The sequence below is a fragment of the Mesocricetus auratus genome, unplaced genomic scaffold (assembly GCF_017639785.1).
Source record: "Mesocricetus auratus isolate SY011 unplaced genomic scaffold, BCM_Maur_2.0 Super-Scaffold_100006, whole genome shotgun sequence".
NCBI lineage: Eukaryota > Metazoa > Chordata > Mammalia > Rodentia > Cricetidae > Mesocricetus > Mesocricetus auratus.
Window position 1 is genome coordinate 94,665,047 of NW_024429190.1, and position 142,034 is coordinate 94,807,080.

The window sequence follows — 142,034 nt, forward strand, 5'->3', positions numbered from 1 at the left end:
TGGGGCTGGAGAGATGGCTCAGAGGTTAAGAGCACTGGCTGCTCTTTCAGAGGTCCTGAGTTCAATTCCTAGCAACCACATGGTGGTTCACAAGCATCCATAATGAGATCTGGTGCCCTCTTCTGGCATGCAGGAATACATCAGTGTATACACAATAAATACATCTTTTTTTTAATTGATATTTCAAGAAAGAATGCCAGCTTCAACTCAGATCTACTCTCCCTCAAGAGAGAAACAAAGGTGAGAGAGAAGCAGGCCTGAGCTTTCAGTTCTTCTATGAGCAAATGCTGCTGACTGTTGGTAACCTCGGGCCTGGCATTCTATTCTCTGTCCCTCACTCAGTTTCACTGTTTCAACACAAGACTAGAAACTAAGCAACTTACAAAGACTGGAGGTTTGCTCATACTGCTGCAGACTAGGAGGTCAAGGAGCGTGACACCAGCATCTGACACAGTTTTCTTGATACATCATAACAGGGCAAAGATTAGCATATAGCAAGACAGAGCAGATGTGCCAGAAAGAACATGACTTCGTAACAGGGCCACCTCTGTGGCAACCATAAATCCACTGATTCAGTAATGAAGGATGTAGTTAATCCATTCATGAAGGCAGAACACATGTGACCAAAACATTCCAAAAGTCTCATACATCTGCATAGAGAGACATGTTTCTCAAACATTCAGGCCACCTCCATGCCTTTCTCTCCTATGACAATTTTAAAAAAAATAAAAAGTGACAGGCTTTGTGGGAAAGATTATTTTTTATTCCAGCAACTGGTTTTCAATTTGTTGGCTAGCATCAAACATCGACCAAAACCCTGAATGATGAGTGCAAGGTTCGGCCCCAGTAACTAAGTCAGGATTTGCTGAGAGTGGTTATTTGAGCCACAACTGCTTTCCATGATCACCAACCTCCTCCAACACATGCTCAACCAGGAAAGTAAGAAAAGGATGTCCAGTGTGGGGAAGGCCCAGGAGCTTTTGCAAAGAGCCAGCTCTTCCCTGAATCAACCAGCCCCGTATTTTGAAGCTGAGTTAGAAAGGTTCCCAAGACAATCCCGTACAAAGCATGCAGGGTGAAACAGTCTCAAGACTGAAGACAGCGCAAAGCCTGATAAACTGAGTTCAGTCCCCAAGACCCAAATGATAGAAGGCAAAAAGTGACCCCCTACAAGTTGTCCTCTGACTTCCACATTCACACTGTGACATTGGAACACACACACACACACACACACACACACACACACACACACACACACACACACACACACACCATGGTAAATAAGGAAATAACTTTTTTAAAAATAGGTCTTAAAAGGAGAATTACAACACATACGTTGATCTCTGCCTGAATACTGAGGCCAATAGCAGGACAATCAGGAAAGGGCTTGGACTGGCCTCTATACAGTTCCTGAGCCCTGAGAAACAGAGAACAGGCTTGCAGTGTCTACAGAACACAGAATTCATGGCCACAGAAACCAGATGCAGTTGGAACTGCAGACTTATCACAGAACTTCCAGGCCACAGCTTAGAGTCAAACAAATACCATTTTAGGGGTACTGTTAGATGTCACTGGGCCTGGTGGTTGGTTCCTGTCCCCTCTGAATTTGGAGACAACAAGAAAGGCCAATGGAGGTGAGTAGTATAGAAGAAAGACAGACTACAGTATTTCAGAGGAAAGTCATGACAAGGGGAGAGTAGGACGCTTTTACTTTCTCCTCCAGAACTTCGGAGCAAGGTACTCAATCCTGACTGCACATTAAAGTTAGGGCTGGACATGGTGGTGCTTGCCTTTAATCCCAGAACTCAAGACGCAAGGACAGGAAGATTTCTGTGAGTTCAAGGCCAGTCTGGTATTCATAGTCAATTCCAGGACAGCCAGGGCCATGTAAAGAAAGATACTCTGTCTCCATAGATAGATAGATAGATAGATAGGTAGGTAGGTAGGTAGGTAGGTAGATATGCAAATTACCTGGAGGGTTTTTTTCATTTTTATTTAAATTAGAAAAAAGCTTGTTTTACATATCAATCCCAGTTCCCTCTCCCTCCCCTCCTCCCATGCCCCCCACCAATCCCTCACCCCAGGGAGGGTGAGACCTTCCATGGGAGATCATCAAAGTCTGTCACCCTCCCCCATGTGTCTAGGCTGAGAGATTATCATTCCATGAGAAATGGGCTCCCAAAGTCCATTCATACAGCAGAGATAAATTCTGTTCCACTACCAGAGGACCAATGGACTGCCCAGGCCTCCTATCTGACACCCACATTCAGGGGGCCTGGTTTGGTCCTATGCTGGTTTCCCATCTGTCAGTCTGGGGTCCATGAGCTCCCCCTTGTTCAGGTCAGCTGTTTCTGTGGGTTTCCTCAGTCTGGTCTTGACACCTTTGCTCAACACTCCTCACTCTCTACAACTGAATTTCAGGAGTTCAACTCAGTGTTTAGCTGAGGATCTCTGCTTCTGCCTCCATCAGCTACTGGATGAAGGCTCTAGGATGGGATATAAGGTAGTCATCGATCTCATTATAGGGGATGGGCCTCTCCACTATGGCCTAGATTCTTAGTTAGGTTCATCCTTGTAGATCTCTGGGCATTTGCCTAGTGCCATATTTTTCTTTAAACCTATAATGGCTCCCTCTATTAAGGTATCTCTTTTCTTGATCTCCTGTATTCTTCCCAGATTCAATCTTCCTGCTCCTTCATGTCCTTCTCTCCCCTCCTCTTTCTGATAACTCCCTTTCCCCTACCCCCATGCTCCCAATTAGCTCAGGAGACCTTGTCCCTTTCCCTTTCTCAGGGGAGGCATGTGTGCAGAAGCCAGTACCCCCTCCCAGAGGTGGATTCCCAGGCAGTTGTGAATTGCCTGATTACAGCTTCAAGTGCTCTTATGCACAGAGCCATCTCTCCAGCCCCTAAAAGTTTATAAATTGAAAAGGAATGTAAAGGAGATTCTCCTTGCCACAGGAAACACTTAGCAGTGCTCAGGGAGACCAAAGAAAAAAAAAAGAAAGAAAAGAAAAAAACTGCTTTATGTTTAAATTCCTGAAGAGCTGAGACTCTCTCCTGCTCAAGCACATTGGTCATACATGAGTGTAGAAATGAATGCATGTAGCTCACTGGAAGTTATGGTTTAAATGGCATGTGTGGAGGGTTCGTGAGGGCAGAGAGTCTGTATGTTTCATTCCATATCTAAAACCCTTGCCTAGCATGTGGGGAGTCCTCTAAGGTATTCATTCAATAGTCATGAGCAAAGTGCTAATCAACTGTGAGCTTGCATTAAAGAGTAGCCTGCAACCCCACAAATCAGCCATAGGCAAATTAGCCACAGACATGGGCTCAGTTGTTTCAAAGGTGATCCCCCCAGCCCAAGCCAAAGAGAAACAACAGAGTGAGGCTGGAGAGGAGTGAGACTGTGGGCACTGAAATTGTAAGTGTTTTCACTTACTCCGGTAGGAAAAAGTGTTATTCCAGTTTCCGTTACTACTCTACCTGCGACTTGGTAATGCTATTAAAAGGAGGGCTATTTTTCCTGGCAGTGGTGGTTTATACCTTTAATCCCAGCGCTTGGGAGGCAGAGGCACGTAGATCTCTGTGAGTTCAAGGCCAGCCTGGTCTACAGGGTGAGTTCCAGGACAGCCAGGCCTGTTACAGAGAAACCCTGTCTCCAAAAACCAAAAATGGGGGATGGGGGCTATTTCTGTTGAATGTCAAAGATCAGATCACCCTAACGATCGGCTCCACACTGAAGACTTAGTCTGGAGCAACACATATGAAAACAAACACAGGTTGAGACAGGAGAGCTATTTGGGGACTGTGCCTGCTCTGGTAACTTGTCCTCACAAGAAAACAACTCAGAGTCTCAAGAAAACTGCCATTCTGAGACCACTTCTTACCAGTTTGCTACCTCTCAACCACACTCCAGGCACTGAAAGTCCAAACACATGAACTCTAGGAGACACACTCAAATAATATCCAAACTATAGAAAGTGGCCTTGCAGAAATAAAGAATCCTCACTTCATTTTCTGCCCCATATCTATATCCCCTGCCCCAGCGGGCTGTTGGCTGCAATAAAATCATTGATGCCTTAACATTTCTTTCTCGGTTGAACTCCAGGCACTTGGAGAAATGGCTAAGGCAGAAAGACCTGACCCCTAAGTGCTTAAGGTTGGGGGTGGGGGATCTGCATGAGAACGTCCCCACACAGCCCTGAAAACCAGTGGGCTGACCGCTGTAGCAGCAGCCACCAGAGGCAGCTGCTCCGGGTGTCCTGAATAAATCAAGCATTAACAGGCATTAACAATTTATGAAGTGCCCTGCACACCTCGGGAGATGGGCATGATATCTAATCACAGAACAATTTTATAATTTAAAAGGGATTTGATTCTCTTCTCTGTCTAGACAGAAAATAAGCTGAGAGAATGAACTCAGACCCGTGTATTTAAACAGAACATTCTGCCTGCACCTTAAGTTAAGATATGTTAGTCTCTAGTGTAGAAAGTCAGATTAATACACATTACTTTGCACAGAAACTAATTAAATTTTTCTATCTCCTTCTTTGGCCTCTATCAATTAACTGTAATTTAAACTTTACCTGGGTCCTTCCACAGAGGAAATAAAGTACACAGCCAAAGTCATGAGGAGCAAGTACGGTGTTCTTAGGGGGAAACTTGTAAAGTACATGATAAGAGCTGAGGACCCGGTCTGTAGTTCAATGATTACAGGCTCTGGTATCCAGAATGGTAAATCGGGGAGGGGCAGATGGCTCAACAAATATGCTGGCCCCAGTGATCTATTTCAAGGAAATAATAATGAAATTCATATTTTCCAAAATAAAGGCAATCATAACTGCCTGGGCGTGCAAGGGGGAGGCTCCTGTTCTACAATACCATTGTTTCCTGGGCTTCGAGCCTTCATTGTTTGGGCAGTGCTGGACAAGGAACCCAGGGCCTTGTGTGTACTAAGCAAACACACATTGAGCTACCCCCCCCCCCCCCCCGGCCTTTTAGGAAAACAAAGCCCTAAATACTTCTCTAGAATAACCAAGGATTAAAAAGCAATTATCAGAAATAGAACCCAAAGCTGTTCTTGACAGAGAGCAGAAATAACTCATTTTTCAGGACTGGAGAAATGGCCCAGCGGTTAAGAATGCTTGTTGTTTTATCCTGAGGATGGAGTTGGTAACCCTGCATGAAGATGAGTGGCCCCAGACACCTGTAACTCCAACTCCAAGGGATCTGACACCTTCTCCTGGCCTCTGTGGACATATGAACACAATATAATTACAAAGGCAAGACATGATAAAAAAATGCGTTTAACTGAACCATCCCAGGCTCACTCTCTCTTGGAGTTCCCACTTACACCCCAGATGTGTCTGTGAAAACACTGGCTTTATCTGAATGCAGTTACTGTCTCTCTAGTCTGAGATGAACCCTCACCCCAGGCGCTAAAGTCCTGGAATTCCTGCCACTCACAGTAACAGCATTGCAGAGCAGGCCAGCTCCTGTCACTCTATGCCCAATTCAAAACACTGTTCTTAGGCTGGTAGTTGTTTTTTGATGCCAGGGATCTAACCCAGGGAACTGTGCATGTTAGGCAAACGCTACACTAACGAACAGCAGCCCTGGTCCCTCCCCACTCTTTGTTCCTGCCCGTCTTTGTCTGCTGCACATACTTCTTGCTTGAATCCCCTGTGAAATCCCAGAACACAAACTTGAAGAGCACACACTTCCAAGGCCCCCAAGCAGCTCTAGGCTCTGGTTGCTTCCTTCTTCCTTCAGAAGGAAGCTTTCTTTCCCACGAGGTATCACAGTCCCTTCCAGTGCCTCCAAATGGTCCTCATTGCCATATAGAACAACACACTTGATAAAAGTAAAAAATAGAGCTTGCGAAGAGGGGGTTTTGTTTTGTTTCCAATTCTCAGTGTTTGCTTGGGGCGGCGGGAGTACTGTGTAGTCCTGACTTGTCTGTGACTCACATAGCTGGAGTTGTACTTACAGCAATCCTCCAGCCTCTGCCTCCAGAGTGCTGGGGTTATAGGTATGCCCCACCACACTTGGCAATGCTTGCTGTTTAATGAGTGATTTCATTACCCAGTTGTTCAATTCATTAAATATAGGGGGCCATGTTAAAATGCAGACTGCCCAGAAAGTCTGAGTTTTGGTACAGTGACCACGGATGACAAGCCCTCAACGATGTATTGAAGTTTCCGCCCCTGGAGCAACCTTTTAGAAATGGGGTTTTTAGAACTGGAAAGATGCTCAGCTGTTAAAGGCTAGGCTCACAACCAAAAATAAAAGAAATGGCATTTTAGGGATTTGGAGATAACAAGATATAGATCCTCAGAGGTTGTACTTTGACTAGGAAAGTAAATGCACCCTATATTACCAGCAGTACCGATGAATATATGTATGAAAACAAATACCTAGAAAATGTCCAGAATGTGACCCATGACCAAACTCACAGAAGCATCTATAACAGTACAGGTTCTGAAACCTGACGGAGCATGAGAATCACCTGGAAGCCGTGATAGCACATGCTGGACCACACTGCCAGAGCTGCTTGTCAGGTTTGTCCTTTTATTTTATTTTTTTGTATTTGTTATTATTTTAAATTTTTATTTATTTATTTTTGTTGTTTTTTTCAAGACAGGGTTTCTCTGTATTGTTTTGGAGGCTGTCCTGGAACTCGCTCGGTAGACCAGGCTGGCCTTGAACTCACAGAGATCCGCCTGCCTCTGCCTCCCGAGTGCTGGGATTAAAGGCGTGTGCCACCAATGCCTGGCAATTTTATTTATTTTTATTTTATTGGTGTTTTGCCTGCATGTATGTCTATGTGAGGGTGTCAGATTTTGGAGTTACAGACAGGTGTGAACTGCCATGTGGGTCCTGGGAGTCAAATCCAGGTCGTCTGGAAGAGCAGTCAGTGCTCTTAACCGCTGAGCCAGCCCTCCAGCCCCTGTGTTTTCTTACTATTGTATGGATAATGATGGGGTGGAGAAAGGCATACCACTGTATGCACGGAGAGGGTAGAGGGAAACTTTGTGGGGTTGGTTCTCTGCTTCTCACCTTTACATGAATTCCAAGGATCAAACTCAGATCATCAGAGTAGCATAGAACACATTGTTCTTTCACATAAACTCAACTTTGGGATAGCCCCAGGTCAGTGTTGTTTGCCTTCTGCAATGTGTCCCAAGTCCCTTGAAAATATGGTTACAAATACCTTTTAATACTAATGTTATACCTTTACTATGAACCTGTCATTTAATAAAAAGTAGATTACTTATAAACAACATATATTTGAGTCTTATTTCTTACTTCACACTCCACTCTGAAAACCTGCCTTCTTTTAGTATGCTAAAATCACCTACATTTTTTTTTTTTTTTGGTTTTTCGAGACAGGGTTTCTCTGTGGCTTTGGAGGCTGTCCTGGAACTCGCTCTTGTAGACCAGGCTGGCCTCGAACTCACAGAGATCCACCTGCCTCTGCCTAAGTGCTGGGATTAAAGGCGTGTGCCACCAACGCTCGGCTAAAATCACCTACATTTAAAGTGGTTGTTAGTGTATTAATAATGATTTTCTAGAGGAACAGAACTTACGGAAATGAATATAGAAAGGGAATTTATTAGAATGACTTACACAGACTGTGCTCCAGCTAGTCCAACAATGGCTGTCTACCAACAGAAGGTCCAAGAATCCAGTTGTTGTTCAGTCCACAAGGCTGAATGTCTCAGTTAGTCTTCAGTACTCACTGCAATCCTGAAGAAGTAGGCCACTGAAGGAATGGACTTGCCAGGGGAACAAGAGCAGGCAGACAGAAGGTACGCTCCCTTCTTCCATGACTTTCACGTTGACTGACAGCAAAAGGTGTGGCCCAGATTGAAGGTGGAACTTCCCACCTCAAAAGATCCAGATTAGAAGTGAGTCTTCCTACTTCAAATGCTTTAATTAAGGAGGGGGAAAAAACCCTCACAGGTGTACGCAGTCATTTGGCTTTTAGTTAATTGCAGATGTAGTCAAGTTGACAACCAAGAATAGCCGCTACAGTTGGGTTAATAGCTACCATGTTTATGACTGTAATGTACTCGCTGCATTTATTCTTCTCTGGTTTAATTAATTATGGTATATGAACTAATTTTATCTTCTCAGAGTATAAGTTACATTTAGGATTTTCCAGTGCTGAAGATCAATCCCAGGGACTTGTACATGCTCGGCATATGTTCTATCAGAGAACTCCTCCTAGAGCCCAATGATATCTTTAAATAATTTTTGGCTACTGTCCTAGCATAGACCAAAACTAGGTTATTACTCTCACATAGGGTCACATAACTGAGAGTAGACAGTTACAACAAATAAAACAAAGAGTAAAAGGTTTCTTAATGCATGATGACCAAACATGGAAGGAATCCAAGGTGTTCTGGTAGGTGCTCTCCTCTCCCAAATGTGACTTCAATGGTATGGCTCATACATATGCACTTAGCACTTGCTAAACACTACCTCAGCTCATATTTGACACTGTTTCCTGTTACAAATCACAGTGTTTTACAAAGTTATCTGCTCTTATTAGAAACATAATAGCTTAATTAAGAAAAACAAAGAGGCTTAACAGTTTTCTATCATGATTCCTCAGTATCTATATTAGTCAGGGTTCTCTAGAGTAACAGAATTTATAGAGAGGATTAGAATGATTTTCAAGATGCAGTCCAGCAGCTAATCTATCCAACAATGGCTGCCTGTGGGAGAAAAGTTCAAGAATCCAGTAGTTGCTCAGTCCATGAGGCTGGATGTCTCAAGCTGGTCTTCAGTATAAGCAGGAATCCCTAAGGAGTAGACTGTAATGCCAGTGATGAAATGGACATGCTAGCAAGGTGGGAGCAAGCACCCCAAGAGCAAAAGCTCCCTTCTTCCATGACCTTAAATAGGCTTCCAGCAGAAGGTTCAATCCTGCCTCAAAGATCTGGATTAGAAATTATCTTCTAGTGGGGCATTAGTGGCTCACACATTTATTCCCAGCACTTGGGAGGCAGAGGCAGGTGGATCCCTGTGAGTTCAAGGCCAGTCTGGTCTACAGAGCGAGTTCGAAGAAAACCTCCAAAGCAATACAAAGAAACCCTGTCTCAAAATGAAGTTTATCTTCCTACTTTAAATTAATCAAAACTTCTCATAGGTGTGCTCTCCATTTTTGAATTTTTGTTATTTCCAGATGTAGTCAAGTTGACAATCAAGAATAACAGTCACAGCTTCTAAGCAGCAAATTTGTGTGTCTCTGGATTGTATTATACTAGCTGAATTGTAATGCAGAAATATTAAACTACACAAAAGGGGATATTCTAAGATATTTATTGAAAGAGAAATCACTTACTTGAACACCAAGAAATCCGAGAAAGACAGGTCATGGCTGCTCTCCAGGTTGAAACCAAAACCCAAAGAGAGAAAGATTCCCCTCCCCCAGCTCTATTTACATACCCGTGAACACACCCACACAGGAGTGGTCAGCACTTACGTAAAATCACTCCCTACAGGGTTGAGTTTAAAATTTGCTCTTTGAGCACAGAGACCCACACCAGATGGTGTGCCATTGATGAGAGAGGAAAGTAACATAACTCTCATACCTAACCAAAAGCTATCTCTGACAACCACCCACAAAGGAAAAGTTTGTTTTTTCCAATGGAATCTACACTGAAGGCTAGGCTCCATGCCCAGCAGTAGATGGCCTACACAGAATGAACTCAAAGGCATTTGGGAAAACTTTTGTCTCATATTGCTTTGTCTGGGCATTTTTTTACGTTCCTGTTTTTTGCTTACTATGGTTTCCAATTTAGTGTTTTTATGGGGTTTTGTGTGTGTGTGTGTGTGTGTGTGTGTGTGTGTGTTTCTAGCACTTTTCTATGTTGTTGTCATCATTTATTTTGTTTTGTTTGGCTTTTTTTTTTGCCTGCTTATTTTCTAAAGAAAGAGAGAAAGAAGGCATAGAGTTGGATGGGTGGAGAGGATCTGGGAGTATTTGGGAGAAAGGAAACCACGATCAGAATATATTGTAAGAAACAAAGTGTTTTCATTTTTAAAAATTGCAGTTTGAGTCATTGATGTGAGTTTCATTAAAAAAATGTTAAATAGCTGGACAGTGGTAGCACACATCTTTTCAGCACTCAAGAGGCAGAAGCAGGTGAATCTCTTTGAATTCCAGGAGAGCTGATTCTACACAGAGAAACCCTGTCCCAAAAAAAAATGGTTAAATGAATTTTGCTTTGGGATTAGGACAAATTCCCAACAATATATAAAATGGTCCTTAACATTTTTCTGCCATTTAACTATGTATTTATGTGAAACAATGTTCTCAGTGCTGACAATTATAAAGCCCAAATATGATCAGCTCTGAAAAATGCAGATGTTCAACATCCTACAGTATCAACATTCAGCCAAGATTTAATTATTTATGTAAACATAAACGGATACATCAGCTCAATATTATGCAAATTTATTTCCATATTTAGTAAATGGTATTCTAATACACACTGAAAATAATTTTTTAATAATTTCTGTGATTTATCATGGGTAAATACTTGATCTATATACCTGTTTAATATAACAGTATACCCAGGGTCATATAAAAGCTTCTCAGTCAAAAAGGAATCAAAAGAAAACGTTTAAGAAGTCCTGCTCTAATGTAGACCACATACACTCAAACCCCCTTATCTTTGGATCTCATGTCCAGAGCGTCAACCAACTATGGAGTAAACATCACTAGGTAAATTAAGAGTGTATTTGTACTGAACGCATACAGATGTTTTCCTTGTCATTATTCCCCCAAACAATATAATTAACAAATATCCATAGCATTTACATTGTGGTAGGTGTTATAAGCAATCTAGAGATGGTGGAGGTTCAAGAAGAATGCCTGTAAGTTGGTCCCAATACTGTACTATTCGATATGTAGGAGTGAATGCCACAAAGCTACCCGCCCAAAAGGGCGGGGTCAAAGTAGAGATAAAAGGAAGTGAAAGGAAAAGAGGGCCCCCTTTTTTCTGCCGGAAGCCAGCCACGCTTCGGACTCCTGGTCAGTGCGACACTCTCTCTCTCTCTGGTAAATAAATATATTGTTTTCCCTATATAGTATCGAGTATCGCTATAATGGTGATCAGGAGTGGGATTGAATTTCCACGTAGAATGGCAAAAGCTTTAAAGGAATTTTAGAAACAAAAGAACAGAAAGAAGCACAGATATTGGTAGCAGCATTTTTCTCAGGTGTGCTCTGTTTTGCTAGCCACAAGCCAAGATTCACGTGGCTCGCTTACTGGAGTCTTCCTGACTCGACATAAAAAGAAAAAAAAAAAAACCAGCCAGCAAGGTTCTTTTAAGAGACTCTGCTAACGATTGAAAGGCGTGTACGTACAGCTGGAAATGGCAGCATTTGCTGGATGTCAGCATGGACTGAGGCGGTAAGCTGGAATCACGCTTATGCCCGCCATCTTGAAAGCAGCAGTTTAAAACAGCCTCGGTTTTACAGATAAGACACGTGGCCAGAAAAACATAAAGATTTACAGTAAAGTCAGACTTGGATGAAGAAAAACCTCTAAAGGTTTATAGTGTGTTTAAAAATATACGTGAGATTGAGAGAGAAAATGAAACGACAAAGTGGTATATAAGTACAGAAGCCGGCTGTGGTGGCGCACGCCAGTAGGAATTGCTCCAGAGGCAGAGGCAGGCAGATTTCCAAAGAGAAACCCTGTCTCAGAGAAAAATAAATGAAAGTGAAAGAAATTGAGTAATAATAATAGATTAATAAATAAGCCACGTAAAGATGGAAAATACACAGAGAGTCTGGATACTGTACGCTATTATGTTTTTCAGTTTTTTCATTGCTAAGGAAGGAACAGCTACTGAAGTACACTTGATTATAAATGCTGCTGAATTAATTCAACTTATATCTTTTGAAAATGCCTTGACCTCAAAATTTAAGTATAAGGATATGTTACTCGGAAAAGGAGTTTTAATTTATGTTTCCACAGAACATAAAAAGCTGAGGATTTCTTCCAGGCTTCTGTGGTTTGACGAACCAAGACCCCCGGAAGCAGTGGACCAGGTGTTCCAACTATTGAGACAGCTAAGATGATGCAGCCTTACAGACCCCGAAAATACGGACTTATACAGGTTTCTGAGTTTTGTCATGATCCCCATGGTGTGAACAGCGCCCCCTTCCAGCAGGAAGCAGTTTGGAATGAGCGATGTCCTAATTCCCATCTTGTTTATAAATCTTTGTTTTCATTTAAATGGGGTTGTTTATAATTGGCTAATGATCACAGCCAGTCTTTTTTAATGGTAAAAAAAGGGAATTATGGTATGGGTATTGTTTTTCATTTATTGAGACAAAATCAAGGTCAATTTTGTGATGTGTATGTTTCTCCTCTTGATTAAGTATTGTGCTTATACAGATCCTTTGAAACGTAATACATGATTGAATGCAGACTATAGATAGTTACTTATAATGGAATTTATAGTTAGGTAAGTTAGGTTTTCTAGATATACAGAGGAGTTGGATTGGCTCTCCTGCTTTAAACCCAAGCATATTGTTAAAATGCAATTCAGACTTTATTATATCAAAGAGCCATTGATATAAGACAGAAACAACATCAAAAAAGATATACATATATGGGGACTGTCATCTGTGTATATTTGATTTTTCTAAAACTCTAATCTCCTTCATGTGTATTATCTTCTTTAGGGTTGCCTTTCCCAGTATTCATACACATAGAAGTTAAGAATTTCTGTGCTAACATTAATATTTCAGTTTTCTAGAGACAAAGGGATTTCTTGACAGCGATCTTCAACTGCTTCAGAAAGAGAATGTGGATTCACTTCCCCGACTCCGCCTGATTCCACTGGATACATCTAAACTGCCCCACATCATCGACCCCACCTGACAGGCACCATCCTGAAACCAGCTTGGAACTACATCACTCGACACATCGTCAGGCCAAGGAACTGATACAGTACATCTTCTACAATCTGATCAGAGCTTCAGACAAGAGCTTCAATCAAAATCAAAAATCTAATCCGGAACTTCAGTCAAGCCTCTCCTGCAAAACAGAGACTAACTGACCTATTTAAGACTCTTGTTATACTAACAATTTTTCCCACAGGTCCCCATGATTGTCATCGTCCCACTTCAGCAGGAAGTAACTTTGAGAATTCCACATCCCCTCTCCCTACTATTGACATAAGAGGATAGTTTATACCTGCTAGTGTAATTTGCAATTATTTTAGGGTTGGAACTGGAAGGAGGTGTTCAGACTTAGGCATCCCTTTCAGATAAGTTTAGAATTTAGGTGGAATGGATATGTTTAGTTTAGGATAAGTAGATTATAAATTAATCATCACCCTCTATGTATATATGTTGTATATGTTTGAGTTTGTATCAAATTTAAATCTTCTATTTAGACTAAAAGGGGAATTGTAGGAGTGAATGCCACAAAGCTACCCGCCCAACAGGGCGGGGTCAAGGTAGAGATAAAAGGAAGTGAAAGGAAAAGAGGGCCCGCTTTTTTTCTGCTGGAAGCCAGCCACGCTTGGGACTCCTGGTCAGTGCGACACTCTCTCTCTCTCTCTGGTAAATAAATATATTGTTTTCCCTATATAGTATCGAGTATCGCTATATCGATACACTTGAGCACTGGCACATTTTGGATCTTTAGGGAGGACAGAAATGGAGCAGTTCTCCAAGATTAGGGATGACTATATATTCATAACTAATCTGAACCTATGATCAAATACATGTACCCCCTCCACATGTCACCCAGGCATCTGAAAGCACAGCAGCCCCATTTTTCTCCCTAGCATCTTATGTTACACCTGTCACCTAAATTGTCTGTTTGTTAGTAGTTACCTAATGTATGCAATGGCTATAATCACCTAATAAGTGTCACTGTTATGGACAGCTCTCTTTGTTCATTGAGAATAAAAGAGCTGTTAACTTAAAATTTTAATTTAGCAGGACAAAAAGAGAACAAAGGGATTTGCATAAACATAAATGATTTCCTTTGCAAGAGAATGAGTGGAACTGGAGATCATCATGTTAAGTAAAATAAACCACACTCAATAAAATAAGTACTGCATGTATTCTCTTGTCTGCTGACCTAGGGTTTATATGTACATAAAAGTAAGCAAAATATACACTATTAATATACACATGAAAATGTCACAATAAAACTCACTGTATTACAAATATATACTAATTTTCAGAAAGTACTATGCTAGCTGCTGAGGGAGAAAAAACATCATTGGTCTTATCGTCACCAGATGCTGCATGCTCATTACCAACCTGTCTGATAAGATGTGTACATTGGGTGAAATAGTGGCATCACTTTTATGGAGGATAACCAGCCACTTTCTGATTGAATTTGAGGCCTGCTCCTAGGAGGGATTACATGCCTAGTATTATAAGCCTGGCCAAACTTTCCTGTGACTGGGGAAGTCATAGGCCTTAGTGGGAGAAACTACTGTTGTTGTTTTGCTAAATGATCTTGCTGAGCCAGGCGGTGGTGGCACAAGCCTTTAATCCCAGCACTAGGGAGGCAAAGGCAGGTAGATCTCTGTGAGATTGAGGCCAGCCTGGTCTACAAATCGAGTTATAGGAAAGCCATGACTATTTCACTAAGAAACCCTGTCTCGAAAAAGACCAAAAAATAAATCTTGTTGACTAATAGTGTGCTATGGTACACCAGGCTGGCCTGAGACTCAGAGATGTACCTGCCTCTGCCTCCTGAGTGCTGGGATTAAAGGTGTGAAACACCACTACCCAGCTTTGAGAAAGTTTTTATTGTGGGCTTAAGAGAGAGTATAGCCAGAAGCATCTGGAAGAAGTCAGAGCATGGAGAGAAAGTGGTGGACTAAACATGGCTAACAGACTGAACCAGGCCATAGGAGGAGAAAGAAGTGGGGAGAGGGAAAGAAGAGGAGAAAAGGGTCAAAGGTACTGAGAGATAGGATGGAGAGAGAGAGGGAGAGGCAAAAGGGCAAAGAGAACCAAGAGCCAAGAGAGAGCATGGCTGAGACTGAAGGGTTGTGTAGGAATGAGAAGCTGGGGGCAGGGAAACCCAAGAACTGGAGATGTTTAGAGTAGGGCCAGGGTGAGAGCAGCTGAGAGCCAGGATGCCAGCTTGAGTATCCTCTTCTTTGTTTCAATTCTGAAATACTTTTCTCATTGGGTGGTGGTGGCACATACTTTAATCCCAGCACCAGGAGGCAGAGGCAGACATGCCTCTAAACTAGACACCAGTCTGGTCAACTGAATGAGTTCCAGGACAGCCAGAGTTACATAGAGAGACCCTGTCCATTTGGGAAGTTTGTATTGGCAAACACTGTGTTTACAGATTCTTTAGTTTTGTCCATTCTCAGGAGCTCTGCATTCTTCACTTACAGGGTACTGCTTTTAACTTTTCACAGTTCCTTTTGACTCCCAGTCTTTCCAGCTTGTCTGTGTTCTGATATGTTCTTGTATGTTGTACTTTTATATGACAGCTTTTAACTTTAGGACTGGCCAGATTGCTCAGTGGTAAGGGCACTTTCTGCCCAGCCTGAGCACCTTAGTTTGATCCCTGGGATGCACATGTGAGAGGAGAGAACCAATTCCCATGTGCACACAAACACACATGAAATATAATGTAATTTTTAAGCATGTAATTATAGTCATGTGAAGTTTTCTGTCTTATAATTCCAAAATCTGCTCTATATCTGAATTTGCTTCAGATGGTGTGTTTTCAGACCATGTGGGATATTTCACTTGTTTTAGTACGCCTTGTGAATTATTTTTTTGGTTTTTCAAGACAGGGTTTCTCTGTATTGCTTTGGAGATTGTCCTAGAACTCGCTCTGTAGACCAGAACTCACAGAGATCCACCAGCCTCTGCCTCCTGAGTGCTGGGATTAAAGGCGTGCGCCACCAACGCCCGGCCGCCTTGTGAATTTTTTAAGTTATTTATTATACATACAGTGTTCTGCATACATGCATGTATGTATACCTACATCAGATCCCACTACAGGTGGTTGTGAGGCACCATGTGGTTGCTGGGAACTGAACTCAGGACCTCCGGAAGAGCAGTCAGTGCTCTTAACCTCTGTGCCATCTCTCCAGACCCATGCCTTGTGATTTTATGTTGAAATATAGATGCAGTGAAATCAGGCAGTGAGAACTGAGCTGAATGAGCTTCTCGTGAGAGTGCTTATGGTCATCTGGGTAGTATCTGGGCTCTAGTTAATATTTGGCACAGCTGCGCAGAGCTTTAATTTCCCCCTGTTTTCCTTGCTCTGCCCCCTTTCTGACTTCAAGATTGCCTAAGCATTCCTCCTCAGAGTCTGTACTTGTAACTCTGGTCTATTACCTGCTCTTCATGTACTGATCTTCCTGGGTGTGATACTGCAAAAGGTAGGGGATCGCTCTATAATCTGATTTCATTTCCTGATACTTCAGTCACCCTTTTATAGATGGTATGAGCTTCATAAATGTTTTTCTGACGATTTAGCTCCCTCTCCACCTGCCCCTGACCATATCACACATAATTAGATGAGATGGAAAAGTCAGAGAGGGCTGAGTTGGGGGAAATTGCTTCCCTCGTGTGGGACAATCCCCAGGCACAATTTCTACCTCTGTAGAGTATGGGATGAAGACTGTGTGCCTATTTCATGATGGTCACTCTCCCTATGCCAAAGCTCCAGGGAAACCTTACTAGATATTCAGTATGAGATTATTTCCATTTGTTCATCTTTTCTTTGTGGTAAGAAAAGAAGCAACATCTTTCAAGGTCTTCTCACATAGAAGCTGAAATGAAAGGTTTTTGGTTTTATGTCAACCCAAACAAGAGTCGCACAGAAAGCTCTTGATGAAGTGACAAATAGCCAGGTGTTGTGGCACACGCCTCTAATCCCAGAATTTAGGAGGCAGAGACGGGAGGACTGTGAGTACAAAACAAGAAAAACTGAATCACAGTTCTGCATTTCAAAGACAAAGTATAGAAGCATTGTCCTCAGAACCTGTGTTAGAGAACATGGACGAGGCATATAAAATCCAGCTTCATCCTCAGCCTTCCTTCTTGCAGAAGGGCCTGATTTCATCTCCATCTCATGCTCCCCTGTCTTAGCCACTATCACTGCAATAACACACCATGACCAAAAAGCAAGTTACTTTAAAAAAGGGTTTATTTGGCTTACACTTCCGAATTGCCCATCATTGAAGGAAGCCAGAAGAGAAACTCAAACAGGGCTGGATTGTGGAGGCAGGAGCTGATGCAGAGCCATGAGGGGAGCTGCTTACTGACTTGTTCAGCATTGCTTTATTATAGAACACAGGACCATCAGACCAGGGACAGCAGTGCCCAGAATGGAAGGGGCCCTCCCCACCCCCAATCAATCACTAATTAAGAAAATGCCCTACAGCTAGATCTTATGGAGGCATTTTCTTAATTGAGGTTCCCCCCTTTCAGATGACTCTAGTTTGTGTCAAGTTGACATAAAACTAACCAGCACATCCCCCAAGACAATACTTTTTATCATGATTGTGTTTGAAGAAAGCCAACACCATGAACAACAATGGAATAGTAAACCATATTATGTCCTTTTATTACTAAAGTCAATATTTACAATAAATAGGTAGCTATAACCTAGGAAGTGTCAGTGTTAGGCAAAACATTTTTTTAATTTAAAAATTGAGAGCTGAGTACTTACCTCAGTTTTTGAGATCTGGATTAGTGTACAACAAGACCCTATGTTATATCCCAAGCATGACAATTTTTTTTAAAAAATGGATGTTTGCATTTAGTAATATATATACACACCCCTAATCTCTGGGTAAAATTTTCACATATGTAAATGAAGCTATCATCCATGTTCCAATACTTTAAAATGTCATATTTAAGTGTCAAGGAAGACTATAAAGCAAAGAAACATGAATTAAATTAAGAATGGGGCATACCTTTACCCTCATTCCATTCACAAAATGAGAATGGCCGGGAAAGCAGAGGCCAGCGGAGAGAACTCAGGTGTGAGGGTATTTGCCTTGAAGCTCAGATTCAGCTGAGCACGGTGATGACTCCTGGGAAAGTCACTTGAACAGCCATCTCTAAGCTTTGATGCCTCTGCTGAAAATAGGGGAAACACCAAACCTGTTGAAACTGTACTGCAACAAGCCCATGAAAAGCTTAAGAGAGTGCCCTACGTGTAGATAGTGGAAAACACAGACATTCCATAATGCCATGCCCAGTGTCCATGTTAGATACACGCAGACTTTTCGTTCCGCACATGTGTCGTCTATAACTAACACACATTGCCTAGCAGGGCCCTGTTCTTCACACTCTGTTTAGTTTCTCTGACTCCAACGTTTCTTTACTTAGGCCCTTGCCTTATGGTTTCTATTTTCATTTGTGCCTGTACTAGAGATTCTACCTACAGCTTAGGTTTTGGAGAATTTGACCTCCATTAAATTCTTTGTCAGCAGATTCCTGCACAGGACTGTGCCTCCCTTCTGACTCCTCCCACATGGAAAGACACATCCCACTCCATCCTATTCAGGCATCTTAGGTTCCCAACCCAGGTGTTTGGTGACGTTATAATCAATAAGTTCTTTTAAAAGGAAATATGAGTAAGTGTGTATGAGAGAGAGGAGGGGATGGGGAGGGAGGGGAAACATACTTTCTTGTTGCTGTGACAAAATGCTTGACAGAAATAACTTAATGACTTAGCTCATTGTTTCAGAGGGTTCAGCCCTTGGCCATTTGGCTCTGCTGGTAAGATAGTGGCAATATATGGGGCAGACCTATTCAACTTATAGTAGTCAGAAAGCAAATAAAGAGAAAAACCAGAGACAAACGCCCACAAGATCCTGCCCCAGTAATGTATGTCTTCAATCTCAGACCCACCTTCCAAAATTTCCATCATCTACCAAAACAGTGCCACCTGCGGTGGACCAAGTATTGCACCTTAACTTGTGGGGGACATTTCATATTCAGTGAAATGCAATTCCCTTTGACCTAATGAAAATAAGCCTGGAGAGGTGGTGTGTTGTCTATCATCCCAGCACTTGGGAGGCAGAGGCAGGGAGACAGCAAGTCTGAGGCCAGTGGGAAAGGGTACAGCGTGTAACATTTTTCAATAAACTCTTATTCATTGTAGTAATAAACCAGAAGCAAACTAAATGTCCTATAACAGAAATATTTAATTAACTTTTTGCATATCCATGTCATGGACTATTATCCGTTCATTTAAAAGAATAATTATAAACATTACATCACGATTTAAAATAATGTTCATGAGACAAATGAAAAGGCCAAGAATGAAGCAAAATATTCCACATGATTGTAATTATGTAAAAATATACGTGCATGAAGAAATACATGGGAGAGTATTAAAACAGGATAGTAACTATGTTAGTAGGAGTAGAGATAGTTTTATTTCCTAATTTCTGCAAAATTATTTACATTTCTTTATAATGAAAAGAAACCCTTTACAAATATAAAGTTACAAGTCCAAACCCCACTTTCAGAATATCTTGTGCTTGTAGCTCAAATAGTTTACAGTCCAGGTTTAATTTCTCATGCTCGGGTGATATTCTAGAAGCAAATATTTTTCTCTAGGAAGAATAAAGGAAGCAATTTTGTTTCTGAAGGAAAAGTCTGACCTCCACATTGAGAAACATTATACATTGGCAATATCCTTGCTCCTCCATGCGCAGGTCGTGTGTTTTGAATTGCTTTCCCCTCGTGGGGATAGATTTGAGCTGAGCTATCCTCTCTCCTTTCACCTTGCTCTCTATTCAGCTGGTGATGAAGCGTTTGTGAGGCTGGGTCCTAAGCGTCCTGCTTTGCCTGGTCACACGAAATGAATTGACCTATTCCCTGCACACACTGAGCCCTTGGCCAAATGTTCCACCCAAAGAAGCTAAATTGAGATATAACACTGAAATGAGATGCTCAGAAGTGACTCTGGACCAGATAAGGGGACACACGCACTGATGGCAGGATGAGGGGCCATCTAGAGAATCCACCCTGCTAATGTCTGAAGTATAAATACTGTACCTATGACCGTAGCCTATGGGAGGGGATGAAATAATGACCTCTTCAAAGGTCCCCTCCGATCCTAGCACCCCGTCTCCTTCCCATCTTCTTCAAACGTGTTGAAGGATTATCTGTACATAGGTCTCTCCTTTTATCCCCATAGGAGAGCACTGCAGGACAGTCTGCAGCTCACAGACAGGTCTAGTCACAAAATTACCACAGCAGAAAGATTCATGGCAACCACACACAGCCTGGTGACTGACTGTCCTCTTGAAATTGTTCACAATTGAAAAGTAACATGTCTAAGGATTCCAGCCTCTTATAAGGGGAAGCAGCTGACCTAATGACCACGGAAAGCTCATGGCTACCGTACTACCCATGTTGGCCTTTTCCATTCAGACTTTTCTGAAACTCTGGGTGCTAATGTGTATTCCATACTGCATAGACACTTCCCCCCTTGACCTACATTCTCTCTCTGAGTCACTCATTCTTTCTTTGTCTTTAAATGTTGGCTTCCCTTACCTTGCTAGGACTTCTCTCACTATAAATTTTCCTGAGCAGTGTCATTCGTTTCCATGATTCCAGCTCCAACTTATGAATTAATGATTTAAAGATCTGTAATTTTATACCAGACCTCTCTTATAGACCTTTCATATGGTCGGTTTCTTAGACAATCCTAACCTATATGCTCCATGGTCACTGCAACCTTGCATATCCACAAGCAAATTTATTTTAGCTTCAAAAAACCCTTATTCCAGCATTCCTTATCAAGACAGAAATCTCAGTGCCATCTTAGATACTTCTTTCTCGATGTGACCACCAATTTCTCTTGATTCTGTCTTTTAGCTGTTTCTCTTATTGATTACCTATATCTTTATTGCCCCACCAATGGTCAAAACCTTGTAATTTCCACTATTGCAGTCTCTCTACTATGTACCTGCCTTGCGTCCTTTCAGTCTAACATCCATATTGACATCAGAGTAATCCTATCAGTCCTCAAAACAATTTAGTGACTCTTCCTTACAGGAATCCCAATCGGCAAATATAGATGGATCCTGGGAACAGAAAATCACCCTAGCTAAGTATAGTGCACATGCCTGTGGGCCTAGTATTTACAAAGCTGAAGCAGGAGGATCATGACTTAGCCTGGACTACATGATAAGATGACGTCTCAAAAAATTCACAACACAGTACATTGTCATCCTCCACTTTTTACATTTATGTGTAGGGGTGTGTCATGGTGCATGTGTGCCCACCACTGGACAACATGTGGAAGTCAGCTGTCTCCTTCTACCATGTGTGTTCTGAGAGGAAATGCAGGTCATAGATTTGACTCATAAGTGCCTTTACTCATTTAACCATCCTACTAGCCCCATTGTTCCATATTTACGCATACACACACACACACACACACACACACACACACAGAGAGAGAGAGAGAGAGAGAGAGAGAGTCCATGATCAGTTTCCTAATTTTTTTATTAATATAGGACTAGAAATCCAAGCCCCATGATTTTCAAATCCACTGGACTCTCACTTAATTATGTGTGACATTCAACATATGACAAGTCATAGATACGTTCTACTCAGTTTTATCAACAGCTTAATCAAAACATCTGGTTAGGCTTGACAGTTCATGACTTTAACCTCAGCATTTGAGAGGCAGAAACTAGCAGATATCTGTGAATTCAAGGATATCCTGGTCTATGCAGTGACCATACACAGGCTAGCCATAGCTACATAGTGGGACCTTGTCAAAACACAAACAAAGAACAAAAAAGTAAAATAAAAAAATCTGGCAGGTGGTAACACCCTATAAAGGCTCTAAACTCATTCATCTCAGATGTGAGCACTACAATCCATTTCCACGATGGGCACATTTCTGCACATTCACAATGTACACAGTCCTGTTCTTCCTTGTCTTATTGCAATCCTGTTTAAATGCTGACATGAAAAATGTACATCACTGTAAGGAGATTGTGGGTGCATACACAACATAGCCTTACCCAACTCCTTAAAACATTCCCAGAGATTTGGCTTTTCTATAACTCTGGGTGCCAGTGCCCATTTCCTTCGCCATAAGAGATTTCTTTCCTTGGTTTATTCTCTCTCTTTATTAGCAGTTAGGAAAAGTGGCATTAATATTCAGTAGTTAAAAGGTATCATCCTAAATTTTACATGATTTCCCATGGGAGAATAAATTTTCTTGAAAATATTCCTAGTAGGTGAATGACTTTAATAACATGGTATCTGTGGAAACGGCAAATAAAATGGCTTATAGGCTTCCATCTAGACAAACAGTTGAAGTGGCTTTTCTTTACAGACAAATGTTAACCCTGCTCATTTGAGTTGAGACTGGTTCATTTCTCTCTATATAAGTGTTGACAATTCTCTGAGTCCTATTGACTTTGGGGTTCCCAGGTCCTTTCTTGAAAGCTTTATAAGCTGACACTTTAGGAAGGAGCAAAATGAATAGAGACAGATACGAGTAACCAAAGTATCTCAAATAAAAGAAATGTGGAAAGCCTGGAGAAATGGCTTGGTGGTTAAAGGCACTGGCCAATCTTACAGAGTAACTGGATTTGGTTCTGAGCACCCACATGGCAACTTGCAACCATCTTTAACTCAAGTTCTGGGGATTCTGACACCCTCTACTGGCCCCTACAGACACTGCATGCTTGTGATATACATACACACAGGCAAACATTCATACATATAAATAAACCTTTCAGAAAGACATGAAGAATGTCAAATAAACCAATCCTACTTTCTCCTCTCTTTCTTACAAAGGCAAAGGTGAAGAAATTGACTTCTTTTTCTTCTTTTCTTTTCTGTTTTTTTTTCTTTTTTTGAGAGATTTCCTCTGTGTAATGGTCCTGACTGTCCTGGAACTCATTCTGTAAACCATGTTGACCTCACAGAGAACCGCCTGCCTCTGACTTACTTTTAATAGCTTCTGAAGTATCAGAAGAGAAAACTTCTCCCTCACATGAGAAAAGGAGCTGCTAGAAGCCATAGGAACAGACAAGCAACCGTAGGGCCTGTCAGCTGATGGAAGGCTTGTCTTCCCAGGGTGCTGGAGGGCACAGTCAAACACCCTACAATTCACAACCAGGACTGGACACAAAATTGCTATGATAAAGTCCAGCCAGTCACACACATGATTGACTCTGTCCCAGAAATTGCTCACAATCAAGTAAATAATTCTCGTCCTTGACAGCACCATGATGGAGGATTTGAGCCTCTCACTGTGGGATCTGCTTATCTACTTCCTAAAGTAGAGAGGTAGAACATAAACATGTCTACACAAAAAGACTTGAATCTAAGTACCATTTTGTTTTACTCCAAATTCAAGCATTCCATCCCATTCAGACTCCAGGCATGTTCAAAGAATCCTTACTGAGCCAAGTCTGTGGTGTCATGGCTGCTGTCTCCAAGAGCCCCTGTTAAAATGTGTATTATAAATTCTGGAACAGGGGCTAGAGAGATGGCTGTTGTTGGGAGAACTGGGTGCTCTTCCAGGGGCCTGGGTTCAGTTCCTAGCACCCAAATGGCAGCTCACAACTGTCTATAGCTCCTGTTCCAGGGGATCTAACACATTCACACAGACATATGTGTAGGCAAAACACCAATTCACATAAAATACACATAAACAGATAATCTCAAAAATTCTGGACTAAAGCCTCTTATTAAATAAGTGGTAGTATTAAACAATTGCAATATATGAGTGCCTGGAAGCCTGTCCAGTACACCAGGAAGGCACCTAGGATACACAGCAGGAAGCAAAGCCATAACAGGTTCACACAGTTCTCCTCAAAACTAGTTTTAAAAACTTGAAATCAGGCTCACTCCAAGAGGATATGTAATGAGCACAGACTCATGTGTTTTCTGCTGATGAGCACAAACACGTGACCAGCTGAAAATATCCTCTTTGTGTGTAAAGGATGCTTGGGAACATAGTTATACATTGCAACTCCAATTTTCAAGACCCAGCCTTGTTACTAATGCAATGTTAGGTCGTTGACCTTGCACCTGGCTAAACACATAGGTGACTTAATTCTATCTTTCCTTACTGTCTTATGTAGAAGAACTCAAAGGAAATGTATTCCGCTTTCCAGAAAATACATTCCGTATGGCATCCACTCACTCAAGACACGAATACAAGGAGAAGTAATAAGAGTATTTCTGGAACAGTGTCAGAAATACTTAATAAAAACGTCTTCAGCCTGTGTATGCTGAGCGAGCACGTTGAAATGTGGTGAGCAAAGCTGGCTGTCCATTTTTAACAGAGAAAGCTGCTCCAGGCTCTGCTGGTAGTGGCCCTGTGCAAGGGCCATTTTCTGGAAGTTTTTATTGCATCCCCATTTTATCCAATCTCAAAACCCCAGAGACAACCACACAGGGAATGGCATCTATTAAATTCTCTAGTCTGACACTGCAACTTGTTTTTAAAGTCAATAAGCCCCCCAAACAGGATCAGACACATATTTTGTAAGGCCAGGCACAAAAATGAAAATATTAAATTATCAAGAATTGCAAGAGAGCAAAAACAGATCGCTTCCCATGCACAGAATTCTAAGCAGAGCTCCCATTTCCTTGAACATTTCCCTTGCTCATAGAAATGTTACCAACTTCCAAAAAAAAATCAGTGTCATGTGCCATATACTAACTTCTCTCTGTATATTCAACATGATTCCCTGATCACTTTTTTAGTATATATCCCATGAACCCCAGAGGATAAGTATATTTTTAAAAAAGGAATAGAGAATCCTGGCTTATTTACTGTCTCATTGAGCTTATTTACGTGTGTGTGTGTGTGTGTGTGTGTGTGTGTGTGTGTGTGTCTGTGTCTGTCTTGTCTTGTCTGTCTGTCTGTTGTGTGCACACAGGTGTTTGGATATGTGGGATGTTGGAGGACAACCTCAGTTGTTAGCCCTCTCGTACCTTCCACTTTTTCTTTGAAAGGATTTCTCGCTATCTTGAAATTTTGTCATACATGTAGACCAGACTAGTTAACTCATGACTTTCTGGGGATCCATCTGTCTCCACTCTGCTGGGATTACAGGCATGTGTCACCATGCCTGATTTTTTCCACTATTTTAAAGATCATCCTCCCCTTTATGTGTGTGGGGGGGGAGGGATGCATGGGGTTACATGTGGGTGCCTGCAGACGTCAGAAGAGGGCACAGAGTCTCTTGGAGTGGATTTATAGACTGTCGTAAGCCATCTGGAATGGATGCTGGAAGCAAATCAAAACTCTGAAAGAGCGGCAAGAACTCTTACCCACTGAGCCATCCCCAGCCCCCATGTCTGGCTTTCTGTAAGGGTTCTGACCATCAGAACTTCTGGTCCTCTCAACTGCGAGGCAAGTACTTGCTGACTAAGCCCCAGCCTCACTGCTAGGTTTGCTTAGATCCGGGGCTCACAGGCAAAGCTCAAGATACTTACCTTCAATCTTTCTATAAATTATTTGCTGGATTTAAAATACTGCCCTAAGCATAATAATATCAAAAGCTCACACTTGAAATACAAAAATAATATTGGAAATTAAAATGAGGCTATTCGAGGTATAATGAAAAGGCTTCAGGGAGGTTAGACACAAAAATTAAAATATGAAATACTGAAATAGGCATAGCTCCATGATATCAATAATTAGCATTCTGTTTAACCAGGTGTGATTAGCACATGATTTCTTTCAACTAATCCACAGCATAATAGATTCAGAATCACTGTAAACAATGTGAGGGCTTAATTGACATTTGGTTTTCTTTAAGTGGAATTGCCAAAGACAATCTCTTGTTGGCAAACCTGCTTCTATTTTTGTTTTTTGTTTTGGTTTGGCTTTTCAAGACAGGATTTCTCCGTGCAGCCCTGGCTGTCCTGGAACTCACTCTATAGACCAGGCCGACCTTAAACTCACAGAAATCCACCTGTCTCTGCCTCCCAAGTGCTGAGATTAAAAGTGTGCAACCACCACCGTCCAGCTGGCAGATCTGGTTTTAATGACCCATCTCAGCACATTTCTAGAACATTGTCTGGAGATATTCTCTATGGGAAAATAAATACAGTGAAGCAAAAGGCTTGATTGAGAGAAAGAATGTAGGGCAAATGGACATTCACTTTTTTCCCAGACAAGGTTAGTTTTTGGCCCACTTTGTGATTTAACATGCTCAGCTAGCGCCACCTATAGAAACAAGAAGCAAATGTCAGCCTTCCACAAACAGGCTCCCTGCAGTACCTGAACCGATTCAAATGTCACAAAGAAGTGAGTCAGCATTTTGGTGGAAAATTCTGGTCTGTGTTCAGTACAAAAAGGGAACAACGGAAGCTAATGAGCCTCGGGAATACGCTGCAAGAGATTTACAGGATATGGGAAACATGAGCTATTATCAAGGCCACTTCTAAGTCTTACCCAGTTACAAGAGAAAAACATGAAGTTTCTCACTTTGCCAGGGAAGGGATGTTATCAAGTCATCTTATTTGTGCGCTTCTTCATTAACTTGCTTGTTAACATTTTTAAATATTCAAGGACTACCTGCCTACTGTCTGCCAAGTACTTGAAAGCAAAATACTATTTCCTCCAGGAACGTGAGATCCGAATGGAAGAATCTATGCCCAGTACACAAACAGTAGAATATAACGTTGGAATTGCCTCAGTGTTAACCTTGGCCTAAAGATGCCTCTGAATATATTGTAAATTTGGCCTAAAGGCTCCTTGTAGGTACAAACTGCACCATAATTTGGTGTGTCAACAACATGTATCTAAGCCCAGGAACAAGTGGAGGAGACTTGGTGAGTCACAAGGACTCTGGGACAGCCACTTGTGCAAACCAGATCAAAGAGGTAGCGGTCAGCTTTCCCCCATCCACCGTCTTTAGACCTCAGTTCTTTTCTTGCAGTCACTTTTGTCTATCAGTGTTACCCAGCCACATGGCAGCCCCCAGCGACTCAAAATTCATTCTGACCTGTGAATCGTTCCTTGTCGTTAAACCCTGTTGAATTTAAAGTCTGTGGTTTACTTTTAACAATAGTACGAATTGTGAGGAGGTCACTGGGAAACCGGAAGAAAGTGTGCTGTAGAGAGGAGGTCAGAGATAACCTCCAGTATGGCAGATCAGAAACTACATGGAGAAGTCCCATGGACTTTGAAGGAGTTCGGCTGTGATGGATGGAGACAAGATGGGAAAATACAGTTTGTGTGTAGAGAAAAGCAATCAGTTCAAACTGAAAGTGAGGACAGATGTACTTGGGGAGCTGTCCTGCCACCGATCATAAAGAACCTTGGACTGCAAAGGGATGCAAAAGGACCTGGTTGTGTTTTCAGGGCACTGAACTCTGACCTACGTGGTTCCTCGTGGCCATTTGAGAATCACCGCAAGGCCTAATGGCACAGTTTTGTGGATAAGAAAGAGAGACACAGAAAAGCTTCACCCTTTCTTCAGCCTCTCTCCGCTTAGACGGCTTGAAGCTTGCTTCTAACCACCACTCTGCAGTGCCTCTTAATAATATAAGGAGTTCAGATTTAAATTATCTCCTACATGAGGAAAAGCAAAGCCTTCTCAAAAAGAAAAAAAAAGCGAAATTGAGAAAATATAGGTGAATTTGCCAGAGCTCAGAAATGCAGGTATTATAATTCTGAAATCCCTCAACGTTTAAAGTAACAACCAGTAACAAATCCAAGAAAGTAGAGGAGTTAGCTAGAAACAGGCTGCCCCACCCTGATCTCCACCCTTCCCTGGCCCTAGCAACCTCTTCCGAATATCTCAATGCAGGTCTTATCTACTGAACTCAGGATGGCTACAAGCATTGCCCCAGTGTCTGCTGACCACGGTGTTGTTTTGAACTCTACTCCTGCTACTTCAATTGTTTTGAGTAACACAGTAGTAGTGTCCTTAATCCATCCACGTTCCTGGGTTCTTTCTTCCCTTTGCAAAGTGAGGAGCTAGGTGCCCCAGCCGGACCTTCCACTCGCTCTACCTTTGACTTTAGGCAACTTTATTTTCCTTCTCAGGCTGTTGACAGCAGTCTCTGTGGCAACCAAAATCAAGACTTCTGTTCTTCATACTTGGTTGATTTTAAAAGCTAAAATCCAATAAACAACCTTTATGTTAACATGACACTAATTTTACCACAAGGCCAAGAACAAAGGGAGGATTATGTTTCTCTTTTTACTACTCCAGTGTCAGTTCCTGGACCATGAAGAAGAGGGCTGTCCTTCCCTCCAAGTGAAATGCATTCTGTAACACTCCATCAATTAGGTTTACACGTCATGACATGCTTTTTTTTTTCTTCAAATTTAAATCATAATGACTTGTGATCTTCAATAACTTTTATTATGGAAACAGGTTTATTTATTTATTTAGTTATTTAGTTAGTTAGTTTTTCAAGACAGGGTTTCTCTGTATTGTCTTGGAAGCTGTCCTGGAACTCGCTTTGTAGACCAGGCTGGCCTCGAACTCACAGAGATCCACCTGCCTCTGCCTCCCGAGTGCTGGGATTAAAGGCGTGCGCCACCAATGCCCGGCTTGGAAACAGGTTTTAAATGTCCTTTTAAAGCCTTCTGGACCACTGTTCCAAGACGGGGTGGGTGCATATGCCTCTGAGTTGTCACATGACTTGTCCTAGCTCTGCACTGCCTCTGTGAATTGAAAACCTCCCTCTTGCCTTATGAGGCTTGGTATACCCTTGTCTCTCAAACTGCGTTTGTGCCCTTCTAGACTCTAGAAACCTAGAACCTAGAGTACATTTCCACAGGTAATGCTAGACAACCCCCCCACACACACACCTGAGCCGCATCACTTAGAAGAACCAGGACAACAGAAAGACACCAGGACATTCAAATCCCACCAAAGGCTCGGGAAGGACTTCATTCCTCCTGTATTCCCACTGCTTGAACCTAAGCATCAGCCAGGAAAACTGGAGCCTGGGAAATGGAGTATGTGGGACCAGTGTCCTGTCATACCAAGGAGGGAAATGAGTCTTTCCTAGAACCACACAACCTCCTCATTCCCTCCTCCTCCCTATCTCTCTCTCCTTTTCTCTCTGTCTCTGTCTCCTCCCCACCCCCACCTCCATGTCTTAAGTGTCCCAAACCTTTCCAAACAATCCAGGATGGACATGCATACTCTTATGTAATCACCTGTGCCTATGAGGTAAATAAATATTTTCAGGTTCTGTGAGTGGCAACATGGACATTTTTCAAGGTGTCACAATTGTGCCTACAATGCCTACCTACACTTCGTCACCATTTTCTGATTCATCATTCATCCAATACAAGACCTCCAAGTCACCTACAAATTTCTTTTCTTCTATGATACCTAAATCACCTATCCTGAGGTCATATTCAGTAACCAATAATTACTTTCTCTAAAATATGAACTTCAAATACACTTTGCTTTTAATTACAACTTCATTTCATTGAAATCACCAGCTCTAGGCACCTTAATTGCTGCTGTTGTTTTGTTTTGCGAGACATCTATAGGTCTCAAAGAAACCTGGGACAAATGACTAACTGAGGTGCCTATTAACATGTCCAAGCAGATGCTGGCTGCCAGGCTCTCACCAAGTGCTGGTTACAAAGAGCTGGCTCGTCAATTCTTCTCAGCCCCTACTCCTACCCTCTCCAGCCTAACCCTCTCCAGCCCCAGAGCCTCACTTCCATTTCCCCAGCTTCTCTCTTCCTATCAACCCCAGCCATTCTGGCGATGCACTCTCTTGCACTTGGTTATACGCTTGGCTCCACTCCTGAACTTCTCCATCAATTTGCCCCTTCTCCTCTTTCCTCTCTCACTCTGCCCTTCTCTTCTCTCTTTTCATGGCCCAGGTCAGTCTGGATCCTCCGGATGCCTCTGGCTCTGCTCTCCCTCATGTCTACAATAAAAACCTTATCCTCAACCATACCCAGGAGTGGTCCTGTCCTCATTTTCATTCAACATTTAGCCCAAATGGCCTTAAACTTGAGATCCTCCAACCTCTGCCGCCCCCAAGTACTTAGATTAAAAGGTATACCCCCACACTTAGCTCTAGACACAATGTAAATTCAAAGTCCTCTAATCTATTCCCTACATTTTCTCCCTTCCTTCTTAACCCCCATCTTGACATTGACCAGACCCACAGTACATCATTATAATGTCTCCCATGAAAACCCTTAATAGTTTTGCCCTTTTTCACACTCACCTGGAAAAGCTCTGTCCTTTGTTAAGTCCAATTAAGCTATTTAAACTCTTTCAGATGTGTGCTCCACAGGGTACAGACAAGCTTCTAAACCTATCTCAGAAAAGTATACAATAGAAGAAACTTAAAGTAACCAGAATAATAGGACTATCTACTGCTGCCACAAAAATCAACCACTTGTAGCTATTATTGAACTATTTTTGCGTACTTTCTGTATTATCAATAACATTACATAGTTTTTTTTATATAAGGAGTTTTCACCGAGTTGCTCTGGCTGGCCTGAAGCTCCTAGGCTCAAGCAATCATCCCATCTCACTTGTATTGTTGTGCCCAAATTCTGAACCCCAAAATCACAGAGACCTGTTCTGATGCAAAAGCAAAGAGTCTTTAATAATTTAAGGAGTTAACTGTATTAACTCAGTTCCTCCATTCGTCTGACACAGCAAGTGGACTGAGAAGAATCCTGAGGGACCAACGGGTAGGGATTTTATTGGGGCAAAGCAAGGGGAGTGTCAAGGGGTCCGAAACAGTCTCAGGATTGGTGCACTTTCGGTCCTAGGAAACCTGGCCGTGTTGATTGGTCACCTGGTTGCTATTGCCTATAGGCCCTCCCAGGGCAGTTGCTATGCTCTGTATGTCACTGTGACCATAAAGCACATCCAGAGCCTGCCAGCTAACTTTTGATTGGTTCCTTGCCACATGGAGTTATCTGGCTTCCTAATGACTAGGAGGTCAGGCAAGGTCAGGAAGCACATGTTGCTAAGTCAGGGGGGCCTTTGTCTTGCTGGTTCTTTTTTGCAGCCTGTCATAGCTGCTAAAGCAGGGGGCCAGGTGAGGTTCTGGTCTCCTTAGTATAAGCAGAAGTCCTATTGTGCCTGGATTTAAAATTACACAATCTGGAGTGCAAAGGAATTACAGCATCGCTATGGTGGTGGTTTGAATGCAAATAGCTCCATAGGCTCTAACAGTGGCACTATTAAGAATATGGCCTTGTTGAAGTAGGTGTAGCCTTCTTGGAGGAAATGTGTCACTGGGGGTGAGCTTTGAGATTTCAAAAGCTCAAGCCAGGTGCAGTGACTCACTCTCTCTGCCTGCTGCCCGCTGATCCAGATGTAGAGTGCCCAGTTATATCTCCAGCACAATGTATGCCTGCGTGCTGCCATGCTTCCAACTATGATGATAATAAGCTAAATCTCTTAAGGAAACCCCAATTAAATGCTATCCTTTATAAAAGTTGTCATGGTCATGGAATCTCTTCACAGCAATAGAAACATACACACACACACACACACACACACACACCACACACACACACACACAGAGTTGCAGCACTTTCAAATTCTGATGTGTGGGCCAGAACAAAGATTTTGGATGAGATTCTGGATGGCAGTATTTCACAGCTATAAGCACCCCCACCATCCAATGAAGCCAACTAAAAGCTAAGACATTTTTATTATTTGCTATTTTATTCAAAACTAGGTGTATGATGCTTGGAAATTATAGAAAATGGTATGAAATGCATGCTTTCTAATCATAAGTATTTATGCACCAAAAAGAAAATCAAGGCAACATATAAACACAGGATCAAAATGAAAATGATGGCGGGTCTCCGGTTTGACATTCTGAAACATGCCAGGTGAAATTCATCAGAGATGGATACAAAGTAATTCACTCAGGGGGGAAAAAACCAATATCATCCATATTTATGGTGTAATGAGCTCAGAACCACCTGCTATAAACCAGTAAAGAAGGCACTATAAACTGCTAGAGAGAGTCACTAATCAATATGATATGCCAGGAATGGGGAGAGAGAAAGTATGGCATTAACATAAGCAGATTATGAAGAGAATGTACAAAGGAAGGTACCCTAAACAACACTGCATGTATGATACATGAGGCCTATTTGGTTCATCTCAAGAAAAATGGCTGCAGATGAAAAAAATATAAGGATCTAAAACTCCTAAAGACTCTATTTGTTAGTACTACTAACACATAGTAAGAGTTGTCAATCAGATAACCATGTATTACTGTTTATAAATTGCACATGCTATTTTGTTTAACCATCATAGGAACCTCATTCTTGAAGAAATAATATATTAGTCTGCTTGAAATGATATAACAAAATACCAGTCTCGATGCCTTAAATAACAGTAATGTATCCTTGTTTTTTCTGGAGCTGGAAGTCTACAGATTTGTGTATCTGGATGGGTGATGGCTCTGGGGCAGCGCTCTGTCTGTCTTACAGGAGCATCTTCTCATTGTTTCATATGAGAGAGAGAGAGAGAGAGAGAGAGAGAGAGAGAGAGAGAGAGAGAGAGAGAGAGAGAGCTCTCAGATGTTCCCTCTTCAAAGGACACCAGGACTCTGATATTTCCAAAGGAAATGCCACTCCCCCAAATTCTGGCACCCACCCTTCTACCAAAGGAGCCATTTCCTTATCACTGTTAGAAGGGACAGATGGCTATCTGTTGTGCTAACACCAAAGCACTTGTGGCCTCTAGGTGCCTCAATATCTCAGCTACCTATGGTTCTTCTCACCACACACTCTACCCTAAAATTCTCCAGCACATGGGCTTCACTCCCCAGCTTTTTCTTCCCATATAACCCTGGCCTTTTGTCCCTGTGTTCTCACGGTCCTCTCTTTTTTGTTTTCCTTTCCTACTCTTCTTAGCCTGCACATTCTCTCTCTTCCTCTCTCCTTCTCCCCTATACTCTCTCCCCTCATGGCCTGGTCCATTTGGCTGATCATATTCAGTGTACAATTTTCTCTCTGCTCTGGACTCCTCCAGATGCTTCTGGCTGTACCCTCCCTCATATCTTCAATAAAAACCTTCTCCTTAACCATATCTTGGACAGTCATTTCCTCACTTTATACAACCACCAGCTGAACCTCTAGTTCCAGCAGTCCCAATGCCCTCTTCTGATCTCCATAAACACCATGTGTGCACACGGTGAATATATACATATGATGGCAAAATGCATGCATAAAAATTTCTAAATGCATTTAAAGACAGCCACCATCTGCCACAGATGTAACTTAGTTAATAGAATGCTTGCCTAACCTGCAGGGAAGCACTAGGTTTGAACCCCAGGAGCAAATGGACTGGGTGTGGTGATGTACACCTATAATCTCTGCACTGGAGAGCTAAAAACTGGACAATCAGGAATTCAAAGTCACCCTCAGTAACATGAGATCCTGTCCCCCAAAAAGAGAGAGAGAAAGAGAGAGAGAGAGAGAGAGAGAGAGAGAGAGGAGGGAGGGAGGGAGGGAGGGAGGGAGGGAAGAAGGAAGAAAGGAGGAAAACATACCCATCTAGGTTCTGGAGGGACCAACCAGCTCAGCCTTTACCTGAGTGCAAAGTTAAGCCAACAGTAATAGGATGTGGCATTTATTTCTTCCTCAGTTGGCCTGGGAAGTAGAGAAGCCCAGCTCTCTTTCTTTCTTCCTTCCTTCCTTCCTTTTTCTTTTTCTTTCTTTTTTCTTTTTCTTTTTCTTTTTTTCCCGAGACAGGGTTTCTCTGTGGCTTTGGAGGCTGTCCTGGAACTTGCTCTTGTAGACCAGGCTGGTCTCGAACTCACAGAGATCTGCCTCCTGAGTGCTGGAATTAAAGGCTTGGGCCACCAAAACCTGGCAAGCCCAGCTTTCATACTCAAGTTTACATCATAATGAGCAGAATGCATTTTCTGTGCCCACCACAACAAAAGTCACAATGGTCAAAGAGACAAGCCACCAATTCTCTATCCTCCTCCCAGTACACCCACCTTGCCCCTTGTTACAGGCTTACTACCCTGTCTATTAATGCTCCCTTAGCCCTACTTCAGGTTTCTCTTCCGTTGTGTCGGGGAAAGTTTAGGGGAGGACTCCGTAACTTAATCCCAAGAACCTAGGTGTTTTTCCGGTTCTCTAAAAACACAACTAATTAGCATATCAAAGGGACAAGCAGCAGCTGTGTGTTCACAGCCTCCTGTGGTGTTTATCCAACCACTGAGGATTCTCGCACCTCAGTCAGAATGGCTATCATTAAGTCTTCCAAGGCAACATGCCACAGAGAGATACTCAAACACCTATGTTCTCTACAGCACTATTCACCATAGCCAATCATGGAATCAGCTCACTTGTCTGTCTACAGATGAATGGATAAATAATATGTGGTGTACACACAATGGGGTTTTGTTCCACAGTAAAGAATCAAGCCTGTAATAAAAATTACGTTGTATAATTGAGCATTGGAATTCATAATTCAAGTCTTTTCATCTGCCTTAGCACTAACATTTTAGAAGCAGTAAACTCATTTTACACTTAAGTATGAATGCCATTTGTACCTTTCCCTGTATCCTTTCTCTAAATTAATAGCATAATCATCCACAAAAATTCACTGTATTCAGAACAGAGTGATTACTCAGTGTCACTCTTCCTGATACACATTCGTTTGCCCAGTTTATCCAGTGATTAGCATTGTATCTGTCATTAACCTCTCTGTCCTCTATTGCCTTAATTCTAGCCTTCATCACCTTTGCTTGCAATTAGCTTTTTGTTCTCTCTCTCTCTCTCTCTCTCTCTCTCTCTCTCTCTCTCTCTCTCTCTCTCTCTCTCTCTCTCTCCCCATCTAAACCCTGACGCATCCGCTGCGCAGCCTATGTCCGAGAACGTGCAGAGGGTGTAGGGGATTGACAACACAGAGACTTGTTCAACGATGTAAAGAAAACTTTAAGCAGGCCCCAAAAAGGCTCAAGAAAACTTCCCAAGAAAGGCCTCCCTCCAGAAAAGCTTCTGCTTTCTCCTCTCCCCTGGCTGGTTCTGCTCTGACACCAAAAACTGATCTGGGTGTGTCAGAAGAGGCGGTTAGTCTTTGGACAAGGTCGAGGTCAGGGTGGTTTCTGTGGGCAGGCCCTTTCCAGGAACTTATTGACCCAGGCATTGTATTGTTTTTAATAAACATGTTTTTAGTAAACATTGTCTTACAGCTGCCTACTCCCAGGCCGATAGGAAAGTGGGTCTCTGCTCAAGGTCTGGTGTCCCCACAAAACCCTCAACCTTTCCCCACCCACACTGGCAGAAGAGGGAATATTTTCCTTATTATGTGAGCAGGCTGGTTCCCTGTTTCAAAATATCTAATATGACAATACAAGAAAAATAGGGGAGAAAAAAAACTACTTTCTATACAAACAATAAGGTCTAATTAATAGGAGCCTTGAGTCAATGACTTTCAGTTTTTTTTTCAGATACTGTGGATGTCGGAAAAAGATTTTTCAATTAAAGGAGATAAACAACAATCCTGCTTGTGAGCTACTCAAATTGGGTGGTGATCTGAAGATTAAATTGCTCATCCTCCATCCATGTTCCACACAGTCAATGTCATTGGTGAGTTTTCTTAGCATTTGCAGAGTAAAGAGTCAAGAACTCTGGTGCTGTTTTATTACCCATATAATGAGAAAATCATATGTCTGTCAAGATTCACCTGGTTAGATGATCATAAATCACAATAAACAAATGCTTAGGAGATGATAAAGGTTCATAAATTTTACATGTTGCTAATTATCCTATTTAACATAGCAGACCTCTAGGGCTTTAACCTTCTTCATAGTATTTATTACCACCCAACATTATGCATTCATGTTTTCTGTCTCCACCAGAAAGTGAATGCCTAAAAGCAAGATCATCTTGTTTCAGTTACTAATCATCCCTATTCCTTGATTCAAAATGAACAACCAATAAATATTTGTTTGCCAGGGAATACAGATAGTATAACAACTATTACTATTAATTAGTCTTTTCTGTCAAATAGTGAAATACTGAGAAAGCTTTATGATAAAGAATTCAATTATTTTTAGAGACAGGGTTTCTCTGTATTGTTTTGGAGGCTGTGCTGGAACTCACTCTGTAGACCAGGCTGGCCTCAAACTCACAGAGATTCACCTGCCTCTGCCCAACGAGTGCTGGGATTAAAGGTGTGTACCACCAATGTCTGCCTAAGAATTCAAACCTTATAAGGCTTCTATGCAAATATTTAAGTCAGGAACCTGCCCATATTCCTTGTAAAACCTTTAGGCAAATGTTTTAATACCTCACCACCATACCAATGGGTAAAACTATATATATATATATAGGCCCTGCAGTATTCTAGAATTTGGGTGAGTTAAAAGGCGCCACCATCTTGCTATTTTCCTTCATTTCCTATACACAATTCTTTTAAAACTAGTCAATCATGAAAGATTGTGAGGTGGGACCCCAGTCAATGGGGAAAAGACACAGCCACGGTGATGTTAGAATAGAAACCGAATAAACTTCCTCTCCTGGTATGCTCCTTATCCTGGCTTAGGTTGTAGCACACTCTTTATAAAAAATAAATTGCCTAAATGAACGACTTTCACTTTGTTCATGAGTTCCTTATTGCAACACTGAAAGCATTCTGTTTGGTTCTATCAATACTTGTATATTGAGAAATAACGCTTGGACTGGAGAGATGACTCTTTTGTAATAAATTACTCCCCACTGAATCATTCCAGCAGTCTTCACAAAAACCCTTGGTAAGAAGAAGAGTGGCTTGTAAGTGTTCTGGTACACAAGTATAGCCTGAAGCTTGGAGAAAAAAGACAAAACAACAACAAAACAAACAAAATTTTGGCAACCATCCACAGCAGACTCAAGAAGCAGGTTGGCTGTAATCAAAAATTGCCAAATTAGTTAAGAATGTTTTTATGGCAATCCGAAAGTCATGGTGTTTGATTGTGGTACTATGTTCTCGGTCAGTTTTTTTTTCTTTCCAAAGTGGGTCTCACTGTGTAGCTCTGGCTGTTCTGGAATGTGGAACAGTGCCATTATTTTCCTGCCAAACCCCCAAAACAAGAAACTCAGACGATTAACACTTAGTTTTCAGTATATATCAAAAATAAAATAAAATAAAGAAAAAAGATCGTTAGTCATAAAACTTAAAACTTTAGTAAAACTCTGAAGTAAAGTTTTTGTATTAATATATTTAAACCTAGTATTTTTTCTTTTTCTGGTTTTTTTGTTGTTGTTGCTTTTTGTTTTTTGTTTTTTTTTTCGAGACAGGGTTTTTCTGTGGCTTTGAAGCTTCGGAGGCTGTCCTGGAACTTGCTCTTGTAGACCAGGCTGGTCTCGAACTCACAGAGCACCGCCTGCCTCTGCCTCCCGAGTGCTGGCATCAAAGGCTTGCGCCAGCACTGCCTGGCTAGTTTATGTATTTTACTAACAAAAGCAAAACACTGAAAATGCTTAGATGGATCCTTTCATCCCATAAATACAAAAAAAAAAAAAATTGGGGGCCAGGTGTTGGTGGCACACGGTTTCAATCCCAGCACTCGGGAAGCAGGGGCAGGTGAATCTCTGTGAGTTTGAGATCAACCTGGAACTGGTCTACAGAGAGAGTTCTAGGGCAGCCTCCAAAGCCACAGAGAAACCCTGTCTCGAAGAAAAAAAAAAAAAAAGGTTTTTGGTCCTGGGCCTTATAATTAACTTACAAAAACCAGTGTCAAATCCCCTAAAATTCACGTAGTGAATTAAAAGGAGAGGGTATCAAGTACATATCACATAGTGCAAGTCATCCTGTCTAGCCACAGTCTCCTGGGACCCAGCAGTGATAAAAGTTAAAGCAATTAACCAAAGTTAAACTCTTAGGGTTGGTAAATATCGTGCCAGCCACTGCGATCACACGATTAACCCAAATCAATTGTTCTCGCTGCAAAACGTGTTCTACTTATTTATTTATTTATTTATTTATTTATTTATTTATTTATTTCTCCTATTTGTTTTTGTTTTTTCGAGTCAAGCTTTCTCTGTGGCTTTGGAGGCTGTCCTGGAACTGCCTCTGCCTCCCGAGTGCTGGCGTGCGCCACCAACGCCCGGCATAAAACGGGTTTTATGACGACTATCGAATGGAATTAAAAATCCAACTTAGATGTGCAAATTCATTGTTGACCCTCCATCGAATAACGAAAGTAATGCCAGGTGGGCCTCGAGTTCACGGAGATCCAAACGCCTCCCTGGTGCTGCAGCTAAGGGTGTGCCCGCCACGCCCTCTCTAACAGGTGGTCTGCGACCGGACAAAACAGGGCGCAGGAAAGGGGGCTGCCAAGAGCAAAGATGGCCGCGCCGGCTTCGGAGACCACACCCAAAATGGACGCTGACTGTGACGTTCCCGGCCGCAAATCTCCATTGGTCCGGGTCCCCCAAGCCAAGACCCCGCCTCCCCCACGGCGCCCGCCCTGCCTTCCGTCAGAAGCTGGCTTTTGATTGGCTGCCCGTGCTATTTACCTTTTGTCCGGATGTGGCGTGACGCAGTGAGTCGCGCAGCCGCGGCGGAAGCGGGCAGACGGAGGTCGGGAGCTCTCGGTTTGGCCAGCCCGGAGGGAGGGGAGCCTCGTGGTAGCGGTGACCGGAGCTGAGGTACGGCCCGGCGAGCCCGAGAATCCCAGGCCCGGGGACGGGCTTGGTCACGGCGGGGTGCGGGCCGGCTGCCGCGGGCCGGCGGGCGGGCGGGGAAGGCGGGCCCGGCCCTCGCGGCGCCTCTTCCTGGGCCGGAGACGCGGAGTCAGCCCCTCGGGGACCCGCGCGGCCGTCCTGCTGGCCAGGCTGAGGGTGGCGTGGGGTGGCGCGCGGTCGCGAAGGCTGCGGTGACAGGGAAGGAGCCGGGGGCTCTCGGGCCGGCCGGCCGCGGTTCGTACAAAGCTAGCCCGGGTGCGCGTCTCAGAGGCAGGGCCTCCGTGAAATAAACCCGCGGCAGGTAACCGTCCCGGCCTCTTCCTCCACGCGAGGCCGCTCTCCGCGCCCCGGTCCGCGTCAGCAGGCTGAAGCCTAAGGAAAGCCACTGGGTTGAGATGATGTAATGGCGTGAAAGTCCGCGAAGGGCTCTCGGCTCTTTCTACAAGGTCAGGAGTCTAGAGCTCTGTCCCCTTGTGAGTCCCTGTGGAAGAACCTCGGGTATTTTAAAGCAGACTTTGAAGGCGCTAGTTAAAATTTGTTTTCTCATTGCATTCCTGGACTTTTAAGGTAAATCTTGGGCCGTTTCCGAACCCCACGGCTCTGCTTTGCTCCAATTTTCGTGTATTTACTAGCGGGGTGGGGAGGGGAGGGACGCGAAAGGATAGTTACTTGCCCAAGATTCATCGGAACTCAGTAGCCTGAAATGTGCTTTTAACATTACAAAAACACAACCCTCCACATAATCGGTTATAGTTATGGAGCTAAGACAATTCAATTCAAATAATGTGTTAGGAGAGAGTTGCTTGTTTACTCTGTTGAGGACACCGGAAGGAGTCTTAATAGGGAAACCTGGCTGGACAATTAATGTTTATTTTGATCGAATGTTATGTAGTGGTGGAATAAATTAACTTAATTTGGATGTGTCTGTCGTATTTTAATTTTTGACGTATTTACTAGACATTTACATGTGTAGCTTCTGTTGATACCTTTTTAGTCTTGCACACTTTGACCTCAACTGGTTATTCACCTTGGATGTTTTAGCTGTGCTGAAAAGTTACACAGATTCTTTTAACATTACTCTCATTGAATGATGGTATAAATATCAGTCAACACTACAGTTGTAAAATCTGTCAAAATTATAGTTGTGTTAACATAAAAGCTCGTTCTGTATTGTATATCTGGATTATATGTAGATATATGGTCAAATTATAATTTATATTGGATGACCCATCCCAAACTGGATGTCATGAGTTAAAAGGGGCAAAGGGAGGATTCAACATTAAGAAGTAATGAGGCCACTGTTGTGATTTTTTTTTTCTGCAGAACCTTAATTTGTTATTTCTGTTCTTTGACTCTTCTGTTCCCTTCTCAATTAACTTGTTTTTTCCTCTCTACCTTTCTGACTAGCGTTTCAGATCTGCTTAGTGAACCGGTGTATCACCCACCATGCTGGCTGCAAGGCTCGTGTGTCTCCGGACACTGCCTTCCAGGGTTTTCCAGCCCACTTTCACCAAGGCCTCCCCACTTGTGAAGAATTCCATCACGAAGAATCAATGGCTCTCAACACCCAGCAGGGTAAAGAATGCTTTTTCAGTGTGGGTTTCCACCCCCATCTGGGTGTTTTGTTGGTTAATTAATGGGTTATCTGTGAGAGTGTCTGGTAGTGTGTAGCTTACTCTCTCTTAGTGACTTACTAAATAAAGCAACAGTAAAGTTTCCAGTGAGCTTTCTCCCTATCGATTTACATCACTATCACAAATGAAAGAGGTTCTATACTTTACGTTTCTAGTTTCTGACTCAGAAAACTGAGAGTAAACGTTGGGGAACTGAGTTAGATGGTACAGCAAAAGAATTGTATGTGGGAGCTGTATTCAAATGTTTGAGAATCCAGAGATACTATCAGATGGTTCAGCTTATCAATTAGTTACTAAAGATGGCCTTACAGGTTTTGCTTAGATAAGGCTAAAAATCTGTCCATTCTCTAGAAAGGCCCATTTCCTTTGGCAACAGGCTGTTTCCTGTAGCTGGTCCAAATGGTGATTTCTCCTGCCATATGCTCCCAGGTGCTGAGATTGCAAGCTAATAGATCCATCTTCTAGCATTTCAATGAGTATACCATGGATGTTTTTAAATGTGAAGTAAAGAGGATACAGTAGCTACAAGAGGGTATATTCCCCTTAAAATAACTTCACTAACACTGAAAAAGAACTAGCTAAATGACTGAGTGCTTTCCTATTGTTCATGAGACTTTAGATTCAACCCTCACTACCTGGGGAAAATTGTAGAGTCATTTCAAATATGGAGCACAGGTCAGCCTACATCTAATCTTCATTAACTTTTATACTGACACTGTATTAGTGTAAAAAGGCCTCTGCTTTATTGATATACTGTTGGTCTGAATGGTACATGTCTTTTTTTGTAAATGGCAGGAATATGCTACCAAGACAAGAGTTAGGATTCACCGTGGGAAAACTGGCCAAGGACTGAAAGAGGCAGCTTTTGAACCATCATTGGAAAAAATCTTTAAAAGTAGGTGGAAGTTCAGTATTTAACATGAAGCTGCTACACGTGTTTAAGAAACCCATGAACAGTTTCCTGAAAATACATTCAAACATGCATATGTGTATTTTTTGCAAGAAAGGTTACACATCTATATGGTTGGAAGTTTCTGTCCTGCCCAGTCCTGTAGCCATTCAGTTCCAAATAAACATACAGGGACTTATATTAATTATAAACCTTTGACACTGGCCAGGTGTGTGCCAGTGCCAACAGAGACTAGAAGAGCTCTCATCCCCTGAGACTCAAGTTTTAGGTGACTATATGCCAACTGATGTGGGTGCTGGGAACTGAACTCAGATCCTCTGAAAGAGCAGCAAAAAAGCTCTTAACTACAGAGCCAGATCTGTAGCCCGTAGGAAGGCATTATCTTAATGAAGTCACTTTGATTCATAGTTTGAATTTTAACTTTGAAGATTCTGGAACCAGCCGGTCGTTGGTGGCGCACGCCTTTAATCCCAGCATTCGGGAGGCAGAGGCAGGCGGATCTCTGTGAGTCGAGACCAGCCTGGACTACCAAGCGAGTTCCAGGACAGCCTCCAAAGCCACAAAGAAACCCTGTCTCAAAAATCCAAAAAAAAAAAAAAAACCACCAAAAAAATTCTGGAACCAGATTAATATTCTTCCCTAAACTATTTAAACAAAAGCTCTGCTTCTTAACTTGGAAATGGCACTGTTGGGGAAAGCCCTAATCAGTATCATGGAAAGAATTTCTTTTTGATAGAGTCTTGACCACAGAGAACAAATCATGATTTTTCCAATAATATTCTTAGTGAACAAATTTAAGTTGAAGAGAGTAAGATGTTCTCTATAAGCATCTGCCTGGAAGTTGATAAAATTTTCAGTATTCTAAAGCAAGAACATCTGTCCTTTTTTCGGTTACATAAGCATTAATAGCATTTTTCTTTGTTGATTCTCTAGACTCACCTAAAACTTCACTTGGGTTAATACAAGTGTGGGATCACTGATACTATTTTATTTTTTTAAACATTTATTTATTCATCTGGGATAAGTTCTTGCTGTGTAGACCCTGCTGGTCCTAGACTCATGGTTTTTTGCCTCAATCTCCCAAGTGCTTTAACAGTTATGTATACATTTATACCAAAATACTCCTCTATTCTTTGTAGTGATTATTGTACATTTGTTTCAGGAGTGTCCTTTCCTTCCAGGTCTCCTAATGTTGAAAATTGTCTGTGTACCCCATGAGACTGCTGTAAAGAAGCAGTTAGGATTTGATCCCCTCCTGGGTATTTTGAATGTTTACCCCAGCACTTTGGTTAACATGTGCTGACCCTGCCCTGTGTTTGCTGTGTGCTTGCAGTTGATCAGATGGGAAGGTGGTTTGTTGCTGGAGGAGCAGCTGTTGGTCTTGGAGCGCTGTGCTACTATGGCTTGGGAATGTCTAATGAGATTGGAGCTATCGAAAAGGCTGTGTAAGTAAACTGTTCCCAAACAACCAAAATCCTTCCTTCAAATAAAGGTTCCCATTTTCTTCCCATTCTTGAGTCTCTAGTCACTTTTGGAATGCCTTGTCTGGTTTTCGTTTATGAATATGCATGAATTATATATAGTCTCTTGTTCATTTGTCATATATTTATTCAACCTAAATAAGCATCTTTTACCAAGGTTATATATTCAGAAAAAGAGAAAATATATTGTTTTTTATGTGTATCAAATACATGCTTGTATCATTTAATCTCCAGTAGCTCCAAGATAATTATTTACATCATAGCTGGGTGTAGTGGTACACCTTTGATCCCAACACTTAGGATGCAGGGTCCAGGACAGTCTCCCTATCTTGAAAAATCAAAACCAGTAATAATTATTGTTTCCATCATAATTAAATTGAGAACATTAAAGTGATTTATTATAGTCTTTTGTATCTAACAAATGATTTCATCTGAATTTACAGCCACAAATAAGCTAACCTTGTCGTGTTTCTTACAGAATTTGGCCTCAGTATGTGAAGGATAGAATTCATTCTACTTACATGTACTTATCAGGGAGTATTGGTTTGACAGCTTTGTCTGCCTGGGCAGTAGCCAGAACACCTGCTCTAATGAACTTCATGATGAGAGGCTCTTGGGTGGTAAGTTAGCGATTTGCTATTTTTGTGGGGAAGATGGTGTTGGGTGATTGGTTGGTTTTGTTGCTTTTTGGTGTAAAGATCAAAAGATTTTACGACCAGGCAGTAGTAGAACATATACCTTTAATCCCAGTACTCAAGAGGCAGAGGCAGGCAGATCTCTGTGAGTTCAAAACCAGCTTGGTCTACAGAGCAAGTTCCAGGACAGGCTGCAAAAAAGCCTGGTCTCTAAAAACAAATTAACAAAAATTCATGACGTGGGGCCATTAATATTTCAGTAGTAAAAAAACCTACCTAGAATCTGTAGAACTGTAGGTTTGGTTCTTGATACAGGGGAGATTTCCTAAAATATATATTTTGGGAAAGGAAGAGGACATTAAATGGAAGAGTACTTTATTACTCTTAATCATATATGTTTTAGTCAGATCAAAGGAGTTGAAAACTGAACTTAGGAGCAGATAACAAACAACTTCTATTTTGTACCCACTTGCTAAAAAGTAAATACCTGGTGATGGCAACACTCTCCTTTAATCCCAGCACTTGGGATGCAGAGGTGGGCAAATCTCTGAGTAAGTTCTAGGATAGCCAGGGCTTCAGAGAAACTGTTTCTTAAACAGATGAAGTAAATGCTCAAGCTCCTCGGTGTTAGAGGAGATTAGTTACTGTGGCACTGCTGCCCCTGAGCTCTGCTTTTGTGCATGTGCTCTGTTCAATGGGCATTTCTTCTTATGGTCGTCTTGGCTGTCCTGGAACTCATCTATAGACCAGGCTGGCCTCAAACACATAGAGATCTATCTGCCTCTGCTTCTTGAGTTCTGGGATCAAAGTCATGAGCCACCACTGCCCAGCAAAGTGAATGGATGTTTCTTAAGCACTTGCTGTATGGGTTCTGCTCCTGCTCTGTTGGGGCGGAGATCTAGAGTGCACCATGCAGGATGTGCAATAAGAAATAAAAGTTGAAAGAAGTAAAAAGTCAGCTGAAGGACTTTGTCTCAGGCCATCAGGGCAGTTCTGTGGAAGAGACTTAGTTCTTTCTTATTTCATGTGCAATGTGTTTTGCTTGCATGCTTATATGTTGGATCCGATGGAACCTGAGTTATAGTAAGTGTGCTTCCATGTGGGTGCTGAGTCTTGAACCTGCGTCCACTGGAATAGCTTTCTGAGCCATCACTCTAACTCCTGAGACTTAGTTATGCAGGGTATGGCTACATGTTTTGCTGAAACATTTTGGTTTCAAAAAAGGACAAGTCCAGTACAGCAGAACAAAGGAGAAGAGCTAGGAGCTAGGAAGACCTAATGAGAAAAGCGGTTTACGGTCCCATTCAGAGTGAGATTTCAAGTGAGAGGACATGGTTAGGAAGGATATCTTTGATTTCCAAGCTGAGCAAAGTACCTAACAGAGACCACTGCACAGTCTGGGGTGGCAGAAAATTTGCTTCTGTTTGAATGCTAAGAACTAATGTGGGAGACATAAAGCAGGTATGATCAGCTGTGCCAGTAAGTCTCAGAATGAGGGATTAGAACATCAAATGTGAGTCCAGTAAAGGAAAGAGATATAAATTACATATAATGTAATAATAAACCCAGAATCTATGATATTTCCTACATTGCGTATGCCAAGAGGAGAACGTATGATAATTTAGACATTACATAGTCTAAGGATCATGCTCACTGAAAGGAAAACCATTATAATAATAATACAGCCATTTGAACTCTTAGGACCGTGCTTATTGAGTGAGTCTCCTGACTCTCCTAGCCTAAAGAGAAGTTGGTTTATGGAGCTAAAGAATAAGTGAAGATGAGTTCTCATTAGGAAAGTCAGTTTGAATCAAGCAAATAATTAAAATGATGCTTAGCATAAACACAGCAGTATTCTGAAAGGTTAAAATGTACATAAAAATACAATACCAAAACTGACAAGCTTTTGGTGAGAATGTGACCTCTGCAGCAAAATGTTGCTCTCTTCTGCTACTAAGAATAGTTAAGAGAAGTAGTTGAGAGAGCTAGGTAGATGTTATAGAAAGGAGGGTGGAGCCATTTGGAGGTGATACAGATAGGCAGGAAAGCACAGTTCTTCTCAAGTGCCTTTGAAACAGTAATGATATCTGCCACTTTTGGGCAAAGTGCCTACTAGAAGAATTTCTGAGATAAGCTTAATGGGTGTCTCACATCTAGAGGTCAGAGGACAGCTTTATGGAAATTATTCTCCTTTCCACATCTGTGGATTCTGAGGATAGAACTCTGGTCCTCAGCTTATATTTGGTGCTCAGTAAGTAGCTTACCTGCTGCTGATCCATCTCACTGGCTTGCCAGGGTGTTTTTTGTTTGTGTGTTTGTTTTTTATTGTTGTTGTTGTTTTTTGAGACAGGGTCTTCCTATCAGCCCTGACTGTTCTAGAACTCATTTTGTAGACAGGGCTGGCACTGGCTTTCTTGAGACAGGGTCTATCTATTTTGCCCCGGCTGTCCTAGAACTTAGTTTGTAGACTTGGCAGGCCTTGAATTAAGAGATCCACCTGACTGTGCCTCCCAAGTGCTGGAATTAAAGGTGTGTACCACCATGCATTCTTAAAGGCACAGAGGACACAATTAGGGAAACAAAACTTGGGAGCATTTATTCAATTCTGTCTGTTTAGTATCACTAAAATGTAGATTATGGAAAGGTTAAAAGCAGAAATGAGAGTTTTTTTAAAGAAAAATATACAATTGAAATAAACAACTAGAAATTTTCATGAACAAAGGATACATGGAACAGTTTGTAGTAATTACTTCTCTATTAGAAAACAATGAGGTAGAATCCAGTATGTTTTTTAGCATTGGTTTTTCTTATTCTGCACAAAAACAGCTGATTCATTTTCCTATGCTTTACATCAGGTTGAAAGTTATCTCTGTGGCAGTAGAGGGCACTCTTGCTAATGTGTTCTTACTAAAGCTGAAATGACCAGAAACTAGAGAAAACAGGATTCAGTTTCTTATTCTTTATAGTCGTACTTGACTGTGGGCTTCTACTTTAAGGGCCTGTTTGGCTTTTTAATGTGTCTTCCAGACAATTGGTGCAACCTTTGCAGCCATGATTGGAGCTGGAATGCTGGTACAATCAATACCCTATGATCAGAGCCCAGGCCCTAAGCATCTGGCTTGGATGCTTCATTCTGGTATGTACTATTTCAATTTCTTATTAAACCGCCTCGAATATTATTCACTTTCCTGTTATTTGTTCGTTTTTTTGAGACAAGGTCTACATTTGCATGCCAGACTGGCCTACAACTTGCTGTCTTCCTACTTCAGTTTCTTAAAACATCTCACTTAAATATTGGCCTTTTTGAATGTCTCTTCAGTTGGTAAGCCTCATTTTTAGAAACCAGTTTTCATATAGTCATTGTTGGTACAGTTGCCAGGCCTTTGCTTTAAAGGTATTGGTATTGAAGGTTGGTATTAAGATAGCTCTGAGGTTATGTTATGAGATAAACTATGTATAGGAAAAGAGGGAGAGGCCACTAAGGTGCTCAGCAGATAAAGGCAATTGCTGTACAAGCCTGGTAAGCTGTACTCATGCCCGGGGGCCCCCACATAAAGATAGAAGAGAACTAACTTTACAGAGTAGCCCTCTGACCTCCACAGCATGGCATGGCATAGGCATATACACACATACTATGTACACATGCTTATACAATAGTAATTTAAAACAAGAGCCAGATCAGGTGATTCAATACTCAGGCGGCTGAGTCAGGGAGATTACAGGTTTAAAGACAGGAGAGGCACTTCCTCAAAAGGTATGTAACTCAGTGGTATTAGGTTTGCTGCACAAGGCCCTGGCTTGCTCCCCAGGACGTGAAAACCAAAGGAAGCAACTATGTTACTTCTCTGTTGAAATAATTTCATATCAGTTTGAGGGGTTCCACTGATGTTTGGTGATTGGCTGTAACATGTTCCTGTAATATTTGTTTTGGTTTTTTGTTTTTGTTTGTTTTGTGGGGTTTTTTGTTTAGTTTTTTGGGGGTTGTTTTGGGGAGGTTGGTTGCTTATCCTTCCCCTCCCCCCCCAAGACAAGGCCTCACAGTATAGCACTGGCTGTCCTGGAACTCACTATGTAAATGAAACTGGCTTCAAACTCGGAGATCTGCCTGCCTCTGCCTCCCAAGTGCTGGGATTACAGGTGTGCATCACCACCATCTGGCTCTGAGGTTTCTTTTTATGGACTGAAATGAGACTGCTCCTATTAAGTGAGGCAGATCCATTGAGTGCCTGGGAAACCTCTACATTTCCAAGTTTCATCACACACTTTCTTTCAGTTTATTTTCTTCCCTTTGGGCATCAGTAGGTTTCACCTTCAGCTCTTTGTTTGGCATTGTATCAGTTCTGTCTTATGTAATTGTGAAATCTATTGGTGGTCTCTGATTGAAATAGTGACCTACACAGACTCTTAAAAAATTACTAAAAATGCAGGCTACTGTTTGTATTTTGAATTGTGACCCAATGGTGATGTGATAAAGAATTTGTATAACCACAGATACTGACTTATAATTTGGATGGTAGGGTAGAACTACCCAAATGTGAAATTTACTGTACCAACATTGTTTGATATAAGGTGCAGTGTTAAGATAACCTTCACAGTGACATTTTCTCTTTTGGTCATTTGGTAGATCTCTAACATGACCTTGCTCTTTTCCCAGGTGTGATGGGTGCAGTGGTGGCTCCCCTGACGATCTTAGGGGGGCCTCTTCTCCTGAGAGCTGCATGGTACACCGCTGGCATCGTAGGAGGCCTCTCTACTGTGGCCATGTGCGCACCCAGTGAGAAGTTTCTGAACATGGGAGCGCCCCTGGGAGTGGGCCTGGGTCTTGTCCTTGTGTCTTCAGTAGGTAAGCTGCTATGCTTTGAAGGGTTCGGGTATCCTGAAGCATTAAGATTTAGTTTTAAAAATTGTTTAAAAGATAGGCTAATTTGGTGGGGTTTGATTATTTGACATCATAAAATATTGGCTTATGGTTAAGTATTCATTTTATTAAATATCTCCAAAATGATCAAGCTGACTTGGAAATTGTTCTAATGTTGGCAAGTAACTAACCCATTGGAGGAATGACAGTCTATGAGATTGTATAAGCACCTACTCAAATATCAGATATACCAAGGTAGCTTAAATAATGAAAGCTATAAGTCCAGTCGCAAGAAAGCCCATATCTATATAAATGCATTCTATGTTTTCCCCTCGTTTCAGGGTCTATGTTTCTTCCCCCTACCACAGTGGCTGGTGCCACTCTGTACTCAGTGGCAGTATATGGTGGATTAGTTCTTTTCAGTATGTTCCTTCTGTATGATACTCAGAAAGTAATCAAACGTGCAGAAATAACACCAATGTATGGCGTTCAAAAGTATGATCCCATCAATGCGTAAGTAAACCTTCCTGTTTCTGCTGAATTACATGGGCACGGCTATTTGTTTCCATCTGTGTTAGTTTCACAGGGTAACACTATAGCAAAGGACCATAAGATAGGTGGCCTTAAATTTATTCTCTTCAGACAAGGCATGGGAGACAGAGGCAGGCAGATCTCTTGAGTTTGAGGCCAGGCTGGTCTACAGAGTGAGTTCCAAGACAGCTAAGGCTGTTAAACAGAGAAACCTTGTCTCGAAATACAGCACAGTGGGGAACTTTGAAGGCCCTGAGTGAGAATATGTCCTCTATCTCTCAGCTGCTCTATCACTGCTGGTAATCCTTGACTAGTAGATGCCCACCTTCATCTTCATCTGCCATTGTCCCTGTGGTGCATGTCTGTTTTTTTCTCTTGTTGTTTTAAGATTTATTTACTTTTTATTTTATATGCATCTGTGTTTTGTCTGCATGTGTGCCTATAAGGCTGCCATCCCTGGAACTGGAGTTAGACAGTTGTGAGCTGTAATGAGGGTGCTGGGAATAGAAAAGCAGTTCTTAACTGCTGAGCCATCATCTCTCCAGCCCTGTTTGTCTTGAAGATTATATTTCCAAATCTCAGCACACAGTACTGAGACTTCCATCAGGTTAAATTTTGCTAAGTTGGAGTATAGTTTTGGCTCTTTACTTAGAAAACTGATTCCATTGCTGCTGTGTGTAACATTTAGAGGTCAGTTACAAACACTCTGTGTTGGAATGCATGTAATTAACTAGAGTGTTTAAGGAAGGGAAACTAGTTTGGAAAACATTTATCCTTGTGTTTGTTTTAGAGACACTCAACTCTAGTTGACATTCAGTAATATAAAATAAAATAGTGTTTTCACTTTTCTTGGATTCTGCCTAGAGCTTCAAAGTGTCTCTCACATTTTTAGTAATGCTTTCCTTTACCTAAAAATAAAATCATGTAATAGCTTTTTAAAACGTTGGTTGCTATAACACTTGGAGTTTTATAGCAGCTTTCTTAAAGAGGATGAAATGGATATATTCTATTTGAAAATGCCAGACTGTCTTGCAAGTTTTTTAAAGGTATGTTTTTTTTAATTTGTTTTGGTTATGCCATTGTCTGACACCCAGCTTTGATACTCATAGCAGGATGTCAAAGAATACATAATCCTTTTAAAAAAGTGTGTTCTGCATTTAAAAGATGATTCTACCAGAAGGAAAACTGAGCATCATCTGGTTTAGGACTCTAGCTGACATTTAAACATTATATTTTTAGTTTCCGTGTAGTAACACTAGGAATAATGAGTATTATTTTCTAAATAATCTTTTCTAAATTTTCTTTCCTAGGATGTTGGGAATCTACATGGATACATTAAATATATTTATGCGAGTTGCGACTATGCTAGCAACTGGAAGCAACAGAAAGAAGTGAAGTGGCGGCTTGTGATGTCTCTGCTTACTGATGCTCGCTTGCTTTTAGGAGCAGACAGTCATTACAATGTGCACTAGCAAAACTCCTTTGAGGTTTAGGAAGATAACCTGTCACCATGTTTAAATGTTCAGTAATGTGACCCTTCAGGCTTGCCTTTTCTTTTAGAGAATAAATTCAGTAGATGTCTTCCAAATAAGCACATACATTTTCAACTGTCATGTTTGAGTAATTTAAAAATACTTTGGTGAATGTGAACTAAAAATTGTTACAAGATTTCAAGTATTTTTTTTAATTTATAGGGTAAGTAAAATATAGCAAATTTGTGTGTACATATTTTGTGTAACTTGCAGAATATCTAAGGTCGTGAGTGACATGGAGGTTTTGGTATAGAATCAGGGAGAAGTAAAAAGTCACTTGCAGTCATGTTTTGAAAGCTTAGGACAGCATCGATTGTTGTGAGCCAATGAGAGACGACTGAGATGTGGAAACACCACTGTTGCTGGTCTGACACAGGTGTTTCTCCCTGTGCTTATCAGTGGCCTCCTGGTTGCTCATTGTTGGGATATCCTGCATTGTTAGTGTTAACCCTATAGAGACCCTGGTGGAATTATGTATATGTGAATTTTACTGTGAAGTCTTCTAAGACAAAGGCCCTTAAAACTGTGCTCACTATAATGTACTTCAAAGCACGAGATTTGCTTTCAAATATACAGTGTATTTGTAGTTGCGGAGGTGTGTTGGGCATTTTCTCAGTGTCTAATTGAAAGCATGCTTGCTTTTCTCATCACAACTTTGACAGCTGTCAGAAAAACCTCCTTGTGGCTTATGCTAAGATTAGGAGCCTTTTTTCTATGTTCCTCTCAGGTTAAGCATGAACAAGCAAAGCAGACTTAGTTGATTTGGGGGAATATTTGACTGAAAAACAACAGAGAGGTGCTTCGTTACTCTCCCTTAGCACGTTCTCTCTGTGTACTTACATTTGTAAGGTTTTGATACAGATCACTTTGGGGGGGGGCACACCAGTGAAGTCTGAATATATACACAGTTGCTATTTTTGAGAAATATTTATTACAGTAATCCAGAAATAACTAGTTTAATCATTTTAAAGTACACAGAATGCTTATTTCTAAAATAAAAATTCTAGCCAGATGGTGAGTGCTGTACATTTTTCTCCCTGAAACATCCATCTTACTGGAGTCTTGAGCAAGAAAGCAACATGGACATTTGCTTTGAAGTACATACTGCAGTCTGATAAGATGGCACTTGTGGCTGGATAGCCATCCTCTATTTGGATCTCAACTCTGTTCACTGATTTCTTCTATGAACCTGGACAAATTACCTAATTTCCCCACACCCAATTTCCTCATCTGTAAGATGGAGACATCTACCCTGTGGGGTTAAGGCAAAACTCAGAAATGGTTGGGTGTCAGTAATTTTAGCTGTTGCTGCTGGGGTTTTTTTGTTTGTTTTGTTTTGTTTTTTCCCTTAAGTTAAAAGAAAAAATGCCTAATTTCTGTAGATTCAAGTCTCCATGAAGTTTCACTGTCATTTTAAGTTGAAATCTTTATTTGATTCTTTTGAGACAGGGTTTCTCTGTTTAACAGCCCTGGCTGCCTAGAACTTGCTTTGTAGATCAGGCTGACCTTGAACTCACTGAGATCAGCCTGCCTCTGCCTCTAACTCTGAGTGCTAGGATTAAAAGCATGCACTGACACCACCTCCCAGACTTGAATTGAAATAGTAAACGACCTATAGTTTTCAGTTGCAGTTTAGAGCACAAAGTTTCATCCTTCGTTTTATATGGTTACTCACAAAACAACAGCATGACTTCAACAGGGGTGTCAGGTAGAAATTGGTAAGATCAGGGGTTCTTTTACATATATGGGTGCACATACCATGGTGTCCTGTGAGTATGTGATAATCAGGACAACTTGAAGGGTTCCCACCATGTGGGTGGCAAGGCAGCTCAGGTCATTAGGCTCAGCAGCAGTACCTTTTACCCACTGAGCTATTTTGCCTGCTGCTGGTGGTTTTATTTTAATGAGATATTTTATAGCAATTTCATTGCTGAAACAATAAAGACTATAAAATGAGTTATATTAAATGTGGTGTTAGGCAGTAGATCTGAAGTGATAAAGGAAAGACCTGGGTCCTTGGATCTTAATATATCCTGGGTGGATGAGCAGATATTTTCCTCACAGAATGGAGTTGGCATGGAAAGTAGTAGGTTTTAGGCAAAAAACAAAATTTGTATCATTTGAAATATTAGATCACAGGCCCTTGGGATTGCTTAGAAGGTTTTTAAACTTATTTGAACAAGCTTGGAGGCGTGTAATTGCCAAGTGATGTGTACATTGTTCCAACCTGTGCATGGAGATTTTGTTTGTTTAGTATTTGAAAATTTTACACATTTACCACAACTACCCACTCCTTGTTCCCTCTTGTGCCCAACACCCTTGTGTGCTCCGTCTCCCTCAGCCCCTCTTTTTTTTTTATTAATAACCCAGAGTCCATATGCACTTGGATATGTGTTCTGATAGAGTGATTCCCTCAGCTGCCATCAACTACAAACTTCTGGGAGGGTGGGACCTCAGGTTCCTCCATTCTGGGATTTTGCCTGGGCGGATCTCGTGCAAGTAATCACAGATACTGTGAGTTGATGCATGTAGTGACCATGTTCGGAAGTCAGCATTTGACAGCACTCTTTCCTAAATTTCTTTGCACTCTGAACTTCCCTGAGCTTTGAATGGTGGGGTTGCTATAGATAATCCATCCACAGCTGAGTCCCCAGTCATTTATCCTCAGTACTTTAGTTAGCTGTGAGTCTGCATTAACCACTGCCCACTGCAAAAAAGAAGCTCATCCAACCAAAGTTGAAAGCAGTGCTAGGCTATGGGTATTGATACATATAACTGGAAGTTAACATGACATTTTAGCAAAACAGATTTCATCCCCTAGGGTTTATGATCTCCCAAGTTAAAAGCTTACAGTACCAAATACGGAATCCTTCCTGAGGCACAGACCATATCCAAACAGAAAGCACTTGGTTACCTTCATAATCTTCATGCCACATCTTGCCCACAACTCAGTATTGTAGCATTCAGGGCCCAGCATCAAATAAGAGCAACAACCTGCTCAACACCTTCTAGCACTCTGTAGGTTGGTTAGCCATTTCAAATTTTATTTTGTCCTGAGAAATAGTGTTTTGCCATCTAGTTATGGTGGGCAACAAGGAGGAATGGTTACAGCCTATTTAGTGCCTCTTGGGCCTACTAGACCAGTGACTCCAAGATTCCATTCTTGGCACTGAAATTTTCCTTTAAACACACCTGGGAGCCTCAAATTCATATATATTAGCTTACAACTTACTGACTTCCATAAGACTTTATGTATCCTTAGTTTTGCTAGCATCCCTCCACCCACTCTACACTGATCACCCTATGTTCACTTAATCTGAAGAATCTCCTCCATTTTCCTGTAACCTGTATTCTACTGTCCCCTCTACTGGGGCTTTTTTCTTTGGCCAGAAGATCCCGGGTTTCCGTACAGCTTTGCCCCATGTCCCTTTCCCCCTTGTTGAGTCTTCTGCCCACCATGTTTCCTCATTCCCCACCCTCTCTGTGCCTCAACTTTTCTACCCCCCCCCAGCATCCCCTCTCTACTTTGATTATACTTGTATTTTACTAGCCTCTCCCTTAAGGCAACCAGTCCCAATGGCTCATTTCCAGTTTCCTGGCTTCCACAGGTACTCCAGGTTGAACATAAAACAGAAGTCAAAGCTAGGCTCTGCATATAAGGGGCTTTTGTCTTTTTGTTGGCAACCACTCTATTGTTTTTCTGGTTCTACTTAACCATCATCAGATGATTGACATCTTGGTGATGCCATTTCCTAGCTTATTGTGAATTGGGCCTCATGCAGAACTGCCAAGATCAAGATATAAATGAAAACAAATGTTCTCAAAGATATGAGTAAAGGGGAATCATTGAACAGGGTTGAGTGTAAACTATCTGGAAATCAGTCTGGGAGGTCCTCAAAAGCTAGACAGAACAACCAAGATGGAACTATATCACCCCTGAGCAGATTCAACAGCACTTTACATCCTACTGCAGAGATATGTATGCATACATAATTGCCTCTACCTTTTAAAAACAGAATACATATAATTTCTGTTTGCATGTATTCCTACACACCAGAAGAGGGCACCAGATCTCAGTCTCACTATAGGTGGTTGGGAGCCACCTTGTGGTTGCTGGGAACTGAACTCAGACCCTCTGGAAGAGCAGTGCTGTGAACCACTGAGCAATCTGCATCCAGATTTTACCAGTTTTTAACGAAGGCTAGTGAGATGGCTCAGCAGCTAACATGCCACAGAGTGAGATGACTTCGTTCAATCTTGGGTACCTACATGGTAGAGTGAGAAAAAAGACTCCTGCATGTTATTCCTCTAACTTCTGCATGTGTCTTTTTTTTTTTAAGGGGATGGGGCTTCAGAGAGCATTACAAGAAAGCATGAACAGGTCAGCCCAGTTATGTTCTGAAAGCACATTGAATAGATTGATCTTGGCAGTGCAGAATGACTAAGAGTAGATGGTGAATAGAGGTTGAGAGTTTTACTGGTTAATGTGATCTGTTTACAAGACTATGAAATTTGATAGTCCTTGAAGGAATTCTTGGCACCAACCTGAAACAATGAATGAGTGGCCAGAGGCACGTCAGTCTGAAAGCTTGCAGCTGGTTGCCAGTGACCATGAGAGGTCTAATAGTGCCAAAAGAGGGCAATTGGCCTTGCTGGCCTTGGATCACACAGTGCTTAAGGCCAAAACCTTTACTAGAAGTGGAGATTTTAAAGTCTCAACTGTCCTTCAGAGCTTGAGTCACTATTCAGATGTCAGCACACCTGGGTGACTCATGAACCATTCTAGAGCTTGGTGTATCTATTAGACACTTAAGTAATAGTTGGAGCACAAGAAGTAACACTTAAGTGGCTCAAGATCATCCAGAAAATAAAAAAGGATTACCCAAAGTAATTGTTCTGAGAAGTCTTGGTGCTTCTGGGAAGAAGAAAGTCTGGCCTCATATCCACAGGCAGCAGATGGAGGGAGTGTCAACCTACTTAGAGAACTCAGCTCCACTGCAGGACCCGATCAAACTGTGTGTGGTGTTGGAAGGTATGAAGTCTGCAGGACTCTACTTGTGCTCAAAGTCAAGTATTCCACTCTGGGTGTCTCAAAACAAGTATAATCAACTGACTCATTTAAGTAGAATAAATGGTTCTACTTAATGAAATGGGGTCGGGGGCATCAAGATGACTTGGTGGGTAAAGGCACCTGGTGCCAAACCTGATGAACCTGAATTTTATTCCTAGGACCCATATGGTAGATGGTGAGAACCAACTCCGGTGAGTTGTCTTCTCATCTTCACACAGGCATCACAGCTCATACATGGATGCATGCATATGCCTACACACACACACACACACACACACACACACACACACACACACACACACACACACATACACACCACGTGCACACAGCACACACAGGCACAAACATAACAAATAGTAAACTGCAAAAATGAGATTTTTTTTACTAGTAAATCGAGGAAAAAATCATTTGGTAAGCAAATGGGGAGTTTGGTAATTTTTAGTATAGTATAATTGACCCTGCTTAGTATTTTATGTGTATGAGTGTTGTGCCTGCATGTATATATGTGCACCACGTGTGTTCCTGAGGCCAGAAGAAGCTATCACATTCCTTGGAACTAGAGTTCCAAGACAGTTGTAAGCTGTCTTGTGAGCCTGAGAGTCAAATCTGAGTCCTCTGGAAGAGCAGCCAGAGCCCTTAACTACTGAACCATCTCTCCAGTCCTTGGGTAGTACTTAAACATGGAAATCCATATGGAGAGACGGTGGTAACTGCTGAAATACTTGCTAGAAAGTTCATGGGGGAAAAGTCAGACCCACTGCAGCACTGGCCTTACACCTTCAATCCCCCATGGCCCATCATGCTTTGCAACTTTGACTACTCCAACTGAGTTGACTTTACCCCAGGACTGCTCATCTCCAGCAGCTCCACACAAATCTCCATTTTATTCTGGGGCTTCTAGTGGGGAAGCAAGGTGACACCTCTTCTGGGAAGGCTGCTGCTGAGTAGCAAGGGAAGAAGAGATCCATCCTGCGGCGTCTTACTGTTCTTCAGCCCTAAGCAGAAAACCTGCTCTATGTATATCCCCCTTCTAGTCAGGTCTCACATGGGCTCTTCTTGTCCTCAGCTTTCTCCATCAAAGTCTACATGTACACTGGGCAGTGTGGTGCATGCCTTTAATCCCAGCACTCTGAAGGCAGAGGCAAGTGATCTCTCAATTTGAGGCCAGCCTGGTCTACAAAGCTCCAGGACAGCCAGGGCTGCATTGAAACCCTGCCTCGAAAAAGAAAAACAAACAAAACACACACGTGCAAGTGTTGTCTGTCTCCTGTTATAACTAGGACCTAAAATTCAGGGTGTGTGTGTGTGTCTACTGTAGCTACTAAAGCATCAGATATCTTTTAACACAAGTGGTGGTTGGACACTGTTTGGAAACAGGTTGCTATTGGAAAAGAGCTAGCCATGGAAGCAGATGCAGAAATCCACACCAAGCATTGGGTCAAACTCCTGAAGTACAATCAAAGTGAGGAAGTAGCAATAATATGAACAAAAGAGTCAAGACCATGATGGGAAACCCACAGAATCAACTGACCCAAGCCAGTGAGAGATCACTGACTCAGGTCTGACAAATGGGAAACCTGAATAAGACCGAACTAGATTCCCTTAATATAGGTGACAGTGGTGTGACTGGGACAATATATGAGGCCACTGGCAGTGGGTCCAAGACCTAACACTAATGCACAAACTGACTTTGTGGAGCCCATTCTATATGGAGAGATACCTTGCCCAGCCTAGACACAAAGATATCTGTACACCTGTATTCACCACAGCCCTGTTCACAATAGCCAAGGCAGAGAATCAACCTGAGTGTCTGTCCATCTGTGACTGAGTAGGCCAGCCACTGATCTACCTGTAAAAGGCATCTGGCATGTATGTCCAACATAATCCTAGTAGACCTTGAATAGGCAAATTTGCCATAAGCAACAACCTAGGTATTGTGTTAAATGAAACAAATGAGGCACAGAGCTGGGCGGTGGGGATGCAGGTGAATCTCTGTGAGTTCAAGTCTAGTCTGATCTACAGAGCAAGTTCCAGGACAGCCAAGGCTACACAGAGAAACCCTGTCTCGGTGGGATGGGGGACTCACAGAAACAAAAGGAACGTGCTCATATGTGAACTCCAAAGTCATTGAACTCAACTAAAGCAGTGAGTGGAGGCGAGCTGTTTCAATCAGGGGCACAGAGACTGGTGTCCGGGCTTCAGCAGCATCCTTCAGTGGCCATGGGAGAGCAGAGAAAACAGAAAAAAGTCTTCCTGCAAGTCTGTGTGGGCGGGCAGAGGACACAGTATTCAGGAAACTTATCAGTGGAGGAAACCCCAGAGCAGCTGCTGCCTTCATGGAAAGTCAGGGTGGTCCCAGAACCAAGGCTATGGGAGAACTATCTGGGGGCCAGGAGTCGGGAGCTAACAGTAGGACACTTCACCCCAGCAGTGAGAGCAGAGGCCAGGCCCTTGCCGAGGGCAGGCACTAAGGGGGCACCTCCACAACCGCAGCCCAATCCCACCACATGCAGCAACCAGCCTTGCTAGCAGCAGCTTAATGGCCACAGGCAGGCAAGACCATCTGGATAGAAAGAGGGCGTATGAGAAAGTTCAGTTCAGGTTAGCTATAAACAATTAAACCGTCTTGCTGGGCATTCTCCACACTGCATACGCGCCCTGGAACACTGAGGGACAACAGCTTTGGAGTCTGACAAACCTAGTTCCAGGCCAGACACCCTCATGACTGCAAGGCCAATCAAAACTTGACATTCCCCCGGGATCAAGTAGAGAGGGAATTCAGTGCAGCCACAAGGAATAGGGCCTGGGACCTCTTGTCACCCTCCATTAGCTGCTGCTCTGCAGTTTGCAAGCGCACAGAAGGGAGAGTCATTTCTGGTCAACCACGAGGTCTATAAAGAAGAGGTGGGTGCTGCCTGAGGCGTGGAACTCAGGCCAAAGAGTGAGCAAGCTGGGTGGGGAGGCGGCAGGCAGCTTCTTCCTTGCTGCTCTTAGAAACGCCAAACTTGGTTTGAAATGACTTTTCTTCCTTATAAAATCCCCCTTGTTTTAGGTGTGCCTCCACAGGCTCTCTTCTCAGGATGGCTGCCAAGTTTCAAAACCATCTTTGGAAACCATTCAAGTTTGGGTATTTCTTTTTTCCATACTAAAATTGCACATGCCCAAGACTAGCAGGTGCCCCCATTAAGATACTTCTCATTTTCACCTCTCTCTTGGCTCAACATGAGATTTTGAATATTCTAAAAAGCCAGAGGTGTCTCTTCCTTTTTTAAAGCAGGAAGGTGACAGTTATCTTTGAAATGTTGAAAGTGAGTGAAAATCTGAGAAGAGGGATTGTCCCTGGGACTGAGCTTGGAGTTTATGTTATATACCCTGTACTAGTTTAATTTGCTTCAATAAGTTTTTGTGAATATTTAGAAAGCAGGCAGAGGCCAGGCAGTGGTGGCACATGCCTTTAATCCCAGCACTCAGGAGGTAGATCTCTATGAGTTCGAGGCCAGCCCAGTCTACAGATTGAGTTCCAGGACAGCCAAAGATACACAGAAAAAAACCTGTCTTGAAAAACCAAAACCAACCAAACAAACAAAGAGCAGGCAGAATCTCAGTTCTTCCCCTGAAACTTATGACTCAGGAAAACCTGCACATGGGAGAATTGTGTGTTGTGTGTGTGTCAGGAAAAGCCCCCAAGCTAGCCAATCTCCCCAACCCTTAGATGAACACTCTCCTTGTGGCTTTGTCCTGTGATAAGGAACAAGCCGGGCTAAGAACCAAAAGCCCAATTTCTGGATCCATGTTGGAGTGTTAAGAAGTCCCAGGAGAAGGATGGGAGCCTGGCCTGGCGGGTGAGAAGATCCAGGCAACCCTCCCCTAATCACTCAGCAGTGTGAATTCAGGAACAACTCCAGAGCTGATGCCCCAGAAAGAGGCGAAGCAGGCAACAGTTGGGGGAAAAGGTGTGTATTCTCTAGAGGTGCTTTTAGAGGGAAAAGAGCAACTTACTTGGCAAAAAGGAAGGACTGGTCTATAATGATAGCCCTACAGACCAGGAACTAACTGTAAATTTTTTTCACATCTATAAAAAAGCACAGACTGCTGGTCAGAATGTCCCCTGGCCATTGATTTTCCCACTGAACCATTCTGGGCATAAGGCTAAACTGCATCTCTAGCCTGCAACAAACAGAGCCCCAGACTCCATCAACAGGGGATTCTGGAGTGCTGAATAGAATGTGACACCCTCCTATGGGGCCAGCTGCTTAGGAACTAGTCATCTGTTCCTTGATTGTGAAGTGTGCCTATCCAGGAAGTACAGTCTGCCCCACCATAAGGGCAATCTCAAGTTCATGTATGTTTACACAAGCTGGATACATTAAGGCTCTAGAAACCTTGCGGGTTTCCAGAAGGAAGTTCCTGCAGGCTGGTCCACCTTCTGATGCTGCTCAATTTTTCTTAAGCCAAAGTCAACTCCATGTGCCCACCCACATGGAGAGTCTTTGCGCTGTATTAACTGGAAGGGTATTGCGCACTTCTGAGTCTTTCATTCTTTAGGTTTTGATCCGAGTGTGTGTGTGATGTAGTCAATTCTCCTCTCTTAGTTTACCTCTTCTTGTCAGAGCCTTAATCTTCCAGCCATCTCTGGAAAGACAGCCTGACCTAGGAGGAGGTGGCCGCCAGGTGCCTTTGACTCTCAGTACAACTAAGGCATTGCAGAGATGCCCAAAATTCACAAACATGCCGCAGGCCCACAGTGTCTGCCCTGCCTTCCTTTTGCTCCAGGGGTTCAGGCCATTTGTCTCTCAGACATCTGCGGCTGGAAGGAAATAGTCTGAAAGCTAATAGTCAACGCCAGCCACCATCACCACCCCAGCGGCCAGGAAAGCCTGCGAGAGAAGATTCCTGAGCTGGATCCAGAAAGAGGAGCAAGAGCTGGTTCAGGAGCCGAGGTTTGGCCAGAGCCAGGTAAAAGCTCAGCAGAGAGCGTGGGAATTGTCCACCCATTATCCCTCGTAGGCTGGAGATCACCTGGCCCCTCTTATCCTCAAGACCAGGGCCTGGCGCTTGCTGCGGCACTCACATAATATTGTTAAAGTCACCTGGTGCTTGTCCATGTGTCTTAGAGACCACAGACCATTGCTAACACAAAAAGGAGCCCTAAGTGTCAAAGCATCTGTCTATCCAACCAAAAGACACTATGACTCCCTCCTTTTTTTTTCATCTTGACCCATATAAGTCCCCTGTGGTACAAGAAGTCTTCCACAATCTGACCTACCATAGTAGCCCAGGGCGCTACCCAACTCTACCTACTCCATCTCTGCACAGCCTTCTCTCCTTCCTCCCCCAGCTGACTAGACATCTTTCATGGGACTTTGGCATGGTGCGACGTATTGTGGCCGTCACCTCTGGGGTCAGGCACAGTATTTTTCACGTCCTTGTGGTTTAGATCACACCCCAGTGAAGTACCTGTGTCTAATGGTGACCTGGCCTCCTGCAAGTGTGACACAATCCCTTTCTCCTCCAGTCAGATTCTCCCCATGCCATGCCTTGCTCCAGCTGATGTGTAGCACTCTGTGTCTAAGCACTTTGCTAAGTACCCACCAGGGGCTAGCTGTGCCCCCCACATAATCTGACAGTGACGCAAGGCCAGCTTGGTACAGATGACTTCTGGAGCGTGTCCTCAGGCAGCTCTGTATCCACCCACCTCACATACAGACAGCAGACTCAGAGACATTTAATGGCAGCAAGTTCAAGATAGCATTGCTGATAGATGTGAGAGAAAGGAGTCAAACCCAGGTTCGGCTGTCCCTAAGGCTTTGCCTTTCGTTTTATGGCCCCTTTCCCAGCCACAGTTACATGAAAGCAGGAAGATCTGCATTTGATGGAGTTATTGCTGACTCTAAAAGTTAACGTTCAACCCTGGACAGTGGTTTTTCCCTGCATAAGAGTTTCCTTCTCTAAGCATTGAAGTCAACACAGAACAACTCTCAGGGCTAGACATTTACAAGTCCCTGCAACAAGTCACCTAATCCTCTGACTTCTTGAAGAGCTGGTTTATTAACCAGTTGGGAGGGGCGGTCTTCTAGGCTGGGATGTCTCGCCTTTGGGGGAACGCCTCTCTGCCTCTCTATAAATGTCTTCAGAGGCCAGAAGAAGGCCTTTTGTGACACCGCTCCCTTCCTAACTGTGAGACTCCAGCTACTTCACCATGAGACTCCTAGTCCTTTGCAGTCTGCTCTGCGTGCTGCTCCTCTGCTTCTGCACTCTCTCCTCAGAAGGTAAGGCTGCCTGCCCTCTGGGCTCTGGTCCTTGAGGAATGAGTCCACTGTCTGGGGAGATCGCAAACAGAAGCTGGTAGGGAGCAGGTCCCAGCAGATAACCCAGAACACCGGAAAGATCCACGAAGATATTCTCTCCACCACAGTGTCCAACAAGGAGCTTGGGGACTTCAGGCTTTCTAACTTCTATGTGCAGTTCTACAGTCCCAAACATGCTGAGGACCTACTGTACAAACTGAGCGTTTGGGCAAGAGGTGCATAAACTAAGGGCTTTGATACCAGGTGTATAAACTGAAGGGTTTGACTCCACAAGTATAAACGGACATGACCGCTCCAAGGTATGGTTGAAAGGGAGGTTTTTATGGTGTATATAGGGTAAGTATAGCCAGAGTCATCTGGAAGAGTCTAGAGCAGAGAGAGGAAGTGGTCAACTGAACATGAGAATGGACTTGGTCATGAGAGGAGATGGGGAGGGAGAAAGGGAGAGAGGAAGACAGAGGCTGAAATGGCAGCGTTATGTGGAAATGAGACGCTGGGGAAGGGAAGCCCATGAGCTGGAGGAGTTTAAGGTAGGGGGCAGGGTGGGAAGAGCTGAGAACAGCCAGAGGTGGTAGTTATACTGAGAGAGCCTGGAGGCCAGTGTGTGCTTAGGTGTGCTAACAGGCACCACCCAGGCACCATCGACAGTCAATCCTACCTTCTGAAAGTAATAAGGAAATGGCTCCTTTGCTTGAGGAAAACATGCACCAGAACTTGGGGAATTGGGGGTTTCCTCTGTTACCTGACACCTATCCTAAGCTGCATGGTCACCATGCAGACACAGATCCTCCAGACAGCTACTTACTTGAGGCTTGACTGGGAACTCAGGTGACCTCTATTGCCATTTGTGCTGTGTTGGGGACAAAGTAAATGAACAACTGCCTGTCTGAACTTGAGTGTCTCAAATCCTTATGCACAGAAAGCTCCAGGGGCAGATGAAATGAGGTCATGTGTGGTAAGGGGATATGTGTGTGTCATGCTGGTGTGTGTTCAGAAGTGGGGAACATCCATGGTCGTTTTGTCCCTGTAGAGATGGATATTTATATCCGCTGCCTTTAAGATTATTTTACTTATGTGTCTGTGTGTGGCTATGCCACATGTGTACAGATGCCCTCAAGGGCCAAAAGAGGGTGCTGGATTCCCTGGTGTTGGAGTTACAGGAGGTTGTGAGCCACTCAATGAGTTCTTGGAACCAAATTTGGGTTTGGTAATATTTTGTTTATGATCTAATAACGTTTGCCTGAAGATCAGAATGCAAAGCTAGCCACAACCATAGAAGTGGTACACACCTTTAATCCCAGGAGCCACACTAGTCAGCCATGGAAGCTGGGGTGGTGGTGGCGTATACCTAAAATCCCAGCACTAGAGAGGAATCTAAGGCAGGAGCTCAGTAGGTATTCAGACTGCAGTCACATTGAAGACAGGATCGCCCCAGCCTTGGTAGAGGTAAAAACTCTCTAGTAGTTGACTGCTTTGATTTTCTGATCTTCAGCTTGAGCCCTAGTATCTGTCTCTGGGTTTTTATTATTTGTGTTACATTTGGGTCCTCTGGAAGAGCAGTGAGAGCTCCTAAAGTCTGTGTCACCTCCCCATCCCCTTATCGTGTTTCTTCATTCCAAAAGCTGAGTGTTGGAGCCTTTTCCTCTCACTGAACCTCCAATTAATTTTTTATATCAACTTTTTTTCTTTTTTTAAAAAGACCCTCACCCTATTAACTAATCACCCAAAATCCTGACGGTTGACCTCAGGCCTGTACAGCTGAGTAGCAGGGTTACAGGAAGCACTTGGTTTTTTGTTTTTTGTTTTTTTGTTTTGGTTGTTTGACTGGTTTTTGTTGTTCAAGTTTCTTCAGTGAATATGATAGATTCTTCAGCATAGCCCACAGAGAGCCATTTATCAGACTTCTGTTTTTAGATGATTTCAAGGTCACCAATACGATTCTAATGAAAAGTCAAAAGCTTCCCTCATGTAGGACTGTATCTGGCACCTTTAGGCTCTGGCATTACACAAAAGACATGTGTGTCTATGACTTACCAACTTATGAGTGCTCATCCACGAATTCATGTGCTTGAACACACTATATTAAGCATATAGTCACAAAAGCCTTGTGTATATAAACTGTTTCCTGTATTTAGGATGTTTTTCTTAGACTACAGATATGGATTGCCAAGTCAGAATTAATGTCTAAGAGCAAAGACATTTCTCCCCAATGCTGTGCTTTTCAAAACAGCATTATGAAGAGGAAACATTCCCAAGGCACAGTGACCTCCAGCATTGTCTTTGTCTCTGGAAAGTCACACAGCACAGGCTACTTCTTCTCTCTTAGCCAACTTCATCCTGTTTTTTTGTTTGTTTTATTTCTCAATATACAGTTTATCTGAGAAACCCTGGCTATTTTCACTCTGTAGACCAGTGTGACTGCGAACTCAGAGATCTACCTACCTTTGCCTCCCCAGTGCTGGGACTAAAGGAATGTATCACCACTGCCCAGCTTTTAACAAATGTTTTTGAACTCTGGGTCTTGTGATTTGAAGCCCTCCTAAGTCCTCCCTGTCCAGATTGGCCCAATGGTGGCCTTGGCCCACTAATTGGAGTATCTGTACCCTTTTACTTCTCAGGGAGAAAGCATCATGTGAAGCTCTCAAAATTCAGGCCCTGCTGTAACCTGATTCATAGATTCAAACTGGCAACCCAAAAAGGTAAGTGACCTCATCCTGTCTGGGCTGGGAGTGGGGAGATTTCTATGGTGGCCATGGGAAAGGTCAGATTTGTGATCAGTCCCAGCCAGTGTCTTGTGTGAAGTTCTCAGAGGAAACGTTCATTTTCAGGCACACAGAGTTTAGAGTCCTCTGAAGAGGCAACAACTCAGCCACTTAAAACTGAACATTGTCTGCAAGAAAGAGCTCTTAAGAATGGTACAGGGACCAGGCATGATGGCACATAGCAATCCCAGAATTCGAGAAGCTAACACAAGATAATGGTGAATCTCGAGACCAGCAAGGGCTACACGGATTCAAGGCTCAAGGGCTGGGGACGTGGCTCAGTCTGTGGAACAGTGCTTGCCTAGAAAGCTCAGGTTCCTGGGTTCAATCCCCATTGGAAGAAGAAGAGAAGAGAGGTGTGGGGAAGTAACCATTCCTAGATGGGAGGCTTCATGGGAAAGATGGGGAACCTGAATGCAGATGGCGAAGAAGAGAGGAACAGAGACAGGGGGGCTGCAGGATGGGAGTTGCCCAGAGAATCCGGAATCTATGGTCCACCTGCAGACCTGAAGCAGGACCTGCGTAGGTGTGAGGAATGTGGGGGTGCAGAGAGCTCCAGCTTGGTAGGAGACAAGACAGCACCCAGAGATGCAGACAGGTATACTGAGCCTCGGTCTTGACACCAGCCTGGCCATAGTCATCATGTGACCCAAGAGAGCCAAGCTGCCCTCTCCCAGACCTGGGAGACCCAGCAGTGTGTAGTGATGAAGACAGGCCCAGGTCCAGACCGCTAAGCATGCAGATCCCAGCCTGGGACTCCAGGTGAGCAGCAGGCTGAAACTCTGCCCTGCTGGGTAGGCAGTTAGGACAGTGGATCTTTGTAACTTTTATACTGAGAGTCCTGGAGCTCAGAGCAGCAGGCAGAGGCATGTGGGAAGGTTGAGCTCAGACCAGACATGGCCCGACTTTAACTTAGGGCCTGCGTCTCGGCTCTCTGCTGCTTCAGTGCCAATTCTTGGCAGTCCAAGGCTATGACTCCCTGTGTTATTGAAGGCTGTGGCACCTGAAGCCCATGACCAGCAACTAAGAGTCCTGTCTTGCAAGGACTGTGTTTTCTAAGGGCTTCCTGTCTTCTGTGAATGAAGAGGGAGACAGCATAAGGAAGACAGGATAGTTTCAACCTCTGTACCCCTGAGAGGCTGACAGCCCCTCCTCCACACTGCCATCACACCCAGTCAGGGCTGGGTAAAAATAACCACTTCTCACACATACCTCGTGAATAACCAAGTGTGTGAAAAACCAAGTGTGAGGCACCCGCCTAGGCAAGGTGGAGGGTGAGCACTGGCTGCCAGCCAGTAGCTCTGCTTCCCACAGGGACTTGTGAAATAAGGTGCAAATGTCGGGGAGAGGGACTCCAGCTCCCCACTGACGGTGGCTTGCTGGAACCTGTCCTCGCCTCCAGCCCCTCCCTGCACAGATGCCCAGAGGCAGAAGAGAAAAGAGAAACTTGAGGGAAGGAGGGGCGCACACATGCACACACACACACACACACACACACACACACACTACACATACACACACACAACCATACAGACACACACACACACACTACACATACCCCCCCACAAACATACAGATGCATATGCAAATACATACATGCAAAAACTTGCATACCACATAATTATACACTACACACACAAAATTATACATACCACATCATATGCGCAACATACACATGCACATACACATATCACACATCTAGGATCACAGACATACAAATACACATTAGTACACCACCTTCTACATATATAGACACAAATGCTATACACTTATAGACATGTAAATACATACACATACACACGCATATGTATATAACCACATACAGGTATGTATACCACATGCATACAAACATATGCCTACGTGTCACTCACAGACTTAGGCACATAAATGTACATACAGACTATGTATAGAGAAGCATATATAAACCCATTCATCACACTCTACACACAGCTCCTAGAACACGGCCAGGTACACTCCTCATGTCCAATACAAAAGCAACCTTTTGTCGAACACATAATACTATGACAGAATGAGCTAAGTCATGGATTCTATATTGATACTGGATTTCCATTTGAACATATATTTTAAAAATTCCACGGCAGAACAAGAAGACTTGAGCAGGCATCCTTACTGGACCTACTCCAGGGAGATCTTGTCACAGTTACCTAGACTGGTGAGCTGAGTCTCAGAGGAACCAAAGGCAGAGCCACACACCGGGTCCGTGTGTCTCTTGCACTGTAACAGAAAGGGGAGTTTTCTGTAGAATGTGAGCACGAAACCTCCTGGAAGGACAGGGCCTTCAGGGAGGGGCTCTCAGCTCCACAGCCTGCTGGCTTTGTGCTCCTGAGCAATGTCCTCCTCTGTAGAAAGTGTGTGGCTGCAGGAGCCAGCTTGCTACTATTGAGAAGTCGAGGGGTTATGTCCACAGAGCACACGGCATCAGGTCAAGCCCATGGCACCCTTTAAACCTATCTCACCATCACAACGGAAGAGGCTGCGCTTCCAGGACAGCAGCACCCACCGCAGAGCCCATGTGTACTGTGCATATTTGTGGATGGAATTACATGGCACATAGGAGTTATACACATAGCATTTGTATATGCACCCGTGTGTGTGTGTGTGTGTGTGTGTGTGTGTGCGTGCACGTGCACACACATGTCTCTTTCCTCCAGCTTCTCTTTTTCTCCTGACTCTTCACTGCTGCTGATTACCCAATACTAACCCAGAGAACCTGTTTGCCCACACTTGCTGCTTCCATCCAGCATCTCCCAGGACAGACCCTAAGATGCAGAGAGAAGAGAAGATGAATCAGGGTGTTGGGTAATCAACAGCAGGACTTCAGGGTGTCTCATGTTCCTGTAATCCAGTCTCCTGAGCCTGCTTCCCCTTTCTATGAGAAAGGAAACTAATGGCAGCTGAGACAATAGAGGCACTTAGAGAGGCTGCAGCTCATCCTAAAACCTTTCCTGGGCTTTTCTTTGTGTCTACATGCTGGGCTTGGCCCACAGAATGACCAAGTGTTCAAGGCTTGGGATTCTGGGGGGTAGTAACAAAACATCTTTGAAAGTTAACTGGATAACTGAATAGCAGTCTGGCTGAAGTGACTGCAATGACCATTTACTAGAAGGACATGGGACAGAGTTTTCTTAAAGCAGTTTTACAAACTGGAGAGTTGGTGGGAGATGTCATTTTGTAAATCTGTCTCTTATTGGTTGTTGAATAAAGCACTGTTGGCCAATAGGGAAGCAAAATAGGTGGGACTAGGAGTCGAGGATGATTCTGGGAAAGAGAGACACAGGGAGACACCATGTAGGCGCCAGAGGAGTAAGAGGTCTGGACCCTTTTCCCTGGTAAGAGAAATACTTAGATTAACAACTATGGGTTAAATACTTAAGCCAGAGCTATCCAGTAAGACACAAGCAAATGGTCAACAGCTTTATAATTAATACAGTGTCCTGTGTGCTATTTGGGGGTTCAGACAGCACGGCAGGTCCCAGGCAACTGGCAAAGAAAACACACCCTACAGGAGAGTGATCTACATAGCCACGCTTGATTTCTTTAAACATGTGTAAGAATGAGTCTTAATTGTGTCTTCCTCCTTCTCTTCACCCTGTTCTACCTACTTCACTTTGCCTTTTCATGCCCCTTCTTCTCTGTTGTCACCCATCCCCAGGACAGCACACAAGGCCCTGCAGATCATGCAGAATCAAGCCACCATCCAAGCCATGGGTGGTACCTGGTGCTCTCCCACAGGTGTAGAGCTCCTGAAGCCTGGCTCCACCCAGATGAGACCTTCATGCCCAGCTGTGGAGACACCAGAGGCCTTGAGTTGGTCCCTGCCAACTTTCATGGCAAGAGTGAACTGTCACACTGGGAGTCTTCATTCCAGACATCCAGGAACATTCCAGAATTCCAAGTCCTGGTTCCAACTTTACCACCAACCTTCAAAGTCTCTATGATCCGGGCCCAGCCCACATGTCTTCATGGCTCCTGCAGAGTGAAAGTCAAAGATTCCTCCTGTGGAAACTACAACTCCAGAGATTTCCATGCTGGTCAGAATGCCCAGCAGCAGGACCTCAGTGTGATCAGCCAGGACTATAGCAACTCAGGCACCCACAGATAGCCCAAATTTCTAGCATCTAACCAGTGGTTTCTGAACCAACTCCTGTACATTCCTAGTGCCCATCACCAGGAAAGCACCAAAAATAATAAACAACAAATTGTCACACACTATGCGTGGAACATCCTTGTCTGAGAGAGTAATGTGGCCTGAAATACAAAAGGAAATATAAAAGGAAAGTGTCTTGGAAAACATGCTGGCTACTTCATCACAGAATAATCTGACAGGAAGAAAGTGACAGTAGTTAGGTGTTTGGGTCCCACACACCAGGACACAGAGCCTAGTTTTGCCCAGGTTTCTCTGTAACCTTGACAGTTCAATTTTGTGTAAAATAGAAATGTCAGGAAGGGTCTACTTAGGAGCAAGCAGATGGGCAGGGCTCCTGCAAAGTGCTAGGCTTAGAAAGGACCAGAAAATGCCCCATCCTGGAGCAGGGTTCATCTCCACAGCGAGCAGACAGCTCAGAGGAGACAGGTGGCTCAGGCCTAAGAGGCTTGCCTCAGTAAAGCTGCCTCTAATCGGATCCTCCCAGCAAGGTGAGAAGCTCCCTTTCCTGTATGACTCCTGGGCCTGAGTGAGAATAGCAGGGCCATCTGGTGTGAGGCTGATAGGTGGGGCTTCCACGGCGACCACCATGCCCAGGCAAATCAGAGCCTGTGTCATGTCATGAGCCAACTTTCTACATCCCTTTCATAACTGTTCACTCACTCACTGTTCATTCCCTCCTCCACTTACCCATTCCCAGGGAGAACAGTGGTCAGACTCTGCACTGGGTCCCAAGGACCAAGGAACATAATCCTCTGACATCAGAGAGGCTGCCATTGCTGCATTGTAAGCCCAAGGTGAAGAACTGAGGGTCACATGTGTAAGAAGAGTAAAGTAAAGAGGACAAGTAGCTGAGGCATGGACTCAGAGAGAGAGAGAGAGAGAGAGAGAGAGAGAGAGAGAGAGAGAGAGAGAGAGAGAGAGAGAGAGAGAGAAAGAAAGAGTCCCAGTGAGAGGGATGTGGAAGAGATGGTGTATGGGCTGTAGCGTGTGTTCTCCATTATGCATGATAGTTGGTGTGGTATGGAAGTGTGTTTTGTGTAAGTGTATCGTGTATATATGGCCCTGTGTGTATTAGGAAGATGTAGAGGTAGGAAGATTTGAGAATTGGAGCAGAGTTCATCAACTAGATGAGTGTGCTGTGGGTCAGAAAAGAAGCAGACTTTAGAAGGACTCAGAATGTCCTTGGATTTGCCTTGAGAACAAGGAAGAATAAGAACAGGTCAGAGCCGGAGAGAACACAGCTAGCAGCAGCCAGGGTGAGCTGCGGTGGGGGACTGCAGAAGGCAGGGGCAGGCTTTAGGGCAGCAGTGGTGTGGTTTCATGCTCCCCAAGCTTCCTGGGCAGGGGACAGTGTGTCCACAATCCATTCACAGTACTCTCAGACCTTTTCAGGAGATCTGAAACTCCTACCCGATTGGCAATGGGAGCTTCTGTCTCTCATCCTTATATCTCCTCCATTCTCCCTTGAAAAAAAAGCAAAGAACACATGTATAAGACTTTACACATGTACACACATACTTGGGTCTACTTGGAGAAAGAAAGACAAAGTCCATTCTGTCCTGGAAACGGGCACAACAGGGGAAGCCCTTGACAGAAGCCTCGTTATGCCCAAGGGGAGGGGAACGAGATAATTCACATTAGTAAGTTACAGAAGGACACAGCCAATCCGTGGAGAAGAGAGCAGCTCTTGGGTCAGGGGGTGGTAGGGACTGCAGTATCCCATCTCAAAACTACTGCCTGCAAAAGGGTATTCTGGGGCTGGTGTCCCTAGAAGGCTGACCTCAATAGTACCCTGTTTCAGGCTATGGAGGTCAGCCTTCTAGGGACACCAGCCCCAGAGCAGCCCAGGTCATAAGGACTCAAACAGGAGCTATGATCTGGCACCTGCTTCTCCCCACCCCACCCCTGCCCCACACATGTCCTTTACTCAAGAAATAAAAGAAATCCTCGGTCTGGTTTCTAGCTAGAACTTAGCTCAATGTCAGGCTTCACCAAGACCCATCATTCCAGGAGGTGGATGCGGATCCCCACAGACCAAGCTTCTCCTCCTTCCTCTTTCACTGGTTTCCAACATCAGCACCATGAGCTTTTAAGCATACACAGCAGTGAAGAGCTTTTTACACAAAGGAAAGACATGGAAACTAATGAATGTGGCTACTCAATGCTTGGGGAGAAGACACAAGCATATAGAAATGACTGTAAAATATTAAGACTACAAATCACACATTGTCTTTGTTAGCTCCATGAAGAATCTAGGCATTCTTAGAGGACAGAATAGAATGGGGTTATTAGAGAAAATGTATGACTTCCATGGTAACTAAACGAGTCCATGGCCCCTGAAGGGGTAGGATTCTTGGTGTAGTTGATAGAGCATCAACTTCTGAGACAGATTTGGAGATCAAGCAATGGCTCTGTTACACATACATTTATGTGATATCGGATGAGGTCAGGTGACTTCTCAGAGCCTCAGTGTTCCAATCCATTTAATGGTGTAAATTCCATATCACATCTCCCAGATTATCTGTGTGCCAATCAGTGGTCATCAGGAAGACAAGCCTTGATAGCACGGTGGGCACCTGCTGCTTCTTCAACCCTAGAGGGAGCCTGGGAAGCCTGGCCCTCCTCCCTTTTGTTTGGTCACAATGGACACGTATATTTACACGGAGAGATAAGATAACATGTAGATGAGGAAATTCACATGCAGACAGTGTGTGTGTGTGTGTGTGTGTGTGTGTGGTGTACAAATGGGTCTGCAGACAGGAGTAGAACTCATGTGATTATAGACAGTTGTGTGGACATGTATAAGGGAAAGGGATTTTGGTTTAGCATATTCTACTACAACCTGTTGGTTGTGACCCCTTTGGTAAACCTCCATCTCCAAAAATATTTACATTATGATTCACAGCAGTAGCAAAGTTACAGTTAGGAAACAGCAATGAAAATGATTTTCTGACTGGGGAGGGTCACCGCAGCATGAAGAACTGTATTAAAGAGATGCAGCATTAGGAAGGTTGAGAACCACTGTTTCGGTAGATCAGATGAAGGTGAAGTTATGGACTTGTGCTGATGTGCTGGCAGAGTAACCTGGGACACACACTCACGCCAGGCTGGCAGTTGACGTTCTAGGTCTTGTTTATCAACAGCTAGGCCAGCTGCTGTAAATCCACCAGAGGAAGAGCTGTCAGACCTGCATTAAAGATGACCTAGTTTGGGAGGGCACACAAAGGTGATGGCATGTGGGAGTCAGAGTAGGTGATGGATGTGACGCTGCCCAGGACTATGGAGTAAGGATGAAGCCCTGAGTTCCACAGCAGATGATCCCCCGCCTCCCCCCACCCCCGAGTGCATCAAACCAAGCCCTCCAGCTAGCAGCTAGACTCTACACTGTCAGGTCAAGATTATGGTACACAGTCAGAGCCACCAGGAGGAAACACTGTTTCCAGGTGTTTTGAGTGCAGGGCTACATCTAGCTATCTCAGGTAATCTCCTCCACCCCGACCCCTGTTACCTGAGACTTTCTTGATTTTAGTGTTAAAAGTCTTGCATTCCTGGAAAACCCCAAGTCATAGGTAGATGCAGAGGAATGGCAGCCCCTCTGGCAGATCTTGTACATCCGCGGGCAGGGAAGCCTCTGTAAGGAGAAGAACGCAGGGAATAAGTATGAACTTAGAGCTCTGGAAGGACGGGTGAATGACCAAAGGACCCGAGCTTAAAGCTTCCGTAGCTTTGTGACTCTGTACCTAAATCACAGAGAGTTTTTGACTTAAAGCCAGCCCAAACCAGGTATGCCTCCAAGTCTCATTAGCTGGGTGAGCCTATGTGGCGCTTTGAATTAAAATGGCCCCCATAGGCCCATAGGGAGTGGCACTTTTAAGAAGTGTAGCCTTGTTGGAGTAGGGTGATCTTGTTGTGCCACTGGGGGTGGACTTTGGGGTTTCAGAAGCTCAAGCCAGGCCCAGTGTCACTCTCTTCCTGCTGCCTGCCAATCCAGATGTAGGACTCTCAGCTCCTTCTCCAGCACTATGTCTGCACTGCAAGCCACCATGCTTCCTGCCATGATGACAATGGACTAAACCCCTGAACTGTAAGCCTGCCCCAGTGAAATGTTTTCCTTTTTAAGAGCTGCTGTGGTCATGCTGTCTCTTCACAGCAGTAGAAGCCCTAACTAAGACAGACTTGGTAAGTTTTTTTCTTGACTTTAAAACTTTCCTCAGGAAGACTGGGCAGGTTCAAGGAGACACACAGTTGAGAGTGGGTACACAGACACACACACACACACACACACACACACACACACACACACACCACACGGCAGGCAAGTGGCCTACACATCTCCTCTGTCCCTCTCAAGTGCACGTCCGTTGACTGAGTGAAATGACAGCAGAGAAGTCAGACGTCTGAAGGAGCCTCTCAGGAGGAGATGGAGGACAAGATGCGGAGGGAATCAGCTCTTCTCAGCACAGCAACCAGACACCTGCTTCAGGAACCCTTCAGTGTGAGCAACCTCCAGCAAACCTGTCTTGCACATTCTGTGTGGGACCTGGCTTTGTCCTTGCATCTTGGAAAGCAAAGATTCGGAAGTTCCTGTGTGATGTGCGGTGCCCACCCTCAACCAAAGGAGTCCGTATGAAGACCTTTGGGCAGACTTACCTGAACCTTGCTGCATTTCCTAGGTATAGATTCAGCTCCTCCCTGCTGCTCTCTAAATCCCTGGTCCTTCTAAGAATTGATCAGGGAGGCCTGGCCAAGGCTGTAGGTGCTCTGCTTCCTTGAAGTGCCCTGGAAAGAGAGGATGCTGAGAGCACCAGGATGCATGCAGAGGGTCCATTGTCTAAGGGCACAGCATCCTATGGGCAGCTTTGAAAGCAACCTGGTTTTAAGCCATCACTCAAGCTTTGCCTTACTCCTCACCCTAACTGATGAATGAGTGGCCCTTCCCGAAGAAGGGTACAGGGGATATCTCTGCTCACTGTTTAGTGTTAGAGAAGGCGGGTCCAAGCCAGGAATGCTCCTGGGAGTTCCTGTGTTCCTACTCCATTCCGACAGTACCGTCTCTACTCTTGCTCTTTCAGTCTAACTCAAAGCTAAAGGGCCTGTTTGACTTCCCAAGGCAATGCCGTTTTCCATCGCCCTTTCTCTTCTCTCAATGCTGACCTCTCTGCCCTGGAAGAGGCTGGACTGTTTTCTTGCTCACTGTTTTATTTTCATGAATGCTTCGTTCACAGAGGTCTGACCCTGAAAGCCACAAAATAAGTTAAATAAAACAGGAAAATTCCTGAGCAGCCGGAGCCCCGCCAAGTAACAGGAATCCCCAAATTTCTTGTGGCTTGCTCAAGGTAGCCTGGGGCACGCACACAGTCCCTTTGCAAAGCTCCACCTCTGCACCCGGTGATCTGGGTTGCTAGGGATCAGAGGGCGTGGTAGAAGGAAGGCAGTCTAGACACGCCTCCCCACCCGCTAGCTCTAAGCTGGTTCCAGTAATTGGTCTCATTAGTTGTCTGACCGGAGCCATCCAACTGTGCAGATCCCGGAGCGCTGTCATCCGCTTAGTGCTCTTGCAACACCTGCGCTCCCTCCCTCCCTCCCTGCGGCTGCCTCCGTCACCCTCATCGTAGCTTCTGCTCTCCTCCCGCGCCCAGGGCATGCTCCGAGGTCCAGCACCCGGGCTCGGCAGTGGCCAGTCTCTCAACCAGTCTGCAGAGACATGAGGCACGGCCCGCGAGCCATCCTGGTGCTGGGGCTGCTGCGCATTTACCTGGGTGAGTGGCAAGGGCCCAGGAGGATGGGTGCTGGCGCTCCCTGGGGAAACAGACTGACTGAGGATACACAGTCCCGTTCCGTTGCAGACCTCGGGAAGAGGACAGCCTTCCAGCCACGAGGCAGGGTGATGGGACGCTCCCGGGGTGCTTCTCCACAGGCCGAGAGCCAGCATCCTGCCAGCATCCCAGTAGACTGGGGCTCTGTCACTGGATGTCAAACTCTCGCGCTGGGAGGCTAGGGGGCTGCTCTGCTGGCTGCCCTGGCAAGGCTGAAAGCATGACCTTGGCCCGGCACACAGCCCCTCTGTGAGCTCTTTGATGCGGTGGGATTGTCTTTCCCCTTGATTCTAGGCGCCTGCGATAAAATGTGTCCCTGACAAGCTTGAGCCTAGCCCAAGCATACCCTCATCAGGAACTCCTTGCAGGAAGAGAGAACCCCTCTTTTCATTAGCTGGGTCCCGGCAGATGACTTTGCTGCTGTGACGCTCCCTCGAGGTGTCCATTTGTCTTCATTCTTTTCCTAGCCCAGGCCAACTTCGCCCCTCACTTCTTTGACAATGGAGTGGGCAGCACCAACGGAAACATGGCCCTGTTCAGCCTCTCAGAAGACACTCCTGTAGGTAAGAAAGTAGCCTTGGCTGCAGCCGTCCCAGACCTCCCAGAGGGAGTTTCCCTAGAGGGAAAACCCAAGGACTCATGAGTCCTCGGAGCCTATGGCATGCTCCTGTCGCACAATGCTGTCTCCCATGGGTACTCTGTTTGTGCCCTGAATGCCCCCAGGGTAATGGCAGGGAAGGAGATGACCTAAACTGGACCCCCTCCAGGAGAACAGGATGGGAACCCAAAGATGGAGCCGGCAGGCTCCCTCTGAAGCATAGTTGGGGGTACTTGTTGCTCTTTAGGGTGTGACCGTGAGCAAACACCTCCACAAGCCTGCTTTAAAACCACCCCAAAACTGCCAACCACGAGACGTGTGGAGTGGTGGGTAAAAGGAGAGAGGAGAGGTTCACACCCCGTACTGTACCATATCGAGGTTTACCTAGCTCTTGGGAGGAGAGCAGAAAAATATAGGTGCTTGCATTCCAAAATCCCCTAAGAGCCCGTCCCTCCTCCAGTATGACTTGCTTTACTCCACTTGGCTCCTGATCCCAGGGACCCCTCCTCCCCCCCAGTTTCAGCTTCGGATAGAATTCATTCCAGGTAGAGGGGAAAATCAGTTCAGTCAGACACCTCCTCCACAGGCTGTATGACAGATTGCAATCTGCAGAGCGGCTGATAATAACGTCTGACAACTTTGGAGAATAAAGATAACGCAGGGGTGAGGCCTGGCACTGAATATTAACAGTGGCGTCTCTAGCCCTGAGTGTCCGCTGTTGTCGGGGGAAGTTGGAGCCCAGGTTCCAGATAGTCCCCTTGTCTTCTTCCAGGCTCTCATGTGTACACCCTAAATGGGACTGACCCCGAGGGAGACCCTGTCTCCTACCACATCAGCTTTGACCCCAGCGCTAGAAGCGTCTTTTCTGTTGATCCCAATTCTGGAAACATCACCCTGGTGGAAGAGCTGGACAGAGAGGTACAAAGACATGTAGGAGAAAATCGGGGCTACTGCTCGCTGAGCATTCAGAAACCTCTGTGCCAGTCTCCATGGAAGGAGGGTGAGGGAGGGGGGTGAGGGAGGGGGTGAGGGAGGGGGCGAGGGAGGGGGGTAGCCCCCGTACTGCAGCTCTGCCCCTAGACTGCTTCATATTAGTGAAGACTCCTTTATCCTTCCAGGGTGAATGGTGGCTATCCTTCAGTGGCAGCTGTCAGTCCCGAAAGCACAGTGAATTAACAAATAAACAAAACAAAACTTGCACTTTGAAGTTTCTGAGAGCCCCGCCACCGGCAGAGTGGGTTTTTAAGCCTGACCTTGGATCCCACAAACCACAGGGACTTCTATAGACTAGGCTAGCTAGGAGAGGGTCTCTTGAGTTTGGAACACTCCTGATTCTGGGTCCTTCTGAGCCCCGGAGTGGTGGTGCTTAGGTTTCCGTTCCCTCCGCTTGCCTACATAACGGCAGCCTCAGCTGTAGGGCTGCTGCTAATTATGATTCTGCGGCAAAAGCCTTGAATCACAGCTCAGAGGAGGGCACAGGAGCGGGCCCGGGGGTGGGGGGCAGCTCTTGGCAGGGTGGTGAGGATTTTGTAGTGGAGTCAGACTGCTGCCAGCACACTGCCCTGCTTATAAATGGATCTGGTGACCTCCTCGAGATCCCAAGTCATGGGGAACACTCGGGACACCCTGAACACAGACCACATAAACCCTGGACTGTAGAAAGGTTGGAGAGATGGGGGGGGGAGGGAAGAGAAGTGAGGAAAATTCCTCTCTGGGGTACACCAGGGTTTCCCCTCACCTTTCTCTAGCAGGACAACATCTGTTGAGGACACATGGAACCCTTGGGAACCATGGGAACTCTGGACACACAGAACCATCCCAAATAAGGTCTCAAGCCTGGCAGGAGGGAACTTCATAGGCCTTGAGCACCATCACCGCCTTGTTCAGCTCTCGGCTCCCTAAAGCAGCCTTCTCTGATGGGGTGACAGATTAGCACAGCCTCGAGTCTAAGCTGCTCTCAGCTTGTCCCTCAATCCCTTTGCTTTCACAGAAAGAAGATGAGATTGAAGCCATCATCAGCATTTCCGATGGCCTGAACCTGGTGAGTCAGTCCTCATCATGCAGTCCTCATCATGCAGTGTTCATCATGCAGTGTTCGGGCCTGAGCGCGGGTGGCATGGTTCCTCTTCCAGCTGGGACACTCCCTGGTCTAACCAAACCCAGAACAGTGAAGGCCTGCCCAACGTGCCCATGCCTAAGGGGTACAGTGAGGCCGTAGGTGAGGGAAGGAAAGGTAAAAGCAGAGATCCAAGGTCTCTTAGATTCGCTTTACAGCAGTCCCACCAACACCGAGCACCTTCTCAAGCCTGTCTGCTCATTCCCCATCTGCCAGCTTCTGCCTCTGGCTCTTGGCCCGGGGGCGGCAGGTGTTCTCCCTCTTTTCTCCTCGACTTCCCCAGCCGTTACTTTCTGCCAGCCACTTCAGTGCTGACATGATCACAGCAGGCCCCAGGGGCTCCCTGACCACCCAGTGTGCATTCAGAGTGTCGTCAAGGCTTTCACCTGTGAAGCATAAACCTGGTTGCTCTGCACTGGGGAAAGCACTGACAGCTGGCCCTCCCCTCCCTCAGGGATGAAATCCAAGTTGCCCTGCAAGGCCTCCCTGTCAGGTGCCACCTGCCACTCCCAACTCTTCCCCCTCCCCCGTCTACTGCCAGCCCATCCAGCCTCTCTCCTGTGCTCTGGATTCCCGTTGTGTCCATCTCCTCTTGGCTGTGCCCATTGACCCCAGCTTCCTGGCTCATTTCTGCCTCTTGCCTCTGGCAAACTCGGCAGGGCTGATGCGTCTAGCCCCAGAGATTCCCAGGTGTCCACCACCACAGTTCAGGATCCTTGAATGGCCTCTGGCTGCAGCAGTCAGCACAAAGGACGCGTTGGCAGAGGTCATGGGCATCACTGTCTCAAGCGGTTCTGTTTAGGGCATTGCTCTCAGGGCTTGTTTGTCACATTGCCATTCTGAATGGTATCTCTGTGGGGTGATTCCTCCCCATACCTAAGCCACTGTGGTCTCTGAAAATGTCCATCAAATGTTCCTCTGTCTCTAGGGCGAAAGAAAGTGCTGGTCATCAGTGGGATGCTTAATATTTGTTGCATGAATATACAAAAGCAGAATGGAAAGGAGGGAGGGAGGGAGAGAGAGAGAGAGAGAGGAGAGAAAAAAAAACCATATCTCTGGGGCCATTAGAGGGCATCTTTTTAATCTCCCAAGAAGGTCTCCTTCCACCTAATCCTGACTCTTCTGTTTCTCAGGTGGCAGAGAAAGTCGTGATACTGGTGACAGATGCCAATGATGAGGCCCCCAGGTTCACCCAGGAGCCTTACATTGTCCTGGTTCCAGAGGTGAGTGAGGGACGCCAAGCAGGCACAAGGCTCCAACTTGGGCCCCCGAGGCTGCCCTATGACTTTCGCAGGGGACCAGAGTCCTGCGTGCAGGACGCCCATCCGTTATCCACTGCAGTGGTTGTTGTAACTGTAAACGCCTGCTTACTGTAGACATGGCAAGTGCATGTCGAAGTCATTCTCACTCCCTACTTTGTGACCTCACAAAGTTTTGCCGTTTTTCCTTTTAATATTTTTGGGGGAGCGTTGAGACAGGGTTTCTCTGTGGCTTTGGAGGCTGTCCTAGAACTCACTCTGTAGACCAGGCTGACCTCGAACTCACAGAGATCCGCCTGCCTCTGCCTCCTGAGTGCTGGGATTAAAGGTGTGGGTAACACCACTGCCTGGCCCTTTTAATGTTTTTATGTATGTGGTTGTAAGATTTTTATTCTTTTTGTTTGACATATTGTGATCCTAAAAGTATGCTCTCTGTACCCTGTTTTTTTTCTTCATTTCATTGCAACATAAGAATTCTGTTCCTTCATTGTCAAGCATAGGGAATTAGCATAATTTTAATTACTTCTATCACACGAAGGGCAATCACACACTGATGGAATCCAAGAAGCCCTTTGTGTCTGGGTATTTAAGCTTCAAATTTCTATGGTCACAAGCAATATCAACCTTTAAGTAAAGCCTTTAAGTGAAACTATTAAAAATATTCGCTTGTCAGCCTCCAAAACAATACAGAGAAACCCTGTCTGGTAAAAACCAAAAAAAAATATTCGCTTATCTATTGTATAAGTATGCACACCACGTGTGTGCGCAGGCGAGAAGAAGGGGTCAAGTCTCCTAAAGCTGGGGTTACAGATGGTTGTGAGCTGATGTGTGCGTGCCGGCCACTGAGCCCAGGTCCACTTTAAGGACATGTGCTCTGAACCAATGAGACATTTCCAGACCTATACAGACATGCTCCCCCCTCCCCCCCCTTCAATTTTGTTTTTGTTGTTGTTTTTCAAGACAGGGTTTCTCTGTGTAGCCCTGGCTGTCCTGGAACTCGACCTGTAGATCAGGCTGGTCTTGAACTCACAGAGACCTGCCTCTGCCTCCCAAGTGCTGGGATTAAAGGTGTGCGTCACCACCTTTAATTTTGATTGTGGTGATACACATCTGTAGTCTAATTGCTTGGGAGGCAGGAGTGTAAGCTAAACCAAAATGTTCTGGTTTTGAGACAGCTTCCCTCTGTGGAAATGATGGATTTGAATTCTTGTCCTCCTGTCTCGACCTGAGATCCTTTTGTCTACAGACTAGGGATACAGTTCAATGACAGAAAACTTGCCAGTAATGCCTGGAACCCTGAATTTTCCCTTTGTACAAAAAGAATCCTTGAGGTAGAGTGCAAAATTTAAAACTACTATGTTGAGTAGTTCACATAAATTCTTTAGAAATTTTTATTATTTGTTCTTAATGAGCATAAGTGTTTTTCCTGAATGCATGACTCTGCACCACATGTGTGCAGTACCAGAAGAAACTAGAGTTACAGATGCTTGTGATCTGCCGTATGAGTGCTGAGAATTGAACCCAGGTCCTCTGGAAGAGCAGCTATCACTTATTTCTTATGTTACCAAAGTACTGTATTAAAAGGTCACCTTGTTTGTCCTCTGTTTTATGATGCAAAAGAGCAATTGTCTCCATCCTACTGCTTGCTAAGGCGTCAACAGATAGTTTAGTTGGTAAAGGCATTTGCCAACAAGCTTGACCATCTGAGTTTGATTCCCAGGACCCACTGGGTGGAAGGAAACAGTCAGCTTCCCCAGGTTGTCCTCTGGCCCTCATACAAGTGGTTGTGGCATGTGTGTGAGTACACACACACACACACACACACACACACACACTCACACACACACACACACCTCATAAACATGTCTTCTAATTCAGTGGTGGAAAATACTCCATTCTTGCTGTAAATGGCATATATGTGTTCTCTGATGATCCTGAATATGTCCATGTTTATAAGCTGTGGATTTGTTTTTAAATTAGTATTTCATATTTTAATCCTTCAGGACATCCTCTCTCTTCTTGCCCTCCCCCTCCTCTCCCTTTCCCTTGTATCCACTCCCCCACCTCTCCTCTGTCCAGTCAGTCACCCTGCTGATCCCTCTGTTCCACACCTCTGCACCCCCCCACCATCTTGCTATTGATACTGACCCTTCTCTCTCTGTGACCTCTCAGAGTACACCTGCTGGGAGCAGCATCTTTAAGGTCCACGCAGAAGATAAGGACACAGGCTCTGGAGGGAGTGTCACCTACTTCCTACAGGTAAGGTAGGACACAGAAGATGCAAACAGGGCCTTGAGATGGAGAGGACAGCTGGGTGTCCTCTGCTTCCATCACCTGCTACCCCACTCCCCATACCTGCCAGCTCTCAAGGGTACCCCACAAGGATGAAGACCAGAATGAGATAGAAGACCTCTTCTCCCAATAAACCCATGTTGACTTCCTCTGAGTTGTTCAGCGCCTTTCTCTTTAGGGTTACGGAATCTTCAGCTCTCTACTTCCCCCATCCCTTTCCCTAAAGAAGTACTGGACACTTAGCACCCACACAGATAGATACAAGAAATCCATTTAGGACTGAAATGGTCAATAGGAAAAAGAGGAGATGGCGCTCTACTGAGTAAGCTCTCACTCCCAGCCCTCTGCGATGTGTTGCCAAAGATGGGGGCTTCACCCCTGAACTGATGCCTTTTCCTAGTCCCCTAGGAGCCACTGTCCACCCTCATATTTATGGCTTCAGGGCACATCCTATTCTTTCCATATTTGGCTGTCTGCCCTCAGATTCTCAAGGCAATACAACCTCGTGGCTAAAACTACAAATTCTAGAGAAATCATCTGAACTCATAGGAACTAGAGAGAAACACTTCCCCCACAAACACACACTGACCACTCATGTTTCTCCAAAACCTTTCTTAACTCTTCTCCTGGAATGAGAAGCACCGATTATTCATCCATCCTGATATTAAACATGTGTAAAGCTCCGATTGTAGCATCTGGAGCCTCTTGTTGGACCTTCCCCAACTGAAGACCCCTGGGCACCTTAACAGAGGCAAGTGCTTTTACAGTCCATTCAGGGCCAGTCACCAGCTCCTGCCAGGAACTAAGTATAGCCACCATAGCCATTTTTACCTGGTGTCGTTTGAAGGTGCCCAGCTCTCTCTCTTTCGCTACTCCACCTAAGTCCCAGTCTCAACCAAGTCCGAGCACTCTGAATGAGTCTTCCTGCTACAAGGCAGCAGGCTTTTCTGCAAGACAGAGGGATGGTGTAGAAAGCCTGAGTAAAACTTCTGTTGACAGAAAACCCTGAATTCGGACAGGCAGGAAACTTGAACTTGGAATGTAAGCCAGGGTTTCTGGGATAAAAGTCAATGACTCCTTCAGTAGGCAGCATGAGACCTCCTGGCATGGCATGGTTGCTCCCTGAGTTCAGCTGCTTCCTCCCAACTTTGCAGAACCTACACTCCTCCAAGTTCACCATGGACCGCCACAGTGGTGTGCTACGTCTCCAGGCCGGAGCCTCACTGGACTACGAGAAGTCAAGGGCCCATTTCATCACTGTGGTCGCCAAGGTAACAAAGGAAGATACAGGGGGTAACTTCAGCCTTTGCTAGGTTGGAGCGTGGTGAGGTCCTAAAAAGGAGCTGATATTTTCAAGACCAGGAGACACAATGTGGGCGCGAGGGTGGAGTGCGGGGGGGAAGGGGGGGAGAACGGGGGACGAGAGCTGCTTACAATCTCTTCTGCCTGAACAAATTTCAGGAAGCTGGAGTCTCTAGGGTGGAGGGGCCACATTTCTTTCTAGGGGATGTTATATGACTCCCTAGAAACTTAGAGTTAGGTCCCTTCAGAGCCGGGGCATGACACAGAGACTTGTGCCCTTCCCCCAGCTTCCAACGTCTCTATCTCTGGTCAGAATGGCTCATGCCACTCCTCCTTGCTGTGTGGCCAGCTAACCCTCTCTGAACTCAGTTTCTGAAGCTGAATGGAGTTCCTCACTTCGGTTTGCGAAGCACATGGTGGCAAGGGACAATCAGTTGGCACTCAGCCAAACCTCCTGCCCCAGGGAGAAGGAAAACCCAGCTGTCCCGTTAGACCTGCTGGGTTCTTTCTCAGGAAGCACCCTCTCAGATCACTGTTTGGCTGTAGGCCACCCTCCTACACCCTGCACCAGGAGGCTGGGAACCACTCTGCCTGCTAGCTGCTCGTTTCCCTGACTCTTAAACAGAGGAGGACCCAAGTCATATCCCTGGGACTCCATGGCCGCCAGCATAGGCTGGACACATGGAAGGCTATTAGCAGTTGCTTGAGGCTTGGGTTTCCACGTAGGTGTAGGAATTTTGGTCTGATTCCTCCTCCTCTGGCACTAATGACACATAATGGACCTGCAGAGTTAATTAATCTATATCCAAGAAACCTGTCAGACACCTGACTCAAAGCCTCCATGTGCCATTTCTTTGGCATGCCCAACACCTCCGAGAAAGGAGACTGGGCTCCAGAGACAAAAACAAACAGACACCTGAAGGGGCCAACTGGCTTCACAGACAGGAGGAAGCAGGAGTCTATTCAAGCGGAGCCTGTCACCTTGAGGCCAGCTTGTCTTCACCCCCCTTCAGTGGCCTGACTCCTCCCCAGGATGGCGGAGGCAGGCTTCGAGGGGCTGATGTGGTATTCTCAGCCACCACCACAGTCACCATCAATGTGGAAGATGTTCAGGACACGGCCCCTTTTTTCGTGGGTACACCCTACTACGGTTACGTGTACGAGGACACCCTTCCGGTGAGTGGCTGCATCACCTACCCAGTGTTCCTTATGTTACTCCCTGGGACTACCCTGAGGGTGGCTGGATTCACCACACACTAGCCAGTCTCCCCTCTGTCAAATAGGAGGCCAAGAGTTTCTGGAAGCTCACGCATTGATCCTGGGGCCAGGGAGTGGCAAAGTTCTCTCAGGTGGTCCCCTCAGCCTTGGGAGGCTGGATGCACAGAGCCCTAAGCAGGTCACCTTCTGGAGCCCCCCAAAACCCAGTTTTTTTCCTGAGTGGGTTGATATCTCCTGTCCACGATGGGGCAGTGTTGGGTTAGGGGAAACACCCACATCACCATCAGCCTCAGACCACGGCTCCTCTTCTCCAAGGGCTCAGAGGTACTGACGGTGGCTGCCATAGACGGGGACCGAGGCAAACCCAACCACATCCTCTACAGGCTCTTGAATGGTAAGCGAGGGCAATGCCCTGCCGCATCTCTGGTTCTGTGCAACTGGGTCCTGGTTTCCTCGCCTATGGGACCAGAGTGACAGGTGGGAGGCTGGGGTTGGGGGGAGGGCTAGTCTCCTCAGACGATGACTTTGCTGTACACTTACTTGTCATTACACCCTGAGGTGAGAGAGAACACCTCAGGATCCAGAGAGAAACACGCACTCTCTTTGCCCTGGACATAGTCACCAATGGCATGAGTGGCGATACTTCTCACACGCCCAGAATTTCTGTGTCTTGTTCTCATTCTTTTTTGTTTCTTTTTGAGTGGGGCAGATAGTTAAATGAATTAAATACAATGATGTTGTGGCATTTCCATAATATTTGACCTGTATGTAGAAAACCAAGGTTCAGAGGCCTGATAGATATTGACTACTTCTTGATTTTAATCTAAGCCAGATAGCTCTGGGATGTTCTACTACAACTGGACAGTAGCCAAGCATGCCACAGTGTCCCTGGGGTGGGCTCCATGGCCCTCGGGAGACCAGATCAGCACACCTGAAGCCTGATCCTAGATGCACTTACATCTGTAGCACACTACTCTTCCCCTGTGTGCTCTGGTACACGGTCACCTTCCAGGAGTTCAAACAAAAATATTCCCATGACCACCAAGAAATCACTGTGAATGGGCTCCTCTTCCACCAACCCCCAGTTAGTACACTCATTTCACATCCCTCCTCACCACTCTTTACACCCGCCATCTCCCGCACCTTCTCCAAGCTCCTTTCTGTCCTCTTCCCCCTTCCAGTCCCCTCTCTCCATCTTTCTTTATCTCCCTCTCTCCCTTTCTCTTCTTGTTCCTTTTTTCTTACACACACACTTTTATGTATGAGAAAAGGCACATGGATGGATCCTGAGAACTGGGCAAAAGTTCACGTCCAGATCTGTAGTGGCTGCAGGACCTTAGACAGGTTACTTGGCCCCACTGAGACTCAGTTTCCTCATTGGCAAGGCACAGATGGTTGTCAGTGTTACATTCTATGAGGAGTTCTCCCCCCACCACATGAGATGTCATAGGAATATGTGACACGACTCCCCTGCTGCCTCCTATGACCTAAACTGCAGGACATTTTTCTGTGACAGAGAGGGAGACTCAGTTTCCTCATTGGCAAGGCACAGATGGTTGTCAGTGTTACATTCTATGAGGAGTTCTCCCCCCACCACATGAGATGTCATAGGAATATGTGACACGACTCCCCTGCTGCCTCCTATGACCTAAACTGCAGGACATTTTTCTGTGACAGAGAGTGATGGAGTCTTTGAAATTAATGAGACATCTGGAGCCATCTCAGTCCTTCAGAGCCCTTCCCAGCTCCGGAGAGAGGTGTATGAACTTCACGTACAGGTGACACCCCCGTTGCTTGTCTTGTCCCACCCACTCTCCGGTCCCGGAGAGCAACGAAAGTGATGAAACCCAAGGGCTCAGTCTGGGGAGGGATTGGAATGCTTCTCCAAGGAGCACCTACATCAGGCTGCAGCGAACACGAGAGACATGAGGCCACAAGCAGGGTTATTGAGAATGCAGAGGGAGCATCACTTCATGGGCAAGACCCTGGACTCAATGCAAACAGAGAAATCTAGGTGTGTTCTGAGCAGCAGTGAGCTAGCAACATGAACAAGCGTATTCCTTCTGCTCTTGACTGTGAATGTGGTGTTTTCAGCTTCCTCAAGCTCCTACTTCTCTAACTTCCCAACAGCCATTAACTGTACCTGGAACAGTGAGCAGGAAGAAACCCCTTTCTCTCCCAGGATGCTTTGAGTTAGGGAATTCTGTGACAGCCAAGAACTGAAACAAGCCTAGGACAGCCATGCAGTGAGTGAGTTACTCCCTGAGAGGGTGGTTCTGTCAGGAGAGGGGCTGTTGGCAACATCCACAACTGCAGAGCATCAGAGGCTAAGGGTGAGGAGGACGTGGGGAGCATCTGGAGGAAACAGTAGGCACTGGGGAAGACAACTTGCCAAGAACTGACTCACATAACTGAGGGAGCTGAGTCCTCTGATGCTAAGATGGTAGAGCCAGATGCAGTGTGGAAATCTGTGTGAAAATCTAGCTGGGGATGGGTGAGAAGTGAGTGGGACGGGAAAGACAGGATAGCATGCAGAGGCTTCTGAGAAGCAGCAGGCCTACAGAAAGGTGTGGAACGGGGTCTGGGAGGGTCAGTTTAGAGCAGCGGTTCTCAACCTATGGGTCACGGCTCCCAAAGACCATCCAAAAACACTTATATTTACATTACGGTTTGTAACAGTAGCAAAATTACAGTTATGAAGTAGCAACGAGAATAATTCCATGGTTGGGGTCAGCACAACATGAGGAACTGTATGAAAGTGTCCCAGAATCAGGAAGGTTGAGGATTAACTGAACCAGAGCATCTTTTTAGGAGTAGAACATCCTTATCCAACACAGGAAGGAGGCCCTGGAAAAGGAACACTTGTCACAAGTTTTGTGGGGGTGCCTATGAATGCCCAGTCTTGGCTTTACAGACTGTATTAGTCAGCTAAAGCTTCATGAGTAATCACCCCAAACTTAGTGACCTAAAACAACAGACAGGAGTAGGGAGTCTGAGTTCAACTTGATTGGATCTTGGATTCCAAGGTCATTCACATAGCTGCAATCAGAGGCTTGGCTGGGGAAGGGCTGGCTTTATGGCTCACTTGGTTCTGGTGTGAGTCAGTTGCTTGCTGGCTGTTGCCTATGGGTTAGTGTTAGCTCCTTATCTTGTAGCCTCTGTAATGTAGCTGACTGCTTCATGAAAGCCTTGGGAAATAGAAACACTGCTAGCAAAATCTCTAGTAATCTAACCAAGATGCCAGTCAAAAGCAAGCTGTCAGATCAGGAATTACAAGGTTATGAAGGAAAAATGATTAGGACCAGTAACAGTCTGCCTGCCATATAGCCATAGCCACCTGTCCCCATCCTAGGTAACAGAGGTCAACTCTCCAGGAAGCCCGGGTGCCCAGGCCATGGTCCCAGTCACCATCAGGATTGTGGACCTCAACAACCATCCTCCAACATTCTATGGGGAGAGTGGGCCCCAGAACAAGTTCGAACTCTCCATCTACGAGCACCCACCCCAGGGGGAGATACTTCGTGGACTCAAGATCACAGTCAATGACTCGGACCAGGTGTGTGGCCATGCCTTTGAAATTGACTGGGTCTGTGTCGGTGTTCAGTTTCCGTGAAAGGGGCCCATTCAAGTCACAAAATGAATAAAACAAGATACTGCAGCTAAAAGGTATTGGAGGGATGGTAGTCAATCCCATAGTATTTTCTTAGACACTAACAGTCAGTTACAAAGTAAAAGGCAGTCAAAGGAAAGTCCTTCTCCAATGCTTAGCACAGAGCCAGGCTGTATTTATTTTTTTGCCTTGCTTAACTGTCATACTCTGCTAAATCTGACTCTTAACCAATTCACCTTTATAGAGAAAGACTTTTCACTGCTTCAGTTAAGGGCTCCTCACCTAGCACAAACATACAATGTATTCCTATTCTTATTTATCTTCTGTTTCTTCTTTTCAAACTCTATTGCCCAGGGAGCCAATGCCAAATTCAACTTACGGCTGGTGGGACCTGGAGGCATCTTCCGAGTGGTACCACAGACCGTTCTGAATGAAGCCCAAGTCACCATCATCGTAGAGAACTCAGCCGCCATTGACTTTGAAAAGTCTAAGTTGTTAACCTTCAAGGTAGGTGCTGTATTGCACTGCCCTCAACTGGAAGGTAGGGCTGGGAGCAGGCTAGCTCACACTACTGCCTAAATTCAGTGTGTGTGTGGGACCATTGTCACTTCCAGTCCTGAGTTGTTCTACTCTTTTCTCCTCAGGGTTTCTGCCCATCCTGTGGGCATGTGGGAAATAGGATTTACCCCCCATGCACACAGCTTCTGCAAAGTGCTCATAGCCTCAACCTTACTGAGGTGCAAACTCCTAAACCACCCTTGGCTAAGGACACACTACCAATGTACTTTGCCTTGTTAATAGAGGGAGAGAGAGAAGATGTGATTATCAAAACACAGGTTTTTCTTATGTATCTTAGACATTTGTCATCTCTTCCAGTAAGAAACTTAAAAGAAGCAAGGAAATATAATTTTTATGTCATTTATAAGTATGAAAAACTATGCATATGTATAAATAATTCCTGTCATATATTAGCATATGAGTAATATATTAATTAAAAGGTACTTCAATAATATATTTAACTCATCATTATTTGTAATTCTGTATATACAGAGAGTATGTAGCCAGCATCATGATAAAAAGTGAGATACTAAAGGCTTTGTCTTAAGTTGGGAATAAAACTCAAATGCCTGCTGTCACCAAAATGATTTAGCTCAATGTTTGGACTGACATAATTTCAGATAAAGAGGAGATAAGAGCTGCAAATGTTAGGAATGAGGAGCTAAAAAGAAGTATTACTGTTTTCTTAAAAAATTTAAACAAAAATGATTGAAAGACTATCATAAATAAAGCAAACCCACAGCACAAAGTTAGTACTCTACACCTAACAGTTTTCTTAAGGAGTGAGAGGAAGGGGGAGAGAATTTTGAGTATAATGGAATAAAAGACACTTTTACAAAAGTAATACAGCATTCTTAGGAACTACCCTAAAGAGAAATAAAAAACACTAAAATGAAAATAAAAGTTTCCCCAGTGAGATCTAAGGTAGGCAAGCCTAGGAAGGTGTTCCTGCTTTTGCTCTGCCCCTTTAAATTATGGCGTGTGCACACTTTCTTTTCAATGCAGTGCATCAGAAGTTATGGTATGTGTAAGTTTTTTTTTGGTTGTGATTAAGAATCATAGATTTATTTTTTTGTAACTTTTTGGCTATTGTTCTTGTGTATCCTGACAGCATCATGTGTGTCAACCTGTGTCAATCATGATGGGTGGTTATGAAATGCCAGACTGCTAAAATAAATGTTTTGGACTTAAAAGAGTAAATAAATGCTGCTTTGGGGAAAAAATGCAAATCCCAGCTAAGTTAATGAAGACTCTAATGCGATCCTATTCATGCTGCTTTTTTGTTTGTTTGTTTTTGTTTTTGCTTTGAAGACAGAGCCTTTCCATATAGCCCAGGCTGACTTGGAGCTCACTGTGTAGCCCAGGATGACCTCAAATTCACAATCCTCCTGCCTCTGCCTCCTGAGTACTGGCATAATAGGCATGTGCCACTATGGCTAGTCAAGCCAAATTAACTGGGATGTAGAATTTCCTTTGGTGAGAAAACTTGATAAAAATTATACTGGTTTGTAGCTGGAGAAGTCCACTTATAGGAACAGCTGGAAACTTGAGTTAGAAAGGAATATATAGATCCATAGAACAAGACACAGACAGTGATCACAATTCCAGGCCTGAGTACAAAGAGAAGCGATGAGCATTACAGACTCCCACGGGAGGGGTGTTGAGGGACTGTGAAGATGGTACCAGGGAGAGACTGCCTGGAGCCAGAGTAAGAAAGGGATGCACGTTGGGTGTGATGGTGCATCCCGTAATCTCAGCACTCAGGAGGCTGAGGAGGGAAGACTGTCAGCTCAGGCTGGAGGGTGTAGTGAGACCCCAACTCCAAAAAACTGCAGCACAAAATCGACAAAGGATAGAAAGATGAGCTCGTGGTTGCAGTTCTGGGGGGGATGGTGGTAGTGGGCTTTCAAGGTGGGGTAACTGGCCACTCACACAAGCATGTTTCTCGATCTTCCTCCAGCTCCTGGCCGTTGAAGTGAATACCCCGGAGAAGTTCAGTTCCACAGCAGACATTGTGATCCAGCTTCTGGACACCAATGATAATGTCCCCAAGTTCACCTCTCACTACTACATTGCCAGGATCCCAGAGAACGCTCCAGGGGGCTCCAATGTGGTGGCTGTCACAGTAGGTTGGGGACTGGCTCACTAGGCTCTGATATTTTTGTGTCTGCTTTGTTTTTCAAGACAGGGTTTCTTTTATAGCCTTGGCTGTCCTGGAACTCACAGAGATCCACCTGCCTCTGCCTCCTGAGTGCGGAGATTAAAGGTGTGTGTGACCACTGCCCAGCTGTTAGCTGTGACCTTAACGAGCTCCTTGCCCTCTCTGAGTCACTGATTCTTCACCTAACTCTAGTCTATATTCCCTCACAGTGACGTAGCAGGGGCCACACGAGGAAAGGGTACTGTACCATGGCAGAGTGGGCAGTCTCTTATAACCTGTTCATAAAACAGTATCCCCTTACCCGTGTCCTGTGTTGTACGAGCAAGCATGGAGGCCACTTCCTGCTAGTGACAATAGGGATATGTGTGCAGACCCCAAGCACAGGACCCAAAAGTCCATTCGCTCCCCCTTCACTTGCAAAAGAAGAATAAATGGCTTCCAGGCGCAAACTTTTTTTTTTGGCTCCTGTTTGATACCTCCCTGAAGAAAACTAGGCCACAGAGCAACCTCCAGGCTGCGTCCTCCTGAGCTGGACACACCCCAGGCGCTGCCAGCTTTCCACTGGAAGCTGCCATCAGCTATAGGAAGTGCCGCTTCCCTCACCACAGCGCCTGTGCCATTAGGGGCTTTCTTTTTTTTCCCCCCCAGGCCGTGGATCCAGATACAGGACCGTGGGGCAAAGTTCAGTACTCCATCTATGGGACTGGGTCAGACCTGTGAGTACATTCAGAACAGCAGACAGACCAGTTTACAGGGCTCTGGGTGAAGGGAGTCTCCACTTAAGCAGGAGGGACCAGTAAAAAGATAAGAGCTAGATTACAGAGGTGACCGTCCCAGGGTACAGGGTAGAGAGAGGCAAGGGATGGAAGGGAGCCATGGAGAGCCTGAGGTCGAGATAAGGGACACACTAGTGAGGAGACTGGCAGAGAAGAAGGCTGTGGCCATAGCCTGGAGCATAGGTAGTGACCTCAGAAGGTAGTGAGCAGGGATGGGATGGGGTGGGGGTGACAGGCCAGGAGTAAGGAGGACAGGCTGCAGTTTGGGTTGTTGACCTCTGTAGTCAATGGCTGGATCTGTCTCCTACAGCCAGATCATGAGAATGGGGCAGGAGCCGGTGGGATGCTTGGAGAAGCTGCCCAGTGTCTCACTGAGGACTTTTAGATGAGGTGTGTGTGTGTGTGTGTGTGTGTGTGTGTGTGTGTGTGTGTGTAGGTATGAGCATGCATGTGCAAGTGTACATGGGCACCTGTGCTTTCCCCTCTCTGTGTCTGGTAGATTCTTGATTCACCCATCAACTGGGCTTATCTATACTCAGCCCTGGGCCAGCCTGGATGCGGAGGGCACTTCGAGGTACAACTTTTATGTGAAGGCCGAAGACATGGATGGGAGGTACAGCCTGGCTGAGGTGTTTGTCACTCTGCTGGATGTCAATGACCACTACCCCCAGTTTGTACAGAGCATCCAGGAGAAGACGATGGTGCTGGGAACCCCGGTGAAAATTGAGGTGGGTTTTAGAGGCAGCTGAGCACCCGGATGAGGTCATAAGAATTTAACTTAAAGCCAGGCGGTGGGGGCACACGCCTTTAATCCCAGCACTTTGGAGACAGAGGTAGGCGGATCTCTGTGAGTTCGAGGCCGGGCTGGACCGATAGCCTCCAAAACAATACAGAGAAACCCTGTCTCGTAAAAACCAAAAAAAAAAAAAAAAAAAAAGAATTTAAATAAACGTGCCCTGCTAAGGGCACTAGGCTACGCGACACTATACATAGCTTCTTTTCCAGCCCCGCTAGAAAGTCTCCCTAGGAAAGAAGGTGTCGGCAGTGAAACACCCCAGGCTGGGAGGACTGGAATGCTATGCTTGCCTGAATTCATGCAACTCATCTGCCTGCTGTCAAAGCATGCTTTTCCTCAGCCCACTATCTTCTCAATGCAGAAAAGCCATGCACTCTGAACCCACACAGACACGCTTTGAGTACCAGATAGGCCCCTTCCACCTCATCTCAGACCAGGCACTTGGCATCCAAGCTTTCATCTTGGCATGCATAGTAAGGAGTCACCAGCACCCACTCCAACAACACGAACACTCCAGACACCACTCTGAGAGTGCAGTTATGTAGTACCTGGTAGGGCTTCACATGTGTAACATGAGTTTATAAATGATCCAGAGACTGGTATTGTGGTTCAAGCTTCAAGAGGAGTATCAGAAAAGCAAAGCAGCTTGCCATTAGTTCTTATATCTAGCTCAGGCTTATAGGGTTGATCCACGCACAAGCTCTTCACCAAGTTTCAAACTGCTGCTTCTCCTCAGTGTGGCTGGAGAATGAATGCCTCATCTGAGATCTTGCTTCTGGGTTTTACACTTCCCTAATGTTGGGACTAAAGGTGTGAGCTATAATTCTCTTTTAGACTGATTCACTCTTGTGTAGATCTGGGTGGCCTCGAATTTAGAGATATTTGTCTACCTCTTAATCCTGAGTCCTGAGGATTAAAGGTGTGTACCACCACCTCCTAGCTTCTGACTGCTGGGATTAAAGGTGTGTGCCTGGCTTCTATGGTTTGTGGTTGACTTTGCTTTCTGAATCCTCAGGCAAACTTTAATAAGTCATAAATAATATATACTACAAACATTGATTACAGCTTAGAGTAGCATGCACACACACATTCTCCTTCCCCAACTCTATCTACTCCAAATAGGATCAATAGAATCAGAATCCTTTCCTATCAACCCAGAAAGCCCTACTTTATATACTGATTTAGCCAATGTGTACAGGTATCTTCTTCAAGTGATCTCTCTCTCTCTCTCTCTCTCTCTCTGTCTCTGTCTCTGTCTCTCTCTCTGCCCAGGCTACAGACCAGGATGCAGAGGAGCCAAACAACTTAGTAGACTACTCCATCACCCGTGCAGAGCCAGTCAATGTGTTCGACATTGATGCGCACACGGGAGAGATCTGGCTCAAGAATTCCATCCGTTCCTTGGAGGCCCTACACAACATCACACCCAGTGGGGACTACTCATGGTCCCTACAGGTGCAGGCCAAGGACCGTGGCTCCCCTTCTTTCAGCACAACAGCCTTACTCAAGATCGACATCACCGACACGGAGGTGAGTTCAGTGCTGTGGTCAGGAAGAGCGACAGAGAACAACCTGTGCCAAAGGGTACTGAGAAGTGTCAAGGACTTTCTTTGAAATCAAGCCCACAGGCTTGGGAGTCAAATTGAAATTTTAGCTTCGAGGTGAATTAGTGGTGTGACTCTAGGTTGCCTAAGAATCCATTACCTTTCCTGTGTTCGGAGGCAGAAATAAAAGTTCTCAGCTAAGTGTCTGGCAGGAATTCATCAAATATGAGGTTCCTGGTTCATTTTGGTTTATGTCCTTGTAACCAAAGACAAGCAATATTCTGTTATTTCAAGGAAAGATTCCAGCAAAGCAGGAGTTTGGAATCTGCAGGCAGTTACTGTGGTTCTCAGTTTATTTTGACTGAGGTTCTCAATGGGTGCCTTGAGGAAGGATGTTTAAACCTGTCAAGTTTAGGGAAGCTACTGTTCTCCAGGGGAGGCGAGGGAGCAGTTGAACATAGGGCATGGCTTTCTCTTCCAGACACTGTCCCGAGGCTCCATGGCTGCCTTCCTGATACAGACCAAGGACAATCCCATGAAGGCTGTGGGTGTGTTGGCTGGTGTCATGGCCATTGTCGTGGCCATAACGGTTCTCGTCTCCACTGCCACCTTCTGGCGCAACAAGAAGTCCAACAAGGTCCTGCCTGTGAGGCGCGTGCTCCGCAGAAGGCCCAGCCCTGCACCCCGCACAGTTCGCATAGAGTGGCTCAAATTCAGAAGGGCCAAGGCTGCTAGCAAGTTCATACTAACAGAGGACCCTCCCAATGAGGACTGCAATAACAGCAGGGCAGGAGTCACAGTGCCCCCCAGAGCTCCAGCTCTCCCGCCACCCCCCAAAATGGCCCAACGGACAGTGCCTACTGTCTCTGGATCCCTCACCCCACAGCCACCCCAACCATTACCCAAACCCAAGCCCTCAGGAGGCACCACTCAGTCCTCCCTGGTCTCTGAGCTCAAGCAAAAGTTTGAGAAGAAGAGTCTAGACAACAAGGCTTACTTCTAGAGTGTGTCCCATGAGTCTTCTCTCTCCCCCCTTAGTACTGACCCTCAAGGTCACCTCTATTTTGTACAATGTTGTAACCCCACATACAAGGTTCTACTAAGGGTTTTGGGCAAAAGATTCCTCAGATGGAATGCAGTTGACAAACACAGACACACTACCCAGAACTTTGGCACAGATACAATGCTCTCTGTTCTTCAGAGACTAGACGCTCACAAGGAATCAAGTCTGTGTGTTTCTACTCACCGAACACAGTCCCCATAGTCACTGACATCCTACTGGGACTTTGTCGTCCTTATCTGAGAAATAGCACACAGACCTCAGGTGCCAAGACTGGCAAGAACTCAGATCATGAAGCCTCAGCTAACATCTGTGAATGAAGGTTTGTCCTCACTAAAGCTGAGAGCCAGTGAGCTTTGTGGGCTACAGAAAAGGGACAAATGCCCAGAAAACTCATGGTAACTAGAAGGTTTGTGCCCCAAACCAGTGAACAATAGAATTGGCATCTAGAAAAGACTGTGCTCCTGACATGTAAGTGTAAGGCAAGCTCTTCCAAGAATAAGAGTAGATGTGTCCAGCCTGACTTGAAGAGGTGGTGGATGGATATCAGACCTGAGCTCGGTTTTGATCCAGTTCTCCTCAAATCACATGAGCTTAGAGACACTGTTTAAACTCAATTGTCTTCTTCCTTGTCTGTAAAACAAAGCAAGCAAACCCTAAGCAAACAGAGACTCTGAGGGCTTTGGCCAAGAGCAGAGTAGCATGATTACTAAGTATTTGTCGTAAGCCAGTTCTCTGACTACACTTCATCCAGAAAGTATTAGCACCTTCAGCAACTCCACCAAGTGTCCCCCAGGAGGGATTATGCTGCGACTGGGGACAGCCGCTGCTCTGGAAAGTCACAGTCTGATAATGGCTTTCTCTGATCTCACACAACTTTCCTTCCATCTCACCCCTCATCTTATGGCACTCACAAAGAATCAGAGTCGGAAGTAATATCCAGTCCAAGTCTGTTTTGGCTGACACAGAGAAATGAGTCTCCCAGAATGATTTCCTCCATGCACATAGTGAATCAGTAGCAGGGACCCGTTCTGAGAGTTCCTGGTCCACACCATTTTTCTCTAGTTGGGTCATACATTGTTAGCATGTAAAAATTATGGCAGGAGAGAAATCCTGCAAACTGCCATGGAAGTTCTGTCGTCCTATGAGGAAACTCTTTATGGCAATCTAGATAAGTACACTCTATGAAGCCCTCTAGAATTCCGTGGTTTCTGATGTGATCAGATTGTTTGAACATGCGGTTTTCTTGATGCCCCAGTCTGTGTTTTGAGGTGTTACACAGACGTGTTAGTACGCGGAGTCCTTACCTGGAGGTAGGTCTGCTGCCACTGGCCCACACAGTATTGAGGGATGGACACTAGCAGTCCCTCTGGACATTAAGAGTCCAGTCTGGAAGGCACTATCTCGCCCACATTTCAGAAGAGTGCTGGGCTGGATCATGCTTCCCACCACAGGAAGTTTGACATCCTAGACTATGCATGCAGTCAAACTCTTTCGTAAATGGTAAATAAAATCTACTATTTAAAGGATAAACTTACCTCCTCTTGTATTATGTTTGCTGGCTTTTGGGAACCAATATTCCTGACTCATTCATTCAGTGGGCAATGCTGTTCATTACTTCCATTCTAACACTGAGTGAGACTGCAACATTTTGTCTAAATTGTCAGCCTACAATCTTAATTACAATACCTTTGCAGACCTGGTCTTGTCCTGGATTTAAATTCTATTTTTTCTCAATCTAGACTTGCTTGATCAGGATTGCTTGGATGAAGAAATCGGTATGAAACTTGGGCTAATGACCCCCATAGCAGGATAGTGGGAGCAGGGATCGTAAGGCCTCAAGTGGGCATGACACCAGAAAAAGCAGTTCATCTTTGGGAATATGGTAGTGAAGGTCTCTGGACTGGAAGTTCTGTTCAAAATTGTGGTCCTTAGGAGGAGGGTGGATTTGTGGACAAACTCAGAGACTTGACCCAAGCAGAGCCAGTTTTGGAAATGATCACAGAAGCGGAAAGGGCGCCGAAGCCAGCACGAGCCTACTGACAGAGAGAATAGAGCCAAACAAGACCAGCACAGGAGAAGACCTGTCGGTGGGGTGAGGCCTGCAAGTCCCACAGCATGAGGAAGTGGCAAGCTGAAGGGCAGCCTACTCTAGCACACTGAGATAGACCCAGAACTACAGTCTGGCTTGACAACAGGTCTCCAAGTCAGTACGTAGGAAGGGACAGGAACAGCAACTGGAAATGGCAGTAGGGGCGATTCTAAATGATCTGAAGCTATTTTTCCATCCCTGTGAGCTTGGACTTACGTGTGTGTATGCGGGCACACTGGGGCAGGTACCCATGTACATGAGGAGGTCAGAGGTCACTCTCAGTAATTGGATGTCTCCTTCAATTGCTCTCCATACTGTATATCGAATTAGGGTCTCTCATTCTTACCTGAAGCTTGCCTATTCCACTAGACTAGCTGGCCGGCAAGCTCTAGTGATCTGCCTATCTCTCTGCGCCTACCTGGTATCACAAGCAAGCTCCGCAAGGCCTACCTGGCTTCTTAAAATTTGATTCTGGGGATCAAACTCAGGTCCTCATGCTTGCAAAACAAGCACTTTACTGACCCAGCTATGACCCAGCCCTCTAAGCTCAGACTTTCTAATTTTATGAAATAATGAGGTGCTTTGGCACTTTGACAGTCTTAGGTGTGAGTGCAGGTTTTACTGCTTACGTGTGAATTTGTGCAAAAAGACCAAAGCTGTCTGGGCCTCTCTTTTCTCACCAGTTCAGGGTGCAAAGGCTTGTTGCCGTGAGAGCAGCAAGAGCTAAAATATGCAAACACCTAGTGTCTGCTTAATAGCTACTGAAAGAAGCTCAGTTGCTATTCTTAGCTGTACAGGGGCATTTGAGGATGGCTTGCTGGGGTCCATATGCAAAAGCACACGTCCTGGAGGAAAGGACCTTTGCTTACACCCAAATGGCCCCCAGAGAAGGGAGAGGGGCAGGTGGAAAGAACTGGAGGGAAGCAGATAGGTAACCTACAATCCAGCTGTAACTTGCAGCCTTTCAGTATCCTCACTCCAAGCAAGAACTGACAAAACGTCACCAAGAGAATATGTGGGCCTTTTTGTCTTATAGCTGCTGTCCCCCAGAGCCACGCTGGCAGATGTAGGAAAAGGTGGGATGAGGAAACTCCTGGTTTCTCAAGACCATCAAGGATTATGTCTCCATAAACAAAGGTGCTTTGCTGTTGATGTTTAGTTGTTTAGATAGATCTTACTGTGCTGATCAAGCTAGTCTTGAACTCGTGGGCTCTAATAGTCCTCTTGACTTAGCTTTCCAAGGAGCTGAGACTATAGACTCCATGCTTGTCACAGTGGGAGCTTTGGGAGAATCCAGACTCTGAAAACCTGCCATGGGTGTCAGCATCAGTTGGCAAGCAATTGCTCTGCTCCAACGGCTATCAAGACTCCAGTCATGGGGAAATGGACTGAGATAAGATAGAAGATGCCACATGAGGACTAAGGCTATACCTGGTATATGGAGACATGGAGGTCCCTTTAGGAGGATCAGAAATAACTAAGGTCTGTGGGGGGTTCCAGCATGAGACAACAATGTGGTTTTTTTCTACCTTTAGTGCAATAGTGTCATAGTTAGAGTTTCCATTGTGGCAATGAAATACTATAAATAAAAAGCAAGTTATGGAGGAAAGGGTTTACTTGGTTTACACTTCCGTATTACTGCTCATTATCAAAGGAAGGCGGGACAGGATCTCAAACAGGAAGGAAACTGGAGGCAGGAGCTGATTCAGAGACCATGGAAGGGTGCTGCTTACTAGCTTGATCACCATGGATTACTCAGCCTGCTTCCATATAGACCCCAGGACCACCAGCACAGGGATGACATCACCCACAATGGGCTAGGCCCTTCCCCATCAATCACTTATTAAGAAACTGTCCTACAGGCTTGCATCACATGAAGACATTTTCTTAATTGAGGTTTCTTCCTTAATTCCTCAGATGACTTTAGCTTGTGTCAGTTTAACATGAAACTAAACAGCACAAACACAGAATTTCCATTTAGAAAGGTTTATTTCTTCCATTGGTCTACCTGTCTATTTTTGTGCCAATACCAAGCTGTTTTCAGGACTATAGCTCTATAATAGAGCTTGAGGTCAGGGATGGTGATGCCTCCGGACGTTGCCTTGTTGAACAGGGTTGTTTTGGCTATCCTGGGTCTTTTGTTTTTCCATACAAAATTGATTATTGTTCTTTCAAGGTCTGTGAAGAATTGTGCTGGGATTTTAATGGGGATTGCATTGAATCTGTAGATTGCTTTTGGCAGGATTGCCATTTTTACTACATTGATCCTACCTATCCAAGAGCATGGGAGATCTTTCCATTTTCTGAGGGCTTCTTTAATTTCTTTCTTTAAAGATTCAAAGTTCTTACGATACAGGTCTTTCACTTGTTTGGTTAGCGTTACCCCAAGGTATTTTATGTTGTTCGTGGCAATTGTAAAGGGTGATGTTTCTCTGATTTCTCTTTCAGCCCTTTTATCATCTGTATATAGTAGGGCTACTGATTTTCTTGAGTTGATCTTGTAGCCTGCCACTTTGCTGAAGGTGTTAATCAGCTGTAAGAGTTCCCTGGTAGAGTTCTTTGGGTCATTGATGTAAACTATCATATCGTCTGAAAACAGTGAGAGTTTGACCTCTTCCTTCCCAATTTGTATCCCCTTGATCCCCCTTTGTTGTCTTATGGCAATAGCTAGAACTTCAAGTACCATGTTGAAAAGGTATGGAGAGAGTGGACAGCCTTGTTTTGTTCCTGATTTTAGAGGAATTGCGTTGAGTTTCTGTCCATTTAGTTTGAAAATCCGGGTATTAACCCACACACGTACGAACATCTGATCTTTGACAAAGAAGCTAAAAATATACAATGGAATAAAGAAAGCATCTTCAACAAATGGTGCTGGTATAATTGGAGACTGGCATGTAGAAGAATGCGGATCGACCCATGTTTATCACCATGCACAAAACTTAAGTCCAAATGGATCAAAGACCTCAACATAAATCCAGCCACACTGAACCTCTTAGAAGAGAAAGTGGGTGGTACCCTTGAACGAATTGGTACAGGAGACAGCTTCCTGAACATAACACCAGTTGCACAGACAGTGAGATCAACAATTAATAAATGGGACCTCCTGAAACTGAGAAGCTTCTGTAAGGCAAAGGACACAGTCAGCAAGACAAAAAGGCAGCCCACGGAATGGGAAAAATATTCACTAATCCCACATCTGACAGAGGGTTGATCTCCAAAATTTACAGAGAACTCAAGAAGCAAGTCTCCAAAACAGCAAAGGACACAGTTAAAAAGTGGGCTGCAGAACTAAATAGAGAGTTTTCAATAGAGGAGTCTAAAATGGCTGAGAGGCACTTGAGAAAGTGCTCAACATCATTAGTCATCAGGGAAATGCAAATCAAAACAACTCTGAGATACCATCTCACTCCTGTCAGAATGGCTAAAATCAAAAACACCAATGACAATTTATGCTGGAGAGGATGTGGTGAAAGGGGAACACTCCTCCATTGCTGGTGGGAGTGCCAACTGGTTCAGCCACTTTGGAAATCAGTATGGAGATTCCTCAGAAAAATGGGAATAAACCTACCACAAGACCCAGCAACTCCACTCTTAGGCATATATCCAAAAGATGCCCATTCATACAACAAAGATGTCTGTTCCACTATGTTCATAGCAGCTTTATTTGTAATAGCCAGAACTTGGAAGCAACCTAGATGTCCCTCACCCGAAGAGTGGATAGAGAAAATGTGGTACATCTACACAATGGAGTACTATTCAGCAGAAAAAAATAATGGAATCATGAGATTCGCAGGCAAATGGATGACACTAGAAGAAACCATCCTGAGTGAGGTAATCCTGTCACAAAAAGAGAAACATGGCATGTACTCTCTCATATATGGATTTTAGACATAGATCTGGGGAGTGCCAGCCTACAATCCTATGGCCAGAGAGTCTGGGAAACAGAAACTTCATTTAGTGGCTGATCGAAGAAGAGGCAGACTCCCTTGGTTAAGTACTGAGCTGAACTCAAGAAAGCCAGTAACAGAGAGGGAGGACTGGTGATCAAAGGGATTAAGACTGGGCTGGTTTAACCCCCAGAAACAGCTGACCAGAGGTTAACTCTTGAATCCCAGGCATCAGCCTGGGAATCCAGCATGGGACTGATCAATACCCCCTGAATTTGGGTGTCAGTGAGGAGGCCTAGGGAATCTATTGAGCCTTGGGCAGCCAATCAGTACCCATCCCAAGTATACACATGGACTTTGGACTCCCATAGAACAATGTGAGGTGCACTCTCACCCTGAACTCTTGGGGAAGGGTCTAGGCCCTGTCCTATATGAAATGACAGACTATGGACACCCCCATGGAGGGCCTCACCCTCCCTGGGGGAATGAGGGAATAAGGGGGGTTGGGGGGAGGGCACGGGAGGAGGGGAGGGAATGGGAGAGGGACCTGGAACTGACTTGTGTAGCAACCTCGTTTCTTATCTAAATTTAAACTGGAAAATAAAAATAAAAATAAAAAAGAAAGGTTTATTTCTTCTTCTCAGAAGAAAAGAATAAGAACCTAAAGAAATGAAGGAAGATTAAACTCAGTATCAGTGTTGTTAATAATTTTTAAACTGTCATTTGACCTGTCATTGATTCTTAGAACACCCTAATGGCACAGTAGTTGTAGTAAAGTCAGTCTCTAGATCATTTGTAGAGCAATGGGATTCATCCTCTGTAAACCAGTGCTCTGCCACCTACTAGAGAGGTGATGGCCAAATCATTGACTTTTCTGAGATCAAGGTATTTTTACCTACAGTAAAGAGTATTCTGCCACCCCTTTGCAGGATAATGTATGTGAGATGTCCTGTGTAAATGCTATAGGGCTGTGTGTATACAAAAATAACATTTATTAATTTCTAGCCACTGTCAGGCATAAAAAATAACCAGTTTAATATGACAGAGCTCTATTAGCCTTAGCTCTATGAAGATAAATATTGTGTTCCCTTCCATATGTCTGAACTCTCTCCATCAAGTTCCTTGATTAGAATGTAGTGGATATTCAACCAGTAATTGCTTGGCAAATGGATGGAGGCAAGCTGTTCTGTCATGGAAGTTTTGTTTCAGGGATTGGAGGCATTGTGGGATATTTGTACACTGTGTGTAATTTGTTTAATAAAAAGTTCAACAGCCAACAACTGCGCAGGAGGTATATGCAGGACTTCCAGAGACAGAGAGGGCTCTGGGAAGAAGAAAGGCAGTCACCAGCCAGACATGGAGAGGAGACATGGAAAAAGCAGGATGGGTGGTATGTGACAGAATGTAGATTAATAGAAAAGGGTTAATTTAAGTTAGAAGAGCTAGCTAAAGACAAGCCTAAGCTAAGGCCAAGCTTTCATAACTAATTGTAAGTCTCTGGGTCATTATTTGCAGACTGGTGACCCAAAGATAGTTCAGCAACAAAGCTTGCTACATGGAGGTCCACGTGTTTCTGTTCCATGGTGGGTTGTTAACTGTTATCTTCCCTTTCTATCTCCTCATTCCCCTCCATGACTCTGTGACCCTCACCATCCTCAGAGGCAGCTGGAAGATCTTTGAAAGAGCTATCCTTGCACTGTGGTGCTGCTTGGGGGCACCTGAGTGTTTTCCTGCGAAGAAAACAGCAGCAAAAGCACCACTCACTGCAGTTGTATGGCCCCTGGGCTGCCCACACATAAGCACCCACAGGCAGCGCCAGGAGCACAGCACACAAGACCACGGTGACATGCAAGAGACGCTCACGACCCTCCAGCCCACCATCATCTTTGCCTGTCACAAAGACCACACACTGGCCCTGGGCTGGAGGCTGACTCCTCAGGCTGAGGCATGCTTGATATTTTGTAGCAGGAAGGAGGCCATCCACGGCATATGTGTTGATTCCAGGGCCTATGTGGACCACTTTCTTCTGGAGAGCTTCATCAGATGTGATATAGAGGGTGAACCACTGCTCCTCTAGGAGGTTGGTCACTGTGAGCCACTCCAGCAAGATGCCACGCACCATCTGCTTGACCACCCGTAGATCAACATAGGCACTGCTCTCTGAGGAGATGGCAACAGAATGCAATCCAGGCATGGCCTGGGCAGTCTGGATGTAGAGTGAGATGACAAGGGAGCTTCTGCCAATGGAGTTGAAGGCCATACAAGTGTAATTACCACTGTCTATCAGATGAGCTGTTGGAATGACAAGCTGGGACAGAATGGAATCTTCCGTGGTTGATGAGGTCAACACTGGGTGAAAAGAAGAACAAAACAGCGGTGTACTTCCTTGGTGGACAACTGAGCAGTTCTATCAAGGTTAGGTCTTATTTATTAAGCATGTACCTTGTGTCAGGGGTCATCTTCCTAGAAACTCTATAGAGTAAACATAGCTATCTTTAACTCTAGTTTGAGGGGGTTTCAATACCCTTTTATGGCCACTGCAGGCACTAGGCATGTATGTGGTTCATAGACATACATGATGGTAAAACACTCCTTGGGCAGGCTAGTTTTTTGTCTGCTTGACACTAAGTTAAGTCGTTAGAGAGGAGGGATCATCAGTTGAGAAAATATCTCCATAAGATCAGGCTGTAGGCAAGCCTGAAGGGTATTTTCCTAATTGGTGATCAATGTGCGTGGGGCCACCCCTGGGCTGGTGGTCCTAGGTTCTGTAAAAGAGCAGGCTGAGAAAACCATACAAAACAAGACAGTAAGCAGTAACCCATCCATGGCTTCTGCATCTGCTCCTGCTCCATGTTCCTTCAAACACTGTTTGAGTTCCTGTCCTGACTTCCCTTTATTGATTAACAGTGATGAGGAACCATAAGAAAAATAAACCCTTTCCTATCCAAGTTTCTTTTGTCATGGTGCTCCATCACATCAAAAGTAAGTCATACACATAAAATAAATACATAAGACATCTGTGAAACAAGCAATGAAAGAGCATCTCTGGAAACATTTCTTGATTTTAAATTGATGAATCCTCTCTCTCTCTCTCTCTCTCTCTCTCTCTCTCTCTCTCTCTCTCTCTCTCTCTCAATGCTGTTAGCACTTAGCTCCCAGTCAATAGGGTAAGAGCAAAATAAAGGGAAAGTGAAAAATCCCATCAGTTGGGTATTTTTTAAACTACCTGGGGGGTTCATTATCACTTATGACAAGTCACTTGGCATCCCTTAAATTCTATTTCGTTTCAGCTGTTCTAGCATAGGAATAGTTAGAAGGCTAAAAATGTCCTTCCAGCTCTAACCTGCTCCTGGGGAAGCCCTTGCCTGGCTTTTACAAATTCTGAAATCTACTCCAAGAGAGGAAGTACAATCTCATGTCCCAGTTTTGGGCTCCTGGAAGTAGTTTTCTCCTTATAGGCCCTAATATAATTTTGAACTTTTATTGAAGTAAATGTTTAGTTTATATGTAGGACTTGCTATACTCACTTTATGGGGATCACTCAAGGGGAACACCACAGAAGTACACATGTAATAATTGACCCTGAACTCACTGAGTTTGAATCTCCAGAGTGGGGCTTTATAAATCTTATTTCAAATAAGCTCCCCACGTGGTTCTGGTGACACTTGCTAAAATAAATTCTAGCTAGGAAGTTTAGGATTCTAAAATGTTAATATTGTGTTTTTCATCTAAAAGTTACCCCCAAAACGTATTTGTTCATATATAATTCTACTAAAATTTACATAGTATATAAAATCATCAGCTCCTATATCTATTATATATGAGCTCCACATGTACCAACTTTAAATAGTGCTGATACTGGAATGCTACTTGGACTCTTTTCTATTCTGGAGAGTCAATGCACATATATGCCAATCTTACCTGCACCCATCCTTCATGACAGGTACAGCTTAAACCTCTGTAATGAAACAGACTCCTAACAGACCTCTACACCCGCCCCCATATAGACCCAGAGAGTACCTGTGGCTTACCATCAAATTCTCTCCACGTGCTCAGAGGATATTTCCATGCTATGGTTGGTAAGGGACTGGCTTGTGCCAAGCATTGCAGGGTCCCATTCTTTCCTACCTGGATAGTGACGTTGGCACTAGGGGTTGAGATATTTGGCTTCATACAAACACCAAGCTTGGTCTCACGTAAACTCTGCCCTGCCTTAGACACAGGGCTCTGGCATATCAGGTAAGAATTTACCAGTATAAATGGGGGACCAATGGACTTGACAAATTGAGCAAGCCCCCTCAAACGGCAGTCACATACCCAGGGATTGTTATGCAGTGCCAACACCATGCTGGAGAGAATCACAGCTCCACAACCATGCTGCTGGCGTTTCTGATAGACTGGCCAGTTCAAGAAGACACCCTTGGACACAACTGTCAGCCTATTGGAGGATATGTCAAGGTATGTCAGGTTGGCTAGGAAGTGGAGAGCCAACTCAGGGAGTGCATCGATCCTGTTGTGTTTGAGATCCAAGACCTGTAGGAGAGGGGTGGCGCGGAACGCTGTCCAGGGTACTGAACGGAGTTTGTTCCCCTCCAGTCTCAGCTCTCTAAGCTCTGGCAGGTCCTCCAGGGCGCCTAGGTGGATCACAGTGACATTGTTAAAGTTGAGCCAAAGGTATTCCAAGGTACTCATGTTGGTGAAAACCCCCCGGGGAAGTTCAAATAAGGGTGAGTTTTCGATTTTCACTTGTTTGAGTTCTTCAGGAAAGTTGCCCGGAATCTTTCCCAGAGACATAGACATGCACTGTAGACTCCTGTATAAGAAAGCAGAAAACTTGATAAGCACCAGGGAATTTAGAAGTGGTATTGGACAGATACCATCACTAAACATGGGAATTAAATAAAAATAATGGACTTGAAATAAAAGATTGATATTGGAAAAAAATGTTCTGCTCTATAAACTCCAGAAACAACTAAATGAATCCCACGGAGATTTAGCTGATTTCCCACAAGCTCTAAGCCTGTGTCACTCCATATCATCCCTAAATAAAATCCACTCCCCCCTCACGCCCTCTTCCTCTGGAATCATGTCAGCACAGCACACCTGCCAAAACTCTCCTCAGAGCAGGTGCACCCTGGCAGGCAGAAAGGCTGAGCTGCATGTATATCCCCAAAGACTAGAACTTGCAAGAAGCAGTAAAAAACAAAAGCCATATTTATCTGTAGGCGATGCCGTGTGTGTTTTGGGTAGGTATGGTCTCAGCTTCCGAATAGCAAATCCTATTATTGGTAATCCATGAAGAAGTAGGTCAGCACGGCCTCACTAGAGCCCTGAATACTCTGAGGTCTGTTACAGTCCAGCTCCCAGGCTTAGGCTAAGCCCATGTGGAAGGAGTTGTACCTGTTAACGAAAGTGAGAAAGTCCACCAAGCTCTGCTTCATGAGTTTGGAAAGAGAAGTATAGGTCAGACATCAAGTTCTATTTCTTTTCTACCTTGTCTCTTACAGAGTCCAGGGAAATAATTAGGTGTTGACATCCTGAGCACCACCACTCAGGAGTTGGCTAGAATGCATCTCAGTTCCCAGTTCACAAATAAGCCCCCAAATTCCAAAACAGATGATGAGCAACAAAGCAGTTCTGTGATTATGCCCTTGCTTGTTGTCTGCAAGCACCATGGGTAATGTGTTTGCTCATCCTTCTACTGCATTATGACAGCCGTTTCTGCAACTCACATAACCAGAATCAGAGATACATCGTGGGTACCCTTTCACACAGAAGTTTAAAAACACAAAGCCAAAGCTGTGAGGTCTGGGGCAAGAAACTTCATTGCATATCTTTCCCTTGGCTTTTCCAAAACAGGCCCCACACCACAAATAGCAAGTCTCAAGCATGCAAATGTCATCTATGGTAGGCCATATTACTCTACCACTCTTCACCTATTGACTATTTATTGTTTATCCACTGTAAGCTATGTTTGCCAGGCTCAATGGTAGTGAGAAAAACTCGTTGTAGGTATTTCCTCATTTATTCTTCTTTGTGTTTATGCCTCTGAGTCTGGAGGTTTGGAAGATATCTTCCTTCCTTCCTTCTTTTTTCTTTCTTTCTTCCTTTTTGGTTTTTTCAAGGCAGGGTTTCTCTGTGTAGCTTTGAAGCTTATCCTGGCACTTGCTCTGTAGACCAGACTGGCTTCAAACTCACAGATATCTGTCTTCCTCTGCCTCCAAGTGTTGGGGTTAAAGGCATGTGCCACCAACACTTGGTCTGGGAGATATCTTTTAATCTGTGAGCCTGTTTCTCCTCTACAGAATGAGAATATTAACAAACATCTCACAATGTGTCCAGAGATGCCCAATAACCTATCCCTAATAATGAAAGAGTTTTTAGATGAGCCAAAGTATCAGCTCTCTTATTAATTGGGGACACTTCAAGAAAATACCAAAATTCCATGGGTTCTTGTAAAACTCGTAATATACATTATACCCTACAAAAGGCTTCAGTGAAAACAAATCGGCTCAGTAGCTAACCAGTGAGGGGAAATGGGTCACCAGCTAAGCTGCTTACATCCCAGGCTTCCCACTCATGCCAGATGTGTTTGCTGGCATTCCTAGGCACTCTAACTCAACATTTGGGTACATCTTTGCAATTCCTTTCAAGGTAAAAAAATTCAAAGAGGGAGTGTGCTGTGCACACAAAGTCCATTTGAGATATGTTGCCGCTGATGCATTCAAAAGATGAAGAGTTGATCCTCAGCTGCAAGGAGTGATTTCACAAAGCAAAGTCCTTCCCAAAGCAGCCCACACCCAGCAGCAGGATGGGACAGACATCAGTGTCTGGCCAGTTTGACCTCAAAGAATCAATACTGAGTGATTTTTATTCCAGAACCCTCTGCCAAGTTTCCCAAGACTTAGTTGGGCTTGACTCTGCAATTCAATGGATGGGTATCTGAAAGCCAAGTAAATTCCTTTATTTCCTCTTATATTCAATATAAAAGCCAAAAATTAAAAAAGCTTGCTTTCCTACAATGTCTTGTCTGTCCACTCTTTGTGCTACTTAACATAAATTCAGATCTGCTCTCTTTCCTAGAAGTTGTGTTAGAGCGTGTAAGGAATGCCTACTTCCATGTCATCTTAGGAATCATTTGGGTTAGTCACCTCTGCAACTTCTCTTCTGATCACCATCCCCTTATTTTGCAAAGGGGCATAGGAAGTAGCTGTAGGGGAGGGGAGAGGGAACAATCAAAGCTAGCTTGGTGGCAGATCTGGCACTCAACAACAGCAGATGTAGCCAGGTCAGCCTTGGTGAGTGGCAGTCCATGTTGTCAAGCCCATGCTTAATCTCTGTCTCTGACACCATGCCCACTTTGTTGGTGGGCCCACAGAACAGATCACCTTATTTACTTAGTTATTGAACTCTTCCTCTGCTGAAGTTGCCTTTTCATGAGCATTTATACAAGTATCTTCACATCATTCACTCACTTGGAAAGATGTCTCCACATCCTTCTTCCTCAAATGTCTTTCTCGCCAGTTTTCTAACCATGCTTTTCCCAAGTCTCTGATCATCCAGCCAGTCACTGCCAATGAGTCAGTGAGTACTCACACATCTGGCCATTTCTCCTTGGGGATCAAATGTAAGACTATGTGTACTTCACAAAGTCCTACACACTGAAGATTTCCCTTCACCGATGTTTTATTAGTGTTGTCCCAGAAAAAGATTGTAATGCTACAGCTGTCCACTTCTGGATCATGCATGCTGTGGTCCTGCTAGTCCAACTAGCCAGCAGTCTGGTGGAAGGTTAACCACATGGGATCACTTCTTCCATAGAAAAGACAATGTTTTATTATTTCAGGAGTAGATAATTATTCTGCTTATGACTAAACCACCATCCATTGACTTACTGAATGCCTTATCACCATATGGTATTGTATACAGTATTGTTTCTGACCAAGGAACTCACTTCACCTGCAGAGAAAAGTGATAGTGGGCCCATCGTCATAGAATCCACTGGTCTTACCATGTTCCAGACCATCCTGAAGCAACTGGCCTTTTGAAGACACAGTTACAGCACCATTTGATGGCAGAAGCCTGGAGGGGTATGGCAGGGCTCTCTAGAAGGTAGTATATGCTTTGAATCCGTGTTCAATATATAGTGTGGTTTCTTCCATAACCAGGATGAATCATGAGTGGAATAGGGTATTATTCACTCACGGTCACCCCTAGTGACTCACTAGGAAAAATTTTTTTCCTTCCTGGTCCCATGACCTTAAGTTCTGTTGGCCTAGAAGTTTTGGTTCCAGGAGCAGGAGTACTCCTGCCAGAAAACACACACACACACACACACACACACACACACACACACACACACACACACACAAATTTCACTTGTCTTAAAATGTAACATCAATTAAGAGACTATCAGTGATTGTTATATTTAAAATTTGAAATACCAAAAGAGTGCCTCTCAAGGGACATTGCCACCTATTCTAAGACTTATAATGTGTTTTTAGTTATATGAGGGATAATTATATTGTGCTAGTCATAGTTGTGACCTGGTCGTTGTTTTCATTTGGAAATTAAGCATGACATAAGGAGGTATGAGTGTGTGCCAAGTTGACAAATGGGGGGACTTGTGATGGCTAGTCCTAGTTGTCAACTTGATTAGTATAGGGTTTACTAAAACCCGAGCAGCAAGCAGCTGGGCACACTTGTGAGGGATTCTTTTTTTCTTTAAATTATTTGAAGTGGGAAGATTCATTTATTTTTCTTCTGAGGCTGGGTTTCTTTGTGTGACAGCCCTGGCTGTCCTGGAACTCAATTTGTAGACTGCGCTGGCCTCACAGAGATTTGCCAGCCTCTACCTCCCAAGTGCTGAGATTAAAGGCATGTGCCACCATTGCCTGGACTCCCTTCTTATCTTTTGACAACAATGTCTGACTGAGATGGTCCCTTGACCACCCATCCTGTGAATATGCCAGTGACAGAAATGCAAAAGAGGACATTTCAAAACTCCCTTGAAATATTCAAGCCATATGACCCATATGAGATGTTGGAAATAATGATGTTTGAAAACACTTCCATGATTCTCCAGTTTTTCCTTGTTGAGGTAACTGTTGGTTTCCAGATGGTGAGGTTTCTATTAGCCTAGGTCTTTGAGTAAGTGAAATAGACACCCCCTCCATCATTCCCCACTCACTCGATGGGCAGACTGCCAGAGCAAGAATGAGTCATTATATGCTAAGCTTCTAAAGTGTGGAAGCTGCTGCCATAGCGTAAGCTGGATACGTCCTACCTGGAATGTCCTTGAAAGTAAACCACATACTCAATTATCCTGAGCAGATTCAGCTCTAGCTTTCTGAACAAGCTCTTTGGGTCCCTTGATTAACAGCCTAACTTGACAGCTTGCATCCTCTTTCCAGCCCATAACTTGGATTTGCCTTTTTGTATCCTGCAACATGGAAAGGCAACTGAAAATAAGTGACTTTGAACATACCATCTGTGTAGGCAGGAGGAATACAACCATGCTGTAGTCTGGAAAATATATAATGGAGATTCCACGAAACCATGTAAACTTGATGACATTGGTTTGCAACTGCTAAACTAGCCACCCAGGGCCAGTGTACCACAGGACCTCCATAGCCCAGGTGGCAGCTGGCCTTTATGATAGAAAACCAGAAATTGTTTTTCTAGGCTATTCAGAGAACATTCAGTTTTCAGAGGATGAGTTATACTAAAAAGGCAGTATATAAACTAGATGTTGTTTATTTATTCATTTGCCAGAGGAGTTTGTTTTAGTAACACAAATACTCATTAGAACAATCCAGAATGACTCTTCCCTACAAGAGAAAAATCAGGGGAGACAAACACATAAAGGAAAGCTGATACATGGACACAAAGAGGCCAGCCATCTTGCAGGTAATGGTCACTCACACCCTGAAGGAAGTCCTTCTGGATTTTGGTCCCCATCCCCAATTTCTCTCTTTCTCCTCTCCTTCCTCCTCCTCAATCTCTTGGCCAATATTGAGTATACTAATTTTATTTTTTGCTTCCAAGTTCCTGATTTTTCTTCCACAGAGTTCAATAAGGCTAATTGGACGTTGTCTCTAGTTTGTCATTTGCTCTTGTAAACAATGCTTTACTGGATCACGTCCATGTCCATTAACTCACATGCAGTCCACACTTGCTTTTCATTCATTCCATTTGCAATGACAAAGCCTGTGACATTCATTATATGGTTTAGTTAGCAGAAATTATGTTGATAACTGATGTAGACAAGGCCATTACTGTTCAACCAAAAAACTGTTCTTGCTAATGGTGATGACTCATAAGTTATAATCAAATGCAACCTTCGGAGAGTGGTGACAGAAGAACATGTAAGTTTGCTGAATCTATTACCATGTGCAAAATGTTCACGTGGCTCTGATTCCATGTTTCAGTGGCTGCCAAAAATTCATTTTTCATGTTAAATATGGTGTGGACTGTCCTTCAGAGGTCAATACTGAATAAAGACATAATGTCCAGAAAGTTGTCAAAGATATGGATTCCAAAAGATACTCCATCTTTACCTTGTATACATATTTAGTTCTTTGGTTCTCAGTTCTGTAAAATCAAATATCCTGGCCTCCAGAAGGGGCTGTTAGGAACATTTTGTAAGATTTTTTTGCAAATAAGAAGGAGATATATCAAGTCAACATTCACATGAGGTGAAGTATCCTGTGTGGTGGTAATTAAATGATGTCCTGGGGTCACTTCTGACTCTGAAAGCTCACAGTTGTTACCCAAAGACTTGATACCCATCTTCTCTGTAGACAAGGAATACATGGGGTCTTCTGCTAGGAGCATCCACTCACTCTGTAGACAAGGAATAAATGGGGTATTCTGCTAAGAGCATCTATTCACTCCTGTGCATAAGCATCCTTGCTGTCTCTGCCTTGGGCAGAACTCAGCAGGAATTCTCCTCTGAAATAGCCTGCTGCATGACCAGAAAAGCTCCTAGGTCCTCTCCAAAACCAAGGACAGTTCAGAAAACATTGTAAAGCCTGCTCTATGGGAATGGGCTGGGTGTAAGACAAGATGGGCATGACAGTTCCCTCTGTTATAGATGATTCTTGGTTCTCCCCAGTCTGGCAAGCTGAGAGCAAGAGAGCAGTACTCTAGGGCATTTACAAGCATCTCAAAAAGTTGTATGTTAGAATTCAGTGAGGTGGGCACAATATGGAAGAAGTGTGTGTGTGTGTGTGTGTGTGTGTGTGTGTGTGTGTGTGTTCAAAAACGTGGCTAATGTATAGAAAGACTGTGTGGGGTGTCTAGGAGTTGGCATAAATGCAAGCATGAATGAACATAGAGGATGGTAAGGAGTTTCCAATAGAACCAGCTGTCCAACTGCCTGGTCAAAAGCTAGAGCTGCCACTCTCTGGTAGCAGTACCATGGTGGGCCAGGTAGTAAATCTGTTTCACAAATGTTTTGTCTCCCATCATCACCTTCAGAGGATTAGTATCTTTGCTTGCCTTGTTAAAGTTGCATTTGGCCATGAGACTCTCTTTGGCAGATATAATATGGGCAGAAGCAATCTCACACTAAGATATTTAGAGGTATTGCTTGATTTTACAAATTCCTCTTATGCCATCTGAGAAAAGTCTGTCCCAGGGAGCCACTGTTACTCTCCACCTCTGGGCCCCAATGGGACATACACCTACAGACACAGTGTAAAAGTAAGTGTCTTAATGCTGCATACCAGAGAGTTTTTGCTTTTATTTGTTATGTGCAGAAACTGGCTGATACAGGCAAAATACTTAACACCTGCTTCTTCTCCAGGAAACTAGAGAGGAAAACGATGCCTGTGGTTACTAAGAGTTGTTATGAGAATCAGGTGAGTTATTGCCTATTGAAGTACTTTGGACACTTGCTGGCACATAGTAAGTGCTTAATAACAATAGTAGCTGTTGTTGGTGTAAATGCACATGTATGCAAGTACCCAAACAATAAGGATGGCTGAGCACACAAATCAGGTGTGAAAGTGTGTGAGACGGAAGAGGGAGAGCGGCTAAGCAGGTGTGAGTGGGGAGGCAGGCTCAGCAGAAGTATTCATTGATGCGCCTGCTACCCCTGACTCCCCAGAGCTGGGAGTCCAGGCTGGAGCGCGCTGAGAGAAGCCTATCTGCCTCACTGAGGCTGCTCCTGGACAGCTCCTCCGAGCCATCCTCGCTGTGGCCGAGTCTTTCCAAATTAACATAGGCACCGGAAGCCTCTGCAGAGCCCCCAGTGCGGCACTTGTGGCAGCGTCTTCGGAGAGCGCCACAGCAGACCAGCAGGGTGGGAGGCATCGCGATGATGGCCGCCACGCTGATCACCACCATGTTGATGAGCCGCTGGGTGCCCTCTGCGTCTACCACCTCATCGGTAGAGAAGATGACACACTGTTCCTTCGTAGGCACCAGGCCCCGCACACAGACACACGCCACATACTTGGTCTTTGGAGCAAGCCCCTCGATGGTGACACTAGTCTCCCCAGGCTCCACAGTCACCCTCCGCATGTCTCGCTGCCCAAAGACGGCGTAAAGGACACTAAAGGCAGTTGTGTTCCCAGCTTGAGGGGCCTTCCACACCAGCGACACACTGTGGTACGTATCTCCCAACACCTTGAGAGAACTGACCATCTGGGCTTCCTGGTGCTCTGCTTGCTCTCTGGAGAACTCTCCTGGGACGTCCATCTGAAAGTGCTGGAGCTCCAACTCCCTCTTTACGCTGGGCACCGAGGGCTTGGTAGCCGGGGCTAAAGGCTCGGGGAAACGGGGAACATGCCTGGCCACCAGTTTGTTGTTGTAAGCAGCAGCTTCTGCTCCCTCCCCTGTCCTTGCCCACAGGGCCCCCGGAATCCCACTAAATCCTGTAGAAGTCTGGGGCTCGGTGACAATCAAGGAGATCAGGGTCTCAGAAGCCCCTAGGAAGTTCTTGGCCTGGCAGATGTAGTCTCCGGAGTCAAAGAGAGACACCACCGGCAGATCCAGCAAAGTCCAGCTTGAGCCATCACTGGAGACTTCCTGGTGCACTAGGGAGAGAAGAGGCCAGTATGAAGGAACGAATGAATGGTCTTCACAGGCTCCCTTGTAAGGCCAAGGTCACACACAGCCCCTGGTCTACACACACTGTAGTGAACACCGCTCATCCCAAGAAAATAGCGGCATGCACTCAAGTCTCAAGTCCTTCAAGGCCAGCTCCCTGGATTAGTCGAGAATAAATTGCCTAAGTACAACTAACTACCTTCTAGGCTGCTGTAGAAGTGGCCCCTCAGGGAAGCAGCGAGGGCACTGGGGGTAGGTAGGTACAGGGGTGAGTAGGAGGCAGAGAGGACGATCTGGAGGTGCCATACCTACCCCTGCACACTCCCAATGACACACCTAACAAGCACCCTCACCTTTGTGTTTTTACACAGTGGAGCCTTGTGAGCCCCTTTGCAAACTGGTCCAAAGCCCCTATCCTAGAGCAACAGTCACCAGCCTCGCTGAGGGGGACAAAAGAAAGCTGGGAGGGATGCGAGATTTTCCGGGTAGTTGCCAAGACATTATTTCTCCTAGACCTGTTTCCTGCCTGTGAATGGCCGTGATTCTTGTCCCTGCTGCCACCATGACAGAGATGATCCAACTCAGCCGGAAGAGACACCTGTTCCACACTCTGAAGCCAGGGCTGGGCTGACTGGAATTTAGCTTCTTCATATATGAGCTGTGTGATACGGGGCAAGCATTTACCTCTCAGGACTTCCATGTATGTGTCTGAAGAGAAGATAATCAGGTTGCTTTGGACAGTTATGGGTTGGTTTGGCTCCAGGTGGGGGTGGTTCTGAGAGAAGGTCTCATGTAACACAGTCTACTAACCCCTAACTCTGTGTAGCTAAGATTGGCCTTGAACTTCTGGTCTTCCTGCCTCACAAGTGCTAGGCTACAGACTCAGATCACTATGCCCAAGCTCACGTGCTTTTTAAAGTTGAATGACATAATGGACATATTTTACTTAACATAACGTTGGACCCATAAAAAGATCTCAACAGATAGCGATTCCATCATTATTTATCCCTGATGCTTCTGGGTTAATATTTTAAAAGCAAAAACCTGCTAAAATGTTAAATACGCCAAGAGTATTTTGTAAAAATCAATTTTTGTGCTGGGCAGGGCAGCACACACCTTTAATCCTACCACCCGTGAGGCAGAGCCAGACAGATGTTTGAGTTCAAGGCTAGCCTGAACTACAGAGTGAGTTCCAGAACAGCCAGGGCTACACAGAGAAACCCTTACTCAAAACAACAAAACAAAACAAAAAAATCAGCTTTGTATAACTCCCAACATGGGCCTCTGATAATAAAGTTTCTGATAATAAAGAGACTAATGAGAAATAACAGGATGGGTTGAGAGTCATTGTCATAATCAATGTCCAGTCTAGGACCAGATTCTAGCCAATTGTATTCAGGCAGATCAGAGCCCCGCCTGGCGTATACCAACTGCTGCTGATTCTGTCTACTTTCCATTTGGGAAGCTGACCCACCTGTATCAATTCAGCACTCAACCCAGAAGGCCTGTTGCTCACACACCTGTGCCATTGAAGGGACGTCCATTGGCTCTCCTCCAGCTCATTTCAGGACCTGGGACCCCAGTTGCTCCACAGCGCAGCAATACCGTGCTGCCCAAAGGGGATATGATGCTGGTCACCCCTGGACGGAGCTCTGGGCTCTGACACTTTCTCAACTCCAGCTGGTTGAAGGCCACTCCAGCCAGGCTTCGTGGGCTGGCACACCTCAGTCTAGGCTCGATGAAGACCAAGTTTGAAGCCCAGCCATTTAGGAGATGAACCAGGTCATAGAGTCGACAGTCACATACCCAGGGGTTGTCCTGGAGCCCTGCAGAAGTGAGAGAGTAAGCAAGAGGTTAACCCTAGATCTCCAGGTCCAGCTGCATGTTTTCTCTGGGAGGATGGGGCAGTTTTCCCACTCAGAGTCAACAGAACTGACCACTGACCCCAGCTCTTTACCTTGCTAAATGTGTGCCCTGACACTTGGTTTTTCATCTTCATTCAAGAACTAGAAGTCACTCAAAAACACTCACTGGGTCTGAGAGATGGCTGGATGAATAAAGCACTTGTCTCTTTATTTGTGAATAAAGCATGGGTCTGAGGATCAGAGTTTGAATTTCCTCATACACATAAAAGCCAGGCAGGCATGGTGGAAGCCTGTATTTCTCAAGCTAGGAAGGCAGAAGCAGTGAATCCCCGAACAAGCTGTAGTTTAGACTAGCTGAATCAGTGAGCTCTGGGTTAGCAGGAGACCCTGCCTCAATAAATAAAATGGAGAATGACCATGGAAGACAATTGACATCAACTTCAGGCTTATACATTCACATGCATGTGAGCCTGCTCACACACACATGCCCATACACATTCAAGCATTCATGCACACATGCTACATACACATAAATGTGCCAAAAGACTGACTCAGTGACTATAAGGATGGGCAGTCTCACTCACGAGTGACAAACACTGAAAATTGTATCCGCCTCATTAGAAGCCATCAAATTGATTATAAAAATTTTAGCATGTGTGCTGTATTATTTGGCAAGTTCACGCCTCAGCTCCTGTCTTTCAGATGAGTTTACATACACGTACTAAGAATACATGGCTGAGAACAGTCTCTGGCATGCAAGGTGTTAATGAGACAGTGGAAACAATCTGGAGACCTTTGAAGGGGGCTGGCTGCATTAATGTGGAAAGCAAACTTGTCCCATTTGTAGTCATTTTGAAAGATTTCTGAGATAGATTGTTGAATGAAAAAATTGATGATGGCTAATACATATAATATGATTTTTAAAAAAATGTAACACAAGGGGCTGGAGATGGCTCCATGGTTAGGAGCACTGGCTGCTCTTCCAGAGGACCTGGCATCCATATGTAGGCTCACACTCATCTGTAACTCCAGACACAGGGGACACAACACCCTCTTCTGGCCTCTGAGGGCACTAGACATACAGGTGGCAGACAGACAAATACATAAAAAATTGTAACATCATACAGTTTTTCTGTGTGTGTGTGTGTGTGTGTGTGTGAGAGAGAGAGAGAGAGAGAGAGAGAGAGAGACAGAGAGAATGAGAGAGAGACAGAGAGACAGAGAGAGAGGGAGAGAGAGACAAAGAGTATAATTGTGTATACATGTGAATGTATTGTAAAAGGTAAAGATCTTTTAAGTAAACCTGAAAATTAGTAGCTGCCCTTGGGTAAGGGGTTAGGATAGGAAAAGGGACAACCCCAGAGAAGTGAGGAAACAAGGAAGACCCTAAGAGAGACAGACATACCTGGATCCACCAGGAAGTGGGTTGAGGACCAGGTCACTGTAAATCTCTATTTCTCACCCCAAGGCACTTCCCAAAACTCAGCCACCTTCCCACAGATGGCCTGGCACCATAGAGATAACCCATCGCTTATTCCCACAGCTAAACACTGAGCCGAATTCAAGGAACCCAGTGACAGAGAGGGAGGACTGATGAGCAAAGGGGTTAAGACTGGGCTGGTTTAACCCCCAGAAACAGCTGACCTGACAAGGGTTAGCTCTTGAATCCCAGACTGATGCCTGGAAATCCATCATGGGACAGATCAAGACCCCCTGAATGTAGGTGTCAGTGAGGAGGCCTAGGCAATCTATGGGGCCTTGGGTAGTAGATCAGTATTTATCCTGGGTATACAAATGTACTTTGGGTGCCTAACCAAAAATGAGAGATGCACTCTCACCCTGGACTCTTGGGGTAGGGTCTAGGTCCTGCCCTGGATGAAATGACAGACTATGGACACCCCCATGGAGGGCCTCACCCTCCCTGGGGAAATGAGGGGTCACTGGGGGGGTTGGTGGCAGGGTGTGGGAGGAGGGAAAGGAAAGGGAGAGGGACCTGGGATTGACATGTGAAGCAACCTTGTTTCTAATTTAAATTTAAAAATAAAAATTAAAAAACCAAAACAATGCTTCCTTAACACCTGGACTGCCTGGTGAAATCTCCTGCTCATTGCTTATCAAACACTTCCTGCTTCTGACAGCCCCCTGCCCCACTCCTCAGCATCTCCCGTCTAACAACCTCTGCCCCATCCAACGCCACATTGCTCTGAATAAGCTTGTACGGAAACCCTCAATAAACAGAGCTTGATCAGTTTGTCTTGCTCTCATTCTCTGCGTCTCCTGTCTCCCATTTGTCTCCCCTCAGGTTAACCCACATTGACTTAGCCCCATGAGTCGGGGCAGAAGAGGAAATAGACAATATCTCCTGAGTATATTGGGAGCACGGAGGGAGGGGGTGGGGAGGGGAGAATGGGAGGGGGGAGAACATGAAGGATCAGTTTTCCTATTTCTAATGCTGGAATACGAGGTGGCTCTGTTTGACTGGAGCTACTAAACCTGAGATGAATGCCGACATCATTACTTCCGGTGTAGAAGGATGCCATCTTGATTACCTAGGACTAGTCTGGCACGGTGACCAGAAAGAAAGGGTCCAGTCTTCAGGTGAGCCCAGGTATCTAGCAGCTCCAGAGGAAGCCTCATCAGCAGGTTGCTGGAGAGGTCCAGGAAAGTAAGGTTTTCCAGGAAGTGCGCAGCCTCAGGTGGCAAGGTCACCAGGCGATTGGCCTGCAGGTCCAGCAGCTGCAGCTGTGGAGCATCCTTGAGAGCAGCCCAGGGGAAAGCAGCCAGGCGGTTCCCAGGCAGACGCAGCTCTCTTAGGCGGTGCAGGCCCCTGAGCATGAGGGCACTGAGCTCGCTTAGAGCATTGTAGGGCAGCCACAGCTGTTCCAGATGGCCCAGAGGCCTGAAAGCTTCTCCAGGCACCCTGCGGATGGCAGTTCGCTCCAGGCACAGCCTGCAGGTGTCCGGAGGAATCGAAGCTGGGGGCAGTGTCAAGTCAGGGTCGCTGCACACCACTGTCCTGGTCACAGAAATGGGGGGGATATTTGATTGAACAAGCATCCTTCCCTTATGAGACCCCAGATTAGCTTGCAACAACAGATACCCCTGCAGTGTCTAGTGTCTAAGTAGGTGGACGGAGTACCTCAGAACACGTAATCAAAGTCATAGTGCCTGTCTGCTGCTGTTGATAATGTAGCCAAGGAAGAGAGAGCCTAATACATAGAGAGACCCTAATATATAGTGCATACACATACAGTGCCTATGTGTGTGAGCAGGATGTTAACAAGGAAGGTTTGGATATGGGTAATGGAAAGGAACTGATAGGGCAATTGTTCCTAAACAGTTGAGAAAATGGACAAGGGAGGACTCAAAGGGTAGGACTAGCCTAACATGAGCCACTCTAAAAAACTGGGCACTAAGAGAACGGGGAAACATCTATCTAGGTGCCCATATTGCCCCCTGTCAGCCACCTCCCAACACACACAGCTGCATCTGTAATTCCCAGAGGTACACATAATACTGTATTCAGGATTTGAACATAATGCAGGAAGGACGCTAGGATGTTACTCTACACAAGGCTAGTGCTGGGTCTGAGGAAGGCATATAACATACAAACTTGTGATCTCAGTGTACAGTCTATGCCCATGGAAACTAGAGACCTGGGTTTCGCTGCAGGCTTTCATGGATTCACTGCCCAGTAGGATACTCTGTGCAGATGGCTGAGTCTGTTGCTCCCCACCCATGGAAGAGCTCCCAGAGTCTAAAACTTAGATCCATGGATTCTGGTACTGGGTCCATAATCAACGGCATGTGACTTTGAGGCTTAGCTTTCTGTGGATGGTGTCACCTTTGTGACCAGGGTGACAAAAAGCATCCTCATCACTGTCCTTAGTCATCAGCCATGTTCCAGGCTAAGCATCATTGAGCATCAGCCTGTCTTAAGTAGTGAAAAGAAATTTACTTTCCATATGAATTAAATCATCAAACATGTCAAAACCAGAATGCTTTCTTTTCTCCGGAACATAAAAGTTATCTTTTTTGGAGGTTTCTCTTCATCCTCAACCTCCATCATACCCAACCAACCCAACATTGCCAGCATCATGTGTAAAGGGTAGTTCCAATAGCATCATTTCCATGGTCAGAAATCTTCATCAGTGACTCTCCAGTATTCATGTGAGACAAAGGAGAAAGGATGATGGATTCCACGAGGTTGGAAAGTTGATAGGAAAAACCCTGAGGAAGGGACTGAAATCCTTGAGCACATTAGAATAAGTTTCCTCCTGAATAAGCCAAGGGCATTGGGAAAAGATGACTTATTGTTTGCTGCCAAGAGAAAAAAATGACTCCCATGAGAAAGGCAAGGGTCCACCAACCACAGTGGCTTTGGCTTCAAAGGTCCATGAAGAGGAAAAGGCATGAGAAAAATCAGAGTGGGCTGAGGAAGGAGGGAGCTTCTTGCAATGGAACGAGCATTTCTGCCCTTATAGATATCCAAGTGGGGGAAAGTACACAGGGAGGCATGGGTTAGGAGGCAAAAGTACCCAGATGTGAGAGACTGGGTATCTTGTGGATGTCAGGCATGAGAATGGGAGGTGCCTAGGAAGAAGGAGCTGGGAGATGCAAAGAGGGAGATAAAAATGGAAGGAAGCAAACAGAGGGAAATATGAGGTAAAGAAGAAACGTCTAGACTTCTAAAGAGGGCTTCTCCCTACCAGAGACATGAAGGAAGTCTCAGGAAGAACTCTCTGACTGGCCCATGCGTGTCCCACACCCTGGACGGAGTAAACTCCCTGTTTACTGAAGAAGACACAGCACATGCTTTCCCAAGCCCTTGGGTTTCAAGGATCCCAAACCCAGCACGTCTATGTGTATCAGGTGGTCTCTAGTGGGAGCAGGTGACCTGTGAGTAAATGGACATCTGCTGGGCATCCAGTCCTTCCCAACCCTGCCTCGCTGGTGGACCTACAAAGGCTCAACCACCCATCCCACACCTGCAGGTGTCATACCTGGCCTTGCTGCCATCACTCAGGATGTGCAGGCTGCAGCTGCATTGAGAGGGACAGAAGCTCCAGGCCTGGTGAGGCCCCCCAAGGGCAAGGAGCCAGAGCATTCCCATGGCCACCCACATGACTTCTAGCTCCTCTTGGGCCCAGACAGGGGGCCTGTCCTGGGCGTGCTCCGTCCTGCTTGACCAGTAAGTCCAGCAGCTAGCCACTTGCTCATCACTCTCCAACCCCCACCCAAGGCCATGGGATAAATGCAGGCTGGGGATTAGGGAGGGAGCCCCAGCCCCAGCACTCAGCAGCTTATTGCTTCCTGAGTCACCCAGGCTTGAGGGGAGGGAGAGAATCCCTCTACAGCAACAACCCCAGGCCAGAAGAAGCTGGAGCACAGCAAGATAAAGCAGATGGGCAGCTGCCCAGAGGCAAGTGACTAGTTGAAAGGGCTGTCTCCTTGCAAAGAACTACATTTCAGTCAGGCTATGGGTGACTGAACTGTGTCCTTGGGGTGCTAGGTTCAAGAAAAAAAATGAAACAGAGATGTGGTCTCTAATAAGGGCCTTTGAAAATTGTCTCCTGTGAGAGTCTCTAGAAAAAAAAGGAGTGACATGAAGCAGGACCTTATGAAGACAATGTAAGCATTAGGAGGAGTCCATGCTTCAGGGCACAACACCGTATTCAGATCTCAGGCCATCAGTTATGAAAGAAAGGAAAGCTTTCCCACCTGGAGTGCTGCTGAGAATTAGCCCAGGCTTGCCCATCCTTGACTATCTGGGGGACAGAGCCTTCCCATGAACTATACTTTTCTGGAACTTGCAGGCCCTTGCTCACAGAGGAGCTGGGAAGACTTTGACATTTCAGGGAGGCATCAGAGATGTCTCCATGTGCTCATGAACGTGAGCAAACATCTACTTTTCCTCCATGCCCCAGGGACACCCAGTCTCAGAATCCTAAGCTGTCAGTGGGATACCTTTGATGCATAACCACCCATGCTGAAGGCAAGAGAAGTCACTGCAGGAGGAGAGAGCTCTGCCTTCCTCAAGGGTCATCCACCAGGAAGGGTCCTAGAGCTGGATCTCACAGAGGTTTTTGAAGATTTTGTTTTCTCTTCTCGAATTCCACCCTGCCAAACCTTCTCAAGATGCCGGGAGGAGGGAGTGTTAGACTCCTAGTAAGTCACTCATTCACAGGTTTTGCTTTTTGTCTCAGCATACTTGGTCATCTGACTTTTCTGCTAGGTTCCACAGTCTGGCATGCTCAAGAGTCTAGTCAGTCCTCAGCTGGTAAGGTTGGGCCAAGGAAGATGCCTGGGGACTATGCTCAACAGTTTTATGTCAGCTTGACCTAAGCTGAAGTCATCTGTCAGGAGAGAACCTCAACTAAGAGAATATCTCTATAAAATCAGGTTGTACACAGCCTGTAGGCTATTTTCTTAATTAGTGATTAAGCATCAAGGGCTCAGTCCATTGTGGGTGGTGCCATCCCTGGGCTGGTGGGCCTGGGTTCTTCTATAAGCAACCAGGCCGAGTAAGTCATGTGAAGCAAGCCAGTAAGCAGCACCCCTCCATGGCCTTTGTATTGGTTCCTGCCTCCAGGCTCCTGCCCTGTTTGAGTTCCTGTCCCGACTTCCTTCAATGATGAATACACTGTTGAAGTGTATAACCAAATAAACTCTTTCCTGCCCAAGCTGCTTGGTCATGGTGCTTCATTGCAGCAACAGTGACCCTGAGCCCGACCCCAGGGAGTACACATACAGTGCCTAGCTCCATGCCAAGCCGATCTAGGCAGTGACAGCTTCCAAAAATGGCGCTCCTCATATCTTCTCTTCACATCCAGCCAGGAGCATTTGCTCAGTGCTAGGACAGTACCTGTCACTCTCCTCTGGAAATCAAAGACTTCCTGTCCTGCTGCCACACCCAGGCGGCCTTTTCCTCTTGCTTGGACTTCATTTAGTTGACTCTGTACTTTATCCCTTGCCTTATCCCTTCTCTTCTTTTCTGATGTCTTTGGTGATCTTGTGGGCGTGAGAAGACAGTCACAGGTGTCAACCAGCAAGTTAGAAGTCAGGAAAGAGTAGGGAAGGCCCTGGAGGATGTCGCTGGAACTCCAGGCTCTAGGAGTCACTGAGGTCAGACTCAAGTAGGTATTGTCAGGCTCAAAGAGGGACGGTCTGTGACCTGGATGTTATCAGAGTAGAATGAATTGCTCTGAAGAGGGAATCAGAGGGCACCAGTGGGGAGTGCTGGGGCCTGTGTGACGGAAGGCGAGAGTTGCTGCAGCTCCATCTCCACTCACTACACGGCCCTGGGCTGATTCCTAACCCACTTATCTCCAATGTCCTCATCTAAATGGAGAGGTACAGGCGTCTCCTTCATGGGGTTAGTTTTTGGAGTCTTCTGATAATTGCCCACTAGTGTTGTCCCTAACTTTAATAGATGTGAGCTGTTTAGCTAATAGCCCTGTGGGCCGTGGTTTCTCCATCTGAAGATTGGCTGTTGCATAGATCATTGTTTTCTGATGTGGCTTTCAGAATGAGTCAGTGTACAACTTGTACCAAGATCTTGTGTGTAGAAGGCAAAGTTCTCAGTGAGTTCTGGGGCACTGTGAAAAAGTACGAGCCATCCTTCACTCTGGGAGGTATTTCATGCATGCATATCTCAGAGACCGTATGGGAGGCAGGAAGTGAAGCCCCAAAGTCTAAATCCACAACGGATTCAAAGCAGCACTTAACTAGGCAAGGGCACGGAGCACAAATGACGAAGCTGAACAGATAATGACCCAATGGCTGCACTGCAGTGCAGACAGCCAGGAATGGCGGACTAGGAACCAGGAACTAAGGGTCTGGTCCCAGTCAACATTTGTATGTGACTTTAAAAGCCTCACCATTTACCCAGTGTTTGCCTGCATGTATATGCCCGTGATCCTTTTAACAGATACACACACACACACACACACACACACACACACACGCACGCACGCACGCACGCACGCACGCACGCACGCGCATATGCACACGAACCCATAGACACTCAGCTGTGCGTGTAGAAGGACCTGGCTACTGTCCAATTCTCAGGGACGGCTGCAGCTCAAGTCCTTTCTTCCACTCCCCTCTCGTGGTTACGCAACCCTTTCCCAGTTCAGCTTTTAGTCACACACCATTTGGCTCCTAAGCCTTAATCCTGCCCAGTGGGCTGAAATGAACAAGGCAGGGCTCATTCCAGTCCACAAAGCCTGCACTGTCCTTCTCCTGAATGATTCCTTCCATGTGAGCCAAGAGGAAGACTTAGAAGGGTGAGGGGGGGAAGGTGCTCTAAATCCACCATAATAACCTCCATGGGGCAGCAGGTGGGGTGGCCCTTTAAAAAGGAGGAGCCTGGCTTCAGAGAGCCAGAAAAAGGGCTGGGTGACCCGCAAGGAGGGAGTCCAAGGATGGCTGCAACCAGGGCCCTGCCTGCTGGCTTTGGGGAACTCGAGGTGCTGGCTGTGGGGACAGCGCTGCTGATGGAAGGTGAGCCAAGTGACCCTGGGTGGACCCAGTGTCCCGGAAGCCAGGCCCCAGCTGTGGAGTGGGTGTGTCCCCAGTGTTCCTGGGAGCCAGGCCCCAGCTGTGGAGTGGGTGTATCATCTTGGCTGCCTCTCCTCTGTGTCTAGATCCAGGAATTATTCTCGTGACAGCCCCCTTAGGATGTAGCACGCTGCATAGGAACCAGGAGAAAGAAACCAGGCAGGGCTCAAAGAGAGAGACACTTGGATAGGAGATACCTGCTCAGGAGGTAACTGGGCCAGTCCAAGGCTTTTCCTGTCCCTCAAGCCAAGAGAAAATGTAACCCACTCTCCAGAAATTTTGCTAAGACTCTCATGTAAGACCAGGCCCTCAAAAGTCTCCAGAGATCAACAGCTCAGCCACTTGCTCTCTGGGATGTTACCAAGTCATTTCAGCTCTCTAACCGTCAAAGCCTAGTCATTATAGATGAGTGTCTGCAGAGGCTAAGTTGAATCATTAGTATAACATAATGTTCTAAATAGACATGCAGGGATTTAAGTTCATTATCCCTCGGTCCCCTCTGCCTCAGTCTGCCACTACTTCTACCAGGTCTATTCCTACAACCAAAGGCTTTTCTCCAACAGCAGCTACTTAGACCCAGGAGACACCTGCCTCAAGCTAGAATCACCTCGATGCTCAGTGAGTACACAAATAGAATCCTCCCTGAAGCCAGGCTCATAGTGTTTCATCTTGCTGCCTGGTGTCCTGGGTCACGCCGAGCTCTAAGTTGGATCCTCTTCTCCAGGTCCTACCCCCCACCCCACCCTGCGCGAACACCTTGACATTGATCCACAGCCCTTGAAGGGGGTGTTTGAAGACTAGAAACTGTCGCTAATGCTGCCACATCCTAACCACACTTATCTAGTATCTCTGAGCCATGGAGAGAAGATCGAATGAGCAATGTGCTCTCCAGGGTGTCTGGTGCCCACTTGTTCAGCTCTTGTCAGAGACTGATGGCCACAGCAGGAGCCACACTGGGCTGTGTGGTCTTCTTGGGTATCTTCCAATTAGACTGTCAGTTGGTAGAGAGCAGGGTAATCACAGGTTTTACTGCCTGAGAGCCATCCCACCAGAGCAGCATTTGAAAAGCCGTGCTGAGAGGATGCTGAGGTGAAATCTGTGAGGTTACTGAAACTCCACCAGCCCCAGACCCTGCTTCTGATACCCACATGGGCCTCACCTCCATACAAGCCTCAACATCAGCCCCCACCCTTCCTTTCAGCGCTCTCTGGCCTCAGCCTCAATGGCCTGACCATCTTCTCTTTCTGCAAGACTCCAGATCTGCGGACTCCCAGCAATCTGCTGGTACTGAGCCTGGCCCTGGCAGACAGTGGGATCAGCCTGAATGCTCTTGTTGCAGCTGTGTCCAGCCTCCTCCGGTACCAGCCCCTCCCCCTTCCACAGGCTCCAAGGTCTTGCTTGGAACTTCACCTTGGGGGGTCATGGGCAAGCAGACCAGAGCCTGCCTTTCTACCTACAGAAAACTGTCCCAAGGTCAGAGGTTAGGCCAACTGAATTAAGTTAAACTCGAATTCCTGATTATTGATGAAGATATAGCCAATGTCAGGGATGCGGGGGTTGCTCAGACCTGACCAAAGAGACGGTGGGCTGGAAGGACTCAGACTTGTATTCAGGTTGTCTAACTTTGAGTCCTTGCTCCTCCGTTTCCGGTTCTGGGATACTTCCGTCAGTTACATTCTACAACCTAATTCATGTGTATTATTGGATGTGCTGATTAAATTATTTACAAGTAGCTCGAGCTAATACTCCCTGGTAGGCCCTAAATAAGTGTTTGTTACAGCCACCAGGATTTAGACCAGAGTCTAATACCTCATGTGCACATCAGGATCTTATCATGTGGCCTGCAAAAGTGTCTTTGGAACCTGAATCAGTAAGAATTCCTTCTCTCACAATGAAACAGCCTTCTTCCTCTGCTTCACCATGGGGATGAGAATTAGGAGATGTACGGGTTTACCCTCCAGCTTTGCCTTCATGAGTTGTGGTACCCTGGATATGTAATTTTTTCTCATTGTCTGTGTGGAGACATATGACCATTCAGAAAGACCCTTTGGCCCATTGGTGGTTCATTAGTCCACTGACCTAAACTCCAAGGCACCAGTTCCATAGTGGGTAGAGCACGGACAACATCCGGGAACCTTCCAGGTTCATCTGGGCGGTGTGGGTGTTGGTTAGGATGAAGGGAAGTGTTACTATGCTCACTGTTTCCCACAGGCGCTGGCCATATGGTTCAGAGGGATGCCAGGCTCATGGTTTCCAGGGTTTTGCAACTGCACTGGCCAGCATCTGTGGCACTGCAGCCATTGCCTGGGGTCGCTACCACCACTACTGTACACGTACGTCTCTGGGCCCCTGATTGTAGGGACACTCCGGGTATATGAGGATACAAGATAGGGCAGGGTGGTCAGTATTCAGTTCAGTTTTCCAAACAAGAGAGTGTGGGTGGGCAGGAGGGTACCTGCATACAACATGTGGTCATTTGCTTCAGAAAAAGAGGGAGAAGGAGGGTGGGCAAGCCTCCTTGGAGATGCACATTAGAAAGACTGAGTCTGGCCTGGCATTGGTGATGCACACCTTTAATCTCATCACTCGGGAGGCAGAGGCAGGCAGATTTCTGTGAGTTCTAGACCAGCCTGATCTACAGAGCGAGTTCCAGGGCAGCCACAAACCCCCCCACCAAAAAAAGAAAAAAAGAAAAGAAAGACTGAGTCTGCCCTTGCTACATCCTTGGTGACACAGGACTTTGAACCTTAGTTTTCTTCTCTGCAAGGTTATTTAAAAAACAATCTCAGAGATTCATTTTGAAAATCAAATGAGATCATGGACATAGAAAATGTTCTGACAGTTATGTAAATCTGGGGGACAGAGGAGGGTGAGTGTGTGTTGGGGGAGCAAGAGGAGCGGTCTGGATGTGTGTGTGCCCTGCCACTTCATAGGTGTGTGGCAGAGCCACACAAAGATGAATTCAGGTCTCGATTTGTCAAGCCTCACTATTAGATTTTGTTTTCAGTGTGCCACCTGCTCTGTGGTTGCTTGTCATTTCTTGTTTGATTTTGTTTTGAGGCAGGGTCCCATGTATCCCAAGGTGGCTTCAGACTCGCTATGAGTGCTGGGATTACAGGTATGCACTTCCATGCCCGACTCATGCAGTGCTAGGGATAAGCATGAGCATGCCAGGTAAGCATGGTACTAATGATCTACGTCCCTAACCATTGCTTGCTATTGTTTTCCCAACAAATAAGTTACTTTAGAAAATGTCAATTTTTTCTTATAGCTTTATCTGTTTTGTTTTAGTTCATTAGTTTTGTTTTATGACAGTCTAATGCAGCTCAGGCTGGTCTAGCATTCCATATGAAGGCAGGGTGACTTTGAAATTCTGGTCCTCCTGCCTCCATTACCCAAGTACTAGGTATTACAAGTGTGTGTAACTATGCCCTACCCAGTTCTCTTTAAACTTAGTTTAGGATCTGGTTATGTAGCTCAATTGGTAGGATCCTTGCTTAGCATCTACAAGGCTTTGGTGGTAGCCTGCAACACCACAAAAACCTGGCATGGTGGTGCATGTCTATAATGCCAGCACTTGGTTGGGGGAGGCAGGAGGATCAGGAGTTCAGGGTAATTTTCAACTACTTTGTGAATTCAAGGTCAACCTAAGCTACACAAAGCCTTGTCTCAAAAAAAAACAATAAAAAACTAATTTTTATCCTTCTTAATGTCATATACTAAATGGTATCTGTGAAATCACAAGGATAATATCTTAAATTTCAGTACAAGTTAAAACACACAGCATTATCACTACCAGAGAAAGCCACATAAACGTACTTTGAGAAACTGTGTTCCAGCTGATCTAGACAGAAAACCCCTATGGTGCAGTGTAAGAAACAGAGGCATAGAGAAGACAAGCAACCAGCCCTGTGTCACTTACCCAGTAAATAGAGTCAGGGCTGGCATTGAGTATGGCCAGGATGTCTCCAGAGTTTGTTGTTCCCCGTCTCAACTGAGTCCAAGTTTTGTGTGGTGGATTTTATCAGCGTGAAGCTCCTTTTGGGTTCATGAACCCCACAGCCATGACCCCTTCAGGCATCAGGAGCCTCTCTCTGAGTGGATAACTGCCTTATTTTTATTCTGAATGATAATAGGTTAGCCTCTCCTGTCACGGTGGCCTTGGGAACACCACTTTTACTGCTTCTGTCTTACTGCCTGTTCCAAATATCCCCAGGATCATCACAACACACACACACACACACACACACACACACACACACACACACACACGCAGCACACATGATGCACATACATACATACATACATACATACATGCTTGTACACACACAGGGAGGGAAGGAAGCAGAGAGAGAGACAGACAGACAGACAGACAGACAGAGACAGAAACAGAGGTAGAGACACAGAGAGGGAGTCTTCTTCTCTGGTAGTCATGAACATCTCTATTTCTGGCGCTCAACTTCTAGCCCCCCAGGCCTTCACATAAAATCCCTTCCTGTACTGGAGGGTGCAGCAGAGCAGCATGACGACAGGCCAGGCTCTCTGCTCCATTACTAGGTGGCAGTGAACACTCTATCTTGGAAATAGTTTTCATGCAAAAAGGCTTCTGCCACACATAGGCCAAGCCAGATATTAATTACCATGCTCTCTGCTGGAGTAGAGGGTGCCTTAGTGGGCATAGACTACTGCAACAAAACATCAGAGTGTAGATAGCTCAAACAATAGAACTTCATTTCTCTCGAGTCTGATATCAGTGTGCCAACTTGTAAGGCTAGGCGTGGGGTGAGGGGCGTTGTAGACCGGCTCTTCTTTGCTGGTTGAAGCCTATCTGGAGCCCTGCCTTCTGCCCTGGGGTCAAAAGGGATCAACAAATAATCCACAGACAGATGAGGACACCTGGGACAGAAGTACTGAAGCCAGGGCGGTCAATGAGGCTGCAGAAGACAGGGAGCAGGACCACAGGGTGTGTCGGGCTGTCTTACCACACCCTAAGAGACCATCTGTCAGTACAATAGCTTCTGCCAGCAGCACTGAGATCAAAGGCGGGTGCCAGAGCTTTTGTAGCTCATCCTGGAAGCAGACACCCTGCCTCTCGGCAAGCACCACCTCTACCCGAACCAGTATACAAAACCTGGCTTTGGGAGACGCATCTGTTTGGTTTACCCTCCCTCCCTCCTCCTCTCTGTTCTCTGAAGATGATTTAGGATACATGAGGAGGCCACCTCCACCCATGATCTCTTTTGTTCATCACAGGCTGGGAGCTTCTTCCTGCCCATTGTGGAGAAAACTGAGGCTCAAAGATACCCATGCTATTACTATTGGACTAGGGATTCGGGGATACCATGCAGCTACAAAGTCCATTCTTTTTCATGTAGTCAAGCTATCCTTTTACAGCCTATCTCTCTTCTGTCTCACGCAGGTAGACAGTTGGCATGGAACACGGCCATCCCTCTGGTGCTGTTTGTGTGGCTATCATCTGCCTTCTGGGCATCCCTGCCCCTGATAGGCTGGGGCCACTATGACTATGAGCCTTTGGGGACATGCTGTACATTGGACTATTCTAGAGGTGACAGGTGAGGTGGAAGTTGTCACTTTGAGGCACCCTTCCACGGGGATCTTGACTTTAATCTTTTGTGAGAAGGCTGTTCCAGCTGAAAACTACTGGAACAATGTCAACATTTGGGGAAATCCAAAGGAGCATTACACAGCAGGTGGCTGACCTGTATCAGCCCTAACTACCATAGGGCCCCACTACTTTTTGGCCCTCTTCAGCACAGGGAGTTGTCTTGGCTCAGGATGCACTCATTTTGGGAGGCACCCATGCCCTTAGGTCAACATATCCAAAGCACATAAGGGCTTTGCTGGGACCTCCCAGCATAGAGATAGATTTTCCATTTTCTCTCAGTGTCTGCTGTGGGCCAATCCCTGACAAGATAGGATTGAATGCATGCACCATCCACAGCTGTGGAATTTTCCTCTACTACCACACCATCTGCGTGGCTCTGTGGGGAAAGACCTTAGAACATCCTTGAGGGATCAAGCTGGGGACTATTCACATGGCTTCTAGCATGAAACCTCCCACCTCTCCAAAACAGTCACATGGCATTCATGTTTTACAGACAATGCAGACTCATGACACATTTGTCCCTAATAACAGGCTTCTCATGTGAGACTAACCTGCTAACCTGTGTGCTTGCATGGTCCCAATGTCCTGCAGAACATCACCCAACAAGGATTCCTTATACTTCTCCTTGGTGAACAACTAAAATGTGTTCCCTGAGTAACCTCCTCCTCATCAAATCAGGATCTGCCTCCTGGCAACTCCTACTTGTCTCTGGTCATCCTGACACCTCTTCTGGGCCTGAACTGAGACCACAGGTTCTTTTTTTGGTCCCTTTAATGAGTTTCCATTGTTTATTTTTTGAGACATAATCTCAGAATAGCTCAGACTGACCTGGAATTCATTCTATAGTTCAGGCTGGCCTTGGCTTCCCATGTGTGAGTCGCCATACCCATCCCCTTCGTTGATTTCTTAAAGAGACAGCATCCAGTCTCTGTCATCCACAGCTTACTTTAAAATCCTTATGCAAAGCAAGAGACTGACTTGGATATTCTTTCCTCTGGGCCCACTGATGTCTCCAGGATTTAGTGAACATATTTTTCAAATTGAAGAATCCCATCTATCCTCCGCTAACCAACAAGACAGTAAGGCTGAGCATTTGAGCTTGAAGAAATCCTTTCTTCATCTCAGCTCCTGGCTCCCAAAGGCAAGCTTCAGGAGGACCTGTGGCTTCTGAAGGAGAGGTCCTCTGGGTACAGGAGCAGCTACTCTGCCTGCTTGTCTAAAATGGGATGACACCTCTCACTGTCCAGTACAGACGCTGGTGAGCCTGGGCTGTTGGCATCCTGGAGTTGACCTCTGTTTCTCTACCCTCTACCTGTAGAAATTTCATCAGTTTCCTCTTCACCATGGCATTTTTCAACTTCCTTGTACCCCTTTTCGTCACACTCACTTCATACCGGCTCATGGAACACAAACTCTCCAGGAGTGGTCATCCCCAGGTAAGAGGCCAGCTCCTGCAGCAGCAGGGGTCTCTTGATCCTCTTGGAGACTCTGGAAACAAGCATGGCATGGCAGATGTCAGTGTTTTCTGTGTTTGCAAAATTCCTGAGAAAATCCAGTTCCCATAGAGAATTGTTGTTAGAGCTGGACAATGCCTCTCTGTTGCTTAGCTTAGGAAGCAAGGGCCAGAACAAGCCAGATTTACCCAGACCTTGCAACCCTGAGATCCAGGCTCCTGTGTTACATCATGCATGCTGGTACACTCCAGTCTCCCTAGGGATTAGAGCCTTGGCACCAAATTGCAGGACTCTTCAAATGCTGCTTTTTAAATTGCTTTGAAATGTTTAATTTAATCACAGTCACAGGCTATTACCCACCCCATAAAAACCACACCTGCAAGCACATTTGTCTAAGAAAAATGAGGCTTTAAAATAGGACCTCCTGGCCATTTCAGAATTTCTATATTAAAATTCCCTTGCTAGAGATTTTCATTTGACTCTTTTACCTGAAAAAAATTAACAAATGAGTCATAACGAGCAACAAAGGTTGCTTCTAATGAAAGCAAACATTGATATTATAGACATTCTATGTAGTTTCACTTCATCTTTGTGAGTCTTTTCTGATGAACGAAAGCTTTATCCCAGACTGGGCTGAGGTGCAGAGAAGGTAGCTAAATGACTCAGCAAATGCCACACATTTAGTAATAGCAGAGATGGATCAAAACCCAGACCTGGAACAGCTCAAGTTTAGTGCATAAAAATATTCTTCTTATTAAGACAGTCTGCCACTTAAATTTATTACTATGAATTAGGGAACAACATTAAACATTACGTTCATCCGTGGATCTAGCTAGAAGGTCTAGCTTCACTAGAACAAGAATCCTGGCTCCTACCTTGGAGGCTAGCGCACCACCTCCTAGCTTCTCTTCCATATTGCCCACCTCAACACTAAAAAATATTGATTCTTTGAGAATTTCACACAGTGTAGTTTTATCATATTCAACCCCACTCCTTCCCAAAACTCCTCTCAGGTCCACCCCTACTTCATCCCCAGCTCCATGTCCTCAAATTAAATAGCATAACCCACCAACCCCAATTTGTGCTGCCCATAAATTCATACACACCAGACCATCCACTGGAGAATGGCCAGCCAACCTGAGTCCACACCCTTGAAAGCCCTCACGTGTCCATAGCTTCTCAGTTAGTGGTGGAGCTCATGAACATTCCAAAGCACTCCGTGCTAGAATGTTGACTGGCTTGATCTTGTGCAGACAACCGTGGCTTTTCTGAGTTCGTGAGTGCAGCAGTCATGTCATGCCATGAAAATACTGTTACTCCCATCCTCCCTGAGCCTGGGCTTTCGCAGTCTGTGCCCCATCTTCCTCTATAGTTCCAGAGCTGCTCTGTGTGTGTGTGTGTGTGTGTGTGTGTGTGTGTGTGTGTGTGTGTGTGTGATATAGATATGCCATTTGTGGCTGAACACTCCATTGACACATATTCTCTGCACTTGGACCAAATATGAGTATCTGTGTTAGCCACCATCTATTGTGGAAACAAACAAAACACCCTTCTCTAATAAGGACTGAGAGGTGCACTAATGTTTGGGTATAGAAATATAAATGTAGGAAGCAGTTTGATACTTTGTGCATACAACAGAATAATAGTTGTAGGTTCACCCCTGGAGCCTATAAGCTCCTCAACCATAGTTCTATTACTGGATTTACAGTACCATGCATATGTTTCCTCTTGTGCAATGAGCCTTAAGTCCAATCAGAAAGTGGTTGGTTAGCCCTGTAACTTTTGCTCCATCATTGCACCCATGGCCGTATCTTGTCATACCAGTCATTATTATAATTTACAGGGTGCACAGCTGGGTAAGACTGTTAATGACTTTTGTCCCAGCTGCATACCTAGCACCTTCCAGTGCTATGAAAGCTAGTCAGCATGGAGCAGTATCTTAGTTAATATCAACTTGATGTCCCTGTGTGTGGTGACCAACATGTATGACATCTTTATCATTAGAGTCCTGCTATCAAGTTCTCATGGGTAACTAAGAGCAAGGACAATAGCCTGTATTGTTTGGGGGAATCTCCAGGACTCCTATGACCAACTCAAGGGGCTATCTCACACCTAGAACTGGGCTTTTCATTTGGCAAACAATGGTCTCTGGGAGGAGCATAATATCCTATGTTGATTAAAGTCTCTTATCCAAACCAGGCGGTGGTAGTGCACATCTTTAATACCAGTATTTTGGAGGTAGAAGCAGGTGGATCTCTGAGTTCCAGAGCAGTCTGGTCTACAGAGTGAATTCCAGGACGGGCTCCAAAGCTACACAGAGAAACCCTGCCTTGAAAAACCAAAAAAAAGTTTGTTATCTGAATGAAGTTTAAAAATAGTAGTTTTCCATTTGGATTATTCAAACATCTTTAGTGTTAGTAAACCCCACCCCCTTGCCAATTATACTCACTTGTCTTCCTCCTCATTTTTCTCCCCTTTCCCTTCATATTGTTGATGTACTATTAAACCCCTCCCCTTATATCTTTCTCCTCACCTCATCAATGCCCCTTTCCAGTTCCCTATATTCTACAGACACTGCAAATTCAACACACAGATACAAAGATTTGATGCTAAGATCTACATATGAGTGGATCACATATGCGATGCTTGTCTTTCTAGGTCTGGGTCTCACTCAGTATGTTTTTCCATTTCCATCCATTTGCCTGTAAATTTCATTTTTCTTCAAAGCTGAATACAATTCCATTGTCTATTATTATCCACTCTCATTGTTCATTCATCAGTTGATAGACTTCTAGGCTGTTTTCCATATCCTAGAAGTTGTGGATAAAATAGCTATGAATATAGATAAGTATGCATCTCTGTAGGAAGTACAGTCCTTTGGGTATATGCCCAAGAGTGGTATTATTAGGCCATACAGTAGATCTATTTCCAGTTATCTGAGGAACCAACTTACTGGTTCCCATAGTGACTACATCACTTCTCTAATAATGAATGTCATCACAACTAAAATTCTTGGAAGACAAAGGCAGACTAATCTCTGTGATCTCAAGGCCACCCTGGTCTACATGGACATATACACATGGAGATCAGAGAACAACTTGCTGGAGTCATTTCTCTCCTTCCACCATGTGGGTCCCAGGGATTGGAGTCAGATTGTTGAGTTTGGATGTAAGCGCCTGTGTCTGTCTACTCATCCATGTCACTGGTCCTCCCACCCCAACTTTGATCCACATACATGAAGGCTTCATGTTTATTGGGAGTTCCTTCAGCCAGAAGACTACCACCACGATTTCCTCATCTTGATGGTTGGTGTTGAATCATCAGATCTGCTTGCACAAACATTGGTCACCACCCAGAGGCTTAAGGACCCGAGCAAAGCTGGGGGCTTCTGGAGATGGATCTATCTACCACTGAGGTGCTGATTTCCCTCCTAGCCTTAACTTTCCCCAGAAGACCCTCCATCAGTCTTAAGCACATGTTTCTCTCCAGAAGAAGGAAAATTCACAATGAAAAAAAGTTTCCTGGTTCCCATTTGAGGGGCTTTAGGGGAAGGAGTTCATGTGTCTATGAAGATGATAAGCCGATGTTTATTGCCTTCCTCTGCCACTCGTCACCAGTTTTTGAGAAGTCTCTCACTGCACCTGGAGCTTGCTGCTTGGCTAGACTGGGTAACCCATGAGACTCACGTATCTTTCCTGTCTCCACCTCCCAGTGTTGGGATTGCAGGCATGTCCCTCCACGTCTCACTTTTTACATGGATGCTGGGGTCCTATTTAGTCCTCATGCTTGTGCAGCAAGAATTCTACCCACTGAGCTATATCACCAGGGGCACTGCTCAACATACTTCCAAATGTGTCCTCCTCCAATTAAATCTCCTTTGTTAAAGAGTGGCATGTCAATGAAACAGTTGCACCCAAACTTCTCATGTCTCAGAGTACGTGGAGAGAAAGACCATTTTAAACTCATCCTGAAATTAGATATCAAGTCACTAGCATTCTGTGGCTCCAGGAGAACCCTTAGCGTCAAAGCCTTCCCTGCCAGCTCACTCCCTGGTTATACTGATATGGTGAAAAATTTTGAGCCCAGACATGCTGATCTGCAGCTGCTGGTAGGGAGGCCATTCTAGGTCCAAGGGGAACTCAGCCCTGGGTACCCCTGTATACTGTCACAGAGTCAGAGACTCCTGCTAAAGAGCAAAGACCTGGAAGGAAACTCAACTATCCTGCCCCAGTCTCTATCTCCAGGCAACTTAGCAATATCAGACCATTTAAAAGACAAAGAAACTGAGGTCAGGAGGTGATCTTAAATAACAGCCTTACAGCTACATAGCCTTTCAAACCAAAGAGCTCATGTGCTGCCAAGATCTGCTGCTGGTTTGATTCTTTCCTAGAGCCCAATCTGTGCTAGAACCCCTGCTCCTGAAAGGCTGTGGCCACCTAGAGTGAACAGATTCTTCTGATGTTTTTTTCTCCCTAGGTGAATACCACTCTGCCAGGCAGGATGCTGCTGCTGGGCTGGGGTCCCTATGCCCTCCTGTACCTATATGCAGCCATCGCAGATGTGAGCTTCATCTCTCCCAAACTACAGATGGTAAAGAGTCCTCCAAAGTTCAAAGAATCCTCTACACCATCACACCCATCTGCCTCGCTGTACCAAGCCTTCTGGCTTTCCGCTAACTCAGTCACTTGTTCTCTCTCTCTCTCTCTCTCTCTCTCTCTCTCTCTCTCTCTCTCTCTCTCTCTCTCTCTCTCTCTCTCTTCCTTCCTTCCTTCCTTTCTGTCTTCCTTCCTCCCTTCCTTTCTTTCTTTCTTCCTTTCTGTCTTCCTTCCTTTCTTTCTCTCTTTCTTTCTTTCTCCTCCCTCTTTTCAAAGTGCAGCAAATGTTTTTGTTCCACACCCCTCCACCCCGTGGACCACACTGAGATGATAGGGACAGCTAGATACAGAGTGAGCTTGTGCTCTGACACTAGGGACTGTGATTGACACTCAGGCTGGGAGCAGGTGTGTTGGGCTTGGCTAGAATGTGACCAGGGGTTCTGTGACATTCTGCGAACTGTAGACATCTACCAGGAAAGGCTCAGAGACTGAAGAATCAAGCTGGGTACAAATGATTGGCAGGTGCAAGGGTGACGAGTCACAAAGTGGGACTGAGAGTGAAGTACAAACCTCTAAGCATCTTTCATGGTCTTTCCCAACTCAACAGGTGCCTGCCCTCATTGCCAAAGCCATGCCCACAATCAACGCCATCAACTACACCTTGCACAGTGAGATAGTCTGTAGAGGAATCTGGCAGTGCCTATCTCCACAGAAGAGCAGGCAGAAGCAAATCCAGTGAGATTCTTCAAGGGCCTGATCACAGTCAAGCCTACCTCTACAAGTCTGGCTTGAGCCCCTGGCCAAGAAGATGCTCTAGAATACTTCTCAGCAGCCCCAGAGCCATGCCCGACACTTATCCACCAACCCCAAGAGCCGTATTGAGTCCAACACTAGGCTGGACCCAAGTATTCAGATACTAAGTTCCATGGAAGGAGTACCGGTCACAGCCCTCTACACACAGACTAAGAGGTTCTGGAAAAGTAGCTCTTTCCAACATCAGTTATCTGAATCCAGAGTAAAGATGTCATTATGGACTAACAGGAATGCTGTATGATTGAACAAGCTAGCATATATTCACCAAGCACATGAAGTGTTTACTGAAGCAGAACTACTCATATGAACCCTGGCCATGTCCTACATGAACCCAGTCTTACTATAAAAGAAGATAAAGCCCTGGGATTTGTTTTGGGGAACTCATCTGAGGCTGCCAGCCTCAAATAACCCTTCCAAGTTGTAGTGGCATCGGTGACTTATTCTACCCTTGCTCCATGCCCCTTCTTGTGAGATGGGATAAATAGTAATGATGGTTTGACCCTTCAGATTGAAGCGTACCACTCAGGTTAAGTACTTCCTGAGTCAGCCACTAGCCCAGAATTCAAAATGAGCCCGTGGTTGTATGAGATTTGAATTAAAGATTGCTTTAAAATGTTTTGAAACTCATTGTCAATATTTTAAAAATTAAAGCAATTATTTAACTGTGCAGATGTCAAGAAATGTGGACCCACAGCCCTATCTTCCTCTTCACAGTGACAGTTTGCAGAGCTCAGGGTGACTCTGCCCTTTGCCCAGAGCACATATGGTCCTGTTCCAGCTCATATGTTCCCTGCAGAGGCCAGGTGTCTCTGGGTCTGGGACAGTCATGGAGGGCCCTGCGTCACCTGAGGGAGGAAGGGTTGAAGACAGGAGGAACCAGAGGACAAATAGCAAGAGTGGGTGGTGTCAGCTTTGTCCAAATCTCTGGATTCTCACGAGACAGAAAATAGACAAAGGGATCTGCATTCTTGTCCCTACTCAGGGAGAGGCAGGAAGAAGGCAGGCTGGCCAGACTGTGGCCAGGAAAATTTTGAGCATTGCCCTGTGGCTTCCTGGAGAAAGAGGATTGTGCCAGGGCATCTTCCTGCTGACCCAGGCTTGGGGAAGATGGGAGAGGGTGGAGCAGCACCTTGTGGAAATAATGAAAGACCATATAAAGCCATTCACTCCTGAGTCCTCAACACACCCACGCCCTCAACTGCCCTAAGTAAGAACTTCAAAGTCTCCCTCCATCTTTGGGAACTTTTGGTATCTTGAGCCTGCATAGGCTGGGCTTCTCTGCTCTCACCCAGTACCTTTTCCTTGCACTTCGATGGAGTAACTCAGCTGTCTCTGGGTCAGGTGAGACCAAGGAAGGATGCAGCTGGATAGTACTTGAGACCCACCTTGCAGCAAGCCTTTGGCATAGCCCCTAAGCTTGGATGGAAATCAAAAGTGTACCCATGCCAGCACTTGGCCAGGCTTGACGGAAGTCAGAGCGCAGACCCCAAATACCTGGAGCTTCCTCTGCTCATTTTGTTCTGTCCTGCGTTCTCATGGCCTTTAAGCACCACTAAGTTCCTACACTGAGTCTGTACCACTGTTAGAATCAGGAAATCATACTCAAAGGAAGAGGTTATCTGCCTTTGCAGAATGCTCATTTCCTGGCCTGTAGCCTGGGGAAGAGTCTCCACTTCTCCCACAAGTGCCTATGGCATAATTGATCCTTACTTGGGTACTCCTGGGTCTCTTTCCTCCATCCATTCGTATGTGCCCTTAATGTCACCTAACAGCACAGTGTCCTGTTCCCTGCATGACAGCACTAACAATGAGTTTGGAAGGGTGTACCAGCAAGGTGCCATGGCTCACACTACCCATCACTGGCTTAACCATGCTCTGTGAGAGTTCTTGCACCCTCAGAGAACCGAGGCCTTATCACAGCAAGGAGAAGAAGGGCAAAGAGAGAAGGCCCACAGCCTGAGAAGTCAGTAAAGAAGCACGAAGACCAGAGACCATGTGCTGGAACCTCAGCCACAGAACTGAGGCCATCACTGGTTTCCTGTGGAGCCTGCCTAAACTTTTCTTCCAGGCTTACTGGTCTCAGCATACTTTGCTGCACTAAAAGACAGTGCTAACACACAGGCCTCTGGGATGAACTCAGAAAGCAGGGAGACTGCTGGAACCAGACAAACCCCAGGCAGAACATTGCCAACAGCACTTCCATGTTTGTAAGCCAGCATCCACGTAACCCTGTGACCCTGTCTCTGTCTTGTTCATCTCTTCTCTCACATATATTCAATCAACAGCTGTTGTGTGTCTCACACACAGAGAGCATGGTGCCGTGAGCCTGTGCCAGGGTCCTTCTCTGTCACCTCAGGAAGTTTTCTGTTACACTCTACCATGGCATTTGCAAGTAAAAAATGAGGATTCACATTGCTCAGAAGTCAAAGTACAAATTTTTGAACAGTAGGACCCATATCACTGCAATTAGACATAACAAGAATAGGGGATGTAAAGACAATGCTGGTGTTTGATCCAGAGTCTCTTCAAGTCCTTACCACAGAACTAGGCCATTTTCTCACTCCATATGAAATAGTAAATATATACTCTGAGATTCACAGTCAACACAGTTCAAGTCTTCATTTCAAAGGAATTCCAGTGCATTTCCACTTTCAGCCTTATTCTGGATTTTAAAAATTCAGAAGTTTAACCCAAAAAATCTATATGCCACAGTGATTTCTCAATTTTCCTTTAAAGGGTAGTACCATTATGAGAGAGTCTCCATACATGCACTCTTACGCCATGACCAGTGTCTGTCTCTGCTGCCCTCCTGTTGAGTGGCCGTGGGGACAGACAACCCTCTTTGTCCATGTTTTCTGTCTCCTTGATCTCAACGGATTCTGGTCAGGCCAGAGGGCTCTGAGACTGTGAAAAGTTTCTTCCTCAACCAAAATGTTTGGGATGTGCTCACTTATCTCCCAACTTAAAACAAACAAACCGATCAGCCACCACCAATGAAACAAACTAAACCACCCTGGATGAGAAGTCTCCAAGGAAGTGAGGGGACTTGAGAGTGGCACCCTAACGCCACAAAATGGCCCTTGTATAAGAGAGACGGCACAGAGCCTGGCCTCGGGCTGCTCACCAGTCCCCCTCCTATGCACGCAGCAAGGAGGACTGTGTGAGCACACAGTGAACGGCTGCTGTGCACCTCTCCAGAGCACAAGCCCCACCAGACACCACCTCTCGCAGAAACTTGACTTCAGATTTCCAGCATCAGGACCCAGGGAAGAGATGCATGCGTGCTACATGAGCCCCTGCGCCTAGGAGATGTTGTTATAGTGCCTCTCGCAAGCAAATAGTGCTCAATCAAAGCTCATTTAAAATAGATTTGTAGCAGAGGCCAACAAGAGCTTGGAGTGAGGACCCTGGAATGCCCAGGGCCACTCATACAAAATTGAAGTTCATATGATATCCCTCTAATTTAAAATGTGTGAGGCAGGCATGGTGTCACACACCTTTCATTCCAGCACATATGCATATATTCTTTAGGCCAAGCTTAAAAATATATATTTACAATATGAGATATGAAATTTGCCTCCTAAGATCTCTTCAGATTTGAAGTTACTGTGCTTAGTGTGTTTTGACTGACAAATATCAGTCTAGTAGAAGACCATCCCTGACCCATAGCATCTTGCTGGGAAGCATTGCTCTTCCTGCCTTGCCAAAGAAATGTGAGCTATAGTAAGAAATAAACCAGTAAATTGTCTTCAGAGTATCACAGTGTCTTCCCAGTAACAGACCAAAAAATTTCCATGAAACGGTTTTTCAGGGGAAGAGGCTATCCAGATGCTTAGCAAAAACAGCTTCAACTATATGCACTCATATTTCTTCTTAAAGGCAAAAGAGATACTGACTTTTTCCACATATACAGTTATTTATAATTCAGCAGCAAGGAAATTGGTCTGATTCTTACACACACACACACACACACACACACACACACACACACACACACACACACAAACCTTGAGACAAGGTCATATGTAGCCCAGGACTTGAAGTCTCATTCTGGTCCTCCTGCCACCTCACACCGTTTGTGCTGTGCTGGGGATCAAATCCAGGGATTCAGACCTGCTAGGTAAGGACTCCATCAGCTGAGCCCTCAGCTTTCTTATATATAGTTGTTGTTGTGAAATTGGGAGGTCGCTCTCCTTGCGCAAATGCCCGATTCCCATGTCTCCTACCAGAGTAAACACCAATGTTGTCAGTACTGTCTTATGAGCTAATTAACACCTTAAAACTCTAGAACAAAAAAGAAGCAAAAACTCACCTAGGAGGAGTGGACTCCAGGAAATAATCACAATGAGAGCTGAAATCAATAAAGTAGAAACAAAGAAAACAATACAAAGAATCAATGAAACAAAGAATTGGTTCTTTGAAAAAATCAAGAAGATAGACAAACCTTTATCCAACCTAACCAAAAGGCAGAGAGAGAACATGCAAATTAACAAAATCATAAATGAAAAGGGGGACATAACAACAGACACTGGGGAAATCCAGAGAATCAGCAGGTCATACTTTGAAAACCTGTACTCCACAAAATTGGAAAATCTAAAGGAAATGGATGATTTTCTGGATAGATTACCAAAATTAAATCAAGAACAGATAAGCAATTTAAGTAGATCTATAACCCTTAACGAAATAGAAGCCGTCATCTAAAATCTTCCGACCAAAAAAAAGTCCAGGACCAGATGGTTTCAGGACAGAATTCTACCAGAAATTCAAAGAAGAGCTAATACCAATACTCTTCAAATTGTTCTACACAATAGAAGCAGAAGGATCATCGCCAAACTCTTTTATGAGGCTACAGTCACCTTGGTATCCAAACCACACAAAGAAACAACTAAAATAGAGAACTACAGACCAATTTCTCCCATGAATATTGATGTGAAAATAATCAGTAAAATACTGGCAAATCTAATCTAAGAACACACCAGAGAAATCATCCATCATGATCAAGAAGAATTCATCCCAGGGATGGTTCAACATATGAAAATTTATCAATGTAATCCACCATATAAACAAACTGAGAAAGAAAAATCACATGATCATTTCACTAGATGCTGAAAAAGCCTTTGACAAAATTCAACACCTCTTCATGATAAAGGTCTTGGAGAGATCATGGATAACAGGAACATACCTAAACACAATAAAGGCAATATATCACAAACCGACAGCCAACATAAAACTAAATGAAGAGAAACTCAACGTGATTCCTCTAAAATCAGGAACAAGACAAGGTTGTCCACTCTCTCCACATCTCTTCAATATTGCACTTGAAGTTCTAGCTAGAGCAATAAGACAGCAAAATGAGATCAAGGGGATACAAATTGGAAAGGAAGAAGTAAAACTTTCACTATTTGCAGATGATATGATAGTCTAAATAAGTGACCTGAAGAATTCTACCAGGGAACTCCTACAGTTGAGAAACACCTTCAGCAAAGTGGCAGGATACAAGATTAATTAAAAAAACAGTAGCCCTATTATACATAAACAATAAACGGACTGAGACAGAAATCAGAGAAACATCACCCTTTACAATAGCCACAAACAACATAAAATATCTTGGGGTAACTCTAACCAAACAGGTGAAAGACCTGTATAACAAGATCTTTGAGTCATTAAAGGAAGATGTTAAAGAAGATACCAGAAAATGGAAGTCTCCAATGTTCTTGGATAGGTAGGATCAACACAGTAAAAATGGCAATCTTGCCAAAAGCAATCTACAGATTCAATGCAGTCCCCATCAAAATACTAGCACAGACCATGGAAGAACAATAATCAACCTTACATGGAAAAACAAAAGACGCAGGATAGCCAAAATAACCCTATACAATAAAGGAACTTCAGGAGGCATCACCATCCCTGACTTGAAGTTCTACTATAGAGCTATAGTAATGAAAACAGTTTGGTATTGGTACAAAAATAGACATGTAGACCAATGGAGTCCAATTGAAAACCCTGAAATTAACTCACACACCTATGAACACCTGATCTTTGACAAAGAAGCTAAAACTATACAATGGAAAAAAAGAAAGCATCTTCAATAAATGGTGCTGGCATAACTGGATACAGACATGTAGAAGATTGCAGATATATCCATACCTATCACCATGCACAAAACTTAAGTCCAAATGGATCAAAGACCTCAACATAAATCCAGGTACACTGAACCTCTTAGAAGAGAAAGTGGGACTTACCCTTGAAAGAACTGGCTCAGGAGACCACTTCCTGAACTTAATGCCAGTAGCACAGACACTAAGATTGACAATTAATAAATGGAACCTCCTGAAACTTAGAAGCTTCTGTAAGGCAAAAGACACAGTCAGCAAGACAAAAAGGTAGTCCACAGAATGGGAAATATCTTCATCAACCCCAATCATACAGAGGGGTGATTTC

General features: G+C 45.0%; 6 protein-coding genes and 1 long non-coding RNA gene across 11 annotated transcripts; 4 read left to right on the top strand and 3 right to left on the bottom strand.

Moving 5' to 3' along the window:
- Window positions 1-38,491: 38,491 nt before the first annotated feature.
- Window positions 38,492-51,240, top strand: Ghitm (growth hormone inducible transmembrane protein). Its single transcript, XM_005077611.4, has 9 exons — window positions 38,492-38,611; window positions 40,055-40,222; window positions 41,077-41,176; window positions 42,525-42,636; window positions 43,151-43,292; window positions 46,335-46,443; window positions 47,962-48,150; window positions 48,507-48,678; window positions 50,007-51,240. The coding sequence occupies exons 2-9, from the start codon at window positions 40,094-40,096 to the stop codon at window positions 50,089-50,091; spliced, it is 1,038 nt and encodes a 345-aa protein (XP_005077668.2). The 5' UTR covers window positions 38,492-38,611; window positions 40,055-40,093; the 3' UTR covers window positions 50,092-51,240.
- A 10,208-nt stretch (window positions 51,241-61,448) lies between these two features.
- On the top strand, window positions 61,449-68,599 carry CUNH10orf99 (chromosome unknown C10orf99 homolog). The gene is made up of 3 exons (XM_005077690.4): window positions 61,449-61,568; window positions 64,226-64,306; window positions 68,043-68,599. The coding sequence occupies exons 1-3, from the start codon at window positions 61,499-61,501 to the stop codon at window positions 68,126-68,128; spliced, it is 237 nt and encodes a 78-aa protein (XP_005077747.1). The 5' UTR covers window positions 61,449-61,498; the 3' UTR covers window positions 68,129-68,599.
- On the bottom strand, window positions 66,612-74,823 carry LOC121140936. Its single transcript, XR_005877891.1, has 5 exons — window positions 74,293-74,823; window positions 73,188-73,316; window positions 72,046-72,168; window positions 68,106-70,000; window positions 66,612-67,149 (listed from the first exon to the last, which is right to left on the bottom strand). It is a non-coding gene; the product is annotated as an uncharacterized LOC121140936 (long non-coding RNA).
- Cdhr1 (cadherin related family member 1) lies at window positions 74,015-95,176 on the top strand. Of its 3 annotated transcripts, XM_040747673.1 has the most exons (18): window positions 74,250-74,296; window positions 74,821-74,916; window positions 75,724-75,869; window positions 76,700-76,778; window positions 76,942-76,992; window positions 78,201-78,290; window positions 80,499-80,585; window positions 81,773-81,889; window positions 82,953-83,096; window positions 83,454-83,532; window positions 84,816-84,916; window positions 86,491-86,694; window positions 87,103-87,255; window positions 89,267-89,431; window positions 90,116-90,183; window positions 90,743-90,971; window positions 92,312-92,569; window positions 93,065-95,176. In XM_040747673.1, exons 3-18 carry the CDS (start codon window positions 75,745-75,747, stop codon window positions 93,584-93,586), a joined length of 2,472 nt encoding a protein of 823 aa, XP_040603607.1. In that variant the 5' UTR covers window positions 74,250-74,296; window positions 74,821-74,916; window positions 75,724-75,744; the 3' UTR covers window positions 93,587-95,176. The 3 variants fall into 3 exon arrangements, with proteins under 3 accessions (XP_040603606.1, XP_040603607.1, XP_040603608.1); XM_040747672.1 differs by lacking the exon at window positions 76,700-76,778 and having other exon boundaries at window positions 74,015-74,296; XM_040747674.1 differs by lacking the exons at window positions 74,250-74,296; window positions 74,821-74,916; window positions 75,724-75,869; window positions 76,700-76,778; window positions 76,942-76,992 and having other exon boundaries at window positions 78,240-78,290; window positions 82,862-83,096.
- Window positions 95,177-101,213: 6,037 nt separating this feature from the next.
- Window positions 101,214-104,835, bottom strand: Lrit2 (leucine rich repeat, Ig-like and transmembrane domains 2). 2 transcript variants are annotated; one of them, XM_021231525.2, is made up of 4 exons: window positions 104,726-104,835; window positions 103,654-104,435; window positions 103,596-103,607; window positions 101,214-101,989 (listed from the first exon to the last, which is right to left on the bottom strand). In XM_021231525.2, exons 1-4 carry the CDS (start codon window positions 104,833-104,835, stop codon window positions 101,214-101,216), a joined length of 1,680 nt encoding a protein of 559 aa, XP_021087184.2. The 2 variants fall into 2 exon arrangements, with proteins under 2 accessions (XP_021087184.2, XP_005077670.2); XM_005077613.3 differs by lacking the exon at window positions 103,596-103,607 and having other exon boundaries at window positions 101,214-101,971.
- Window positions 104,836-109,362: 4,527 nt separating this feature from the next.
- On the bottom strand, window positions 109,363-117,600 carry Lrit1 (leucine rich repeat, Ig-like and transmembrane domains 1). Its single transcript, XM_005077614.2, has 3 exons — window positions 117,093-117,600; window positions 114,199-114,504; window positions 109,363-112,665 (listed from the first exon to the last, which is right to left on the bottom strand). The coding sequence occupies exons 1-3, from the start codon at window positions 117,598-117,600 to the stop codon at window positions 111,689-111,691; spliced, it is 1,791 nt and encodes a 596-aa protein (XP_005077671.2). The 3' UTR covers window positions 109,363-111,688.
- A 5,140-nt stretch (window positions 117,601-122,740) lies between these two features.
- Rgr (retinal G protein coupled receptor) lies at window positions 122,741-136,216 on the top strand. 2 transcript variants are annotated; one of them, XM_040747675.1, is made up of 8 exons: window positions 122,741-123,048; window positions 123,669-123,723; window positions 124,307-124,463; window positions 125,317-125,438; window positions 128,525-128,678; window positions 130,050-130,167; window positions 134,662-134,775; window positions 135,388-136,216. In XM_040747675.1, exons 2-8 carry the CDS (start codon window positions 123,717-123,719, stop codon window positions 135,517-135,519), a joined length of 804 nt encoding a protein of 267 aa, XP_040603609.1. In that variant the 5' UTR covers window positions 122,741-123,048; window positions 123,669-123,716; the 3' UTR covers window positions 135,520-136,216. The 2 variants fall into 2 exon arrangements, with proteins under 2 accessions (XP_040603609.1, XP_005077672.2); XM_005077615.4 differs by lacking the exon at window positions 123,669-123,723 and having other exon boundaries at window positions 122,744-123,048.
- Window positions 136,217-142,034: the final 5,818 nt, after the last annotated feature.

Coding starts and splice junctions, on each gene's coding strand:
- Ghitm (XM_005077611.4), top strand. CDS start 40,094: ATGCTGGCTGCAAGGCTCGTGTGTCTCCGGACACTGCCTTCCAGGGTT. Junction 46,444..47,961: donor GGCTTGGATGCTTCATTCTG/GTATGTACTATT, acceptor CTCTTTTCCCAG/GTGTGATGGGTGCAGTGGTG. Junction 48,151..48,506: donor TGTCCTTGTGTCTTCAGTAG/GTAAGCTGCTAT, acceptor CCCTCGTTTCAG/GGTCTATGTTTCTTCCCCCT.
- CUNH10orf99 (XM_005077690.4), top strand. CDS start 61,499: ATGAGACTCCTAGTCCTTTGCAGTCTGCTCTGCGTGCTGCTCCTCTGC. Junction 61,569..64,225: donor CTGCACTCTCTCCTCAGAAG/GTAAGGCTGCCT, acceptor TTTACTTCTCAG/GGAGAAAGCATCATGTGAAG. Junction 64,307..68,042: donor CAAACTGGCAACCCAAAAAG/GTAAGTGACCTC, acceptor ACCCATCCCCAG/GACAGCACACAAGGCCCTGC.
- Cdhr1 (XM_040747672.1), top strand. CDS start 74,242: ATGAGGCACGGCCCGCGAGCCATCCTGGTGCTGGGGCTGCTGCGCATT. Junction 87,256..89,266: donor CTAAGTTGTTAACCTTCAAG/GTAGGTGCTGTA, acceptor ATCTTCCTCCAG/CTCCTGGCCGTTGAAGTGAA. Junction 89,432..90,115: donor CCAATGTGGTGGCTGTCACA/GTAGGTTGGGGA, acceptor TTTCCCCCCCAG/GCCGTGGATCCAGATACAGG.
- Lrit2 (XM_021231525.2), bottom strand. CDS start 104,835: ATGGCTTTTGTTTTTTACTGCTTCTTGCAAGTTCTAGTCTTTGGGGAT. Junction 104,436..104,725: donor TCTGAGGAGAGTTTTGGCAG/GTGTGCTGTGCT, acceptor TTTCTTATACAG/GAGTCTACAGTGCATGTCTA.
- Lrit1 (XM_005077614.2), bottom strand. CDS start 117,600: ATGCTTGTTCAATCAAATATCCCCCCCATTTCTGTGACCAGGACAGTG. Junction 114,505..117,092: donor CCGTGCCAGACTAGTCCTAG/GTAATCAAGATG, acceptor TCACTTCTGCAG/GGCTCCAGGACAACCCCTGG. Junction 112,666..114,198: donor ACGTCCCTTCAATGGCACAG/GTGTGTGAGCAA, acceptor TTCTCTCCCTAG/TGCACCAGGAAGTCTCCAGT.
- Rgr (XM_005077615.4), top strand. CDS start 122,874: ATGGGGCAGCAGGTGGGGTGGCCCTTTAAAAAGGAGGAGCCTGGCTTC. Junction 123,049..124,306: donor GACAGCGCTGCTGATGGAAG/GTGAGCCAAGTG, acceptor CCTTCCTTTCAG/CGCTCTCTGGCCTCAGCCTC. Junction 128,679..130,049: donor GACTATTCTAGAGGTGACAG/GTGAGGTGGAAG, acceptor CTCTACCTGTAG/AAATTTCATCAGTTTCCTCT.